Raw genomic sequence first — 126,175 nt, forward strand, 5'->3', positions numbered from 1 at the left:
GGTGGGCAGCCACGGTGGTGGACGAATGGACAGAGCGCCACGTCACTGTCCGTCCACAAACCAGCCCCCAGGCAGCGCTGCTCGGACTGACCACATATAACACCACCTGGGTGGACATGTCTGGCTGGTCACCTGCTCAGAAAGGAACGGCGCCAGACAAAGCCCCAGCACCAAGAGGCTGGGCCTCGCAGGGAAGCCTCACACTCCCAGGCCAGCAGGAAGGAGACCCAGCACCCCACCCCCTTCACCCTGCCCCGGACACAGCCCCTTCCAGCCAAAGCCGGGGTGGGAAAGTCGGCCCAGTTTACAGGCTGAGTGGCCCCTGACAGTTTTGTCTCCATGCCTGACCCAGCCGGTCAGCTGACCAGCCTGTCCTTTTTACAGAAGTCCACTTGGGGGAACATGCCCATTCAAGGTTTAATTGACCCTTCTGGACGGCAGGCTGGGGCTGGCCACCTGAGACGGATCCCCACTGGGCCCTGCTCTTCCTCCTGGGGGCGGGCCTCTCCTTCGTGTGCCCCTCCCCTGCTGCCACCATAGTCTGGGCAGGCCCAACACTGACTACCTGGAGGCTGAGCCCCCTGTCTTGCTGACCCCTTCACTTCTGGGCGCAGGACGAGGAGGCAAACCCCTGCTGCTGGGGCCTGTGTGGTGAAGAGGCTAGTTTTGTAACGCAGTTTGTTGGAGCTCCCCAAAACACTGGGGACACGAGGACCACCGTCACCTCTGCAGCGCTCCTGCCAAGAGGTGTCACCTGCTTCCAGACAAGGGGCACCCTCGGAACCCACAGCAGGGGACATGCTGCAACATGACCGGCCTGAGATGTGACCGCTGCCTGGTCCCCAGTGTCCAGCACAGAGGGGAATGGGTCCAGGTGGAAGGGGGCTGAAGACCCGAGACCCGCAGGAAGGTGACTCCCAATGGGGGAAGGGCTGGCCGAAAGGACCCCTGTGAACAGGCTGAAGCTGCACCACAAGCAGGGCACCCTTGGAGAGGGGTCCGCACCCCCTATGGTGGTGGGGACATGAAGTTCTGTGACTGCTGTGACAGGCTGGCAGCTCTTCAGACTTAAACATGGGCCCTGGCCGGTGTGGGTCAGTGGACGGAGCAGTGGCCTGCAAACCGAAAGGTGGCCAGTTCAGTTCCCAGTCAGGGCACGTGCTTGGCTTATGGGCCAGGTTCCCAGTAGGGGGCGCTCGAAAGGCAACCACACAGTGATGTTTTTCTCCCTCCTTCCTCTCTAAAAACCAATACATAAAATCTTTAAAAACGTATTCTAAAAAGAAAACCAATGCTTAAACACGGCCACCTCCCACCCCCTGGCCCGGCGAACCCACTCAGACGCCTGCGCGTGAACGGTCGCAGCAGCCTTATTCCCAGGAGCCAGGGGTGGGGGGCAGGAGGGGACGACCCCCACAGACAAACGAATAAACACGTGGCCCATCCCCACGATGGGATGTCACCCAGGGGTGAAGGGAATGACATTCTGCCCCACGCTGTGACGTGAATGCTGGACACGTGCTGAGGGAAAGCAGCAGACGTGACCGCCACACGCTGCAGGACACCAGTTATTCCACAGTCCCGCCAGGGAACCTGTGGACAGGAAGGTGAGTGGTCGCTGGGTGGGGCGGGGTGGGGGGGCCACAGCCACAGACGTCTCCGGGGGGTGAAAGTGTTCTCAGTCGACTGCGGTGGAGGTCGCAACTCTCCGAACGCACGGAGAAGCACCGCCTCGTCTGCTGGAAGCGGGCGGCCTGCACGGCGTGTGAGCAGTTTCTCAGTGAAGCGTTTTTAAGATACACAGGACGTGGACCCAGTGCCGACTTGGGAACACAGGCTCTCCCGGAGGACGGGGCTCGGTGGTCACGCTCCACTTCCTCCCGGGGCTTCAGCACGCGGCCCAGCGGCAACGTCTCCGGGAGAAATGCCGCCGGTTTGTCGGCGAGCTGGGAGCGTCATGGGGTCACAGGCGGCTGCAGCTCAGAGTCTGAGGGGAGGGCTCTGGTGGGGCACTGCGACCCGCCCTGCTGGCTCCTGCACCCCGAGGTCTCTGTACTGTGGCTCTTCCCTGACTCTAGGAACCTCACCAGAGAACAGAATTGTGAGTCAATGTGGGGAAAGGGAACTGTGAACTCCCGAAGACCCTGCTGCCGCACTCCCTTCAACCCTGCCCCCCCCCAGCCCCACCTGCCCAGCAGCTGGACTGAAAGGGGGTCATGGCGCTGGCTCCTGTGGGCTGGGGTGCTCAGGCAGCAGGGACTCAGGAACTGGGGTCCAGGTCACACCTCTGTGGCCCTTCAGGGAGGTCCCCTTGCTGGTCTCACCCACACACCCTGGCCCAGGAGTAGCCCAAGTGCAGAACGTGGGCTAACCCCCAGACAGTGCCCCCTGTCTCCGCGGCCGCAGCACTGCCTGGAGGCCACCGGGAGCCCACGCCACACCAGGTCATGTTCCTGTTTCCCGTCTGACTGGGCGTCTGGGCCAGGGGCTCCACACAGCGCACCCCATCCGGCAGGTGCCCTGTGACGGCACTCCGGCCAGGGTCGGACGCGTGGGTGCTCAGACCCCCCCGGGATGCCTGCAGGGCTGACACCAAACTCAAAGGCACTGAGAGGTGCGGGGACGGCGGCTCTGCCTCTGTCACAGAGACGAGGGCGAGCAGAGCAGCTGCCCTCCCCGCCGTGGCCACGTCCACTGCCAACTTGTACTTGACCTCCTCTTCCAGGGTTTGAGAAATGTGTAAACGGACCCCCCACCCCCCACAAAAATATGGGTGTAAAATATAAACCCTATTTGGGAACCGGCACCTGTCAATTTGCGCCCGGATCCCCCCCCCCCCACACACATAGACGCAGATGGGCAGGGCTGTGTCTCTAGGAACAACGCACAGTGCTTTATTTACAGCCATCCCGCCACCTGGCTGGTCCTCCGCCTTGCCAGGGAGGGCTATTTGCAGGGAGCTCCAAGTTCAGGGCTCCTGCCTAACCAAGGTCAGCACAAAGCAGCGCTCCGGGATAGGGCGCTGAGTGACAGATGACCTCATTCAGTGCCGACCTTCTGACTGTGTCCAGAGTCTTGGGAGCACGGCCCACCCGACCTGTCCGCTCACTCAGCAAGGTGCGGACCGGGAGGAGCCACCAAGAGAGCACTGTCCTGCCCGGGCCGGGCCTGGTGGCATCATTTCTTGCTCTTCTGCATCCGCTTCTTTTTTGTGCCTGGCTCCCGGCAGCCAGGCACCTTGGGTCCGGCCCCTGCCCGAGGCCGCCGCCTCCTCTCGAGCGCCCCTCTCCTGCCACGGCCCCCACGCTGCTGCTGGGGTGCAGTGGAGTCAGCCCCCGTGCCCCGCCACTGCCTCGTCCCCTCTGGTCTGGAACTCAGGTCCGCAGGCGGGTCCTCCTGCTCACCTCTCCCTGAAAGAGCAAGGCCACGTGAATGGGGGCGAGAAGGCCTGGCTGGGCTGCTTCACATTGACACCGACTGAAGGCGCCCGCCCCGGGGCGGCACAGAGCACATAGCAGCACTGGACACAGGAGCACCGCCGGCCTCAGGGGCAGACACAACAGCCATCCAGGGGCCTTGGAAAGAGCAGTGCGAGGCCACATCAGGGCAACGATGTGACAGGGGGGTGGCGCTGGTCAGCAGGGACAGGCTCGGAAAGCAGGGCTAGGGGCTGTGACCCAACCCGGTGCGCAGCAGAGCTATGTGACGGCATCTGGGGGCTGCCCTGGAAAAGGTGCGCGACTGGGCCTGTGCCCGCCATAGACCAAAGAGCAGAATAACACGAAGGAGGGCGGCCTGGGTCAGGGCAGGGGTGAGTCGAGTGCCCCTCCAAGGGCACAGCCCATCTCCACCGCAGCAGGCAGCCTGTGCCCCGGTGGTCTGCAGCAGGCACAGGGCCTGCGGCGACAGGAGCACAGAGCAGCCCTGGGTGCGGGCTGTCACACTCTCGCCACACTTGTGCGCACAAGCTGAGGAGGGAGGGAAGGGCCGCAGGGGCAGAGGAAAGCCTCTGAAACCGGCGAGAGCGCAGTGAGGTGGACCACATTGGGAGGACGAGGACGCGGAGTGGAAGGGCCAAAACCCAGAGGGCACGCACAGACCACAAGGGGAAAAGGTTCCGAAGCAGCCGCCCAGGCTGAAACTGCAGACGGCAGTGGAAGGTGGTGAGTGGCCCCGGGCGGCCGGACAAGCCCGAGGCTGGCACGCAGGCCGGCAGGTGGGACCACGGGTGGGAGAGGCCCCACACCGCCCTGGGGCAGGCGTCCTACCTGTCTTGCTCTGCCGCCGGGATTTGGACGAACGCTTCTTCGCCTTCCTCTCCCGCCTCCCTTGCAGCAGTTTCCTGTAGGCCTTTTCTGGAATGTCATCCTCAGGGAAGACGCCTAAGCACCAAGGCAGACACACCGTCAGGGGCTGAGGGCAGGCCTGGGTCAGTTCTGCGCTCGCTGCTCCACTGGACACCGTAAGCGGCCCCTCCCTCCCCAAGCTCCATGCGGGCACTGTTCCATCGCCCACCACAACTCAGTCAGCTCAAAGCCAAGGTCAGCACAATGCAGAACAGCCTACTATTGAGGCATTCAGGACACACCACAGCCCACTTCTTAGAAATGCTTTTGTTAGGAAGAGGTTCGAGAGAGCTTTCTAGGGCAGTGGACGCGGTTGGAGTCACAAAGGCTGATGCGGCGGTCAGAACCCTCAGGTGCTCAGCCTCCACACATCCCACCATCTGCGGATTTCATCTCAAAAACACTGGACCTCAGTTCACGATGAGCACGAAGTACTTAGGGGTCTGGCCTCACGGAGGGAGGGGAGGCTCAATGGGCAGATTTGCAGTAAAACGAGACAGTGAAATGTCGATGGCGGAGTTGAGCAGGTGGCTGTGCAGGCTGCCACAGTCGAGCCCCTTCAACTCTGTTACAAGTGTGAAAACGCTGGTAATAAAAAGTCAGGGAAGGAATGCTGCGTCTCCAATCAAAAACCTCCCAGAAAACTGTCCTCAGGACAAACCGTGCCAGTTCCGCCGGCCACGCACTGAGACGTGGCTGCGGCAGGCCAGCGGCCCCCGCGTGCCCGGGCGCTCCCTAGAAGTGCGGACTCTCGCCCCGGCCTGCCCTGGACCCAGCACCGAGCACTCGCACGCTGAGCCCGAGAAGCACAGCAGCAAACCCAGACGAGCTGCAGGAGCCCCAGCCCGCCGGTCCCCCCGAAGAAGCCGAGGGCTCTCTGCGGACTGTCCACGCCGTGTGCGCGGGTGAACACGCGGTCCAGCGCTCTCCTGAGGGAAGGGGAGAAAGGCCCTCTCCTCCTCGGGCCGGGCCCAGGGCTCACCTTCAGCGAGGTCCTGCAACCTGCAAGGAGGAGAGACAGTGAGAGACAGTGAGTGGCCACAGCTCCCAGGGAAGGGACGAGGACACACCGGAGCAGGCTTCCCCGCAGCCCCCGCCACCTCCTGGCCGGCAGCACGGTGGCCCCCTGGGGGCCCCTCCCCGCAGCCGAAGCCACCTGAGAGGGAAGGGCCAACCCCAGGGCAGCGGGAAGGACAGGCCACCCCCTCAGAGAACCACTTACTTCCTGATCACCTTGTAGAGGCGCTTCCTGTTCAGAGAAGGGGTGCTCTGCTGGCTGGCCGCTTCGAACAGTCTGTTGGCGACGGCCTCGTAGTCAAACTGTTCCCGAGAGACACCACGGAGGCCCAGAGTCAGCCACCGCCCAGGGCTGCCAGAACGTGAACCCAGCAGGGAAGACCCCCTGGACCACGAGGACACTCCCCGATGTCCACCTGCTGTCCCCTGAGCGGCGAAGGTGACTGTCTGCAGCTCACCCCAGGGCGGTGCCGCCCCACAGAAACGTGATGGACGGGGAGAGAGCCTCTCTGCAAACTTAAGTCCTCTGGTAGCCCCGTGGAAACAAATAAAATGACTTCTGAAAACTTTTATTTCACCCAAGATATCTAAAACCTGTCTAATCCACAAGCAATGAATGTGTTAAAGCTGTAGGTATTCCACACTCCCTGTTCGCCTGAAGTCAGAGGTCCTGCCCGATGACCTGACTGCCGGCGGGGAGCCGGCCCCTGGGCAGCCGACCAGCGGCAAAGTCTCTGACCCCCATCTCCCGGCCCCGTGCTCAAGGATCGTGCTCCTGCAGACGGGGGACCCCGAGTCTCAGCCAACGGCTGCCATCCCCACTCACAGCACCTCTTCCCTTCCAGCTCCTCCGGCTCCCGAGTCAGCAGCTCGGCGGAGGGAGAGGCCGAGAGCCCCGCCCATGAGCCCCGGCCGCCCACCTGAAGGACCGAGCTGGCGCCGTCCTCCTCCTCGTCGTCTTCGGGCCGCTCCTCGCCCTCACCCTCGCCCGGGTCCGCCCCACGGAAGGCGCCTGGAACGGAAGGGCTCCATGAACCCAAAGACACACCCCGGTGTCACAGGCCCCAATGCTCGCCTCTGGGACCCAGCCCCACCTGCCAGGGCCCACTACCTGGGCAGAGCGTGCCGGTGCAGTCTGGGGAGCCCACGGCACGAGACACTGGGCACCCCGTGGGGGACCCCGAGGGCCCTGTGCTGAGGGAAGCAGGGCCACCACAGGCCCAGAAACCAGGGAGACCCCCCAGGCGGTGCAAGGCCTGACCAGTCCTCACGGACTGGAATGAAGAGGAAACTACGAGGGGCCCCTTAGGCGAACGCGGTGTCAGAAGTTCCCGAAGCCAGGAGCAAGGGTAGCCCGTCTGGCCACAGGGCGGGCCTGTGGGAGGAGACAATGTTCCGGATGGCTTGGGGCTTTGATGTCACTGCCTACAGAAGAGACTCCCACGCCACAGGTTGCCACAAGGGTCAGGCGTGTGGCAGAGAACGAGGCCAGTGGTGCCTGTGCCGGAGTGACTCAGGTGCAGAGAGTGAGAGGGAGGGGCAGGTGGCACACAGGACAGCCAGAGAACATGCCGGGTGGGGGCGGGGGCCACGGACCAGAAAGCCGGGAAGCGTCCGGCGAGGGCATTCAGAGTCGGAGAGGGGGGACTGCACGGCTCTGGCTGAGTCAGGCCCATGCGACTTCGGGGTGCTCCCTTTCACCACGTGGCTTAGGAAGCAGGGGAGACTTTGCCTGGGAGAAAAGGGGTGAAAGGACTCTTGCTGGTGGCCATAAGAAGGTGCCACAGGGTTTTGGATTAACTGGAGATCGTGGTGGCGACACAGCTGATGGTGCCGGGAGCCTGAATCACGGACTTCTGCTTCTCTTCCTGAGACACGGTACCCCAGACTAGGGCAGAGGGAGAAGGAAGGGCTGTGTGTGTCTGTGGGTACCCTAAAGGACTTTAGTATTTTAATGAAGACATTAAGTCACTACTCTAAGTCTGTATAGCTTTTAAATAAGTAAATAATTACTTTCTTTTTCACACACACAAAAAGAATTGGAGGAGAGCTCTGACTGGTGTGGCTCAGTGGGTTGGGTGTCATTCTGCAAAGTGAAAGGTCACTGGTTCGATTCCCAGTTAGGGCACATGCCTGGGTTCTGGGTTCAGTTCCCTGTGGGGCATGTATGAGAGGTAAAAGAGAGAAGTTGGATCCTTCCCAGACACCACATATAAAAACTAACTCCAAACAGATCAATGAGCCCTGGCTGGGCGGCTCAGCTGTTTGGAGCGTCACCCTGTACACCACAAGGTCACAGGTTTGACTCCCGGTCAGGGCACGTACCCAGGTTGCAGGTTCAACCCCCTCTGCAGTCAGAGCGCATACGGGGTTCAACCAATCGATGCTCCTCTCTCCCTTCCTCTCTCTCTAAAATCAATACATATATCGTTGGGTGGGATTAAAAAAAAAAACTGGATCAACAACCTAAATATAAACCTAAGCCAATCAAACTCTCAGGAGAAAATAAGATAAAAGCTTCACGCCACTGGATGTAACAATGGTTTCTTAGATGTGACACAAAAGGCGAGCTAACAAGAGAACAAAACGGACAAAATGGACTTGGTGGAAACTGTGAAATGCTGTGCACTGAGAGCGACTATCGACAGAGTGAAAACACAACTCAGAACCCCCGTAAATCCGACACCTGGCAAGGGGCCAGCATCCGGAATACAGAGAGGACCCCTGACTTCTACAGGACGGACCAGCTGAGAAACAGACAGAGGGCGTGAATACACCTATTCCCCCAGAGGACACGCGAATGCCAGTAAGCACATACAAAGACGCTCCGCGTCAATAATCGTCAGGCGGGGCTGCTCAGAACCGCACCAGCCGCCCCCTCACCCCACAGGGCGGCTGCCGTGGGGGACACGGACCCTCGCACACTGCTGGTGGGAACGTCAAGTAGGGTAGCGGCTGTGGGGGAAGCACAGTTGGTTCCTCAGAAAATGACAAACAGAATAATCACCAAACTCCGTGGTCCCACTCCTGGGGACACGCCCAAAATGACTCAAGGCAGGCTCTGGAAGAAGAACCCTGCACGCCCCGCCCCACCCCAACCTCAGGGCGTAAACGCAGAGAAACGCAGTGGGCGAGGGCAGGAAGTGGGGCAGGAAGTGGAGCTGGAACACTGCCCACCGGGGACTCGCACAGGGACGGGGGAAGGTGTCTGCCTCCGGCTGCCCGAGGCTGGGACGCCGCCCAACACACCAGGGGAGTCTGGTGCCCCGGGAAGCGTGAAAGCTGCCGGGGAGCCCCGCTCTCCCCTATCAGGAGGAGCAACTGCAACTAATGGAGCTCGTGCAGAAAACCCAGGACTGGTCAGCAAATGTCACTGTGAGGACGGCTGGCTGGTCCAGACGCCCCCGAGTAACCCAACCCCGCAGAACCAGAGCGAAGCGCGGAGGAGCGAAGGCGGAGCCCCCTACGGAGAGAAGTAGGGGGACAATCCAGCATACTTGTTTTAAGTCAATGGTGAACAGAGGGTTTAAAAACTAGCAACTTTTAGTAACATTAGCGAAAAAAGAAACAATTTACACTACTGGAAGGAAACACCCTTTAACTTTCTAGTAACTGCAGATTAGCTTGCTAAGACGCCATGCTTTTTTTTTTTTTCCCAGCACCCTGTAATTTTTAGGCTTGGCTACCATTGTAATATTCAGAATTCCTGAAATTCTCTGTGGTAAAATCTAGTCATAAAAATGTGATGCAGCCCTGGCTGGTGTGGCTCAGTGGACTGAGCACAGGCCTGCAAACCAAAAGGTCGCAGGTTTGATTCCCAGTCAGGGCACACGCCTGGGTTACAGGCCAGGTCCCCACTTGGGGACTTACGTACAAGAGGCAATTGATTGATGTATCTTTCACACATTGATGTTTATCTCCCTCCTTTGCCCTCTCCCTAAAAATAAATAAATAAAATCTTTTTAAAAAATAATTTTAAAAAAGTGATTCAGAGGCAGACTCATAGATGGAGAAGAGCAGGTGACAGCTAGTGGTGGGGAGGGACCAAGCAAAAAGGAAAAAGGACTCATGGACAACAGTCCTGGTGGGGCATGGGCAACAGTGTGGGGATTGCTGGGGGGAGGGGGACTAAGGGGACTAAATAATGGGAAAATACATAATAAAGATTAAACAGGAAAAAATGAATGAACTTAAAAGACATATGTGATTCAAGGCTAACACGGCGACCGCAAGCCTTCCACAACACTGGAACTTGCTGACGTTTGCCTCCGTGGGCGGGTCAAAACACTCAACCACCTTTCCCCTGGAAAGCACTGGCACTGAAGAAAGCTGCTGTTAGTCATCACTGTGTCAGACGATGAACGACACTATCTCAATTTTGCAACATACTGAGTCTGGCTGTGCTATTTTCATACAGTGAGGCAATGATCTTGCAGCAAAAATGCTTCATAGAACATTCCACTTGTTCACCGGAGAGGAGCTGGGCTGTCTGTCTACCCACGTCCGCAGCATCATCACTCACCCGGGGGAAGCGTGGAAAGAACCCAAGTGTCCAACGACGGATGAGTGGGCCAGACACGCGTGGCCCACGCACACGACGGACACCTGAGCCTTAAAAGGGACGAAACCCCGCCACCGGGTTTCCACGTGGGTGAGCCTTGGGGACTCTAGGCTGAGTCAGACAAGGCACAGGAGACAAGAACCGTATGACCCACGAACGTGAGGCCCGTAAAGCAGTAAAATTCACGAAGGCAGAGCGGAGGAGGGGGTGCCGGGGGCTGGGGAGCAGCACGGGCAGTTTAACTGGGACAGTCTGTTCGGGAAGGTGGAAGCGTTCTGAGACGGACGGTGGTGACAGCCGCACAACAGTGGGGACGTGCTTGACGCCAACGAACTGTGCGCTTAAAAGCGGTTGAACTCGCGAACTCTGCTATGTGTATTCACTGCCCAAGAGGCGGAGGTGGGTGAGGGTCCTGAAGCTGGTGAACAGTGACACCCCTGCCACAGCCACAGGACACAACATATGGTGCACACAAGGCGTGGGCCACCGAAGAGCAGCTGAGGCCCCGCAAGGACCCACGTCAGCGTCCAGACCGGCCAGACCGGCACGGCCAAGCACCGCAGGCCCTGCCCCCTAGCCCTGCAGTGGGCCACCCACTCCAGGTACGTGCCCTTCGTTCGTTCATTTGGTCCGTCATCCACTCTGTGCAGACCCCTGGGCTCTGCGCCCGCTGATGCTCTTGGCCTGCGGGTGCAGCTGTGATTGACAGGGCTCCCCGTCCCGGGGGCAAGACATGCAGTGGGGAAGATGGGCCCGGGTCAACAAGCAAGCGGCTTACGTAACTGTAAGTGACCTACGCCAGGAAGTGCGACGGCAAGTGAGTGAGGCGGGGTGGGGGCTGGGAGGCTGCCCGTTAAACAGGGTGGTCAGGGCAGAAGAACCCCCAGAGTCACAGAGAGCAGAGACCAGAAAGACTAGAGGGGCCAGGGCAGTCGGGACGGTGGCCACGAAGGGAGGGCTGGGAGAGCGAGAGACGCACGTGCTTGTTTTTAAAGGGCACCCTGGCTGCCGGGCCAAGCACAGACTCTGGGGGCAAGGGCAGAGATGAGACCAGACAGGAGATGAGTGCAGGGATCCTGGAGATGCACGGCTGGCTGGAGCCAGGGCAGGCTGGAGCCAGGGCAGGCTGGCGCAGAGGTGATGGGCATGTCCTATCGAGTGCACTATCATCCTGACCTTTAGGTGGCTCTCTGAACAGGTTCTTGGACGACACATCCTCTTCCTCCTCATCACCCTCCAACTCCTCCTCCTCCTCCTCCATTTCGCCCATTAGGTCTTCGATGGCGAACGGGGCCTGTTCCACGATCGTTTCAAAGATGCCTCGAGTGATGTTATGCAAAACCAGGGAGCTGGAGGGCAGGCAGGCATGAGGGCAGGCAGTGAGGCAGGACTCCCAAGGGGACGAAACACCACCTCCTGTGACCACCTCTCCCCACCTGCCGCCGCACAGCCCTTCTGGCAATGCTGTCACAGGGCCCAACTCATCCCTCTTCGCAGGAGAGGCCAGCCACGCCCCAAAAGCAGTCCCCTGAAGAGCTCAGTGAAAAAGGAAAGGCCAGCCAGGAGGAGCCCCTGCCACTTACTCCTTAGTCTGGGCAGCAATTCTGCAGAAGGGATCGATGAACTTGAGGTTCTGGTCTGCTGTCAGCTACAGGGGAAGTTAGACAGGGGCTGCCTCAGACCCTCATTCACAAACACCCAGGGAGGTGCTCTGCCACCAACCCCGCCCTGCCCCTCACCTCGGCGGCGCCCACTTTGGCCAGCTCCTCCAGGAAGATCTCGATGAAGTGGCTCTTCACCCCATTGGGGGCCTGGCTGTCAGGGTGCAGGATCTCAGTGGTCAGCAGCTCCAACAGCTGCTCCATCTGTCTGAAGAAGGAAACGGGCCAGTACAGCAGCAGCCACGACAGGCACCAGGGCACGGGTTTGCTCCACCTGCCAGGCCAGCTTTCGACTGCACACGGGTCTGTCCAGCATGAAGGACCCTTGCAATTACCGATTTACGCAGCCTTGCCTCTGGCGCTGACCAGAGCGTGTGGCACGGCTGAAACTCCGCGAGAAGCACGAGAGGTGTAAGCACTCACAGGCCTTCCGCCTGGCCTCCCAACGAGTGCGGGGAGAGGCCTGGTGCAACAGGAGGGTCGGGGGGCTACCATCACCACCACGTGTCATGTCCCTCCCTGCCGTCCTCGCTGGGGACTGCCAGGGAAGGCAGCCGGACACAGCGAGCATCAAGAAAGGAGGAGGCAGCCACGGGAGGCGGGCAACCTTGCCCCTGGGGTTCTGCTGCACTGAGTGCGTGGTCCCTGGAGGTCTCGACAGACCTCTCTCTGGCGTGTGGTTTCCGTGGTTTCGGAGGCCTGGGCCCCCAGGTCAGAGAGCTCCGAGACCAGCGGTCTAGGTGCATCTGAGCTCCTGAGCTCCTGATAACACACAGGTGCTGCACCTGGGCTGGAAAGCAGGTGTGAGATGAGCCGAGGCCGGAGCAGGTGCAAGAGCCCTCCTCCGGGGCTGCTGCTGACGCTAACGGACACTTACCAAAACACAGCCTGATCCCAGACCTGGTCCCAGACGCTACATCGGGACGGAGGAAGGGCAGAAGCATCACACCGCAGCACTGGCCACCCCACAGCAACTGAAGGGGCCAAGTGCTTCAAAATGATCTCTGCGCTGACCTACTAGTTACAGCGAACATGAAACTACCTCCATAATAAATAATAAGCCAATAAAAAGTTAGCTACAATATAGTCGTCCCTTTAACATTTTATTCTGCTTCAGTAACACAGCCCAAGGTCCTGAAAATGAGTGAGCCCCCTGACCTCAAGGTCTTCACAGGGACTTAAGGATGAAAACCACTCGCAACCAGCCCCAGCTGGTGTGGCTCAGTGGATTGAGTGCCAGTCTGAGAAACAAAGGATTGCTAGTTCGATTCCCAGTCTAAGGCACACGCCTGGGTTGTAGGCCAGGTCCCCCGGGGGGGCCACGGGAGAGGCAACCACACACTGATGTTTCTCTCCCTCTCTTTCTCCTCCCTTCCCCTCTCTCTAAAAATAAATAAAATCTTAAAAAAAGAAAAAAAAACCCTCAAAACCAGAGGCACTCCTGCCCCAACAAAAAGTCACCCACAAAGATTCTAAACTGAGAAAAATCCAGGTAACCACAGTTCTTACCCAGAGGAAAAAGGGGGCCAGGCCCTGAGCGGTGAGGCTCCAATGGTCTGGGCACCACCCCGCAAGGCGAGGTGCACATGTCTGGGCTGCAGGCCCAGGCCCCGGCCTCGGCTGCGGCACGTGCGGGAGGCAGCCAGTCCATGTTTCTCTCCCTCCCTGTCTCCCTTCCTCACCCTCTCTAAAAATAAATAAATAAAACCTTAAAAAAAAAAAAAAAAGTGGGCCAGGGCCAACATCTTGCTCCCTCTGCTCCCCGGGGACAGGAAGCCCTGCCACACGGGTGCACCAGGCTGCACGGTCTGGTGCGGCAGCCACCCCAACACACGGGGGCCGGGCTCAGTGTCCATGCGCATGGAACAAACTCCTCTTATGTCCGCTCTGAAACTGTAAGCCAATTCAGAGTGCATGGTTTTTAGGCCCCTTTCCTCCTGCTCCCCCCGCCCAACCACGCAGAACCCCGTCTGACACGGGACATTCCCGACGCGTCACCGGCACAACGGGGAGCGGCCTCGCCCACGCCACGTCTGGGGCGGCGCCGCGGTGCGCACAGAGCAAGGCGCCGTGTTAAAGACTACCGTTGAGCTGGAGTTGCTTTTTAATGTCTTACATCACTCTCAAAATTAGAGAAAATTTTAAAGAAACCAAATTTTAAATGAATTAAAAAAATTTAAATGCAAACATTCAGAAATCCATTTGGTGTTGTGGATCTCGGACTACCCCACCCCTGGGAGGCTTGGGAACCTGCTCCCCACAACCTGGACTCAGAGCTTCCGGCCAGGCAGGGGAGCCCCTCCCCACCCCCTGCTCCGTCCCTGGGGCCTTCAGGAGGGGGAGGGGCCGGGGGAGGAGTAAGCCCCAGCAGAGCTCCCCGGCCCCCGTTCCACTGCAGCAGAGCTGCTCCGCTGGTGGCGGCAGGAACGCAGGCCCCTTGCAGTGTGGGGGACACAGGTCCCCCCACCAGAAGCACCACTGTCGAAAGAAGCCTGGACGAATTAAGTATTTCTAGAACTGCGAACAATGACCAGTGATAGGAGAGCTAAACACACTAATATAGCATATATTATAATGAGAGGACTCAACTCTAATTCACAGAACTTACCATCCAGGTTGAAAATGAACATTTCCATGAAAACATGCGAACTATAATTTTTAAAACACCTTCACTGTAAGCACCACTGGGCCACCCTTTAACATAAAGACCGACATCCCTCTACAACAAATAATTCAAGGACACCGCCGAGCAGCAGCCTCAGGACGTGCTTGAGTACTGACCTTTCTTCCCATCCCCGCATCCTCAGGGCTGTCAAGGACTCCTTCAGGACCAGCCGCATGAGCTGTGGCACAGAAGGAGACCCGTTAGTGGGAGCACGACCCCGTCTCCCCCAGACGGCCCCTCTGCCCGTGGCCATCTGGGTGCCCCAAGCGCACAGCAGGCCCCCCGGAGGAGGTGGTGGGCAGGACACCAAACCCTCAGGACCCTGGGCCCGGACAACGCGCTTGCCCAGGGCCGAACTGCCCCAAATTCCCAAGGGCACCGGAAGTCAGGCTTACAGAGGACACCTGGGCAGCGACGGCAGTACCTTGAACAAGGACTAAAATGGACCGGTCCGAGTTTCGGCAGTGAGAACTGGGAGTGAGGCACAGGTTCCCCACCACAGGTGCATATCCCAGAAAAACAAGGTCTGACAACTGGGAACATCTCCCCGCAACGAAGAGAAGAGGTTTCCTCTCTCTCTGACCTCTGTGCGGTAAACCCTCCCTGAGCCTCACCATGTAAACCTCGCCCCAACGCCCGCCCTACAACCCCCCGTACAGCGGTTCACAGCGTTCCTGGCCTGGCTTCCCTACCTTCTGCGTAGTAACCCAGCATGCCTGCAGAGGGTCCCGTGGTAATGAAAGGCAAAGGAAGACAGGACAGGGCACACCGGGCAGCCAGGACAGCGGAGGCCTGTCCTACGTGGGGGCACCCGGGAAATGGGCCTCAAAAAGCCACGGAACCCATCCTCACCCAAGGCTTTTGCCCAGTGCACGCACCTAACGGCAACAGCGTGCCGCCTCCCAGCTCCCGCCAGAGCTCCTTTGCCTTGCAAACCTGAGGTCGGTGGCAGCGCGCAGCCCAGCCCTGCGCCCCGGCCCACTGCCCTGGTGTCTACCTCCCTCCCTCCTCTGCGCCCTGCCTGGCCTACCAGCCTGGCCCACCAGCCGGCCCACACTTTAAACAGTAGGACACACAGTGTCCACGTAACCTCGGCTCAAGCCTGAGCAGGTGGCTGATCTGTCTGACAACCACAAGTCACTGCAGCCCCAGGGGACCGGCTGCCTTGTTCGGTGTGCCCAATGGGTCGCCTGCTCCCACAGGGCAACGCTGTCCCTTCACCTGGAGCCGGTCCCCCGTCCCAGTGAACACACCACGGAACAGGACTGCAGTTTAACCGGGCGGATGAGGACAGGCATCTCCCAGGAAAACCAGTAACTGAAATCCACAGGAATGCAGCACAGGAAGGAGGAAGAAAGGGGTCCTGCACATGACAAGCACGTTACTGTCCTCGCCCAGAAGGGGCCGTCTCAGAGGCGGGCCACCCAAGCGGCACGAGGGCCTCCAGCGGGGGCACGAGCTGCGCACAGCTCCGCTGCCATGCACCGGCTTCCCCCCAGCTCCCCCGGCGGGCAAGCCTAACCCTCCCCCGTGGAGCTGGAAGTCTGCGTGGCGTTTCAGGGACGGAAGTCCTTGCCCATCTGCCAGCCCTCGGGAACTGGACAAACGCCGCACAGCCCTGGGCACGCGCACCCTGAACAAGACCGGGGCTCCCTGAACGAGCCACTGGGCCCATGGCTCCCAGAGGCCACACTGTCCAGGAGCCTCCCCTCTGCCCTGCTGGGGTGGGAGGCTCAGAGACCAGGCCCCTCTACACCGCACCCCAGCCCCTCCCACTCTGCCGCAGGACAGCACGATGGGGTGCTGGGCGCTCAGACCCGCCCCCCACGGCCGCCACCGCTGGCACTGCAGGGACCGCGGCCGAGGGCGCGGGCGGCTCCTCACCGTGTAGAACTTGTCCAGGCGCAGCCTGTCGATGCCCGTCCACTCGCGGTTCATGGTCTGCCAGAAGGTCTGGACGAACAGGTGCTCTGGAAGGGAAAACGGACAGGAGAGAATCGCAGAGGAACACGGAAGCCTCTTTGGGCAGTGAGGCGAGAGAAACCCGGTTTCTTCTATGAAGAAACCCGGTCAGGATGTCACGTGCCACCAAACCCTGGGGTCCTCAGTCCGAGTTCGCGAGGCTGTGAGGCAGTGCCACCAACCTGCCTTCGTGACGGGCTATGAGGGACCTCAGAGAGACAAGCAGAGCTCACTGGGACCCTGACCAGCAGCCACGTTCTCTGAAGAACAGGTGCAAAGAGCAGACAAAGCCACAGGCAAGAGAGGAGGCTGTCGGGACCCTTCCTCCCGGGGTCCTTGGCTCCCCCAGGGCTGGGGCCGAGGCCCTGCCCGACGCCACGCCTGACCCGCTGCTTGCCCCACTGGCTGCACTGACCAGCCAAGCACAAACCCCACTGATAACAGCTGTGCCCGGGTGCCAGGGGCTGAGCTGTGCTCCCCAGACTCCTGTGCTGAAGCCCCGACTCCCAGACCTTGGAATGACTTGATATGAACGTACAGTCTTTAAAGAGATGATTAAGAAAAGGGCAGCCCTGGCTGGTGTGGCTCAGTGGACTGAGCTCTGGCCTGGGAACCAAAGGGTCGCCAGTTCAATTCCCAGTCAGAGCACATGCCTAGGTTGTGGGCTGGGACCCCAGATAGGGGTGTATAAGATATAACTGATCAATGTTTCCCTCACACATTGATGTTTCTTTCCCACCTTTCCCCTTGCTCTAAAAAGAAATAAATAAAATAAGGAAGGAAGGAAGGAAGGAAGGAAGGAAGGAAGGAAGGAAGGAAGGAAGGAAGGAAGGGCAGCAGCAGCAGCTCACCCTGGGCTCACCCCCAAAGCTGTCCCCAAGGCCCCCTTCTCTCCGACTTCCCAGGGAGCCAAGGCAGCCCACCTCAGCTCTCTCCTACTGCTTCTTCTGTCCTAACCTCTTCCCTGTTTCGCTGTCCCAGCTTTAATAAGTGTACTCTCAAAATAAAAAAAATAATCAAATACAGATGTAATTAAAATTAGCGGAAGGTCACTGGCATGGGCCCTCATCCAATCTGACTGGTGTTCTCAGAAGAGACCAGGACACAGACAGACGCAGGGCAGCAGCTTCGTGAGGACACCTGGAGAGGATGGCATCTGTGTGCCAAGGACAGAGGCTTCGGGGGGACCAGCTCTGCCCACACCTTGACCTCGGACACAACATGGCACCTCTACCCTCCCGTCACAGGCTTCTCCGATGGCAGATGGTCAGAGGGTTTGGTAATGGACGGGCCTGCGTTCACTCACTCACTCACTCACCACCAGGTAAGACTCTACACTGGCCTTTTGCTGAACGAAGAAACTCTTCTGCAGGTTCTTAGAAGGCAGAAAGTATGGAGGACAGCCAGGGTGAGTATTTAAAAAAAAAAAAAAGTACAGAGCAGAACTACCCACCTCCATGATCACTCCAGTGCAGCCAGAGACACCCCAAGTTCAGAAAGCAGCTGCTGTGGCTACCTGCGCAGCCCCCCAACTTCGGTCCCCTGCCTGCTTAAGCCCCACTGAATGAGACCCGCCCACGCAGTTTAAGCCTCACCAGTGCTGGCACTAGAACCCACATCAATGACACTGCCTGGCCCTGGCTACCCTCGGGTGGCGTGGGAGGGCCCAAAACACTGCCACCCAGGCCCCACTCTCAGTGCTGGACTTAAGGAGACCAGAGTCTGGACACCAAGTTTTGTAAAGACTAGCAAGTGACCCCAACGGGCCGGGAGCAGGGTTGTGGACTACTGACCTTGGTCAGAATGGAAACGAGTTAGGAGAGCACACTGAGGAACTTCACAACTACCAGGAGAGACTCAATCAAGCAGCTTGGCAGCACTGAGTTAGCTTGCTGTTTGACTTGTAAAGTGTTCGGTACCAGCCCTTCAGACTTTTGAGCTGGTGTATTGTAGGTAAACGAGTTAACCCGTGATGAAGCGTTTCCCACAGAAGCCCCAGCAGACACCAGCTACGGGGGGGCCTCTCTCTTGCTCTAGATCCTAGAACAGCCTCCCGAGTGTGGGAGCTTCCTGACTCCCAGCGAGTCCGGCCTCATTGAGGAGCATGGATACTCACGTGCCTCTGTGGTCTGAAAAGCGTGGATGAGCTGCGAAATGGTTCTTCCTAGTTCCTCCTGTGTAGGAAACAGCAAAAAACTCCCTCAGCCCCTAAAGAAACGTGGTTTTACAGCAACGTGCAACAACGAAAACACAAACACACTCAAATGTCCACTCATCACGAGAACAGGCCCCACTGGTATCTTCAGTCCAGTGTGCTTGAAGTTTGCAAGCTACACCCCTGCTGGGAAAGACTTTCCCCCTGCCACCAGGCCAGCAGAGCCTTGCAACAGGTGGTAACTGTCCTCATGATCAAGGCTGAGCCCTGAGCAACAGCCTGACCGTCAAAAGAGGGTACAGGGAGGACAGGCCAGAGCATGGAGCTCAGGACATCAGCCACCTGACCAGCAGAAAGAGAGGGCCAACCAGACCCCTGTAAATGACTCACTGCCCCCACACCACCTACTGCACTTGCTGAACGGGCAATGCCAGAGCCTCCCCCAAGGCTCCAGTCTAGGAGGCTCGGATCACAGAACAGGAGTCTGCATTTTAACCCCCCCACCCCCGCCCAGGGAATCTTGAAGAAGAGTAAACAAGTCAGACTCTTCGAAACACTGTTCTAAAAAGGCTGGCATTTCAGGGCAGTAGAGCTACTCTGTAAGATACCCTAGTGACAGACATAAATCATCACGTATTTGTCCAAACCCACAGAACGCGCACCACCAGGGGTGATCCCAGGTAAACTATGGACTCTGGGAGACAATGATATGTCCACGTCGATTCATCGACTGTAACAAACGTGCCATCTGGTGGGGGGTGTTAATACCGGAGGCAGCTGTGCACGCGTGTGAGTGCGGAGGTCAGGGGAGGAAGAGGAGCAGAAGGTGATGGCAGATATCTGTACCTTCCTCTCAACTTTGGTGTGAACTAAAACTGCTCTAAAAAATAAAGTTTGTTTTTTAAAGACAATTTAAAAACAGCTACAAAGAAACTTGTGTCTCAGAAGACTTGGACCCCCTCCTTTGGTTTCCATCATTTTGGGGCTCAGTCTGTGGTGTTTCCCAAACAAAAGACCTAACCCAGGCTTCACCCACTCAAGGACCTGCCCTGATGACCACCTGTGTGGCTGTGGCACTCACTGCACGTGCAGGACTCACTCTTACCAAAGGCTTTGGCCCTCCACCCAATTACAAGAACAAAGAGCATCAAAGCTCTAAAGCTTTGCCCAAGGTCAACCGCATGCCAGTGTGGCCTCCTACCAACGCTGCTGCTCCGGCTTCTTCTGCCTTCCCACACACTCACCTGGAGGAGCGGCTTGTCCTGCATCCACATGCAGTAAAACAGTCCCTTCCACACCTTCAGCAGCTCGTCATGAGTGAAACCACCTGCACCAGAAACAGCAACTCTCAGGCTAAGTGAGCCCAACCTTTCAGTGCCAGGAACGAAGCCAGAGAAACATGACGGCCTGACGAGACCAACTCCTGTTACTGCAGAAGCATCCCTCTCAATCATCCTCCTAACTCACTCCCCGACTCCTAACTCCTAACCCACTGGGCCCGTGGCTGTAGGGACAGCCCCAGGTAACTGCCATTCCAGTCTTTCAATAAAAACTAAGAATCTACAAGCATCAGGCAGTGTACTGCCCTTTGGGGGATTCAAAACTGAGAGTCACCATTTCCTGAGCTGGATGGTGGCTGGCCACACAGGTGAATTCGCCAGTGATAAATCGTCCGGCGTCACACGTGAGAGTCTGTGCACTTTTCCATGTTATTGTACTTTAAATTTCAAAACAAAATGTCGACTCGTAAGGCTAGTCAGGGAGGGAAATACATAAAATCACTCAAAATATTTACTGAGTTCCTCACTGTGTCTGGCACCCTGTTGCGTGAGCAAGGGTTCTCAGACTTCAGCACTAGCACTGGAATCACTGGGAGAACGTCTCAGCACAGACCGCTGAAGCCACCGCCAGTTTCCGATGGAGCAGGGCTGCGATGAGACCAAGAACCGGCATTCCCACCAAACGTCCAGGGGATGCTCAGGCTGCCCGCGGTGCACCACGCTTTGAGAATCATTCTTACAGAGACTAGGTAACAACTATGTTCCTGCCCTCGCGGAGAGTATACTACAGTGAAACTCACACGACAATCCAATAACTACACAAGGAGACCTACAGTGACAAAAGCACCGCGCGCAGGTCCGCCGGCCCACGCGGAAGATCCACGCTGTTGGGAGGCCACCCAGCCCAGAATGCCGCCGCCGCCCCCACCAACCACGCGCCAACCTGCAGCCCGCTGAGTCCTGGCAACGATGTATTTCCGGAGCTTCCTCACCGCCCGGTCCCGGGTCACCTGCTCGTTCCCTGCCAGGCGCTGCGCCAGTTGGATCTCAGGGGGGAGCTGCACTCGCGGAACCATGGCGACCCTCCCCACAGACCCCGAGAATCACGACCGCGCCGCTTCGCCTGGGCGCGCGGTGTGACGTCACCTCACCGCGCCGGCCTCTCCCCCAGGCGCGCTACCTGACGTCATGCTCCCGCGCCGGCCGCGCCGGGGCCGCACTCTGTCGCCTCACACTGGCCGGGCCGGCAATGACAGCGCTAGACAGTTGGCATTAAAGGGAGGTCACTAAGCGTGTGCCAACCTTCTAGGTGGGGCTGTGGTTTAACCTAATTGTTGACAGAGGCTCTTTTTTTTTTTTTAGCAAAAACTGCCAGCGAGCCCAGGCAGAGGAATGGTAGAATTGGACAAAACCCTGTGCAGCCCCAGTGAATCTTTGATTCAGACGAAAATGGTAAAGCGGCTGAAAAGGTGGTCGGGGACAGGGTTTACCGGAATATCAGCCTCCCTCTCGGTCCCTCCTCAAATGGCCCGCCACCTCTGGCACGGGCGCCCCCTCCCACGCAGCAGCATCACTTGTGGGCAGTCTAGGGTGACCCTCATTCAGCTTTCCCGTCTGCACGCGGGCTTTCGGGACAGAGGAAGGCCGCAGAGGTGCACGAGACGATAATCACTATCCAGTCGTTCTGGGGCAGTCCGCCGGACTACTGTCCTGATATCTTCAGAGAGTTAATGTCATAGACGAAAGAATGCATGAATGGGTATATAAAGAGAATATACACATGCATATATAAATCTTGATTAGATTCTGGTTCAAAGAAAAACTATAAACAGCACTTTGGGGACAACCGGGAAAGCTTGCATATAGACTAGATGTCAGATTATGGTGCAGAATAATTGCTTATTTTCTTAGGTGTGTCTATGTAGTGTTTATGCTTATGCAGAATGAACTCAGCAGACTTTTTTTTGTAAAGGACCACATGTCAGGGAACTCCAAGCCCAGGCTGGTTGACCTGCTAGCCTAGGAGGATGTTGGTCTATGATGTATTATGGCAAAAGGATGCAAAGCAAAATCAGCACAGGAAAAAAGGCACAGGGAGAGAGAGAGTCCAGGGGACACCAGGAGGAAGCTTCCAGAATCCTCTCCAGGTGGAGTCACACAGGCCATGCTTAACTCCCCAGCAGGGACCTGTGGCAACACACGGGAGGGAGCAAAATGGAGAGACATACTTCTTTACCACCAGTGGGTACAGTGTAGTCAACACTGAACGCGCACAGTACATAGAGACGGTGTGTGGGCAGCAAGGTGACAGGGCTTTCGCGTCATCCACCCGTGCCAGTGTGACTGTGCCTGCAAAGGGCCCGGAAAACAAAGCTACTCTGACTTTTCAAAGGTATGTTATCCCAGATGCATAAGAACAATGGGCAGGGCTTCCTGAAGGTAAAGACTGACCTTTGGCTAGGGAAGCTATATGCCTACGACGACGTGATTACTCACCACCGCCTGCCCAGCCAGGAGTTTATGCCAGATCACCCTGTGTGGTTCCTCTTGGAAACTACACTTTCAGGCCCACCATGTAGTCCCATGAGCTTGTCGGGTCTGCTTTGTAGTCCCTTTTCTGTTCACATTCATTCATTCACTTACTTGTGAGTAAGCTGTGGGGGCCTTTCCTTCCCCTCTCCCCAGGGTTCAACCACATCTGGCCTCCCATCCTTCCCTAAAGTTACAGACCAGGCTCTTCCGTGGCAGGTACCTGAAAGGCTTGCCTCCCCCACACACCTGCTCATGGGCCACTCCCACTGGGGCTCTGCACTGGAGCCTCCAGGAGGCAAGACTGGGCCTGCCTGGCAGCTAGCACCCAGAGGGGGGAGATACCCAGCATCCCCTGGCGTGCAGCCCAGGAGTAGGGGAAGAGGATGCAGCTGGAGTGCCACTCCCGCCCCAGCCTAAGGCACTCAGAGCCATCTCATCACTGGACCCCTTTGTGCCTCCTCTGTTTACCCATGTCAGCCCTTTGCTATGCCCCGGGTCATTTACTGGTGACATCCAGAGTGGCTGGCACAAGGGGGGTTGCTGGGCTGGGCCTTGCAGACGAGGGGTACAAGGCAGCCCAATGCACTTGGGAATAAGATCAGGCAGAGCCTGCTCCTAGACTCTAGGATGCCCTGGCAGCTCCTGCCCCTTTCCCACAGCTACTCCTGGTGCCCACAGACACAGGCTCCTCTCCCTTCTGTCCTCTGCGGCTCTCAGGTTCAGCCCCCACTTGTCTCTGGGTCCCCCCACCCGGGGGTAATCTGTCCCGCATGGGGCCAGGGCCACTCAAGGACTTTGCCAGGGCCCATCCCTACCCACCCCACCTGTGGGGTGACCCTTGATCTCCTCTACAAGGCCACCCACCCCTGCTTAAAGCTACGCTCCCCAATTTACCCTGCGGTGCCATGCCCATCCCAGCACGAGAACAGACCCCCCTCTCCTCTGCAGAACCCACGCCCACACCTCACGGGGCCTAGGGAGCAAAATGAAGAAACACGCACTCCTTTTACATCAGTGGGAATGGGACAGTCAGCAGGTCCGCTGCAGGGCCATACCCACTCAAGCAGGGCTCCCTCCCCTTCCCCCTGCAGGGCCTCTGGGAGAGGGAAAATTTCCCCTTCTTCCCTTCTAGGTTCTTTAGCTGGTCTAACAATTAACATGATGTGGGACAGAATAACAGGAGAAAAACAAATTTAACTTCCTGCATACAGAGCCCCATACAGATATGCGATCCAAAGGCTGCCTGGCAGCTCAGGTCTGGAACCATCTGGAGCTGAGGGCCTGATTCAGGTCTGCAGAGAGGAAGGCCAATCAAGGGGAGGTGGGAGGAGCGGGTGTTTGATACTCAGATGTCTGCCCTGCGCTGCAGGTGAGTCTCAGGTTGAAAATATGTATACACACATACATATACCATAAACCATATATATGTATTTTTATATACATATATTGCTGTCTGTCTGACCCAGACTCTCTATCTAAATGCTTTCAAGTAATTAAGGGACAGGTGAAAGATCCTCCCGCTCCCCTCCTCAGTGGGCTCACCCCTCACCCATCTCTCCCCACCAGACCACTCCCACTAGGCGGTGTCCTCCACCGGCCCTCCCCAGGGCCCGCCCTCGTGTGGTCCCGCCCCCGCATCATGTGACCTGGCGGATATAAGACGGAGGGCTGTTTGCAAACCAAGCTATAGCTTACGGTACTCTGTTCCTGTTTTCAGCTCCTCTGTGCCAGCTGTCCCAACATGAGCGGTAGAGGGATGCTATGCGGTGGGACCTCCGCCACCAGGCCCGCCACGGCTGAGATCCAGGCCATCGCCGACCAGGTAGGCGGGCTGGGTCCTACGGAGCCCGGGGTCGGTCTGGCCCTGTCCGCAACGGGGCAGCGCCCGCCGGAACGCGGAGATCTTGGCTGAAATGCGCGCACTTGGGACGTGGCCCGTGGGGCTAGGCTGGGACAGGGACAGAAGAGCCTCGGCTTCTGGGGACCAAGCCATAGAGCGCTCAGGGGGAAGGGCCTGGCATGCTGGCCCTCGGGCGGTGAAGGGGAAAACCAGAGACCAGGAGAAGGAGCAGGTGGGGTGGAGGTTAACAGTCAGTGAACCTGGGGAAGGTACGCAGTGACCCTAAACTTACACTCCTTGTGTAAGTTTGAAATGAGCTCCAAATAAACATTGAAAAACAAAACAGAAACCAGACAGCGCTTGACCCCTGCGCCTCAGTTTCCTTATCTGTAAAGTGGGCACCACTAAGGTGCTTTCACAGAAGGTTCTGGCCAAGGTGGAATGGTAGGGCCGCAGGAAGGCTTGAGGAGAAGACCACAAGCAAAACAAACCTCTTTCTCCTGTAAGTCTCCTCCCCTGCTTTTTCTTCCCTACCCCGAGGGAATGCTGCGAGCCCCCCGTCGTTGCCCTGGTGGTTTAGACCAGCTGACCACAGCACAGGCTGTTGAGTCAGTCCCAGGAGACTTCAGCAAACAGGAATTTGCAGGGATTGCAGGGTGCGCTGGCTCCGAGGGAGGTGCCTCCCGCCCCCCCTCCCCGCACTGCTCACAGAGCCCAGCTCTTCCTTGCTGTTCCCGGTTTCCCAAACTTAAGAAGGGCGGGAAGAGCCTGCTCTGTTCCTACCTGACCCACCTCCCTCCCGCCCAGAGCTGCCCCCAAGTGCTGTCTCCTTCCCATTCATACCCCCGGGAGGGCCCCTCCCTGAAGGTGCAGGGTGGCCTCAGTGACTCATTTGCTTGTGACAAGGGTGATCCTCCTTGGCTCCCAGCAGCTAGCCCGCCTGCTGCAGCTGCCTTGACTCAAGTCCTCGAACCCTCTAGAACTAGTCTCGGCACTCCAGCCAAAGCCAGCGTGCTCTTATGCCTACTGATTCATCTAGATAGCAGGTTAGATTTTAAATGAAGAAAAAAAAATTTTAAAAACAAACCTGCTTTCTCCTTCCTCCATAAAGATGCTCAGTTAGCAGGAGGGCAAGATCCTGGGAGACGGGACTGAACCACACAGAGCATGGATTCCTGCTTGAGATTCGGGGCTGGGATCAGCCTCTGCCCAAAGGCACGACATGCTCCGACGTCCCCTGGAAATGCAGGACGGCACCCTTTACCTGCAAAGCACTTTCTCGGTGCCTTCTCTGTTCCAGGAGAATTTAGCAACAGCCGATGTGCCCAGTAGGGGGCACTTAAGAGAATTAAAGCTCATCTGTAAAATGAGAGATTAAATCTAAAATTAACCTCAGTTAAACATTGCAAACTGTTTCAAGTTTTTAATGTTAAAAAAGGAACTATTTTCATGTTAAGTTAAAAGAGAAAAACAGGGTGTAAACTTGGGTTGACCAAAAAGTCTACTTTGTTTTTTTCTGTAAAATAAAAGACACATTTTTCATTTTCACCAATACCTTTATTGATTTGGATATTTGGAGTATATCGGCTATCTCCCGGGTGGTAGAACGTTGATTGTTCTCAGTTACCGTCCCTATCTGATCGCCGTCAACTTCGGCTGGTCTCCCCCACCGTGGAGCACGTCATCCGGTGAGACGTCTCCAGCAGGAAACCTTGCAAACCACCTTTGACACGTTTGATCAGTCACGGCCCCTTCTCCATCCACTGCACAAACCTTTCTTGTGTGTTAGTTGTGTTTTTACCTTCTTGAAATTATAAAGCATATGCCAAAAATGTTGCATATTTTCTTCCATTTTCAATATTAAAATGGCCACACAAAAGGTCACCAATTTTAATGTTTAAGTGCACGCTTATACAACGGCTGTCACAATGCAGTCTAACAAAATTGTTTCGAATGAAGTTAAAGAGAGCTACGCACTACTAGAGCCATCGTATAGAAAAAAAAACAAATGAACTTTTTGGCCCACCCAATAGTGTCATAATAGTGAAAAAGTAAAAATTTCTGACACCTAGAAAAGAAAGGGCAAGTGAGATACTGATATCATTCCTTTGAAACTTTGGTGGAATGAAGGAATTTTTTGCTGTACTTTCTCATTAGTGCGAACAGTTGAACATGTCTCCTCCATTGCAAGGAACAATCGTGTTGTAGAAAAATCTGCAAAGGGCCCTCCCTGGCTGTGTGGATCAGTGGACTAAGTGCCCGCCTGGGGACCAAAAGATTGCTGGTTCGATTCCCAGTGTCAGGGCACATGCCTGGGTTGCAGGCCAGGTCCCCAGCAGGGGGTGTGCATGAGGCAACCACACATTGATATTTCTCTCCTCCTCTTCTTCCTTCCTCTGTCTAAAAATAAATAAATAAAATCTTTTTAAAAATTATGTAAAAAAAAAAGAGAAAATCTGTAAAGGGCAGGGCTTAGAGGTCAATTTGCAACATTGAACGTCAGGTAGACAGAAGCTCATGTGCCAGGCACTTCCTCTTGCAGGAAGGGAGCCACTGAGTTTTCCCTTCTGGCCCAACCCCCAGGTGAAGTCCCAGCTGGAGGAGAAGGAAAACAAGAAGTACACTCTTTTCAAGGCTGTGGAGTACCAGAGCCAGATGGTTGCGGGGGTCAACTACTTCATCAAGGTGGAGTGTCGGCTACATGGGTGCTCGTGCAGACCCCCTGGGTAGTGGGGGGGCATGTAGGTGCGGGGACAGGGGTGTTAAAGGGGGTCCCGCGGCAGTGCCCAGCTTCAGGGCATCTGTCCCCTCTAAACTGCTGTGCGTGCACCCACGCAGGCCTCCGTGGAGGAGGGGACAGAGCCTTCAGGCAACTGAGGGCTCTGACGGAGCGATCTTGGGATGCCAAGGGTCCTGGTTGGGGCGATGGGTGTCTGCTATGCCCGAGGGAGGAAGATGGGAATGTCACCCACTTAGGTGCAGATGCCCGAGGGGACTCGGCCTCCACGCACCCAGGGGCTTTCTCACACCATCTAGGCGAGTCCGGGGACTTGAGGCCAGAGGCGGCACCTGCCTCCCTCCCTCACTCGACTCTCTTTGCAGGTTCAAGTTGAAGATGATGCCTTCGTACATATTCGAGTGTTTCAAAGTCTCCCCCATGAAAAGAAGCCCTTGGCCTTGCACAACTACCAGACCAACAAGACCAGGCAGGACGAGCTGGCCTATTTCTAGTTCTGGACTTTGGACTGAGCCCATTGTCCACGTGGTCTTCTGTCCTCTTTGATTACGTGTCTGTAGGCATCAGTGACCGATGTCTCTACACTGTGCCACTTCATGGAGGGGCTGCTCCGCACCAAGCTGGTGTCTGTGCTTCTGGCTTTAATAGTGTGATTTTTCTCTCAATCAGTGGTCTTCACTAAACTGCTTTCAAGGAGAGCTTATGTCAGCTCTAAATACATATATTTTAAAGTCTTTGCAAATTTCCTCCTTTGATTTGGATTTTTTTTCTTACATCTGAAACCATGATCACCATCTAGAAGTGTTCAGACCTGTCTACAACCTTTCACGCCCACCCACTGGCCTGAGCTGGCTGGAGACCCCCTCCACCTGAGGAGGAGAGCCCAGTGGGGTCTCTGCAGGTCACCGGCAGTGGGCGGCAGACCCAGGGTTCCGGGAGTCTGTTCCCACCTCAGCTCTGCACACCGTGGCCTGGACTCGCTGTCCCGTCTCCCGGGCGTGGTTTCCCCCATGAATAAAAGGATTCTCGAGAACCCGACTCTAGACTGCTAGCTCTAGATGCGCTCCCAGTCACCCACTTTACGTTTCCGTGGCGATCCACGGGTGCGAGGACCCAGCAGGTACCCAAGTGTTGTGCAAAAGGCGCTGGCAGCTGCCCCGAGCACCGTCAGCCTGGAAGGCTGTCGAGCTCCTCTGCCGAGCGGAGCTGCAGGTGCCTAAAGCCGGAGCATCTTCCGAGAGCACGTGTGTTAGCAGCACCTTCCGTTTCAGCAGGGGGCAGGGCCCGTCCCTGAGGTCAGCCCACCGGTTGGTCTCCCCTGCGTGTTTGTGTAAAACAATTAGAAGGGGACCCCCGGACATAAGAGTGAGGGCTGGTGAAGTATCTGTCTGTGTGCTTCGTACTAAGATGATAACGGCTCCCTTTCCCTCCGTGAGCCCTCCAGGGGTGCCGACCCCCCTTTCTGCACGCTTGTACATGGCCCTCTTACTAAACCCTCCTCAGGTCACTGGTCGTGCCGTCTATTTCCCCAGCGCCAGGAAGACAGTGGTCAAGGGGCCGTCACACCCAAGAGTCACAGGCCATATGGCTCCAGCTGCCCTGGCCACCTGGGATGACCTACAAGGGTGGCAGGGTGGGTAGGACCTACTGGGCTAGCAGAGCCAGAGCTGTCCCGACCCCAGTGTGAAGGAACTCGAACCCAGAATTGGCAGTGACCTGGGATCTGTGACCAGAGCCGGGCCTCAGAATCTGGCAGGGATGGGCCGGGAAAGGGAGGCCCCCAGCCCTGATCCCTGGTAGGGTCTTGCAGGGGCCCCGAGGGCCCAGAGTCCGCTGCCTGGGACATCCAGGGCAGCGCCCAGGACGGAGACCGGTGGAGCACAGGTGAGAGGGGACCTGGGCCTCGGAGAGCAGGGCAGGCCGTTCCTTTAAGAGGGGGACATTTAAGGGGCAGCAGCAACTATGGCTTGGTTCACGCACTGTAGCTACTGCACAGGTAATCCTGTGGAGGAAGAAATCCTCAGGCTTCACCACAGCCGCACGGAAATGTTCATTTGTGGAGGACCGTACGGGAATGGGGCAGCGCATGCGTGCCTCCACAATGCCGGCAGGCGTCTCGCGTGTACAGACACGTCTGCATGCTCACGTGTGCAGGGCTGGTCGCCACGGAGCCAGCGGAACCACCACCCGAAGCTCACAGAGACCGAGCCCCTCACAGCCGGGACCCTGGGGCCGTGGGCTTTGTTCCCGGGCAGCATTACACCCCAGGAAGCCTCCAGAACCCGAGTTCCTGCCCCCAGAAGGGCCGGGAGAGTGTTGGCCGGGCTCCAAGCCGGCACCTCGGTCAGCCTGTCGGTCCAGTTCTGCAATCACTGTTCAAATGCCGACTCAAGTTCCCAGGTAGCACTCAAAACCCCCCCAGGCCTACGTGGAGGTCAGGGAGTCCTTCCCGGTTCCCCACACGTGAACATCCACACCTTCCATCACCAGGGCCAGGGTAACGGCGTCACCGCCTGCCGGCCCTCTCCGTCTAGGTGACTTGCAGGCCGATGTCTCAGCCAGGGCAGGTGACTCGAGGCCTCAGGAGGGCGTCTCCCGCAGAACGGGCTTCCTGTCTCGCAAGGACTGGACCTTGCCCCTTGTAGGGGAGGGGGGTCTGGGGGGAGGGGAGGCCGCAGGCTGGGGTTCCACTCGCCACGACCCCCCCGAAGTGGAGCTCAGAGGTGGGCGGGCAGCCTTGCTGTGAGTGCGGAGGCTCTGCAGGGCTCAGGCAGTGGGAAAGCTTTTGTTTTTTTATCTTTAAAAGATTTTATTTTTTAGATAAGAAGGGAGGGAAAGAAACATCTATGTAAAAACATTGACTGGTTTCCTCTCACACACGCCCCAACTGGGGACCGAACCCACAACCCAGGCAAGTGCCTGACTGGGAGTCGAACCCCTGACCCTTTGCTTTGTGGGACGACACCCAAGCAAGCCACACCAGTCGGGGCCAGTGAGAAAGCTTTGTAAACACCTGTTTACTCTGTCAGCATTTCAAAAGAAAATTCTAGGAGAAGCCTCCCATCGATATAGTTTTAGAATGTTCTCTAAGCCAGACCTGAAGTCACTCATCGGTCTGTCTTGCAAACAGAATGCACCCCTCGTGTGGTGAGCCTACACCGCTAAAGAAAGGCGGGAATGCGGTTTGTAAGACGTTGTTTAATCAGTTAAACAGAAGACATTTGCACCGAGAATAAGCTGCAGACGTCCACAAGAAGACACATGCACTACGAGAACAGTGAGCCCCCCCGCCCCCCCAGCACGGCAGCTCGTCCCCGTGGGGGCTCCCGCAGGGCCCCCCTGCACTCCTGTACGTCACCGCAGACTGTGGGAGGTGGCGTGCGGGAGAAACCGGTGAGCTGTGCTGTGGGTGGGCAGAATCCAGTTTGGGGACGACGTGGCTCCCACCCAGACACAGAAAGCCAGGCCACACTCACAACGCCCTGGCTGCACAGAACCCGCCCTGCCCACTCACAAACTCCTCTCCCCTCCCTCCTTCCTTCCAGCCCACGCAGGTACCGGGAGGCTCCCAGGGGGAGACGCGTGTGGAGGGGGCCCCAGGACCTGGGTGGGGGGGGTGGAGAAGGGAGACAGGGATGCCTGGCCGTTCCGGCTCCGAGTACAGTGCAGTCACACGGTGTCTCTGATTCGCACAATGAGGACCCCACGCCCCAGGCAGCAGGCGGGCCCACCCAAGGGCAGGCAAGTCTGAGCAACCGGGCGTGCGCCGGAGGCCGGCGGCCAGTCGGCAGAGGGGCCTGCAGCTCCCACGTGTCTGTCACACGGATGTTGGCGGCGGGGCGGCGACCCCATTCCATCAGGACTCCGGCGTCACGGTGCAGGCCGTGTGCTCTGGCCTGCGACCTCAGGGGTCAGACACCCCCCCCCCCACCTCGGGGCAGGTGTCCCGAGCCCGGCTCAGTCGCTGCAAAATTAAACGTTGTGAAGGTTGGTTCTGACAAGGGTGAGAGCCGGACAATCAAGAAAGCACGGTTTCCACCGTCGCTGACCAGTCTTACACAGGTGAGGCCGACTGACACAGTCACCGCAGCAGGACGTGGGGACCACCGCAGCCTGATTCACAAACAAGGGAGCCCACTTGGTGCTGCCTCCTGCTGGCCCGCAGGAGGACTGAAACGCTGGGCAGTGCTGAAGCCTGCGCCCTGACCACCACCTCCCGCGCCAGCCCCACCGGTCGTCTGCGGGCCACTAGGCCACCTCACAAAGCACAAACAGGAAAGGTCAATTCTGACTTGGACCCGACCTGCGTGCAAAACCTGCCAGGGGCCGTGGCTGACTCCTGGGTGGGACACTGCGCACGGAGGAGGCTCTGGGGCCTCTGCAGCCTCCGCTGTCCCCGAGACCCACGGGGACGGGCAGGTGTGGAGACAGGCCGGGAGAGCACGGGATCAGCGTGGGGACCCGGGGCTCGGACTCCCACAGGAGCTGGAGGCGTCTCCCCGGGAGCCCCACACTCCCAGGACACCCTCGGGGTCCCCAGCTGGCCCCCTCCCATCACGGAGAGCCCGGCTCTGACTCCTCCTGTGGAAGCTTTGCCGCCACAGGGCACGGACAAGCCCAGGAGGAGCCCGAGTCCCTGGTCCCGCTGAAGCTGTGTGGGTGGAAAAACGTCCCATCCGTCTGTGTGTAATAAACACAGGGAAGTACGAGAAGGACACCTCACGGGGGCCACGCCTCTGCAATGAAACCACAGAGCCAAGAACCGCGTCGTGTCAGCAGAGCACGCTTCCCTTCCAGTGCGCTCCGTGTGCGCACACGGACCAGGCCCAGCACCAGCACCATGTCTCCCGGGGGGTTTTCACCATCTCTCGGGAGACAGACACACTTGGGCTCTTTCCCCAGCCCCACACTGGCTCCTGCTATTAATGTGAAGGGAGCACACTTCCTCCTGGAGCACCACCGCCGCGCCTTCCCTTCCCCGTCTTAGTCTTCCTCCCCAGCAGCCGGGTGACTCCTGGGCTCTCAGAACCCCCCCACACCCCCCCAGGCTCACGACCACGGCAGCAACGGGCTGCGGCAGCTCATCCAGGCTTCCCCGTGAACCGGCCCCCGGGACCCCTTCTCGCTGACTTTCCACTGAACCCAAGCAGCCCCCACCCGGGCTCTCGCCTGTTGCTGCTTCTGTCCTAGGCCCTTCCTTGTTTCACAGTCCCAGCTTTAAGAAACATCCTCTCAGAGTCAAAACTAAAACAAAACAAGGACCAGAAACCTCTTCCCGTCGGCTGACTTCTCAGCTCTACTTGGCAGTGGCAGTAATTTCCATCACAGGTGCTGCACCGGCCCAGGGCCCTGGGAGACTCTGGCTGGTCCCTACTGCCCCCTGCTGGGCTGTGGCCACTCCCTCCTCCTCCTGGCCCAGTGGGCCTGCAGGGACCAATGGGCTGGGCTCTGCCCCAGGGCTCAGCAGGCCTGAGTGGCACAGACAATCTGACCTGTGCAAACGGCCCCTGCAGGAGCACCACAGCTCAGAGTGTGGACGTCCGGAAGTGAGTGGTGGGGCCACGGGGCCGGGAGGTCACCGGGGAGTGGCAGCTCTTCCTTTCAGGGCGTTTTCTACCAAGTGCAGAATGCACTGCTCAGACGTGCGGGCTCCTGCTGTGGGCTCCCGGGAGGCGCAACCCTCTGCCTCCTCAGAGTGGGGACAGGGTGCTGAGATCAAGGCAGGCTGGGTCTTCAGGAGGGACACCCCTGCCTATAGCCATGCCTAGGGTACCCCAAAGTTCGGGGCACATGGAGCCGAGGAGGTTACGCCGGCAGAGGACAACTGCAGTACTGTCAGGGCCTCGGGGTGAAATGGTCCCCCAGAGGAGCAGGAGCCCACCTCTGCACCCGTACCTGTCTGTACACTCACTCACTCTGTGGCACAAGGCATGTCACTAGCAGCAGGTGGCAGACACGCAGTTTCCAAGCTGTTATGCCACAAAGTAGGGGTGTCCTACCACAAGGAGCCCACCACGGTACCTTCCCAGACACCCTGGCCCCCAGGCCAGCCCTCCGCCCACAGGTATCTATACAGGTGTCTCTGCACCTTGCTCGGCAGGTCCCTAGAGACACTTGTGCGTTACAGAGTGGTCCCTCGGATACTCATGAGATTTGTACACTGGCTTGAATGTTGGGGGTCCTGGAAGTGTCCCTGCCAATGTGACCGCGCAGGCCTGTGTGTCTCTGGGCCAGCTGGCGTTAACCTGTCCCGATGTGGAGACAGAAGCGGAATACCTGGAATGCCCAGCGACCTCCTAAGCAGCAGAGAAACACAAGTCTGGAAGCAGGAGCAAGGAGGAAAAGGCCAGAATGACAATAAAGGTGTTTGGCAGAGTCTGGCAGGGACGCGAAATGGTTAACGCTGAACTCTCGCTCTCAGAGACACACAGACAGAGCCCCCCACCCCCCTGGGGACCCGCCCCCCACCACCCGGACCCAAACTGGACAGGGGACCATTCACTGGTGGGAGCTGATGGGACTCTCTGGGGGGCCACTGCCCCTCCCACCTAGGGCCACCCCCGGCTGGGGAGGACGCCCCCCACCCCCTGAGGGCGGCCACAGAGCTGGTTTTCCAGAGAGGCCCGGGAGCCTCGGTGGGGAAGGGCAGCTGGTTTTCCAAATCACGAACTTCTGTGATCACTTTGTTATTTTTTAAAAAGCACGACTGGCACGATTTCACGATGAACACCAGCGGATGCTGGACACGACACGAAAGAAAAGACACGTCAAGTCTCGGTCACGGCTCTAAGGCAGACGTCACATCTCTCACGGGACGAAAGTGGGACACGCCGACACGCTGCGCGCTGGGAGGCGGGCGCACGCACGCGGTCCTCACAGCACCGTGGCCTGGGACGACGATCTCCGGGTTCTCGATGTCCCTTTTGCTCTGGACCATCCTCAGCTCCAGCTGGGCCGGGCTGGGCTTCTGTCTGTCCCCGGCCTGGGCTGCAGAGCACACAGAGCGTGAGCGTCGGGGGCAGAGCAGGCCCACAGACCCCACTCCTCAAGGCCAGGGTCAGGGGGACAGAGGGAGCCAGAGGGACCCCGGTCACAGCAGAATCGGTCACACGTCACCACAGTGGAGCGGGTGCCGCCTCCTCCCCACCCTCGGCCCCAGGCCCCCAGACGCGGGAGGCTCTCAGGAGCGCGAAGGGTGCCCGTGGGCCCTGCCCGCGGTACCTTGCGCACACTTGATGGTCCGCTGCAGCACGTGGTGCATGGCCGACACCGTCTTCTCACAGGCCACCTGCAGGGAGGGGGAACCGCTGTGCCCCCCATCTCGCCCAGGCCCGCCGGCCCCCCATGCCGCCCACAGCCGCCTCTGAGAGTGCCGTCTGCGCCGAGTCACGAGGGTGCCGGCTTGGCGGTCATCCTCCAGCTGGCCACGCCTCCCCCCCCCAGCAGAACAGAGCTGAGCGGACGCCTGCTTAACACAATCAACTGCCCCTCCGGACCGCAGACAGCTCTGGGGAGGGGCTGTGACTCAGGACCAACGATACTGTCTGGGCCCGTAGCGGGCGCTCAGGAAGTGTTTCTGGGATGAACGAAGTACAAAAAAACCAACATGGAGAGACCTCCTGCTCCAAGGTCGGCCAAAGCCATTGCTCTGAGTCTCCCAGTCAGACCTGGAGCTCAGCAGGGGCTAGGGAGTCCGACAGAACTCCATCCTGGAACCTGGGGGCCCAGCGGCGAGGCCTTCTCTGGGCACCACGGTGCCCCTGCCTGGACCACATGGAGCTCCTGTTGTTGCCAATGAAGCGGGCAGGCCTGCGTTCACAGCAGGCTGGCCCTCGGGGCAGGCAAGAGAGGGCTGACAGTGGCCAGAGAACAGCACAGTGTTGCTTCCACTGGTAGGCGGCAGAGGAGGCACCCCCGGGCAGGCTTTGCACTACACAAACTCGGAGCCCAACACTCAGATGTGCTGGGGAGGCACGGACCCCCCGCCCTGGGTGCCCTGCAATGACGGCTTCAGGGGAATCCATTCCCAGGTCCCGACCGCCGAATTCTCCCTTCCTTGAGGGGACCCAACCAGACAGAGGCCTGGCTCCTCTCTCCCACCAGCCCCTGTACCCCCAACTGCCCTTCCCGCATCAGGCAGTGCAGGCCTTGCCCGCCCGGCACCTCTACGAGGCTCTTGGAGGACAGAGAGGCTGTCAGCCGACGGGGCATCAGACAGGACTTCTTAAGACACTGCGAAACTGCACGCGGCACTGAGGACGTGGAAGAATGCGCCCCGAGTCCTGAGCTGCGCTGTGGGCCGCCCAGGAGGGACCACGCCCCGATTTACTCCTCAGCCCAGGGACTGCGTTCAAGGGCGCGCTCACAGGGACCGCTCTGCTGGGAGAGGCTCCCATCACTGGTGCTGCGGCACCTCGGTCCTGAGCAAGGGCCCCGGGTTTCAGCGCCGGACGGTGAGGAGGGGTGGGGCTGCGACTCCACCCAGACGTGGCACATGACACAGGACCCCTGCCCGCCCAGGGCCGCCCACCTCTAAGCTCACGGTCACCCCTGTCTCCCTCCAGCCCTTTGGATGTGGTGACCACTCCCCACAGTGATGAACAGATCAACTGGTGGGGGGTCAGGGGGTGGTGTACCCCGCTGACCTTGAGGTTGTTGGGGTGCTTGTGTGTCCATGCCAGGAGCATGGCAGCAAAGAGGTCCCCGGTGCCCACGAAGACGGCGTCTACCTTCCGAATGTCCATGCGGATGCGCTCGGTCACCACGGAGCCGTCGGGGTGCCCTGGAGATAGCACGGCACACTGGGACCCCGGACCCTCGCCAGCAGAGCGCCCGCCCAGGTCCGGGCCCCCGTCTGTCCTCCTCCCCCCTCGTCCCCCTGCACTGTGCGAGGTGGGTGATGTCACCCTGCGGCGGCTCGCCCGGACAGAACCCAGGGCTCAGGGCCTGCCGGCTGCTCCCAACGCCCCACAGTGGCTTCACTGTCCCAGGGGAGGAAGTGGACAATGGCGAGTGTCCCGAGCGGCTGCAGTCAGGATGGCCTCAGGGGACCCTGCATGGCCGACAAGGGGCCGGCTCACGTGGTCTTCAGAGGGAGCCTGAAGGACCACGGTGCCTAGAGCTGGAGGGACCCTGTGAGCTCACTGGGGGTGAGGTGTGTATGTGAGTGTGTCAGGGCGTGTGTGCATGTGTGTTCTTGCACACAGATGAGAGGGAGCGGTGAGAAGGTGCCCGCGGGGCTGCTCCCACGGCAGGAGTGGGACCCCGGCCTCCTGAGTCACGCTGACGCCGGGCATGGAGCGCCCACCCAGGCGGCACTCCCGCTGGGGAAACAGGAACACGGGGAGCAGGAGCACGAAGCACCTCCCAGCCCCACCCACCCCACCCCCAAGAGGTCGGCACCAGTCCAGGCCCCGTAGGGGGGTCAGGCATGTGGACCCCTGGTTTCCTGGCAGGGCTGCTCCTCACGACCCCCATATGGAAGTCGGGATGTGATTCTTGTGCCGCTGGTGCCGTCCTGGCACTGAGGGCTGCTCTGCGGGTGACCAGGGGGGAGGTATCGGCACCCCAAGCTCCACTGTGTCCCGGCTGATGGAAACCCTCCCCCATCTGCTTCCGGTCTCCCCCTTTCTCAGGACGAGGCAGGGTGGGGAGTGACGGGAACTAAGGGAAATGACTGCCTGCTGAGTAAGGGGTGCTCATCTTCCCACTGGTCCCCACGCCTTCTCAGAGGCGGGCAGGGCAGACAGCGGAAGGGCAGGGTGGGAGGGAGGGTGTGGTGGGGCGGGCGTGGGACTCACGGGTCCTCTGGCTCCCCAGGACGATCAGGTAGTCGCTGCCCCGCGGGGAGGGCAGGTCGGAGCTGGTGATGACCACTGTGTCAGGGGCCCATGGAGTGCAGCACGTCCATCACCTGCCGGGCACAGGGAGTGCGTCGGCCACTCCTGAGTCACCTGCCACAGCACAGGCCATTGCTCCTGCACCCCACCCCGTGAGCCGGAACGGCCAGGTGCGGCCAGCACTCACAGCCCCTCATGCACTCTCACGGGGTCCGGCCTAACGGGAGGGAGGCAGCAGGGGCTGAGAACCTGGGAGCCTCCCCTGACCGGCCCTTGCCTGTTCAGTGACAGCTTTGCCGAAATGCGTTTTGCCAGGTGAAAGCCACTGTCCCCATCCCCTCTGGCTTGAAGTCTGAGGGCACACACCCGCCAGCCCCCATCTGCACCCCACGGGTGCCCATCTCCTGGACAGAGGTGCCAACCAGGCTGGGCCCACTGTGCTTCCTCATCCGGGCCCCACACAGAGCAAACACCAAGCAACAACAACTCCCAGCACCCATCCACTCTGGGAAGCCACTCACGCGCTCATTTATTCATTCAACAAACACCTGCTGCCATGTGCCCAAGAACTCGGTGGGGCTGGAGGCTTCTTGCCCTCCAGGGCACAGTGCCTTGTGACAGAATACCCACTGAGGTCAACTCAGGTCGGGACAGTGCCAGCTGAACCAGAGCAGGGGCCAGGCCTGGACACAGCTGGGGCCGGTGCGGGAGGGCCAGTCGCAGGCAGCGGGCATATTGCCAGCCTCCCACGGGGCTAGCACCAGCGGGCCAAGCCACACAGGCCTCCCGCCGTCGTAGGGAAGGCTCCTACGCTGGCCCTGGTCGTGCACACACATTCGGAATTTCCGGTGCGGGGGGCACTAACGTGGACTCCCAGTCACGGCCCCTCGGCCCAGGCGCCTGCTCACCCAAGTCCCGGCGAGGAAGCCGAGTCCCTCCCCTGTGAGCCCAAGGCTTTGGGCTGCGAGTCACAGAGCAGCGAGGGACCGCCCTGTAGTAAGGGCTGCAGGAGGACCCGTCTGTCTTGTGGGCTGCCCCGAGCAGTGCCTGTGAGGCTGCAAGTGGGCACCCTCTGCCTCAAGCTGCGTGTGAGCTCTGGGGGGGGTGCCTCCCACATGCATGTGTGCACACACACACACGCATGCATACATGGGCAGGCCAGCTGCCCAGCACCCACCCTGGGCCCGGACCTGTGGGGGGTGCGTGACCTGTCTCCTCTCATTCTCATACCAAGGGGTGCCTGTACCCACAGACTGCTTCTTTCCTGCCCCAGAGTCATCTGGCTCGGACGCCCTCCAAGTGGGAGGGCTCCCCACGCTGCAGCTCTGCCACGGCCACTCCTCATTAGCCCAAACCGGGCTGCTGTGACCAGCAGAGCTGGCCTCGGGTTAACCAGACCCCACGAGCACGAAGCTGCAAGTGAGGGAGCGGCCGAGCGACCAAAGAGAAATCTGCAGTGCATCCCCCAACCCTGTGGATAGCCAACTGGAAGCTGGGATGCTGGCCACTGAGGGTGCCCGTCTCCCACCTCCACGGGCACGTGGCTGTCCCCTCCCCACTGTGATCAGTCCCTCTGTCCCACACCAGCACCTGGAAGGTCTCCTTACCGCTAAGGCTTCGTCCTGGCTGTGGATCTTCCTGCCGCTCAGTAACCTGAAGGACAGGCGGGCACGGGTGAGGCATCCCTCGCCAGCTGGGTCCTGCCTGTCACGTTCCCAGAACTGCACCGGGACTGGTGCCCACCCCCAGCTGCCCCAGGGAGCTGACTCAGAGCCTGCTGGCCATCACAGGCCATCACGGACCAAGTGGCCACCACAGGGTGTCTGGGGACTGGTTAAGAGTAAACTTTAGTTTTAAATGGGGACCCCACATCACAGGGCAGGCTGAAGTTCCAGACTGCGGTCCATGTGCACACGCAACAACACGAACAACAGGGACACCGCCCCCTTCGTGACCATGTCACGGCACACGGGGCCAGCAAGGGTGACTGGGGGTGTGGGAGAGCTCTGGCGTGACCACCTGTACCAGCTGGCATGGACTCTCTACCGTGTGGCCCGTGGCAGCCATGTGCCAGAGCGCCACTCCCCCCTCGGTGTCCCCAAGTGTCCCACTGTTCAAGAACACAGCTGGAGCCGGTGTGACAGGCACAGGGAGTCAGGGTGAAGTAACTGCACGCGACCGTTGACGGCCGGAAGCCAGGTCGGCCGGGGCCCCTCGAGACCCTGGGGTGGGACCTTCCGAGGAGCTGAACGCGAGCCCCAGAGGTGGTCTGGGGACTCTTCCTGCACTGTCTGCGTCGCTCTCCCGTGGGGAGGTCTGAAAGCTTTAGCTGTTTCTAGCCACTTACTCAGCTTCAAACTGGTTAGGGGTTATGATGTCTGCAACGGGCACGACCTTCTCTTTGTACACCAGTAGGAGGTCCTCCGGAACGTACTGCGGAGAAAGGATGCAGGGATACAGGCTGACACTGATGGAGGAGGAGGAGGAGACGAAACCCAGCATGCGGGCCCAGGCCTGCGGCCCCCACGGGAAACCGGGCACCAGACCGCGGAGACGGGCAGTGCGTGGTGACCCGAGGGCTCCGAGGATCCCGGGAGGCTCGGGTGCGCCCCTTCCTCCGCCAACACCCTCGGGTGCCCCGAGGGGCTCGGGGTGGCCACTCCAGGGCGTCCTGCCCACTCTGCCCACTGAGGGACGGCAGGCTGTGGCCCACTGCCTATCCCGGTGCCTGCCTGTGCGTGGCTCACAGGCTGAGAGCCATTCTAACACTTTTTAAACGTTGGGGGACAAGTCAGAAGAAGAGTGATGCTTGGTGACACACGGAAATGGCAGGAAATTCAAATCTGCGTCTGTCTGGGAAGTTTTGTTAGGAAACGACCCCCGTCCCTATGGTTTGTGAAGTGGCTGCTTTGGCTGCAGCAGGGAATGCGTGGCCCCGAGACACCGACTCTCTGGCTCTCTGGGGAAAGCTCCTCCGCCAGCCCCGCCCGCCCCCCCCCCCCGGACCAGGCCCCGCCTCCCCCCAGAGCAGCGCCCCACCCAGGAAGGGCGAGGAGCCCCGCCCTCGGACTGGCAGCAACAGCTGTGCTTGCCACACCTGTTACCTGCTTGCAAGAAACGACTAACCATAGAGCCTTCGCCATCCCACTTGTCCCCCATCACCGGGTCACACACTGCGGGAACACAAAGGGCATCTCGTCAGGTCTAACAATTAACATGGTGTGGGACAGAGTAACAGGAGAACAGCAAATTTAATTTCATGCATACAGAGCCCCATACAGATGTGAGATCCAAAGGCTGCCTGGCAGCTCAGGTCTGGAACCGTCCGGAGCTGAGGGTCCGGAGGAAGGCCAATCAAGGGGAGGTGGGAGGAGCGGGTGTTTGATACTCAGATACCTGCGCTGCAGGTGAGTCTCAGGTTGAAAATATGGATACACACATACATATACATATACCATTATATGTATTTTTATATACACATATTGCTGTCTGTCTGAACCAGACTCCCTATCTAAATGCTTTCAGGTAATTAAGGGAAAGGTGAAAGTTCCCCCCCATCCTCAGTGCGCTCGCCCCTCACCCATCTCTCCCCAGCAGACCTCACCCACCAAGCTGCGCCCTGCTCAGGCCCTCCCAAGGTCCCGCCCTCGTGCGGTCCCGCCCGCCTGTCAGGTGACCTCGCAGATATAGGGCGGAGGGCTGTCTGCTCTCGAAATCATACTTGCCTAACTCCCTTCCTGTTTGCAGCTCCTCTGTGCCTGTTGTCCCAACATGAGCGATACACAGGTGGGATTGGGTGCGCCCTCCGCCACCAGGCCCCGCCACGGCTGAGATCCAGGCCATCGCCGACCAGGTAGGTGGGCTGGGTCCTACAGAGCCCGGGGTCGGTCTGGCCCTGTCCGCAACGGGGCGGCGCCCGCCGGAACGCGGAGATCTTGGCTGAAATGTGCGCACTTGGGACGTGGCCCGTGGGGCTAGGCTGGGACAGGGACAGAGGAGCCTCGGCTTCTGGGGACCAAGCCATAGAGCGCTCAGGGGGAAGGGCCTGGCATGCTGGCCCTCGGGCGGTGAAGGGGAAAACCAGAGACCAGGAGAAGGAGCAGGTGGGGTGGAGGTTAACAGTCAGTGAACCTGGGGAAGGTACGCAGTGACCCTAAACTTACACTCCTTGTGTAAGTTTGAAATGAGCTCCAAATAAACATTGAAAAACAAAACAGAAACCAGACAGCGCTTGACCCCTGCGCCTCAGTTTCCTTATCTGTAAAGTGGGCACCACTAAGGTGCTTTCACAGAAGGTTCTGGCCAAGGTGGAATGGTAGGGCCGCAGGAAGGCTTGAGGAGAAGACCACAAGCAAAACAAACCTCTTTCTCCTGTAAGTCTCCTCCCCTGCTTTGTCTTCCCTACCCCGAGGGAATGCTGCGAGCCCCCCGTCTTTGCCCTGGTGGTTTAGACCAGCTGACCACAGCACAGGCTGTTGAGTCAGTCCCAGGAGACTTCAGCAAACAGGAATTTGCAGGGATTGCAGGGTGAGCGGGCTCCGAGGGAGGTGCCTCCCGCCCCCCCTCCCCGGCACTGCTCACAGAGCCCAGCTATTCCTTGCTGTTCCCGGTTTCCCAAACTTAAGAAGGGCGGGAAGAGCCTGCTCTGTTCCTACCTGACCCACCTCCCTCCCGCCCAGAGCTGCCCCAAGTGCTGTCTCCTTCCCATTCATACCCCCCGGGAGGTCCCCTCCCTGAAGGTGCAGGGTGGCCTCAGTGACTCATTTGCTTGTGACAAGGGTGATCCTCCTTGGCTCCCAGCAGCTAGCCCGCCTGCTGCAGCTGCCTTGACTCAAGTCCTCGAACCCTCTAGAACTAGTCTAGGCACTCCAGCCAAAGCCAGCGTGCTCCTATGCCTACTGATTCATCTAGATAGCAGGTTAGATTGTAAATGAAGAAAAAAAATTTAAAAACCTGCTTTCTCCTACCTCCACAAAGATGCTCAGTTAGTAAGAGGGCAAGATCCTGGGAGACGGGACTGAACCACACAGAGGATGGATTCCTGCTTGAGATTCGGGGCTGGGATCAGCCTCTGCCCAAAGGCACGACATGCTCCGACGTCCCCTGGAAATGCAGGACGGCACCCTTTACCTGCAAAGCACTTTCTCGGTGCCTTCTCTGTTCCAGGAGAATTTAGCAACAGCCAAAGTGCCCAGTAGGGGGCAGTTAAGAGAATTAAAGCTCATCCGTAAAATGAGAGATTAAATCTAAAATTAACCTGTTAAACATTGCAAGCTGTTTCAAGTTTTTATTGTTAAAAAAGGAACTATTTGCTCTTTGCTTTTCTCTCTTAACTATATTAAGTTAAAAGAGAAAAACAGGGTGTAAACTTGTCTTGGGTTGACCAAAAAGTCTACTTAGTTTTTTTTCTGTAAAATAAAAGACCCATTTTTTCATTTTCACCAATACCTTTATTGATTTGCATATTTGGAGTATGTCGGCTATCTCCCGGGTGGTAGAACGTTGATTGTTCTCAGTTACCGTCTCTATCTGATCGCCGTCAACTTCGGCTGGTCTCCCCCACCGTGGAGCACGCCATCCGGTGAGACGTCTCCAGCAGGAAACCTTGCAAACCACCTTCGACACGTTTGATCAGTCTCGGCCCCTTCTCCATCCACAGCTAAGCACTACTAGAGCCATCGTATAGAAAAAAAAACCAAACGAACTTTTTCGCCCGCCCAATAGTGTCATAATAGTGAAAAAGTAAAAATTTCTGACACCTAGAAAAGAAAGGGCAAGTGAGATACTGAAATCATTCCTTTGAAACTTTGGTGGAATTAAGGAATTTTTTGCTGTACTTTCTCATTAGTGCGAACAGTTGAACATGTCTCCTCCATTGCAAGGAACAATCGTGTTGTAGAAAAATCTGCAAAGGGCCCTGGCTGTGTGGATCAGTGGACTAAGTGCCCGCCTGGGAACCAAAAGATTGCTGGTTCGATTCCCAGTGTCAGGGCACATGCCTGGGTTGCAGGCCAGGTCCCCAGCAGGGGGTATGCATGAGGCAACCACACATTAATGTTTCTCTCCTTCTCTCTCTTCCTTCCTCTGTCTAAAAAGAAATAAATAAAATCTTTTTAAAAAATTATTTAAACAAAAAAAGATAAAATCTATAAAGGGCAGGGCCTTAGAGGTCAATTTTGCAACATTGAACGTCAGGTAGACAGAAGCTCATGCGCCAGGCACTTCCTCTTGCAGGAAGGGAGCCACTGAGTTTTCCCTTCTGGCCCAGTCCCCCAGGTGAAGTCCCAGCTGGAGGAGAAGGAAAACAAGAAGTACACCCTTTTCAAGGCTGTGGAGTACCAGAGCCAGATGGTCGCGGGGGTCAACTACTTCATCAAGGTGGAGTGTTGGCTACATGGGTGCTCGTGCAGACCCCCTGGGTAGTGGGGGGGCATGTAGGTGCTGGGGACAGGGTGTTAAAGGGGGTCCCGCGGCAGTGCCCAGCTTCAGGGCATCTGTCCGCTCTAAAGTGCTGTGCGTGCACCCACGCAGGCCTCCGTGGAGGAGGGGACTGAGCCTTCAGGCAACTGAGGGCTCTGACGGAGCGAACGTGGGGATGCCAAGGGTGCTGGTTGGGGCGATGGGTGTCTGCTATGCCCGAGGGAGGAAGATGGGAATGTCACCCACTTAGGGTGCAGATGCCCGAGGGGCACTCGGCCTCCACGCACCCAGGGGCTTTCTCACACCATCTAGGCGAGTCTGGGGACTTGAGGCCAGAGGCGGCACCTGCCTCCCTCCCTCACTCGACTCTCTTTGCAGGTTCAAGTTGAAGATGATGCCTTTGTACATATTCGAGTGTTTGAAAGTCTCCCCCATGAAAAGAAGCCCTTGGCCTTTGCACGACTACCAGACCAACAAGACCAGGCAGGACGAGCTGGCCTATTTCTAGTTCTGGACTTTGGACTGAGCCCATTGTCCACGTGGTCTTCTGTCCTCTTTGATTACGTGTCTGTAGGGCATCAGTGACCGATGTCTCTACACTGTGCCACTTCATGGAGGGGCTGCTCTGCACCAAGCTGGTGTCTGTGCTTCTGGCTTTAATAGTGTGATTTTTCTCTCAATCAGTGGTCTTCACTAAATTGCTTTCAAGGAGAGCTTATGTCAGCTCTAAATACATATATTTTAAAGTCTTTGCAAAATTTCCTCCTTTGATTTGGATTTTTTTTTCTTACATCTGAAACCATGATCACCATCTAGAAGTGTTCAGATCTGTCTACAACCTTTCACGGCCCACGCACTGGCCTGAGCTGGCTGGAGACCCCTCTCCACCTGAGGAGGAGAGCCCAGCGGGGTCTCTGCAGGTCACCGGCAGTGGGCGGCAGACGCAGGGTTCCGGGAGTCTGTTCCCACCTCAGCTCTGCACACCGTGGCCTGGACTCGCTGTCCCGTCTCCCGGGCGTGGTTTCCCCCATGAATAAAAGGATTCTCGAGAACCCGACTCTAGACTGCTAGCTCTAGATGTGCTCCCAGTCACACACTTTACGTTTTCGTGGCGATCCACGGGTGCGAGGACCTGGCAGGTACCCAAGTGTTGTGCAAAAGGCACTGGCAGCTGTCCCAAGCACCATCAGCCCTGGGCGGCTGTCGAGCTCATCTGTCAAGCGGAGCTGCAGGTGCCTAAAGCCGGAGCATCTTCTGAGAGCACGTGTGTTAGCAGTGCCTTCCGATTCGGCAGGGGGCAGGGCCCGTCCTGGCGGTTATCCCACCAGTTGGTCTGCCCTGCGTGTTTGTGTAAAACAATTAGAAGGGTACCCCGGACATAAGACTGAGGGCTGGTGAAGTATCTGTCTGTGTGCTTCGTACTAAAATGATAACGGCTCGCTTTCCTTCCGTGAGCCCACCGGGGTGCCGACCCCCCTTTCTGCACGCTTGTACGTGGCCCTCTTACTAAACCCTCCTCAGGTCACTGGTCGTGCCGTCTATTTCCCCAGCGCCCAGGAAGACAGTGGTCAAGGGGCCGTCGCACCTGAGAGTCACAGGCCATATGGCTCCAGCTGCCCTGGCCACCTGGGGATGACCTACAAGGGTGGCAGGGTGGGTAGGACCTACTGGGCTAGCAGAGCCAGAGCTGTCCCTACCCCAGTGTGAAGGAACTCGAACCCAGAATTGGCAGTGACCTGGGATCTGTGACCAGAGCCGGGCCTCAGAATCTGGCAGGGATGGGCCGGGAAAGGGAGGCCCCCAGCCCTGATCACTCGTAGGGTCTTGCAGGGGCCCCGAGGGCCCAGAGTCCCGCTGCCTGGGACATCCAGGGCAGCGCCCAGGACGGAGACCGGTGGGAGCACAGGTGAGAGGGGACCTGGGCCTCGGAGAGCAGGGCAGGCCGTTCCTTTAAGAGGGGGACATTTAAGGGGCAGCAGCAACTATGGCTTGGTTCACGCACTGTAGCTACTGCACAGGTAATCCTGTGGAGGAAGAAATCCTCAGGCTTCACCACAGCCGCACGGAAATGTTCATTTGTGGAGGACCGTACGGGAATGGGGCAGCGCATGCGTGCCTCCACAATGCCGGCAGGCGTCTCGCGTGTACAGACACGTCTGCATGCTCACGTGTGCAGGGCTGGTCGCCACGGAGCCAGCGGAACCACCACCCGAAGCTCACAGAGACCGAGCCCCTCACAGCCGGGACCCTGGGGCCGTGGGCTTTGTTCCCGGGCAGCATTACACCCCAGGAAGCCTCCAGAACCCGAGTTCCTGCCCCCAAGAAGGGCCGGGAGAGTGCTGGCCGGGCTCCAAGCCGGCACCTCGGTCAGCCTGTCGGTCCAGTTCTGCAATCACTGTTCAAATGCCGACTCAAGTTCCCAGGTAGCACTCAAAACCCCCCCCAGGCCTACGTGGAGGTCAGGAGTCCTTCCCAGTTCCCCACACGTGAACATCCACACCTTCCATCACCAGGGGCCAGGGTCACGGCGTCAGCCCCCAGCCTGCCGGCCCCCCTCTCCGTCCAGGTGACCTGCAGGCCGATGTCTCAGCCAGGGCAGGTGACCCGAGGCCTCAGGAGGGCGTCTCCCTGCAGAAACGGGCTTCCTGTCTCGCAAGGACTGGACCTTGCCCCTTGTAGGGGAGGGGGGTCTGGGGGGAGGGGAGGCCGCAGGCTGGGGTTCCACTCGCCACGACCCCCCCGAAGTGGAGCTCAGAGGTGGGCGGGCAGCCTTGCTGTGAGTGCGGAGGCTCTGCAGGGCTCAGGCAGTGGGAAAGCTTTTGTTTTTTTTATCTTTAAAAGATTTTATTTTTTTTTAGATAAGAAGGGAGGGAAAGAAACATCTATGTAAAAACATTGACTGGTTTCCTCTCACACACGCCCCAACTGGGGACCGAACCCACAACCCAGGCAAGTGCCTGACTGGGAGTCGAACCCCTGACCCTTTGCTTTGTGGGACGACACCCAAGCAAGCCACACCAGTCGGGGCCAGTGAGAAAGCTTTGTAAACACCTGTTTACTCTGTCAGCATTTCAAAAGAAAATTCTAGGAGAAGCCTCCCATCGATATAGTTTTAGAATGTTCTCTAAGCCAGACCTGAAGTCACTCATCGGTCTGTCTTGCAAACAGAATGCACCCCGTCGTGTGGTGAGCCTACACCGCTAAAGAAAGGCGGGAATGCGGTTTGTAAGACGTTGTTTAATCAGTTAAACAGAAGACATTTGCACCGAGAATAAACTGCAGACGTCCACAAGAAGACACATGCACTACGAGAACAGTGAGCCCCCGCCCACCCAGCACGCAGCTCGTCCCGTGGGGCTCCCGCAGGGCCCCTGCACTCCTGTACGTCACCGCAGACGGTGGGAGGTGGCGTGCGGGAGAAACCGGTGAGCTGTGCTGTGGGTGGGCAGAATCCAGTTTGGGGGACGACGTGGCTCCCACCCAGACACAGAAAGCCAGGCCACACTCACAACGCCCCTGGCTGCACAGAACCCGCCCTGCCCACTCACAAACTCCTCTCCCCTCCCTCCTTCCAGCCCACGCAGGTACCGGGAGGCTCCCAGGGGGAGACGCGTGTGGAGGGGGCCCCAGGACCTGGGTGGGGGGGGTGGAGAAGGGAGACAGGGATGCTTGGCCATTCCGGCTCCGAGTACAGTGCAGTCACTCAGTGTCTCTGATTCGCATAGATGAGGACCCCAGGGCCGGGGCAGCAGGCGGGCCCATCCAAGGGCAGGCAAGTCTGAGCAGCCGGGCGTGCGGCAGAGGCCGGCGGCCAGTTGGCAGAGGGGCCTGCAGCTCCCACGTGTCTGTCACACGGATGTTGGCGGCGGGGCGGCGACCCCATTCCATCAGGACTCCGGCGTCACGGTGCAGGCCGTGTGCTCTGGCCTGCGACCTCAGGGGTCAGACACCCCCCCCCCCACCTCGGGGCAGGTGTCCCAAGCCCGGCTCAGTCGCTGCAAAATTAAACGTTGTGAAGGTTGGTTCTGACAAGGGTGAGAGCCGGACAATCAAGAAAGCACGGTTTCCACAGTCGCTGACCAGTCTTACACAGGTGAGGCCGACTGACATGGTCACCGCAGCAGGACGTGGGGACCACCGCAGCCTGGTTCACAAACAAGGGAGCCCACTTGGTGCTGCCTCCTGCTGGCCCGCAGGAGGACTGAAACGCTGGGCAGTGCTGAAGCCTGCGCCCTGACCACCACCTCCCGCGCCAGCCCCACCGGTCGTCTGCGGGCCACTAGGCCACCTCACAAAGCACAAACAGGAAAGGTCAATTCTGACTTGGACCCGACCTGCGTGCAAAACCTGCCAGGGGCCGTGGCTGACTCCTGGGTGGGACACTGCGCACGGAGGAGGCTCTGGGGCCTCTGCAGCCTCCGCTGTCCCCGGAGACCCACGGGGACGGGCAGGTGTGGAGACAGGCCGGGAGAGCACAGGATCAGCGTGGGGACACGGAGCTCGGCCTCCCACAGGAGCTCGAGGCGTCTCCCTGGGAGCCCCACACTCCCAGGACACCCTCGGGGTCCCCAGCTGGCCCCCTCCCATCACGGAGAGCCCGGCTCAGACTCCTCCTGTGGAAGCTTTGCCGCCACAGGGCACGGACAAGCCCAGGAGGAGCCCGAGTCCCTGGTCCCGCTGAAGCTGTGTGGGTGGAAAAAGTCCCATCCGTCTGTGTGTAATAAACACAGGGAAGTACGAGAAGGACACCTCACGGGGGCCACGCCTCTGCAATGAAACCACAGAGCCAAGAACCGCGTCGTGTCGGCAGAGCACGCTTCCCTTCCAGTGCGCTCCGTGTGCGCACACGGACCAGGCCCAGCACCAGCACCGTGTCTCCCGGGGGCGTTTTCACCATCTCTCGGGAGACAGACACACTTGGGCTCTTTCCCCAGCCCCACACTGGCTCCTGCTATTAATGTGAAGGGAGCGCGCTTCCTCCTGGAGCCCCACCGCCACACCTTCCCTTCCCCGTCTTCGTCTTCCTCACCAGCAGCCAGGTGACTCCTGGGCTCTCAGAACCCCCACACACCCCCAGGCTCACGACCACGGCAGCAACGGGCTGTGGCAGCTCATCCAGGCTTCCCTGTGAACCGGCCCCCGGGACCCCTTCTCGCTGACGTTCCACTGAACCCAAGCAGCCCCCACCCGGGCTCTCGCCTGTTGCTGCTTCTGTCCTAGGCCCTTCCTTGTTTCACGGTCCCAGCTTTAACAAACATCCTCTCAGAGTCAAAACTAAAACAAAACAAGGACCAGAAACCTCTTCCCGTCGGCCGGCTCCCCCAGCTCTACTTGGCAGTGGTGGTAACTTCTGTCACAGGCGCTGCACCGGCCCAGGGCCCTGGGAGACTCTGGCTGGTCCCTACTGCCCCCTGCTGGGCTGCGGCCACTCCTTCCTCCTCCTGGCCCAGTGGGCCTGCAGGGACCAATGGGCTGGGCTCTGCCCCAGGGCTCAGCAGGCCTGAGTGGCACAGACAATCTGACCTGTGCACAGGCCCCCCACAGGAGCACCACGGCTCCGAGTGTGGACGTCCGGAAGTGAGTGGTGGGCCACGGGGCCGGGAGGTCCCCGGGGAGTGGCAGCTCTTCCTTTCAGGGCGTTTTCTACAAAGTGCAGAATGCACTGCTCAGACGTGCGGGCTCCCGCTGTGGGCTCCCGGGAGGGGCAACCCTCTGCCTCCCCAGAGTGGGGGCAGGGTGCTGAGATCAAGGCAGGCTGGGACTTCAGGAGGGACACCCCTGCCTATAGCCATGCCTAGGGTACCCCAAAGTTCGGGGCACATGGAGCCGAGGAGGTTACGCCGGCAGAGGACAACTGCAGTACTGTCAGGGCCTCGGGGTGAAATGGGTCCCCCCAGAGGGAGCAGGAGCCCACATCTGCACCCGTACCTGTCTGTACACTCACTCACTCTGTGGCACAAGGCATGTCACTAGCAGCAGGTGGCAGACACGCAGTTCCCAAGCTGTTGTGCCACAAAGTAGGGGTGTCCTACCACAAGGAGCCCACCACGGTACCTTCCCAGACACCCTGGCCCCAGGGCCAGCCCTCCGCCCACAGGTATCTACAGGTGTCTCTGCACCTTGCTCGGCAGGTCCCTAGAGACACTTGTGCGTTACAGAGTGGTCCCTCGGATACTCATGAGATTTGTACACTGGCTTGAATGTTGGGGGGTCCTGGAAGTGTCCCTGCCAATGTGACCGCGCAGGCCTGTGTGTCTCTGGGCCAGCTGGCGTTAACCTGTCCCGATGTGGAGACAGAAGCGGAATACCTGGAATGCCCCACGACCTCCTAAGCAGCAAAGAAACACAAGTCTGGAAGCAGGAGCAAGGAGGAAAAGGCCAGAATGACAATAAAGGTGTTTGGCAGAGTCTGGCAGGGACGCGAGTGGTTAACGCTGAACTCTCGCTCTCAGAGACACACAGACAGAGCCCCCCCACCCCCTGGGGACCCGCCCCCCACCACCCGGACCCAAACTGGACAGGGGACCATTCACTGGTGGGAGCCGATGGGACTCTCTGGGGGCCGCTGCCCCTCCCACCAAGGGCCACCCCCGGCTGGGGAGGACGCCCCCCACCCCCCAGAGGGCGGCCACAGAGCTGGTTTTCCAGAGAGGCCCGGGAGCCTCGGTGGGGAAGGGCAGCTGGTTTTCCAAATCACGAACTTCTGTGATCACTTTGTTATTTTTAAAAAGCACGACTGGCACGATTTCACGATGAACACCAGCGGATGCTGGACACGCACGAAAGAAAAGACACGTCAAGTCTCGGTCACGGCTCTAAGGCAGACGTCACATCTCTCACGGGACAAAGTGGGACACGCCGACACGCTGCACGCCGGGAGGCGGGCGCACGCACGCGGTCCTCACAGCACCGTGGCCTGGACGACGATCTCCGGGTTCTCGATGTCCCTTTTGCTCTGGACCATCCTCAGCTCCAGCTGGGCCGGGCTGGGCTTCTGTCTGTCCCCGGCCTGGGCTGCAGAGCACACAGAGCGTGAGCGTCGGGGGCAGAGCAGGCCCACAGACCCCACTCCTCAAGGCCAGGGTCAGGGGGACAGAGGGAGCCAGAGGGACCCCCGGTCACAGCAGAATCGGTCACACGTCACCACAGTGGAGCAGGGTGCCGCCTCCCTCCCCACCCTCGGCCCCAGGCCCCCAGACGCGGGAGGCTCTCAGGAGCGCGAAGGGTGCCCGTGGGCCCTGCCCGCGGTACCTTGCGCACACTTGATGGTCCGCTGCAGCACGTGGTGCATGGCCGACACCGTCTTCTCACAGGCCACCTGCAGGGAGGGGGAACCGCTGTGCCCCCCATCTCGCCCAGGCCCGCCGGCCCCCCCATGCCGCCCACAGCCGCCTCTGAGAGTGCCGTCTGCGCCGAGTCACGAGGGTGCCGGCTCGGGCGGTCATCCCTCCAGCTGGCCACGCCTCCCCCCAGCAGAACAGAGCTGAGCGGACGCCTGCTTAACACAATCAACTGCCCCTCCGGACCGCAGACAGCTCTGGGGAGGGGCTGTGACTCAGGACCAACGATACTGTCTGGGCCCGTAGCGGGCGCTCAGGAAGTGTTTCTGGGATGAACGAAGTACAAAAAAACCAACATGGAGAGACCTCCTGCTCCAAGGTCGGCCAAAGCCATTGCTCTGAGTCTCCCAGTCAGACCTGGAGCTCAGCAGGGGCTAGGGAGTCCGACAGAACTCCGTCCTGGAACCTGGGGCCCAGCGGCGAGGCCTTCTCTGGGCACCACGGTGCCCCTGCCTGGACCACATGGAGCTCCTGTTGTTGCCAATGAAGCGGGCAGGCCTGCACTCTCAGCAGGCTGGCCCTCGGGGCAGGCAAGAGAGGGCTGACAGTGGCCAGAGAACAGCACAGTGTTGCTTCCACTGGTAGGCGGCAGAGGAGGCACCCCCGGGCAGGCTTTGCACTACACAAACTCGGAGCCCAACACTCAGATGTGCTGGGGAGGCACGGACCCCCCGCCCTGGGTGCCCTGCAATGACGGCTTCAGGGGAATCCATTCCCAGGTCCCGACCGCCGAATTCTCCCTTCCTTGAGGGGACCCAACCAGACAGAGGCCTGGCTCCTCTCTCCCACCAGCCCCTGTACCCCCAACTGCCCTTCCCGCATCAGGCAGTGCAGGCCTTGCCCGCCTGGCACCTCTACAGGCTCGCGGAGGACAGAGAGGCTGTCAGCTCACGGGGGATCAGACAGGGCAACTTCTTAAGACACCGCGAAAATGCACGCGGCACTGAGGAGGTTGAAGAACGGCCCCGAGTCTGAGCTGGGCTGGGGGAAAGCCCAGGAGGGACCCCGCACCCCGATTTACTCCTCCGCCCAGGGACTGCGTTCGAGGGTGCCTCACAGGGACTGCTCTGCTGGGAGAGGCTCCCATCACTGGTGCTGCGGCACCTCGGTCCTGAGCAAGGGCCCCGGGTTTCAGCGCCGGACGGTGAGGAGGGGTGGGGCTGCGACTCCACCCAGACGTGGCACATGACACAGGACCCCTGCCCGCCCAGGGCCGCCCACCTCTAAGCTCACGGTCACCCCTGTCTCCCTCCAGCCCTTTGGATGTGGTGACCACTCCCCACAGTGATGAACAGATCAACTGGTGGGGGTCAGGGGTGGTGTACCCCGCTGACCTTGAGGTTGTTGGGGTGCTTGTGTGTCCATGCCAGGAGCATGGCAGCAAAGAGGTCCCCGGTGCCCACGAAGACGGCGTCTACCTTCCGAATGTCCATGCGGATGCGCTCGGTCACCACGGAGCCGTCGGGGTGCCCTGGAGATAGCACGGCACACTGGGACCCCGGACCCTCGCCAGCAGAGCGCCCGCCCAGGTCCGGGCCCCCGTCTGTCCTCCTCCCCCCTCGTCCCCTGCACTGTGCGAGGTGGGTGATGTCACCCTGCGGCGGCTCGCCCAGACAGAACCCAGGGCTCAGGGCCTGCCGGCCGCTCCCAACGCCCCACAGTGGCTTCACTGTCCCAGGGGAGGAAGTGGACAATGGCGAGTGTCCCGAGCGGCTGCAGTCAGGATGGCCTGGGGGGACCCTGCATGGCCGACAAGGGGCCGGCTCACGTGGTCTTCAGAGGGAGCCTGAAGGACCACGGTGCCTAGAGCTGGAGGGACCCTGTGAGCTCACTGGGGGTGAGGTGTGTATGTGAGTGTGTCAGGGCGTGTGTGCATGTGTGTTCTTGCACACAGATGAGAGGGAGCGGTGAGAAGGTGCCCGCGGGGCTGCTCCCACGGCAGGAGTGGGACCCCGGCCTCCTGAGTCACGCTGACGCCGGGCATGGAGCGCCCACCCAGGCGGCACTCCCGCGGGGAAACAGGAACACGGGGAGCAGGAGCACGAAGCACCTCCCAGCCCCACCCACCCCACCCCAAGAGGTCGGCACCAGTCCAGGCCCCGTGGGGGTCAGGCATGTGGACCCCTGGTTTCCTGGCAGGGCTGCTCCTCACGACCCCCACATGGAAGTCGGGATGTGATTCTTGTGCCGCTGGTGCCGTCCTGGCACTGAGGGCTGCTCGGCGGGTGACCAGGGGGGAGGTATCGGCACCCCAAGCTCCACTGTGCCCCGGCTGATGGAAACCCTCCCCCTATCTGCTTCCCGGTCTCCCCCCTTTCTCAGGACGAGGCAGGGTGGGGAGTGACGGGAACTAAGGGAAATGACTGCCTGCTGAGTAAGGGGTGCTCATCTTCCCCACTGGTCCCCACGCCTTCTCAGAGGCGGGCAGGGCAGACAGCGGAAGGGCAGGGTGGGAGGGAGGGTGTGGTGGGGCGGGCGTGGGACTCACGGGTCCTCTGGCTCCCCAGGACGATCAGGTAGTCGCTGCCCCGCGGGGAGGGCAGGTCGGAGCTGGTGATGACCACTGTGTCGGGGCCCATGGAGTGCAGCACGTCCCATCACCTGCCGGGCACAGGGAGTGCGTCGGCCACTCCTGAGTCACCTGCCACAGCACAGGCCATTGCTCCTGCACCCCACCCCGTGAGCCGGAACGGCCAGGTGCGGCCAGCACTCACAGCCCCTCATGCACTCTCACGGGGTCCGGCCTAACGGGAGGGAGGCAGCAGGGGCTGAGAACCTGGGAGCCTCCCCTGACCGGCCCTTGCCTGTTCAGTGACAGCTTTGCCGAATGCGTTTTGCCAGGTGAAAGCCACTGTCCCCATCCCCTCTGGCTTGAAGTCTGAGGGCACACACCCGCCAGCCCCCATCTGCACCCCACGGGTGCCCATCTCCTGGACAGAGGTGCCAACCAGGCTGGGCCCACTGTGCTTCCTCATCCGGGCCCCACACAGAGCAAACACCAAGCAACAACAACTCCCAGCACCCATCCACTCTGGGAAGCCACTCATGCGCTCATTTATTCATTCAACAAACACCTGCTGCCATGTGCCCAAGAACTCGGTGGGGCTGGAGGCTTCTTGCCCTCCAGGGCACAGTGCCTTGTGACAGAATACCCACTGAGGTCAACTCAGGTCGGGACAGTGCCAGCTGAACCAGAGCAGGGGCCAGGCCTGGACACAGCTGGGGCCGGTGCGGGAGGGCCAGTCGCAGGCAGCGGGCATATTGCCAGCCTCCCACGGGGCTAGCACCAGCGGGCCAAGCCACACAGGCCTCCCGCCGTCGTAGGGAAGGCTCCTACGCTGGCCCTGGTCGTGCACACACATTCGGAATTTCCGGTGCGGGGGCACTAACGTGGACTCCCAGTCACGGCCCCTCGGCCCAGGCGCCTGCTCACCCAAGTCCCGGCGAGGAAGCCGAGTCCCTCCCCTGTGAGCCCAAGGCTTTGGGCTGCGAGTCACAGAGCAGCGAGGGACCGCCCTGTAGTAAGGGCTGCAGGAGGACCCGTCTGTCTTGTGGGCTGCCCCGAGCAGTGCCTGTGAGGCTGCAAGTGGGCACCCTCTGCCTCAAGCTGCGTGTGAGCTCTGGGGGGGGTGCCTCCCACATGCATGTGTGCACACACACACACGCATGCATACATGGGCAGGCCAGCTGCCCAGCACCCACCCTGGGCCCGGACCTGTGGGGGTGCGTGACCTGTCTCCTCTCATTCTCATACCAAGGGGTGCCTGTACCCACAGACTGCTTCTTTCCTGCCCCAGAGTCATCTGGCTCGGACGCCCTCCAAGTGGGAGGGCTCCCCACGCTGCAGCTCTGCCACGGCCACTCCTCATTAGCCCAAACCGGGCTGCTGTGACCAGCAGAGCTGGCCTCGGGTTAACCAGACCCCACGAGCACGAAGCTGCAAGTGAGGGAGCGGCCGAGCGACCAAAGAGAAATCTGCAGTGCATCCCCCAACCCTGTGGATAGCCAACTGGAAGCTGGGATGCTGGCCACTGAGGGTGCCCGTCTCCCACCTCCACGGGCACGTGGCTGTCCCCTCCCCACTGTGATCAGTCCCTCTGTCCCACACCAGCACCTGGAAGGTCTCCCTTACCGCTAAGGCTTCGTCCTGGCTGTGGATCTTCCTGCCGCTCAGTAACCTGGAAGGACAGGCGGGCACGGGTGAGGCATCCCTCGCCAGCTGGGTCCTGCCTGTCACGTTCCCAGAACTGCACCGGGACTGGTGCCCACCCCCAGCTGCCCCAGGGAGCTGACTCAGAGCCTGCTGGCCATCACAGGCCATCACGGACCAAGTGGCCACCACAGGGTGTCTGGGGACTGGTCAAGAGTAAACTTTAGTTTTAAATGGGGACCCCCACATCACAGGGCAGGCTGAAGTTCCAGACTGCGGTCCATGTGCACACGCAACAACACGAACAACAGGGACACCGCCCCCTTCGTGACCATGTCACGGCACACGGGGCCAGCAAGGGTGACTGGGGGTGTGGGAGAGCTCTGGCGTGACCGCCTGTACCAGCTGGCATGGACTCTCTACCGTGTGGCCCGTGGCAGCCATGTGCCAGAGCGCCACTCCCCCCTCGGTGTCCCCCAAGTGTCCCACTGTTCAAGAACACAGCTGGAGCCGGTGTGACAGGCACAGGGAGTCAGGGTGAAGTAACTGCACGCGACCGTTGACGGCCGGAAGCCAGGTCGGCTGGGGCCCCTCGAGACCCTGGGGTGGGACCTTCCGAGGAGCTGAACGCGAGCCCCAGAGGTGGTCTGGGGACTCTTCCTGCACTGTCTGCGTCGCTCTCCCGTGGGGAGGTCTGAAAGCTTTAGCTGTTTCTAGCCACTTACTCAGCTTCAAACTGGTTAGGGGTTATGATGTCTGCAACGGGCACGACCTTCTCTTTGTACACCAGTAGGAGGTCCTCCGGAACGTACTGTGGAGAAAGGACGCAGGGATACAGGCTGACACTGATGGAGGAGGAGGAGGAGACGAAACCCAGCATTCGGGCCCAGGCCTGCGGCCCCCACGGGAGACCGGGCACCTGACCGCGGAGACGGGCAGTGGGTGGTGACCCGAGGGCTCCGAGGGATCCCGGGGGAGGCTCGGGTGCGCCCCTTCCTCTGCCAACACCCTCGGGTGCCCCGAGGGGCTCGGGGTGGCCACTCCAGGGCGTCCTGCCCACTCTGCCCACTGAGGGACGGCAGGCTGTGGCCCACTGCCTATCCCGGTGCCTGCCTGTGCGTGGCTCACAGGCTGAGAGCCATTCTAACACTTTTTAAACGTTGGGGGACAAGTCAGAAGAAGAGTGATGCTTGGTGACACACGGAAATGGCAGGAAATTCAAATCTACGTCTGTCTGGGAAGTTTTGTTAGGAAACGACCCCGTCCTATGGTTTGTGAAGTGGCTGCTTTGGCTGCAGCAGGGAATGCGTGGCCCCGAGACACCGACCCTCTGGCTCTCTGGGGAAAGCTCCTCCGCCAGCCCCGCCCGCCCCCCCGACCAGGCCCCGCCTCCCCCCAGAGCAGCACCCCCACCCAGGAAGGGCGAGGAGCCCCGCCCTCGGACTGGCAGCAACAGCTGTGCTTGCCACACCTGTTACCTGCTTGCAAGAAACGACTAACCATAGAGCCTTCGCCATCCCACTTGTCCCCCATCACCGGGTCACACACTGCGGGAACACAAAGGGCATCTCGTCAGGTCTAACAATTAACATGGTGTGGGACAGAGTAACAGGAGAACAGCAAATTTAATTTCATGCATACAGAGCCCCATACAGATGTGAGATCCAAAGGCTGCCTGGCAGCTCAGGTCTGGAACCGTCCGGAGCTGAGGGTCCGGAGGAAGGCCAATCAAGGGGAGGTGGGAGGAGCGGGTGTTTGATACTCAGATACCTGCGCTGCAGGTGAGTCTCAGGTTGAAAATATGGATACACACATACATATACATATACCATTATATGTATTTTTATATACACATATTGCTGTCTGTCTGAACCAGACTCCCTATCTAAATGCTTTCAGGTAATTAAGGGAAAGGTGAAAGTTCCCCCCCATCCTCAGTGCGCTCGCCCCTCACCCATCTCTCCCCAGCAGACCTCACCCACCAAGCTGCGCCCTGCTCAGGCCCTCCCAAGGTCCCGCCTCGTGCGGTCCCGCCCGCCTGTCAGGTGACCTCGCAGATATAGGGCGGAGGGCTGTCTGCTCTCGAAATCATACTTGCCTAACTCCCTTCCTGTTTGCAGCTCCTCTGTGCCTGTTGTCCCAACATGAGCGATACACAGGTGGGATTGGGTGCGCCCTCCGCCACCAGGCCCCGCCACGGCTGAGATCCAGGCCATCGCCGACCAGGTAGGTGGGCTGGGTCCTACAGAGCCCGGGGTCGGTCTGGCCCTGTCCGCAACGGGGCGGCGCCCGCCGGAACGCGGAGATCTTGGCTGAAATGTGCGCACTTGGGACGTGGCCCGTGGGGCTAGGCTGGGACAGGGACAGAGGAGCCTCGGCTTCTGGGGACCAAGCCATAGAGCGCTCAGGGGGAAGGGCCTGGCATGCTGGCCCTCGGGCGGTGAAGGGGAAAACCAGAGACCAGGAGAAGGAGCAGGTGGGGTGGAGGTTAACAGTCAGTGAACCTGGGGAAGGTACGCAGTGACCCTAAACTTACACTCCTTGTGTAAGTTTGAAATGAGCTCCAAATAAACATTGAAAAACAAAACAGAAACCAGACAGCGCTTGACCCCTGCGCCTCAGTTTCCTTATCTGTAAAGTGGGCACCACTAAGGTGCTTTCACAGAAGGTTCTGGCCAAGGTGGAATGGTAGGGCCGCAGGAAGGCTTGAGGAGAAGACCACAAGCAAAACAAACCTCTTTCTCCTGTAAGTCTCCTCCCCTGCTTTGTCTTCCCTACCCCGAGGGAATGCTGCGAGCCCCCCGTCGTTTGCCCTGGTGGTTTAGACCAGCTGACCACAGCACAGGCTGTTGAGTCAGTCCCAGGAGACTTCAGCAAACAGGAATTTGCAGGGATTGCAGGGTGAGCGGGCTCCGAGGGAGGTGCCTCCCGCCCCCCCTCCCCCGCACTGCTCACAGAGCCCAGCTATTCCTTGCTGTTCCCGGTTTCCCAAACTTAAGAAGGGCGGGAAGAGCCTGCTCTGTTCCTACCTGACCCACCTCCCTCCCGCCCAGAGCTGCCCCCAAGTGCTGTCTCCTTCCCATTCATACCCCCGGGAGGGTCCCCTCCCTGAAGGTGCAGGGGTGGCCTCAGTGACTCATTTGCTTGTGACAAGGGTGATCCTCCTTGGCTCCCAGCAGCTAGCCCGCCTGCTGCAGCTGCCTTGACTCAAGTCCTCGAACCCTCTAGAACTAGTCTAGGCACTCCAGCCAAAGCCAGCGTGCTCCTATGCCTACTGATTCATCTAGATAGCAGGTTAGATTGTAAATGAAGAAAAAAAAATTTAAAAACCTGCTTTCTCCTACCTCCACAAAGATGCTCAGTTAGTAAGAGGGCAAGATCCTGGGAGACGGGACTGAACCACACAGAGGATGGATTCCTGCTTGAGATTCGGGGCTGGGATCAGCCTCTGCCCAAAGGCACGACATGCTCCGACGTCCCCTGGAAATGCAGGACGGCACCCTTTACCTGCAAAGCACTTTCTCGGTGCCTTCTCTGTTCCAGGAGAATTTAGCAACAGCCAAAGTGCCCAGTAGGGGGCAGTTAAGAGAATTAAAGCTCATCCGTAAAATGAGAGATTAAATCTAAAATTAACCTGTTAAACATTGCAAACTGTTTCAAGATTTTATTGTTAAAAAAGGAACTATTTGCTCTTTGCTTTTCTCTCTTAACTATATTAAGTTAAAAGAGAAAAACAGGGTGTAAACTTGTCTTGGGTTGACCAAAAAGTCTACTTAGTTTTTTTCTGTAAAATAAAAGACCCATTTTTTCATTTTCACCAATACCTTTATTGATTTGCATATTTGGAGTATGTCGGCTATCTCCCGGGTGGTAGAACGTTGATTGTTCTCAGTTACCGTCTCTATCTGATCGCCGTCAACTTCGGCTGGTCTCCCCCACCGTGGAGCACGTCATCCGGTGAGACGTCTCCAGCAGGAAACCTTGCAAACCACCTTCGACACGTTTGATCAGTCTCGGCCCCTTCTCCATCCACAGCTAAGCACTACTAGAGCCATCGTATAGAAAAAAAACCAAACGAACTTTTTCGCCCGCCCAATAGTGTCATAATAGTGAAAAAGTAAAAATTTCTGACACCTAGAAAAGAAAGGGCAAGTGAGATACTGAAATCATTCCTTTGAAACTTTGGTGGAATTAAGGAATTTTTTGCTGTACTTTCTCATTAGTGCGAACAGTTCAACATGTCTCCTCCATTGCAAGGAACAATCGTGTTGTAGAAAAATCTGCAAAGGGCCCTCCCTGGCTGTGTGGATCAGTGGACTAAGTGCCCACCTGGGGACCAAAAGATTGCTGGTTCGATTCCCAGTGTCAGGGCACATGCCTGGGTTGCAGGCCAGGTCCCCAGCAGGGGGGGTGTGCATGAGGCAACCACACATTGATGTTTCTCTCCTCCTCTTCTTCCTTCCTCTGTCTAAAAAATAAATAAATAAAATCTTTTTAAAAAATTATGTCAAAAAAAAGAGAAAATCTGTAAAGGGCAGGGCCTTAGAGGTCAATTTGCAACATTGAACGTCAGGTAGACAGAAGCTCATGTGCCAGGCACTTCCTCTTGCAGGAAGGGAGCCACTGAGTTTTCCCTTCTGGCCCAACCCCCAGGTGAAGTCCCAGCTGGAGGAGAAGGAAAACAAGAAGTACACCCTTTTCAAGGCTGTGGAGTACCAGAGCCAGATGGTCGCGGGGGTCAACTACTTCATCAAGGTGGAGTGTCGGCTACATGGGTGCTCGTGCAGACCCCCTGGGTAGTGGGGGGGCATGTAGGTGCGGGGACAGGGGGTGTTAAAGGGGGGTCCCTGCGGCAGTGCCCAGCTTCAGGGCATCTGTCCCCTCTAAACTGCTGTGCGTGCACCCACGCAGGCCTCCGTGGAGGAGGGGACTGAGCCTTCAGGCAACTGAGGGCTCTGACGGAGCGAACGTGGGGATGCCAAGGGTCCTGGTTGGGGCGATGGGTGTCTGCTATGCCCGAGGGAGGAAGATGGGAATGTCACCCACTTAGGTGCAGATGCCCGAGGGGACTCAGACTCCACGCACCCAGGGGCTTTCCCACACCATCTAGGCGAGTCTGGGGACTTGAGGCCAGAGCCGGCACCTGCCTCCCTCCCTCACTCGACTCTCTTTGCAGGTTCAAGTTGAAGATGATGCCTTTGTACATATTCGAGTGTTTGAAAGTCTCCCCCATGAAAAGAAGCCCTTGGCCTTGCACGACTACCAGACCAACAAGACCAGGCAGGACGAGCTGGCCTATTTCTAGTTCTGGACTTTGGACTGAGCCCATTGTCCACGTGGTCTTCTGTCCTCTTTGATTACGTGTCTGTAGGCATCAGTGACCGATGTCTCTACACTGTGCCACTTCATGGAGGGGCTGCTCTGCACCAAGCTGGTGTCTGTGCTTCTGGCTTTAATAGTGTGATTTTTCTCTCAATCAGTGGTCTTCACTAAATTGCTTTCAAGGAGAGCTTATGTCAGCTCTAAATACATATATTTTAAAGTCTTTGCAAATTTCCTCCTTTGATTTGGATTTTTTTTTCTTACATCTGAAACCATGATCACCATCTAGAAGTGTTCAGATCTGTCTACAACCTTTCACGGCCATGCACTGGCCTGAGCTGGCTGGAGACCCCCTCCACCTGAGGAGGAGAGCCCAGCGGGGTCTCTGCAGGTCACCGGCAGTGGGCGGCAGACGCAGGGTTCCGGGAGTCTGTTCCCACCTCAGCTCTGCACACCGTGGCCTGGACTCGCTGTCCCGTCTCCCGGGCGTGGTTTCCCCCATGAATAAAAGGATTCTCGAGAACCCGACTCTAGACTGCTAGCTCTAGATGTGCTCCCAGTCACACACTTTACGTTTTCGTGGCGATCCACGGGTGCGAGGACCTGGCAGGTACCCAAGTGTTGTGCAAAAGGCACTGGCAGCTGTCCCAAGCACCATCAGCCCTGGGCGGCTGTCGAGCTCATCTGTCAAGCGGAGCTGCAGGTGCCTAAAGCCGGAGCATCTTCTGAGAGCACGTGTGTTAGCAGTGCCTTCCGATTCGGCAGGGGGCAGGGCCCGTCCTGGCGGTTATCCCACCAGTTGGTCTGCCCTGCGTGTTTGTGTAAAACAATTAGAAGGGTACCCCGGACATAAGACTGAGGGCTGGTGAAGTGTCTGTCTGTGTGCTTCGTACTAAAATGATAACGGCTCGCTTTCCTTCCGTGAGCCCACCGGGGTGCTGACCCCCCTTTCTGCACGCTTGTACGTGGCCCTCTTACTAAGCCCTCCTCAGGTCACTGGTCGTGCCGTCTATTTCCCCAGCGCCAGGAAGACAGTGGTCAAGGGGCCGTCGCACCCTGAGAGTCACAGGCCATATGGCTCCAGCTGCCCTGGCCACCTGGGGATGACCTACAAGGGTGGGCAGGGTGGGTAGGGACCTACTGGGCTAGCAGAGCCAGAGCTGTCCCGACCCCCAGTGTGAAGGAACTCGAACCCAGAATTGGCAGTGACCTGGGATCTGTGACCAGAGCCGGGCCTCAGAATCTGGCAGGGATGGGCCGGGAAAGGGAGGCCCCCCAGCCCTGATCACTGGTAGGGTCTTGCAGGGGTCCCCGAGGGCCCGGAGCCCGCTGCCTGGGACATCCAGGGCAGCGCCCAGGACAGAGACCGGTGGGGGCACAGGCGAGAGGGGACTTGGGCACGGAGAGCACGGGCAGGCCGTTCCTTTAAGAGGGGGGACATTTAAGGGGACAGCAGCAACTATGGCTTGGTTCACGCACTGTAGGTACTGCACAGGTAATCCTGTGGAGGAAGAAATCCTCAGGCTTCACCACAGCCGCACGGAAATGTTCATTTGTGGAGGACCGTATGGGAATGGGGCAGCGCATGCGTGCCTCCACAACGCCAGCAGGCGTCTCGCCTGTACAGACACATCTGCACGCTCACGTGCGCAGGGCTGGTCTCCACGGAGCCAGAGGAACCACCACCCGAAGCTCACAGAGACCGAGCCCCTCACAGCCGGGACCCTGGGGCCGTGGGCTTTGTTCCCGGGCAGCATTACACCCCAGGAAACCTCCAGAACCCGAGTTCCTGCCCCCAGAAGGGCCGGGAGAGTGCTGGCCGGGCTCCAAGCCGGCACCTCGGTCAGCCTGTCGGTCCAGTTCTGCAGTCACTGGTTGAAATGCCGACTCAAGTTCCCAGTTAGGACTCAAAAATCACACCCAGGGCCTCCATGGAGGTCAGGAGTCCTTGCCAGTTCCCCCACATATGAACATCCACACCTTCCATCACCAGGGGCCAGGGTCACAGCGTCAGCCCAGAGCGGCTGCACCATGAAGGGCCGGCCCTCTTCCTCCAGGTGACCTGCAGGCCGATGTCCCAGCCAGGGCAGGTGACCCGAGGCCTCAGGAAGGGCGTCTCCTGCAAAATGGGCTTCCTGTCTTGCAAGGACGGCACCTTGCCCCTTGTAGGGTGTGGGGCTGGGGGGAGGGGAGGCTGCAGGCTGGGATTCCACTAGCCACAACCCCCCCAAAGTGGAGCTCAGAGGTGGGTGGGCAGCCTCGCAGTGAGTGCGGGGCTCTGCAGGGGCTCAGACAGTGGGAAAGCTTTTATTTTTTTTTATCTTTAAAAGATTTTATTTATTTTTTAGAGCAGAAGGAAGGGAAAGAAACATCTATGTGAAAACATTGACTGGTTTCCTCTCACACACGCCCCGACTGGGGACCGAACCCACAACCCAGGCAAGTACCCTGACTGGGAGTCGAACCCCTGACCCTTTCCTTTGTGGGACGACACCCAAGCAAGCCACACCAGTCGGGGCCAGTGAGAAAGCTTTGTAAACACCTGTTTACTCTGTCAGCATTTCAAAAGAAAATTCTAGGAGAAGCCTCCCATCGATATAGTTTTAGAATGTTCTCTAAGCCAGACCTGAAGTCACTCACTGGTCTGTCTTGCAAACAGAATGCACCCCGTCGTGTGGTGAGCCCAGACCGCTAATGAAAGGCGGGAATGCGGTTTGTAAGACGTTGTTTAATCAGTTAAACAGAAGACATTTGCACCGAGAATAAACTGCAGACGTCCACAAGAAGACACATGCACTACGAGAACAGTGAGCCCCCCGCCCCCCAGCACGGCAGCTCGTCCCGTGGGGCTCCCGCAGGGACCCCCTGCACTCCTGTACGTCACCGCAGACTGTGGGAGGTGGCGTGCGGGAGAAACCGGTGAGCTGTGCTGTGGGTGGGCAGAATCCAGTTTGGGGACGACGTGGCTCCCACCCAGACACAGAAAGCCAGGCCACACTCACAACGCCCTGGCTGCACAGAACCCGCCCTGCCCACTCACAAACTCCTCTCCCCTCCCTCCTTCCAGCCCACGCAGGTACCGGGAGGCTCCCAGGGGGAGACGCGTGTGGAGGGGGGCCCCAGGGACCCGGGATTGGGGGGGAGAAGGGAGACAGGGATGCCTGGCCGTTCCCGGCTCTGAGTACAGTGCAGTCACACGGTGTCTCTGATTCGCACAATGAGGACCCCACGCCCCAGGCAGCAGGCGGGCCCACCCAAGGGCAGGCAAGTCTGAGCAGCCGGGCGTGCGCCGGAGGCCGGCGGCCAGTCGGCAGAGGGGCCTGCAGCTCCCACGTGTCTGTCACACGGATGTCGGCAGCAGGGAGGCGACCCCATTCTATCAGGACTCCGGCGTCACGGTGCAGGCCGTGTGCTCTGGCCTGCGACCTCAGGGCTCAGACACCACCCCCCCACCTCGGGGCAGATGTTCAAGCCCGGCTCAGTCGCTGCAAAATTAAACGTTGTGAAGGTTGGTTCTGGCAAGGGTGAGAGCCGGACAATCAAGAAAGCACGGTTTCCACCGTCGCTGACCAGTCTTACACAGGTGAGGCCGACTGACATGGTCACCGCAGCAGGACGTGGGGACCACCGCAGCCTGGTTCACAAACAAGGGAGCCCACTTGGTGCTGCCTCCTGCTGGCCCGCAGGAGGACTGAAACGCTGGGCAGTGCTGAAGCCTGCGCCCTGACCACCACCTCCCGCGCCAGCCCCCACCGGTCGTCTGCGGGCCACTAGGCCACCTCACAAAGCACAAACAGGAAAGGTCAATTCTGACTTGGACCCGACCTGCGTGCAAAACCTGCCAGGGGCCGTGGCTGACTCCTGGGTGGGACACTGCGCACGGAGGAGGCTCTGGGGCCTCTGCAGCCTCCGCTGTCCCGGAGACCCACGGGACGGGCAGGTGTGGAGACAGGCCGGGAGAGCACAGGATCAGCGTGGGGACACGGAGCTCGGCCTCCCACAGGAGCTCGAGGCGTCTCCCTGGGAGCCCCACACTCCCAGGACACCCTCGGGGTCCCCAGCTGGCCCCCTCCCATCACGGAGAGCCCGGCTCAGACTCCTCCTGTGGAAGCTTTGCCGCCACAGGGCACGGACAAGCCCAGGAGGAGCCCGAGTCCCTGGTCCCGCTGAAGCTGTGTGGGTGGAAAAAGTCCCATCCGTCTGTGTGTAATAAACACAGGGAAGTACGAGAAGGACACCTCACGGGGGCCACGCCTCTGCAATGAAACCACAGAGCCAAGAACCGCGTCGTGTCGGCAGAGCACGCTTCCCTTCCAGTGCGCTCCGTGTGCGCACACGGACCAGGCCCAGCACCAGCACCGTGTCTCCCGGGGGCGTTTTCACCATCTCTCGGGAGACAGACACACTTGGGCTCTTTCCCCAGCCCCACACTGGCTCCTGCTATTAATGTGAAGAGAGCGCGCTTCCTCCTGGAGCCCAGCCGCCGCGCCTTCCCTTCCCCGTCTTCGTCTTCCTCCCCAGCAGCCGGGTGACTCCTGGGCTCTCAGAACCCCCACACACCCCCAGGCTCACGACCACGGCAGCAACGGGCTGCGGCAGCTCATCCAGGCTTCCCCTGTGAACCGGCCCCCGGGACCCCTTCTCGCTGACGTTCCACTGAACCCAAGCAGCCCCCACCCGGGCTCTCCCCTGTTGCTGCTTCTGTCCTAGGCCCTTCCTTGTTTCACGGTCCCAGCTTTAACAAACATCCTCTCAGAGTCAAAACTAAAACAAAACAAGGACCAGAAACCTCTTCCCGTCGGCCGGCTCCCCAGCTCTACTTGGCAGTGGTGGTAACTTCTGTCACAGGCGCTGCACCGGCCCAGGGCCCTGGGAGACTCTGGCTGGTCCCTACTGCCCCCTGCTGGGCTGCGGCCACTCCTTCCTCCTCCTGGCCCAGTGGGCCTGCAGGGACCAATGGGCTGGGCTCTGCCCCAGGGCTCAGCAGGCCTGAGTGGCACAGACAATCTGACCTGTGCACAGGCCCCCCCACAGGAGCACCACGGCTCCGAGTGTGGACGTCCGGAAGTGAGTGGTGGGCCACGGGGCCGGGAGGTCCCCCGGGGAGTGGCAGCTCTTCCTTTCAGGGCGTTTTCTACAAAGTGCAGAATGCACTGCTCAGACGTGCGGGCTCCCGCTGTGGGCTCCCGGGAGGGGCAACCCTCTGCCTCCCCAGAGTGGGGGCAGGGTGCTGAGATCAAGGCAGGCTGGGACTTCAGGAGGGACACCCCTGCCTATAGCCATGCCTAGGGTACCCCAAAGTTCGGGGCACATGGAGCCGAGGAGGTTACGCCGGCAGCGGATAACTGCAGTACTGTCAGGGCCTCGGGGTGAAATGGGCCCCCAGAGGAGCAGGAGCCCACCTCTGCACCCGTACCTGTCTATACACTCACTCACTCCGTGGCACAAGGCATGTCACTAGCAGCAGGTGGCAGACACGCAGTTCCCAAGCTGTTGTGCCACAAAGTAGGGGTGTCCTACCACAAGGAGCCCACCACGGCACCTTCCCAGACACCCTGGCCCCGGGCCAGCCCTCCGCCCACAGGTATCTATACAGGTGTCTCTGCACCTTGCTCGGCAGGTCCCTAGAGACACTTGTGCGTTACAGAGTGGTCCCTCGGATACTCATGAGATTTGTACACTGGCTTGAATGTTGGGGGTCCTGGAAGTGTCCCTGCCAACGTGACCGCGCAGGCCTGTGTGTCTCTGGGCCAGCTGGCGTTAACCTGTCCCGATGTGGAGACAGAAGCGGAATACCTGGAATGCCCCACGACCTCCTAAGCAGCAAAGAAACACAAGTCTGGAAGCAGGAGCAAGGAGGAAAAGGCCAGAATGACAATAAAGGTGTTTGGCAGAGTCTGTCGGGACACAAATGGTTAACGCTGAACTCTCGCTCTCAGAGACACACAGACAGAGCCCCCACCCCCTGGGGACCCGCCCCCACCACCCGGACCCAAACTGGACAGGGGACCATTCACTGGTGGGAGCTGATGGGACTCCCTGGGGGGCCACTGCCCCTCCCACCTAGGGACCACCCCCCGGCTGGGGAGGACGCCCCCCACCCCCCCTGAGGGCGGCCACAGAGCTGGTTTTCCAGAGAGGCCCGGGAGCCTCGGTGGGGAAGGGCAGCTGGTTTTCCAAATCACGAACTTCTGTGATCACTTTGTTATTTTTTAAAAAGCACGACTGGCACGATTTCACGATGAACACCAGCGGATGCTGGACACGCACGAAAGAAAAGACACGTCAAGTCTCGGTCACGGCTCTAAGGCAGACGTCACATCTCTCACGGGACAAAGTGGGACACGCCGACACGCTGCACGCCGGGAGGCGGGCGCACGCACGCGGTCCTCACAGCACCGTGGCCTGGGACGACGATCTCCGGGTTCTCGATGTCCCTTTTGCTCTGGACCATCCTCAGCTCCAGCTGGGCCGGGCTGGGCTTCTGTCTGTCCCCGGCCTGGGCTGCAGAGCACACAGAGCGTGAGCGTCGGGGGCAGAGCAGGCCCACAGACCCCACTCCTCAAGGCCAGGGTCAGGGGGACAGAGGGAGCCAGAGGGACCCCGGTCACAGCAGAATCGGTCACACGTCACCACAGTGGAGCGGGTGCCGCCTCCCTCCCCACCCTCGGCCCCAGGCCCCAGACGCGGGAGGCTCTCAGGAGCGCGAAGGGTGCCCGTGGGCCCTGCCCGCGGTACCTTGCGCACACTTGATGGTCCGCTGCAGCACGTGGTGCATGGCCGACACCGTCTTCTCACAGGCCACCTGCAGGGAGGGGAACCGCTGTGCCCCCCATCTCGCTCAGGCCCGCCGGCCCCCCATGCCGCCCACAGCCGCCTCTGAGAGTGCCGTCTGCGCCGAGTCAGGAGGGTGCAGGCTCGGGCGGTCATCCTCCAGCTGGCCACGCCTCCCCCCAGCAGAACAGAGCTGAGCGGACGCCTGCTTAACACAATCAACTGCCCCTCCGGACCGCAGACAGCTCTGGGGAGGGGCTGTGACTCAGGACCAACGATACTGTCTGGCCCGTAGCGGGCGCTCAGGAAGTGTTTCTGGGATGAACGAAGTACAAAAAAACCAACATGGAGAGACCTCCTGCTCCAAGGTCGGCCAAAGCCATTGCTCTGAGTCTCCCAGTCAGACCTGGAGCTCAGCAGGGGCTAGGGAGTCCGACAGAACTCCGTCCTGGAACCTGGGGCCCAGCGGCGAGGCCTTCTCTGGGCACCACGGTGCCCCTGCCTGGACCACATGGAGCTCCTGTTGTTGCCAATGAAGCGGGCAGGCCTGCGTTCACAGCAGGCTGGCCCTCGAGGCAGGCAAGAGAGGGCTGACAGTGGCCAGAGAACAGCACAGTGTTGCTTCCACTGGTAGGCGGCAGAGGAGGCACCCCCGGGCAGGCTTTGCACTACACAAACTCGGAGCCCAACACTCAGATGTGCTGGGGAGGCACGGACCCCCCGCCCTGGGTGCCCTGCAATGACGGCTTCAGGGGAATCCATTCCCAGGTCCCGACCGCCGAATTCTCCCTTCCTTGAGGGGACCCAACCAGACAGAGGCCTGGCTCCTCTCTCCCACCAGCCCCTGTACCCCCAACTGCCCTTCCCGCATCAGGCAGTGCAGGCCTTGCCCGCCCGGCACCTCTACGAGGCTCTTGGAGGACAGAGAGGCTGTCAGCCGACGGGGCATCAGACAGGACTTCTTAAGACACTGCAAAACTGCACGCGGCACTGAGGACGTGGAAGAATGCGCCCCGAGTCCTGAGCTGCGCTGTGGGCCGCCCAGGAGGGACCACGCCCGATTTACTCCTCAGCCCAGGGACTGCGTTCAGGGCGCGCTCACAGGGACCGCTCTGCTGGGAGAGGCTCCCATCACTGGTGCTGCGGCACCTCGGTCCTGAGCAAGGGCCCCGGGTTTCAGCGCCGGACGGTGAGGAGGGGTGGGGCTGCGACTCCACCCAGACGTGGCACATGACACAGGACCCCTGCCCGCCCAGGGCCGCCCACCTCTAAGCTCACGGTCACCCCTGTCTCCCTCCAGCCCTTTGGATGTGGTGACCACTCCCCACAGTGATGAACAGATCAACTGGTGGGGGGTCAGGGGGTGGTGTACCCCGCTGACCTTGAGGTTGTTGGGGTGCTTGTGTGTCCATGCCAGGAGCATGGCAGCAAAGAGGTCCCCGGTGCCCACGAAGACGGCGTCTACCTTCCGAATGTCCATGCGGATGCGCTCGGTCACCACGGAGCCGTCGGGGTGCCCTGGAGATAGCACGGCACACTGGGACCCCGGACCCTCGCCAGCAGAGCGCCCGCCCAGGTCCGGGCCCCCGTCTGTCCTCCTCCCCCCCTCGTCCCCCTGCACTGTGCGAGGTGGGTGATGTCACCCTGCGGCGGCTCGCCCGGACAGAACCCAGGGCTCAGGGCCTGCCGGCCGCTCCCAACGCCCCACAGTGGCTTCACTGTCCCAGGGGAGGAAGTGGACAATGGCGAGTGTCCCGAGCGGCTGCAGTCAGGATGGCCTGGGGGGACCCTGCATGGCCGACAAGGGGCCGGCTCACGTGGTCTTCAGAGGGAGCCTGAAGGACCACGGTGCCTAGAGCTGGAGGGACCCTGTGAGCTCACTGGGGTGAGGTGTGTATGTGAGTGTGTCAGGGCGTGTGTGCATGTGTGTTCTTGCACACAGATGAGAGGGAGCGGTGAGAAGGTGCCCGCGGGGCTGCTCCCACGGCAGGAGTGGGACCCCGGCCTCCTGAGTCACGCTGACGCCGGGCCATGGAGCGCCCACCCAGGCGGCACTCCCGCGGGGAAACAGGAACACGGGGAGCAGGAGCACGAAGCACCTCCCAGCCCCACCCACCCCACCCCCAAGAGGTCGGCACCAGTCCAGGCCCCGTGGGGGGTCAGGCATGTGGACCCCTGGTTTCCTGGCAGGGCTGCTCCTCACGACCCCCCACATGGAAGTCGGGATGTGATTCTTGTGCCGCTGGTGCCGTCCCTGGCACTGAGGGCTGCTCGGCGGGTGACCAGGGGGGAGGTATCGGCACCCCAAGCTCCACTGTGCCCCGGCTGACGGAAACCCTCCCCTATCTGCTTCCGGTCTCCCCCTTTCTCAGGACGAGGCAGGGTGGGGAGTGACGGGAACTAAGGGAAATGACTGCCTTCTGAGTAAGGGGTGCTCATCTCCCCACTGGTCCCCACGCCTTCTCAGAGGCGGGCAGGGCAGACAGCGGAAGGGCAGGGTGGGAGGGAGGGTGTGGTGGGGCGGGCGTGGGACTCACGGGTCCTCTGGCTCCCCAGGACGATCAGGTAGTCGCTGCCCCGCGGGGAGGGCAGGTCGGAGCTGGTGATGACCACTGTGTCGGGGCCCATGGAGTGCAGCACGTCCATCACCTGCCGGGCACAGGGAGTGCGTCGGCCACTCCTGAGTCACCTGCCACAGCACAGGCCATTGCTCCTGCACCCCACCCCGTGAGCCGGAACGGCCAGGTGCGGCCAGCACTCACAGCCCCTCATGCACTCTCACGGGGTCCGGCCTAACGGGAGGGAGGCAGCAGGGGCTGAGAACCTGGGAGCCTCCCCTGACCGGCCCTTGCCTGTTCAGTGACAGCTTTGCCGAATGCGTTTTGCCAGGTGAAAGCCACTGTCCCCATCCCCTCTGGCTTGAAGTCTGAGGGCACACACCCGCCAGCCCCCATCTGCACCCCACGGGTGCCCATCTCCTGGACAGAGGTGCCAACCAGGCTGGGCCCACTGTGCTTCCTCATCCGGGCCCCACACAGAGCAAACACCAAGCAACAACAACTCCCAGCACCCATCCACTCTGGGAAGCCACTCATGCGCTCATTTATTCATTCAACAAACACCTGCTGCCATGTGCCCAGGAACTTCCTGGGGCTGGAGGCTTCTTGCCCTCCAGGGCACAGTGCCTTGTGACAGAATACCCACTGAGGTCAACTCAGGTCGGGACAGTGCCAGCTGAACCAGAGCAGGGGCCAGGCCTGGACACAGCTGGGGCCGGTGCGGGAGGGCCAGTTGCAGGCAGCGGGCATATTGCCAGCCTCCCACGGGGCTAGCACCAGCGGGCCAAGCCACACAGGCCTCCTGCCGTCGTAGGGAAGGCTCCTACGCTGGCCCTGGTCGTGCACACACATTCGGAATTTCCGGTGCGGGGGCACTAACGTGGACTCCCAGTCACGGCCCCTCGGCCCAGGCGCCTGCTCACCCAAGTCCCGGCGAGGAAGCCGAGTCCCTCCCCTGTGAGCCCAAGGCTTTGGGCTGCGAGTCACAGAGCAGCGAGGGACCGCCCTGTAGTAAGGGCTGCAGGAGGACCCGTCTGTCTTGTGGGCTGCCCCGAGCAGTGCCTGTGAGGCTGCAAGTGGGCACCCTCTGCCTCAAGCTGCGTGTGAGCTCTGGGGGGGGTGCCTCCCACATGCATGTGTGCACACACACACACGCATGCATACATGGGCAGGCCAGCTGCCCAGCACCCACCCTGGGCCCGGACCTGTGGGGGTGCGTGACCTGTCTCCTCTCATTCTCATACCAAGGGGTGCCTGTACCCACAGACTGCTTCTTTCCTGCCCCAGAGTCATCTGGCTCGGACGCCCTCCAAGTGGGAGGGCTCCCCACGCTGCAGCTCTGCCACGGCCACTCCTCATTAGCCCAAACCGGGCTGCTGTGACCAGCAGAGCTGGCCTCGGGTTAACCAGACCCCACGAGCACGAAGCTGCAAGTGAGGGAGCGGCCGAGCGACCAAAGAGAAATCTGCAGTGCATCCCCCAACCCTGTGGATAGCCAACTGGAAGCTGGGATGCTGGCCACTGAAGGGTGCCCGTCTCCCACCTCCACGGGCACGTGGCTGTCCCCTCCCCACTGTGATCAGTCCCTCTGTCCCACACCAGCACCTGGAAGGTCTCCTTACCGCTAAGGCTTCGTCCTGGCTGTGGATCTTCCTGCCGCTCAGTAACCTGAAGGACAGGCGGGCACGGGTGAGGCATCCCTCGCCAGCTGGGTCCTGCCTGTCACACTCCCAGAGCTACACCGGGACTGGTGCCCACCCCAACTGCCCCAGGGAGCTGACTCAGAGCCTGCTGGCCATCACAGGCCATCACGGACCAAGTGGCCACCACAGGGTGTCTGGGGACTGGTTAAGAGTAAACTTTAGTTTTAAATGGGGACCCCCACATCACAGGGCAGGCTGAAGTTCCAGACTGCGGTCCATGTGCACACGCAACAACACGAACAACAGGGACACCGCCCCCTTCGTGACCATGTCACGGCACACGGGGCCAGCAAGGGTGACTGGGGGTGTGGGAGAGCTCTGGCGTGACCACCTGTACCAGCTGGCATGGACTCTCTACCGTGTGGCCCGTGGCAGCCATGTGCCAGAGCGCCACTCCCCCTCGGTGTCCCCAAGTGTCCCACTGTTCAAGAACACAGCTGGAGCCGGTGTGACAGGCACAGGGAGTCAGGGTGAAGTAACTGCACGCGACCGTTGACGGCCGGAAGCCAGGTCGGCCGGGCGGCTCGAGACCCTGGGGTGGGACCTTCCGAGGAGCTGAACGCGAGCCCCAGAGGTGGTCTGGGGACTCTTCCTGCACTGTCTGCGTCGCTCTCCCGCGGGGAGGTCTGAAAGCTTTAGCTGTTTCTAGCCACTTACTCAGCTTCAAACTGGTTAGGGGGTTATGATGTCTGCAACGGGCACGACCTTCTCTTTGTACACCAGTAGGAGGTCCTCCGGAACGTACTGCGGAGAAAGGACGCAGGGATACAGGCTGACACTGATGGAGGAGGAGGAGGAGACGAAACCCAGCATTCGGGCCCAGGCCTGCGGCCCCCACGGGAGACCGGGCACCAGACCGCGGAGACGGGCAGTGCGTGGTGACCCGAGGGCTCCGAGGGATCCCGGGGGAGGCTCGGGTGCGCCCCTTCCTCCGCCAACACCCTCGGGTGCCCCGAGGGGCTCGGGGTGGCCACTCCAGGGCGTCCTGCCCACTCTGCCCACTGAGGGACGGCAGGCTGTGGCCCACTGCCTATCCCGGTGCCTGCCTGTGCGTGGCTCACAGGCTGAGAGCCATTCTAACACTTTTTAAACGTTGGGGGGACAAGTCAGAAGAAGAGTGATGCTTGGTGACACACGGAAATGGCAGGAAATTCAAATCTGCGTCTGTCTGGGAAGTTTTGTTAGGAAACGACCCCCGTCCCTATGGTTTGTGAAGTGGCTGCTTTGGCTGCAGCAGGGAATGCGTGGCCCCGAGACACCGACTCTCTGGCTCTCTGGGGAAAGCTCCTCCGCCAGCCCCGCCCGCCCCCCCGACCAGGCCCCGCCTCCCCCAGAGCAGCACCCCCACCCAGGAAGGGCGAGGAGCCCCGCCCTCGGACTGGCAGCAACAGCTGTGCTTGCCACACCTGTTACCTGCTTGCAAGAAACGACTAACCATAGAGCCTTCGCCATCCCACTTGTCCCCCATCACCGGGTCACACACTGCGGGAACACAAAGGGCATCTCGTCAGGTCTAACAATTAACATGGTGTGGGACAGAGTAACAGGAGAATAGCAAATTTAATTTCATGCATACAGAGCCCCATACAGATATGCGATCCAAAGGCTGCCTGGCAGCTCAGGTCTGGAACCGTCCGGAGCTGAGGGTCCGGAGGAAGGCCAATCAAGGGGAGGTGGGAGGAGCGGGTGTTTGATACTCAGATACCTGCGCTGCAGGTGAGTCTCAGGTTGAAAATATGGATACACACATACATATACATATACCATTATATGTATTTTTATATACACATATTGCTGTCTGTCTGAACCAGACTCCCTATCTAAATGCTTTCAGGTAATTAAGGGAAAGGTGAAAGTTCCCCCCATCCTCAGTGCGCTCGCCCCTCACCCATCTCTCCCCAGCAGACCTCACCCACCAAGCTGCGCCCTGCTCAGGCCCTCCCAAGGTCCCGCCCTCGTGCGGTCCCGCCCGCCTGTCAGGTGACCTCGCAGATATAGGGCGGAGGGCTGTCTGCTCTCGAAATCATACTTGCCTAACTCCCTTCCTGTTTGCAGCTCCTCTGTGCCTGTTGTCCCAACATGAGCGATACACAGGTGGGATTGGGTGCGCCCTCCGCCACCAGGCCCGCCACGGCTGAGATCCAGGCCATCGCCGACCAGGTAGGTGGGCTGGGTCCTACAGAGCCCGGGGTCGGTCTGGCCCTGTCCGCAACGGGGGCGGCGCCCGCCGGAACGCGGAGATCTTGGCTGAAATGCGCGCACTTGGGACGTGGCCCGTGGGGCTAGGCTGGGACAGGGACAGAGGAGCCTCGGCTTCTGGGGACCAAGCCATAGAGCGCTCAGGGGGAAGGGCCTGGCATGCTGGCCCTCGGGCGGTGAAGGGGAAAACCAGAGACCAGGAGAAGGAGCAGGTGGGGTGGAGGTTAACAGTCAGTGAACCTGGGGAAGGTACGCAGTGACCCTAAACTTACACTCCTTGTGTAAGTTTGAAATGAGCTCCAAATAAACATTGAAAAACAAAACAGAAACCAGACAGCGCTTGACCCCTGCGCCTCAGTTTCCTTATCTGTAAAGTGGGCACCACTAAGGTGCTTTCACAGAAGGTTCTGGCCAAGGTGGAATGGTAGGGCCGCAGGAAGGCTTGAGGAGAAGACCACAAGCAAAACAAACCTCTTTCTCCTGTAAGTCTCCTCCCCTGCTTTCTCTTCCCTACCCCGAGGGAATGCTGCGAGCCCCCTGTCTTTGCCCTGGTGGTGTAGACCAGCTGACCACAGCACAGGCTGTTGAGTCAGTCCCAGGAGACTTCAGCAAACAGGAATTTGCAGGGATTGCAGGGTGAGCGGGCTCCGAGGGAGGTGCCTCCCGCCCCCCCTCCCCGCACTGCTCACAGAGCCCAGCTATTCCTTGCTGTTCCCGGTTTCCCAAACTTAAGAAGGGCGGGAAGAGCCTGCTCTGTTCCTACCTGACCCACCTCCCTCCCGCCCAGAGCTGCCCCAAGTGCTGTCTCCTTCCCATTCATACCCCCGGGAGGGTCCCCTCCCTGAAGGTGCAGGGGTGGCCTCAGTGACTCATTTGCTTGTGACAAGGGTGATCCTCCTTGGCTCCCAGCAGCTAGCCCGCCTGCTGCAGCTGCCTTGACTCAAGTCCTCGAACCCTCTAGAACTAGTCTAGGCACTCCAGCCAAAGCCAGCGTGCTCCTATGCCTACTGATTCATCTAGATAGCAGGTTAGATTTTAAATGAAGAAAAAAAAATTTAAAAACCTGCTTTCTCCTACCTCCACAAAGATGCTCAGTTAGTAAGAGGGCAAGATCCTGGGAGACGGGACTGAACCACACAGAGGATGGATTCCTGCTTGAGATTCGGGGCTGGGATCAGCCTCTGCCCAAAGGCACGACATGCTCCGACGTCCCCTGGAAATGCAGGACGGCACCCTTTACCTGCAAAGCACTTTCTCGGTGCCTTCTCTGTTCCAGGAGAATTTAGCAACAGCCAAAGTGCCCAGTAGGGGGCAGTTAAGAGAATTAAAGCTCATCCGTAAAATGAGAGATTAAATCTAAAATTAACCTGTTAAACATTGCAAGCTGTTTCAAGTTTTTATTGTTAAAAAAGGAACTATTTGCTCTTTGCTTTTCTCTCTTAACTATATTAAGTTAAAAGAGAAAAACAGGGTGTAAACTTGTCTTGGGTTGACCAAAAAGTCTACTTAGTTTTTTTCTGTAAAATAAAAGACCCATTTTTCATTTTCACCAATACCTTTATTGATTTGCATATTTGGAGTATGTCGGCTATCTCCCGGGTGGTAGAACGTTGATTGTTCTCAGTTACCGTCTCTATCTGATCGCCGTCAACTTCGGCTGGTCTCCCCCACCGTGGAGCACGCCATCCGGTGAGACGTCTCCAGCAGGAAACCTTGCAAACCACCTTCGACACGTTTGATCAGTCTCGGCCCCTTCTCCATCCACAGCTAAGCACTACTAGAGCCATCGTATAGAAAAAAAACCAAACGAACTTTTTCGCCCGCCCAATAGTGTCATAATAGTGAAAAAGTAAAAATTTCTGACACCTAGAAAAGAAAGGGCAAGTGAGATACTGAAATCATTCCTTTGAAACTTTGGTGGAATTAAGGAATTTTTTGCTGTACTTTCTCATTAGTGCGAACAGTTGAACATGTCTCCTCCATTGCAAGGAACAATCGTGTTGTAGAAAAATCTGCAAAGGGCCCTGGCTGTGTGGATCAGTGGACTAAGTGCCCGCCTGGGAACCAAAAGATTGCTGGTTCGATTCCCAGTGTCAGGGCACATGCCTGGGTTGCAGGCCAGGTCCCCAGCAGGGGGTGTGCATGAGGCAACCACACATTAATGTTTCTCTCCTTCTCTCTCTTCCTTCCTCTGTCTGAAAAGAAATAAATAAAATCTTTTAAAAAATTATTTCAAAAAAGATAAAATCTGTAAAGGGCAGGCCTTAGAGGTCAATTTGCAACATTGAACGTCAGGTAGACAGAAGCTCATGCGCCAGGCACTTCCTCTTGCAGGAAGGGAGCCACTGAGTTTTCCCTTCTGGCCCGTCCCCCAGGTGAAGTCCCAGCTGGAGGAGAAGGAAAACAAGAAGTACACCCTTTTCAAGGCTGTGGAGTACCAGAGCCAGATGGTCGCGGGGGTCAACTACTTCATCAAGGTGGAGTGTCGGCTACATGGGTGCTCGTGCAGACCCCCTGGGTAGTGGGGGGGCATGTAGGTGCGGGGACAGGGGTGTTAAAGGGGGTCCTGTGGCAGTGCCCAGCTTCAGGGCATCTGTCCCCTCTAAAGTGCTGTGCGTGCACCCACGCAGGCCTCCGTGGAGGAGGGGACTGAGCCTTCAGGCAACTGAGGGCTCTGACGGAGCGAACGTGGGGTGCCAAGGGTGCTGGTTGGGGCGATGGGTGTCTGCTATGCCCGAGGGAGGAAGATGGGAATGTCACCCACTTAGGTGCAGATGCCCGAGGGGACTCGGCCTCCACGCACCCAGGGGCTTTCTCACACCATCTAGGCGAGTCTGGGGACTTGAGGCCAGAGGCGGCACCTGCCTCCCTCCCTCACTCGACTCTCTTTGCAGGTTCAAGTTGAAGATGATGCCTTTGTACATATTCGAGTGTTTGAAAGTCTCCCCCATGAAAAAGAAGCCCTTGGCCTTGCACGACTACCAGACCAACAAGACCAGGCAGGACGAGCTGGCCTATTTCTAGTTCTGGACTTTGGACTGAGCCCATTGTCCACGTGGTCTTCTGTCCTCTTTGATTACGTGTCTGTAGGCATCAGTGACCGATGTCTCTACACTGTGCCACTTCATGGAGGGGCTGCTCTGCACCAAGCTGGTGTCTGTGCTTCTGGCTTTAATAGTGTGATTTTTCTCTCAATCAGTGGTCTTCACTAAATTGCTTTCAAGGAGAGCTTATGTCAGCTCTAAATACATATATTTTAAAGTCTTTGCAAATTTCCTCCTTTGATTTGGATTTTTTTTCTTACATCTGAAACCATGATCACCATCTAGAAGTGTTCAGATCTGTCTACAACCTTTCACGGCCATGCACTGGCCTGAGCTGGCTGGAGACCCCCTCCACCTGAGGAGGAGAGCCCAGCGGGGTCTCTGCAGGTCACAGCCAGTGGGCGGCAGACGCAGGGTTCCGGGAGTCTGTTCCCACCTCAGCTCTGCACACCGTGGCCTGGACTCGCTGTCCCGTCTCCCGGGCGTGGTTTCCCCCATGAATAAAAGGATTCTCGAGAACCCGACTCTAGACTGCTAGCTCTAGATGTGCTCCCAGTCACACACTTTACGTTTTCGTGGCGATCCACGGGTGCGAGGACCTGGCAGGTACCCAAGTGTTGTGCAAAAGGCACTGGCAGCTGTCCCAAGCACCATCAGCCCTGGGCGGCTGTCGAGCTCATCTGTCAAGCGGAGCTGCAGGTGCCTAAAGCCGGAGCATCTTCTGAGAGCACGTGTGTTAGCAGTGCCTTCCGATTCGGCAGGGGGCAGGGCCCGTCCTGGCGGTTATCCCACCAGTTGGTCTGCCCTGCGTGTTTGTGTAAAACAATTAGAAGGGTACCCTCGGACATAAGACTGAGGGCTGGTGAAGTGTCTGTCTGTGTGCTTCATACTAAGATGATAACGGCTCGCTTTCCTTCCGTGAGCCCTCCAGGGGTGCTGACCCCCCTTTCTGCACGCTTGTACGTGGCCCTCTTACTAAGCCCTCCTCAGGTCACTGGTCGTGCCGTCTATTTCCCCAGCGCCAGGAAGACAGTGGTCAAGGGGCCGTCGCACCCGAGAGTCACAGGCCATATGGCTCCAGCTGCCCTGGCCACCTGGGGATGACCTACAAGGGTGGCAGGGTGGGTAGGACCTACTGGGCTAGCAGAGCCAGAGCTGTCCCTACCCCAGTGTGAAGGAACTCGAACCCAGAATTGGCAGTGACCTGGGATCTGTGACCAGAGCCGGGCCTCAGAATCTGGCAGGGATGGGCCGGGAAAGGGAGGCCCCCAGCCCTGATCACTCGTAGGGTCTTGCAGGGGTCCCGAGGGCCCGGAGCCCGCTGCCTGGGACATCCAGGGCAGCGCCCAGGACGGAGACCGGTGGGGGACAGGCGAGAGGGGACTTGGGCACGGAGAGCACGGCAGGCCGTTCCTTTAAGAGGGGGACATTTAAGGGACAGCAGCAACTATGCTTGGTTCACGCACTGTAGGTACTGCACAGGTAATCCTGTGGAGGAAGAAATCCTCAGGCTTCACCACAGCCGCACGGAAATGTTCATTTGTGGAGGACTGTACGGGAATGGGGCAGCGCATGCGTGCCTCCACAATGCTGGCAGGCGTCTCGCGTGTACAGACACGTCTGCACGCTCACGTGCGCAGGGCTGGTCGCCACGGAGCCAGAGGAACCACCACCCGAAGCTCACAGAGACTGAGCCCCTCACAGCCGGGACCCTGGGGCCGTGGGCTTTGTTCCCGGGCAGCATTACACCCCAGGAAACCTCCAGAACCCGAGTTCCTGCCCCCAGAAGGGCCGGGAGAGTGCTGGCCGGGCTCCAAGCCGGCCCCTCAGTCAGCCTGTCGGTCCAGTTCTGCAGTCACTGGTTGAAATGCCGACTCAAGTTCCCAGTTAGGACTCAAAATCACACCGGGCCTCCATGGAGGTCAGAAGTCCTTGCCAGTTCCCCACATATGAACATCCACACCTTCCATCACCGGGGCCAGGGTCACGGCGTCAGCCCAGAGCGGCTGCACCATGAAGGGCCGGCCCTCTTCCTCCAGGTGACCTGCAGGCCGATGTCCCAGCCAGGGCAGTGACCCGAGGCCTCAGGAAGGCGTCTCCTGCAAAATGGGCTTCCTGTCTTGCAAGGACTGCACCTTGCCCCTTGTGGTGTGGGGCTGGGGGGAGGGGAGGCTGCAGGCTGGGATTCCACTAGCCACAACCCCCCCAAAGTGGAGCTCAGAGGTGGGTGGGCAGCCTCGCAGTGAGTGCGGGGCTCTGTGGGGCTCAGACAGTGGGAAAGCTTTTATTTTTTTTTATCTTTAAAAGATTTTATTTATTTTTTAGAGCAGAAGGAAGGGAAAGAAACATCTATGTGAAAACATTGACTGGTTTCCTCTCACACACGCCCCGACTGGGGACCGAACCCACAACCCAGGCAAGTACCCTGACTGGGAGTCGAACCCCTGACCCTTTGCTTTGTGGGACGACACCCAAGCAAGCCACACCAGTCGGGGCCAGTGAGAAAGCTTTGTAAACACCTGTTTACTCTGTCAGCATTTCAAAAGAAAATTCTAGGAGAAGCCTCCCATCGATATAGTTTTAGAATGTTCTCTAAGCCAGACCTGAAGTCACTCACTGGTCTGTCTTGCAAACAGAATGCACCCGTCGTGTGGTGAGCCCAGACCGCTAATGAAAGGCGGGAATGCGGTTTGTAAGACGTTGTTTAATCAGTTAAACAGAAGACATTTGCACCGAGAATAAACTGCAGACGTCCACAAGAAGACACATGCACTACGAGAACAGTGAGCCCCCCGCCCCCCAGCACGGCAGCTCGTCCCGTGGGGCTCCCGCAGGGCCCCTGCACTCCTGTACGTCACCGCAGACGGTGGGAGGTGGCGTGCGGGAGAAACCCGGTGAGCTGTGCTGTGGGTGGGCAGAATCCAGTTTGGGGACGACGTGGCTCCCACCCAGACACAGAAAGCCAGGCCACACTCACAACGCCCTGGCTGCACAGAACCCGCCCTGCCCACTCACAAACTCCTCTCCCCTCCCTCCTTCCAGCCCACGCAGGTACCGGGAGGCTCCCAGGGGGAGACGCGTGTGGAGGGGGCCCCAGGGACCGGATTGGGGGGAGAAGGGAGACAGGGATGCCTGGCCGTTCCGGCTCTGAGTACAGTGCAGTCACACGGTGTCTCTGATTCGCACAATGAGGACCCCACGCCCCAGGCAGCAGGCGGGCCCACCCAAGGGCAGGCAAGTCTGAGCAGCCGGGCGTGCGCCGGAGGCCGGCGGCCAGTCGGCAGAGGGGCCTGCAGCTCCCACGTGTCTGTCACACGGATGTCGGCAGCAGGGAGGCGACCCCATTCTATCAGGACTCCGGCGTCACGGTGCAGGCCGTGTGCTCTGGCCTGCGACCTCAGGGCTCAGACACCCCCCCTCCCACCTCGGGGCAGATGTTAAAGCCCGGCTCAGTCGCTGCAAAATTAAACGTTGTGAAGGTTGGTTCTGGCAAGGGTGAGAGCCGGACAATCAAGAAAGCACGGTTTCCACCGTCGCTGACCAGTCTTACACAGGTGAGGCCGACTGACATGGTCACCGCAGCAGGACGTGGGGACCACCGCAGCCTGGTTCACAAACAAGGGAGCCCACTTGGTGCTGCCTCCTGCTGGCCCGCAGGAGGACTGAAACGCTGGGCAGTGCTGAAGCCTGCGCCCTGACCACCACCTCCCGCGCCAGCCCCACCGGTCGTCTGCGGGCCACTAGGCCACCTCACAAAGCACAAACAGGAAAGGTCAATTCTGACTTGGACCCGACCTGCGTGCAAAACCTGCCAGGGGCCGTGGCTGACTCCTGGGTGGGACACTGCGCACGGAGGAGGCTCTGGGGCCTCTGCAGCCTCCGCTGTCCCTGAGACCCACGGGACGGGCAGGTGTGGAGACAGGCCGGGAGAGCACAGGATCAGCGTGGGGACACGGAGCTCGGCCTCCCACAGGAGCTCGAGGCGTCTCCCTGGGAGCCCCACACTCCCAGGACACCCTCGGGGTCCCCAGCTGGCCCCTCCCATCACGGAGAGCCCGGCTCTGACTCCTCCTGTGGAAGCTTTGCCGCCACAGGGCACGGACAAGCCCAGGAGGAGCCCGAGTCCCTGGTCCCGCTGAAGCTGTGTGGGTGGAAAAAGTCCCATCCGTCTGTGTGTAATAAACACAGGGAAGTACGAGAAGGACACCTCACGGGGGCCACGCCTCTGCAATGAAACCACAGAGCCAAGAACCGCGTCGTGTCGGCAGAGCACGCTTCCCTTCCAGTGCGCTCCGTGTGCGCACACGGACCAGGCCCAGCACCAGCACCGTGTCTCCCGGGGGCGTTTTCACCATCTCTCGGGAGACAGACACACTTGGGCTCTTTCCCCAGCCCCACACTGGCTCCTGCTATTAATGTGAAGAGAGCGCTTCCTCCTGGAGCCCCGCCGCCGCGCCTTCCCTTCCCCGTCTTCGTCTTCCTCCCCAGCAGCCGGGTGACTCCTGGGCTCTCAGAACCCCCCCACACCCCCCCAGGCTCACGACCACGGCAGCAACGGGCTGCGGCAGCTCATCCAGGCTTCCCCGTGAACCGGCCCCCGGGACCCCTTCTCGCTGACGTTCCACTGAACCCAAGCAGCCCCCACCCGGGCTCTCGCCTGTTGCTGCTTCTGTCCTAGGCCCTTCCTTGTTTCACGGTCCCAGCTTTAAGAAACATCCTCTCAGAGTCAAAACTAAAACAAAACAAGGACCAGAAACCTCTTCCCGTCGGCCGGCTCCCCAGCTCTACTTGGCAGTGGTGGTAACTTCTGTCACAGGCGCTGCACCGGCCCAGGGCCCTGGGAGACTCTGGCTGGTCCCTACTGCCCCCTGCTGGGCTGCGGCCACTCCTTCCTCCTCCTGGCCCAGTGGGCCTGCAGGGACCAATGGGCTGGGCTCTGCCCCAGGGCTCAGCAGGCCTGAGTGGCACAGACAATCTGACCTGTGCACAGGCCCCCCACAGGAGCACCACGGCTCCGAGTGTGGGACGTCCGGAAGTGAGTGGTGGGCCACGGGGCCGGGAGGTCCCCCGGGGAGTGGCAGCTCTTCCTTTCAGGGCGTTTTCTACAAAGTGCAGAATGCACTGCTCAGACGTGCGGGCTCCCGCTGTGGGCTCCCGGGAGGGGCAACCCTCTGCCTCCCCAGAGTGGGGGCAGGGTGCTGAGATCAAGGCAGGCTGGGACTTCAGGAGGGACACCCCTGCCTATAGCCATGCCTAGGGTACCCCAAAGTTCGGGGCACATGGAGCCGAGGAGGTTACGCCGGCAGCGGATAACTGCAGTACTGTCAGGGCCTCGGGGGTGAAATGGGCCCCCCAGAGGAGCAGGAGCCCACCTCTGCACCCGTACCTGTCTATACACTCACTCACTCCGTGGCACAAGGCATGTCACTAGCAGCAGGTGGCAGACACGCAGTTCCCAAGCTGTTGTGCCACAAAGTAGGGGTGTCCTACCACAAGGAGCCCACCACGGCACCTTCCCAGACACCCTGGCCCCGGGCCAGCCCTCCCCCCAAGGGTGTCTCTGCACCTTGCTCGGCAGGTCCCTAGAGACACTTGTGCGTTACAGAGTGGTCCCTCGGATACTCATGAGATTTGTACACTGGCTTGAATGTTGGGGGTCCTGGAAGTGTCCCTGCCAATGTGACCGCGCAGGCCTGTGTGTCTCTGGGCCAGCTGGCGTTAACCTGTCCCGATGTGGAGACAGAAGCGGAATACCTGGAATGCCCCACGACCTCCTAAGCAGCAAAGAAACACAAGTCTGGAAGCAGGAGCAAGGAGGAAAAGGCCAGAATGACAATAAAGGTGTTTGGCAGAGTCTGGCAGGACGCGAATGGTTAACGCTGAACTCTCGCTCTCAGAGACACACAGACAGAGCCCCCACCCCCTGGGGACCCGCCCCCACCACCCGGACCCAAACTGGACAGGGGACCATTCACTGGTGGGAGCTGATGGGACTCTCTGGGGGCCACTGCCCCTCCCACCTAGGGCCACCCCCGGCTGGGGAGGGCGCCCCCCACCCCCTGAGGGCGGCCACAGAGCTGGTTTTCCAGAGAGGCCCGGGAGCCTCGGTGGGGAAGGGCAGCTGGTTTTCCAAATCACGAACTTCTGTGATCACTTTGTTATTTTTAAAAAGCACGACTGGCACGATTTCACGATGAACACCAGCGGATGCTGGACAGACACGAAAGAAAAGACACGTCAAGTCTCGGTCACGGCTCTAAGGCAGACGTCACATCTCTCACGGGACGAAGTGGGACACGCCGACACGCTGCGCGCCGGGAGGCGGGCGCACGCACGCGGTCCTCACAGCACCGTGGCCTGGACGACGATCTCCGGGTTCTCGATGTCCCTTTTGCTCTGGACCATCCTCAGCTCCAGCTGGGCCGGGCTGGGCTTCTGTCTGTCCCCGGCCTGGGCTGCAGAGCACACAGAGCGTGAGCGTCGGGGGCAGAGCAGGCCCACAGACCCCACTCCTCAAGGCCAGGGTCAGGGGGACAGAGGGAGCCAGAGGGACCCCCGGTCACAGCAGAATCGGGTCACACGTCACCACAGTGGAGCGGGTGCCGCCTCCCTCCCCACCCTCGGCCCCAGGCCCCAGACGCGGGAGGCTCTCAGGAGCGCGAAGGGTGCCCGTGGGCCCTGCCCGCGGTACCTTGCGCACACTTGATGGTCCGCTGCAGCACGTGGTGCATGGCCGACACCGTCTTCTCACAGGCCACCTGCAGGGAGGGGAACCGCTGTGCCCCCATCTCGCCCAGGCCCGCCGGCCCCCCATGCCGCCCACAGCCGCCTCTGAGAGTGCCGTCTGCGCCGAGTCACGAGGGTGCCGGCTTGGCGGTCACCCTCCAGCTGGCCACGCCTCCCCCCCCTCAGCAGAACAGAGCTGAGCGGACGCCTGCTTAACACAATCAACTGCCCCTCCGGACCGCAGACAGCTCTGGGGAGGGGCTGTGACTCAGGACCAACGATACTGTCTGGCCCGTAGCGGGCGCTCAGGAAGTGTTTCTGGGATGAACGAAGTACAAAAAACCAACATGGAGAGACCTCCTGCTCCAAGGTCGGCCAAAGCCATTGCTCTGAGTCTCCCAGTCAGACCTGGAGCTCAGCAGGGGCTAGGGAGTCCGACAGAACTCCGTCCTGGAACCTGGGGCCCAGCGGCGAGGCCTTCTCTGGGCACCACGGTGCCCCTGCCTGGACCACATGGAGCTCCTGTTGTTGCCAATGAAGCGGGCAGGCCTGCGTTCACAGCAGGCTGGCCCTCGGGGCAGGCAAGAGAGGGCTGACAGTGGCCAGAGAACAGCACAGTGTTGCTTCCACTGGTAGGCGGCAGAGGAGGCACCCCCGGGCAGGCTTTGCACTACACAAACTCGGAGCCCAACACTCAGATGTGCTGGGGAGGCACGGACCCCCCGCCCTGGGTGCCCTGCAATGACGGCTTCAGGGGAATCCATTCCCAGGTCCCGACCGCCGAATTCTCCCTTCCTTGAGGGGACCCAACCAGACAGAGGCCTGGCTCCTCTCTCCCACCAGCCCCTGTACCCCCAACTGCCCTTCCCGCATCAGGCAGTGCAGGCCTTGCCCGCCCGGCACCTCTACGAGGCTCTTGGAGGACAGAGAGGCTGTCAGCTGACGGGGCATCAGACAGGACTTCTTAAGACACTGCGAAACTGCACGCGGCACTGAGGACGTGGAAGAATGCGCCCCGAGTCCTGAGCTGCGCTGTGGGCCGCCCAGGAGGGACCACGCCCGATTTACTCCTCAGCCCAGGGACTGCGTTCAAGGGCGCGCTCACAGGGACCGCTCTGCTGGGAGAGGCTCCCATCACTGGTGCTGCGGCACCTCGGTCCTGAGCAAGGGCCCCGGGTTTCAGCGCCGGACGGTGAGGAGGGGTGGGGCTGCGACTCCACCCAGACGTGGCACATGACACAGGACCCCTGCCCGCCCAGGGCCGCCCACCTCTAAGCTCACGGTCACCCCTGTCTCCCTCCAGCCCTTTGGATGTGGTGACCACTCCCCACAGTGATGAACAGATCAACTGGTGGGGGGGTCAGGGGGTGGTGTACCCCGCTGACCTTGAGGTTGTTGGGGTGCTTGTGTGTCCATGCCAGGAGCATGGCAGCAAAGAGGTCCCCGGTGCCCACGAAGACGGCGTCTACCTTCCGAATGTCCATGCGGATGCGCTCGGTCACCACAGAGCCGTCGGGGTGCCCTGGAGATAGCACGGCACACTGGGACCCCGGACCCTCGCCAGCAGAGCGCCCGCCCAGGTCCGGGCCCCCGTCTGTCCTCCTCCCCCCTCGTCCCCCTGCACTGTGCGAGGTGGGTGATGTCACCCGCGGCGGCTCGCCCGGACAGAACCCAGGGCTCAGGGCCTGCCGGCCGCTCCCAACGCCCCACAGTGGCTTCACTGTCCCAGGGGAGGAAGTGGACAATGGCGAGTGTCCCGAGCGGCTGCAGTCAGGATGGCCTGGGGGGGGACCCTGCATGGCCGACAAGGGGGCCGGCTCACGTGGTCTTCAGAGGGAGCCTGAAGGACCACGGTGCCTAGAGCTGGAGGGACCCTGTGAGCTCACTGGGGTGAGGTGTGTATGTGAGTGTGTCAGGGCGTGTGTGCATGTGTGTTCTTGCACACAGATGAGAGGGAGCGGTGAGAAGGTGCCCGCGGGGCTGCTCCCACGGCAGGAGTGGGACCCCGGCCTCCTGAGTCACGCTGACGCCGGGCCATGGAGCGCCCACCCAGGCGGCACTCCCGCTGGGGAAACAGGAACACGGGGAGCAGGAGCACGAAGCACCTCCCAGCCCCACCCACCCCCACCCCCAAGAGGTCGGCACCAGTCCAGGCCCCGTGGGAGGGTCAGGCATGTGGACCCCTGGTTTCCTGGCAGGGCTGCTCCTCACGACCCCCCACATGGAAGTCGGGATGTGATTCTTGTGCCGCTGGTGCCGTTGTGGCACTGAGGGCTGCTCTGCGGGCGACCGTGGGGGAGGTATCGGCACCCCAAGCTCCACTGTGCCCCGGCTGACGGAAACCCTCCCCTATCTGCTTCCGGTCTCCCCCTTTCTCAGGACGAGGCAGGGTGGGGAGTGACGGGAACTAAGGGAAATGACTGCCTTCTGAGTAAGGGGTGCTCATCTCCCCACTGGTCCCCACGCCTTCTCAGAGGCGGGCAGGGCAGACAGCGGAAGGGCAGGGTGGGAGGGAGGGTGTGGTGGGGCGGGCGTGGGACTCACGGGTCCTCTGGCTCCCCAGGACGATCAGGTAGTCGCTGCCCCGCTGGGGAGGGCAGGTCGGAGCTGGTGATGACCACTGTGTCGGGGCCCATGGAGTGCAGCACGTCCCATCACCTGCCGGGCACAGGGAGTGCGTCGGCCACTCCTGAGTCACCTGCCACAGCACAGGCCATTGCTCCTGCACCCCACCCCGTGAGCCGGAACGGCCAGGTGCGGCCAGCACTCACAGCCCCTCATGCACTCTCACGGGGTCCGGCCTAACGGGGAGGGAGGCAGCAGGGGCTGAGAACCTGGGAGCCTCCCCTGACCGGCCCTTGCCTGTTCAGTGACAGCTTTGCCGAATGCGTTTTGCCAAGTGAAAGCCACTGTCCCCATCCCCTCTGGCTTGAAGTCTGAGGGCACACACCCGCCAGCCCCCATCTGCACCCCACGGGTGCCCATCTCCTGGACAGAGGTGCCAACCAGGCTGGGCCCACTGTGCTTCCTCATCCGGGCCCCACACAGAGCAAACACCAAGCAACAACAACTCCCAGCACCCATCCACTCTGGGAAGCCACTCATGCGCTCATTTATTCATTCAACAAACACCTGCTGCCATGTGCCCAGACACTTCCTGGGGCTGGAGGCTTCTTGCCCTCCAGGGCACAGTGCCTTGTGACAGAATACCCACTGAGGTCAACTCAGGTCGGGACAGTGCCAGCTGAACCAGAGCAGGGGCCAGGCCTGGACACAGCTGGGGCCGGGTGCGGGAGGGCCAGTTGCAGGCAGCGGGCATATTGCCAGCCTCCCACGGGGCTAGCACCAGCGGGCCAAGCCACACAGGCCTCCCTGCCGTCGTAGGGGAAGGCTCCTACGCTGGCCCTGGTCGTGCACACACATTCGGAATTTCCGGTGCGGGGGGCACTAACGTGGACTCCCAGTCACGGCCCCTCGGCCCAGGCGCCTGCTCACCCAAGTCCCGGCGAGGAAGCCGAGTCCCTCCCCTGTGAGCCCAAGGCTTTGGGCTGCGAGTCACAGAGCAGCGAGGGACCGCCCTGTAGTAAGGGCTGCAGGAGGACCCGTCTGTCTTGTGGGCTGCCCCGAGCAGTGCCTGTGAGGCTGCAAGTGGGCACCCTCTGCCTCAAGCTGCGTGTGAGCTCTGGGGGGGGTGCCTCCCACATGCATGTGTGCACACACACACACGCATGCATACACGGGCAGGCCAGCTGCCCAGCACCCACCCTGGACCCGGCACTGTGGGGGTGCACGACCTGTCTCCTCTCATTCTCATACCAAGGGGTGCCTGTACCCACGGACTGCTTCTTTCCTGCCCCAGAGTCATCTGGCTCGGATGCCCTCCGAGTGGGAGGGCTCCCCACCCCCGTTAGCTCAGACGGGGCTGCTGTGACCAGTAGAGCCGGCCGTGGGTTAACCAGACCCCACGAGCATGAAACTGCAAGTGAGTGAGCGGCCAAGCAACCAAAGAGAAATCTGCAGTGCGTCCCCCGGTCCTCCGGCTAGTGAACCGGAAGCTGGGATGCTGGCCACTGAGGGTGCCCGTCTCCCACCTCCGCAGGCACGTGGCTGTCCCCTCCCCACTGTGATCAGTCCCTCTGTCCCACACCAGCACCTGGAAGGACTCCTTACCGCTAAGGCTTCATCCTGGCTGTGGATCTTCCTGCCGCTCAGTAACCTGAAGGACAGGCGGGCACAGGTGAGGCATCCCTCGCCAGCTGGGTCCTGCCTGTCACGTTCCCAGAACTGCACCGGGGCTGGTGCCCACCCCCAGCTGCCCCAGGGAGCTGACTCAGAGCCTGCTGGCCATCACAGGCCATCACGGACCAAGTGGCCACCACAGGGTGTCTGGGGACTGGTTAAGAGTAAACTTTAGTTTTAAATGGGGACCCCACATCACAGGGCAGGCTGAAGTTCCAGACTGCGGTCCATGTGCACACGCAACAACACGAAGAACAGGGACACCGCCCCCTTCGTGACCATGTCACGGCACACGGGGCCAGCAAGGGTGACTGGGGATGCGGGAGAGCTCTGGCGTGACCGCCTGTACCAGCTGGCATGGACTCTCTACCGTGTGGCTCGTGACAGCCATGTGCCAGAGCGCCACCTCCCCCTCGGTGTCCCCAAGTGTCCCACTGTTCAAGAACACAGCTGGGGCCGGTGTGACAGGCACAGGGAGTCAGGGCCAAGTAACTGCACGCGACCGTTGACGGCTGGAAGCCAGGTCGGCCGGGCGGCTCGAGACCCTGGGGTGGGACCTTCTGAGGAGCTGAACGCGAGCCCCAGAGGTGGTCTGGGGACACTTCCTGCAGTGTCTCCGTCACTCTCCCGTGGGGAGGTCTGAAAGCTTTAGCTGTTTCTAGCCACTTACTCGGCCTCAAACTGGTTAGGGGTTATAATGTCTGCAACGGGCACGACCTTCTCTTTGTACACGGGCAGGAGGTCCTCTGGAACGTACTGCGGAGAAAGGACACAGAGACACAGGTTGACACTCCAGGAGGAGGAGGAGACGAAACCCAGCATGCGGGCCCAGGCCTGAGGCCCCCACGGGAGACCGGGCACCTGACCGCGGAGACGGGCAGTGGGTGGTGACCCGAGGGCTCCGAGGGCTCCTGGGGGCGCTCGGGCACACTCCTTCCACCGCCAACACCCTCGGCTGCCCCGAGGGGCATGGGGTGGCCACTCCAGGGCGTCCTGCCCACTCTGCTCCCACTGAGGGACGGCAGGCTGCAGGCCTCTGCCTGTCCCGGTGCCCGCCTGGGCGTGGCTCATGGGCTGAGAGCCATTCTAACACTTTTTAAACTTTGGGGGACAAGTCAGAAGAGTGACGCTTGGTGACACAAGGAAATGGCAGGAAATTCAGATCTGTGTCTGTGAAGTTTTGTTAGGAAACAGCTCCGTCCTATGGTTTGTGAAGCGGCTGCTTTGGCTGCGGCAGGGATGTGTGGCCCCGAGACACAGACTCTCTGGCTCTCTGCAGAAAGCTCCTCCGCCAGCCCCGCCCCCTCCCGACCAGGCCCCGCCTCCCCCCAGAGCAGCGCCCCACCCAGGAAGGGCGAGGTGCCCCGCCCTCGGACTGGCAGCAACAGCTGTGCTTGCCACACCTGTTACCTGCTTGCAAGAAACGACTAACCATAGAGCCTTCACCGTCCCACTTGTCCCCCATCACCGGGTCACACACTGCGGGAACACAAAGGGCATCTCGTCAGCAAAAGCTGCAACTTCCACATGACTTTGGTCGTTCAACTTCCACTGCACCTAGAAGCTCGGGAAAGCATGGCCTCCCGCTCCCATTTGTCTCGTTACCTGGGGTTTCCCACTCTGTCACCCAGACGTGCACCCCACCAGTGCACCCCCCGCCACCCCTCTAGTGTTGGGGCACCACACACACACAGCTGCAGTGAGCAGCACATGGACAGGCACACGCACACAGCTCATGTGCCTCACACGCCCCCACACAGATGCCAGGTTCATGGTCAAGATGTTTCTAACCCAAGTTCTGAAGGCTCACACCCCCGGAGACCTGGTGGATTTGGGGCTCCCAGGCTGGGAGGTGGCCATGAAGTTGGGATGCCCAGCAAGAGGGGGGCTGAGCACCGTGCACAGGTCCCCCACTCCAGCAGGGACAGCCCGGCGCCTACCGTACACAAGCTGAGCGTTCTCCTGCTTCAGCTCCCGCACGATGTCCACCACCATGGCCAGGAAGGACTTGTCCCTTGTGTACCCTGGCGGGGGAGACCGGGCCACCCTCACAAAACAGAAGGCTCACAGCAGCCGAGCCAGCAAAGGCAGACAGAGGCGCCATCGAAGCCATGCTGTGGCCAGGGCGGAGACCCAGTGTCCCCAACACGTGCCGTCCACGAGGGTCCCCGGGCACTTCCCAAAAGAAATGCTGAGTTTTAAGCCAAAGGAAGAAGCCGTGGGTGACAGGTGTGCACGGGATGTTCTTCTGTCCTGTTCATCTCAACAACAGGCACGCTCACGTATACAAATACAAAGTTACCTTTTTTTTTAAGCCAAGAGTGCGTGTAAATAGACGAATGGGCCGGGTGGGAGTGTGTCACTTACTTCGGGAGGGGCCAACCCCTTCCCGACACCCCCCCGGACCCCACCCCACCCGAGGGACACTGCAGCCCCAGCGTGGTCCCAGAGGTGTGACTTGGCTTGGACAAGACCGAGTTCTCCTTGGAGCAGGGAGGGACCAGGGACGAGCCCAGGGCAGGGGCTGCTCTGGGGCCTCCCGAGTCCCCCCCACCGCCGGAGGGGGGCTCACGGGTACCAGCACCCACCGCCCCCAGGGCCCCTACCCGTGAGCACGTAGTCATATTTATTCACGTTGTTCAGCTTCAGACCTTTGTACACCTCGTGGAGCTCATCCGCGTTCAGCACTTGGCCCTTCCAGTGGGCGTAGCCTGGGGGAGAGCAGGGCACTCAGAGCCGGGGCACGTGGGCTGGACAGCTCCATCCGACAGCCCGGCGCAGCCCAGGCCATCTCGATGACACCAGTGGACGGTCCCCTCCCCACGGGCTCACGCAGGGACTGATGGAGACCAGCCAGGCATGGTGACTCAGTGGGCACCCCTGATCCCTGTGGGCACCCCCTGATCCCTGTGGGCGCCGGGCGGCCTCAAGTCGCCCCGACAGAGCAGCTGGCTCCGACACTGTCTGTGGTGTCATTGCTGGCATCGGGGTCACACTGCCCCCTGCCAGTTCCCTCTGGAATTAATCCAAGGCTTCCAGGGCATCGGCTCTCCAGGCCGGCCCTCAGACACCTGTGGCACCCGTGTCACGTGACAGGAAGTGCGGAGGGACACGCCAGGCCTGCACAACCACGTAACTGCTCCCTGCCTTCAGCAGCAGCACTGGGGACGTGCCCCCACATGCCACAGCCGCTCGCTTTGTCAGCTTCCGCTGTGCGTGTTGCCCTGCCCGGGCTTGATCACTGCACCTGGCCCCCTGGCAGGTAGGGGCTCATCAGGACCCAGCCCCACCCACCTCCCCCACAAGACTAACATGTGGCCAAAGCAAGTTGTGAATCAAATCCTGAACAAGAGCCAAAGGTGAGTTAGAAACGGGTCCAGCCCTGGCTGGTGTGGCTCAGTGGGCTGAGCACCAGCCTGCAAACCAGAAGGTCGCCAGTTCCATTCCCAGTCAGGGCACATGCCTGGGTTGTGGGCCAGGCTGCCACCAGGGGGCGCTCCAGAGGCAACCACACATTGATGTTTCTCTCTCTCTCTTTCTTCCCCCTCTTCCCCTCAATCCAAAAATAAATAAATGACATTTTTTAAAAAGAGAGAAAGAAATGGGCCCAGGTGCTTGACCTTTCCGCCCTAACGGGTACTCAGGCGAAGCGTTCCCCGCAGGCAGACAGACGTGTAATCATCCTGGGGGTAGCCATGTGGAACCATGTGGAAGCCCTGCCCACAGAGGCTCAGGCAGGGGCAGGCCAACGGCTCCCATTCGCCACGGGCAGGGCCACATCAAGGACAGCCTGCACTTCACCCGCGAGAATTCCTCCTGGTGTCCTCTATGCCGTGGGAGCCCCTCCAAAGTATGTGCTTCCAGGCTCCTAAGTAAAAACACGGGGAGAGCTGATCCCTACAACACCGCCGATATGGACCGCAGCATGGGGATCCCAGCACATCCAGGCAGCAAGGTCTGGAGAAGGGTGACGTCGCCCTCTGCTGGCAGCTTGTGTGCATGAACAGGAGCCATCCTGATTCTGGAACAACTCCAACTGCCAAGGCAATTCTATAGGAGCCTTGAGGTCCCTGGGACGGGCAGCCGGGGGCACACGCGAGGCTGCATTCTCCGTGGGAGGCACCAGCACGAACCCACACAGGTGGGTGAGGCTGTTGGACGAAGAATCTGACTGAGCCCGTTAACTGGGTCCCCTCAGGGTCGGGAGGGCTGGGCAGGGAGTCCAAGACGAGCTCCCCAGCGCAGGGCTGCCCTTTGCCCCTCAGGTGGCCACTAGGGGCCGGCAGCTCTGGCGGAGTCCCGAGCAGGTGTTGGCTCAGGGAGAGCTGGGCCCCCGGCCCCTCTCCACCCCAAACCCACCCATCTTTCATGATGAATACAGACCCTCCCTGTCCACAGCAAGGCCTGAGACCGGCACCCGGGCACCGGCCAGGGCTGGTCTGAGAGAGAGACTCTCAGGCCCTACCCAGACCTGCTGAGTCAGAATCTCAGGGTGCGGCAGTGCTGAGTTTTATCAAGGCCCCAGGAGATTCCTAGACACCCGCAAATCCGAGAACCACTGGCCTAGAGCAGAGGTCAGCAAACCGGCCCTCAGGCCAGGTCCGGTGGCCCCATGTTTGTGCACATAGCCTGCAAGCTAACAGCAGAGATCCCTTTTCTTTTTTTTTAAGTGTTTATTTTCTTTATTCTTTTAAAGATTTTTTTAAAGATTTTATTTATTTATTTGTAGAGAGGGAAGGGAGGGAGAAAGAGAAACATCAATGTGCAATTGCTGGGAGTCATGGCCTGCAACCCAGGCATGTGCCCTGACTGGGAATCAAACCTGCAATGCCTAGTTCACAGCCCGAGCTCAATCCACTGAGCTACGCCAGCCAGGGCTAAAGATTTTATTTATTTATTTCTAGAGAGAAGGGAAGGGAGGGAGAAAGAGAGGGAGAGAAACATCAATGCGTGGCTGCCTCTCATGCGCCCCCTACTGGGGACCTGGCCTGCAACCCAGGCATGTGCCCTGACTGGGGATTGAACTGGTGACCCTTCGGTTTGCAGGCCGGTGCTCAATCCACTGAGCCACACCAGCCAAGGACAGAGTTCACATTTTTAAATGGTTGCAGAAAAAAGACTTAGTGACTTGTAAAAATTACATGAAATTCCATGTTCGGTTTATGTTCTTTTCTCTTTAAATTCTCGCCTGAGAACATGTTTAGTGATCTCAGAGAGACGGGAAGGGAGGGAGAAAGAGGGAGAGAAACGTCAACTGGTCACTTCTCCCACTCGCCCTGCCTGGGACAGAAGCTGCAGTCCAGGCATGTGCCCTGCCCAGGAATCAAACCTGAGACCTGTGGTTTTTGGGACATTGCTCCTACCAACTAAGCCACAGCAGCCAGAGCTGTTCAGTTTCTGTAAGTCAAGTTTAAGATGCACCGGAACATCCATACTGTCTCTGGGTGCGCTCCATGCGTCAACGGCACAGAAGTTGCCAAGCCTCCATGATTGCCACCTGGCCACTGATAAGGGAAGGAGCCAGCCCGGCCCTAGAACACCCCTCACCTGCAGAGTCAGGCTTTCTATTCTCAACCTTAAGAGTGGTTTTGGACTCAAGTCACAGGGAGCTCCCAAGTCACGCCCACTAGGACGGCGAGAACAAGAGAGACACAGGATAACAGGTGTTGCTGACGAGGATGCGGAGAAACCGGGGCCCTCACACACCACTGGTGGGGACGCAAAATGATGCTGTCGGCCTGGAAAACAGTCTCGAAACTGTGGGGCACAGAGTCCCCATGCGTCCCAGCCGCTCTCCTCCTAGGCACACAGCGGAGGACACAGAAAACGCCCCCACAAAAGCCCGTGGAGACAGAAGATACGCATAGCAACCTGACTCATACACCCAAATGTCCACCGGGGGTGGATGGACAGCACAACGTGGAGGACATGCAGGGTGCAATGTTCCTCAGCCGTACAAGGAATGTGGCTGTGATGTGTGCTACGACATGGGTGGACTCTGAAACATCAGGCTCAGTGCAAGAGGCCAGTCCCTGAAGGCCCCCATCGCCCGGTTCCATTTACATTCAAGCCTGACGGGCAGGTCCATGCACAGACAGCAGACTCGTGGTTGGGGAGAGCGGGGGGGGGGGGGGGGGGGGGGTGGGGGGACGGCTACCAGGTAGTCACCTCCACTGCGGCATGCAAACACAGTGGTAAGAGTTGCGTAACTGTGGCTATACTAAAAAACATCGAATTGTACATGTAAATGACTAAATTAATGTTATGGTGTGAGGATGTCTTAATAAAGATGTGTTTTAAAAGTAAAAACAGAGGAAGGGATTTCCGACCCAGAGGAGCCGGCAGATCGCAGCTGGCAGAACTGCAGGGGGCGGTAGCGGACGCTGCTCAGGCCTCCCAGCTCGGGGTCCGTGGGGCCGCTTGTTGAGCAAGGTATAGATACAAGGTTTGTGTGGTCAAACTCCCGAGGCGGGTGTGAGCTGCATGCTCAGCGCACAGTAGGACCACGTGGTGGAAACAACAAACCAGCAAGGCTGTTGCCCGATAGCCTGCGAAGCCCCGTGCTGGACAAGGACACGCACAGAGGGGGCGAGCCGGCCGAGGCCACACAGCCCTACGGCAAGTCATTCCTCGAGAGACGCTTGCTGCAGCGGAATGTGGTGAAAATAAATCAATAAAGCGCCTCCAGTTCTTAAAAGAAAAGGGTGAAAATACCAGGAATGTCCATGTCCCAAGTCCAGGATAGAACCGACAGGTGGCGTAGGTGTGCTACACTCACAGCGGGCAACGTGACCCTGCTCCCGGGGAGGGAGCAGGACACCGAGTGGCTCCGCAGGTGCCAGGGGCCACACTGCCTGCCACGGGGAGTGGGTCTGAGAAACCGGCCAGCCTCTCTCCTGAGCAGCAGGCTGTGGGCAGGGGTGAGGGGGGTGGAACGGGTGAAAAGGGGTGCACGGGCTCAGGGGCACAGTGAGGCCTCACCTGGCTCCTCCAGCTCACGGGGTTGGCACCTGAGCCACAGAGGTGGCCCTGGGGAGGCCGCACCCTGCAGGCCCCCTGATGAGGCTGCGCAGACAGCCGTCCCTGTGGGCCCGAGTGCGGGGCGCCCCAAGTCACCCACAGTGGGAGCTGCCTGAGAAGGCTGGTGTGGGGGCAGGGGGCTCTGCTCTATGGGTGGGGAGGCCCTCCCAGGAACCCCGGGGCCAGGGGAGGGGGCTCCCAGACACACGGTGGTCTGTTCTTCCTCCATCCCGCCCGGGGCAGGCAGAGGCTCCCTCTGCCTCAGACCCTTGGGGATGGCCAGCCCACCGTCACCTGAGAAAGTCCACAGGAGCCCAGAAGCTGCCAATCAGCACAGAAGCCCCCGGAAGCCCCCTCCCCTCATCCGGGAATCTGGAAGGAAGGACGGCAGGAGTTTCTAAGCTGGGTCTTTGCTTAGGTTGAGCTAATGTCACTACGTCACACTGTAATATTCACCAGCAAGTTTAATCCCGTCATTGAGTGTCCAAACCACTAAAATAAATAAGGGAGGGGAGTTAAAACTGACAGTAAAAACATGCGGGATTCAGGGAAGTTTGCTGAACTGACTCAGACTTTTTGGGATTTTTGCAAATTTCACAGCGCCTGGCACACACAGCAAAGAGAAGGCAGAAGAGAACTTTGGGTGAGAACTGCAGCCTCTTCCTCCAAACCCGCGTGGAATTCTTCCCTCCCTGTTCAAAATTTACCGCAGCCGCCTTCCCTTCCGAGAAGAACTGCACCCAGAGAATTACGGAGAATTGTCCTGAGGGCCGAGGCAAAGGCATCCTGCCAGGCGCTCCCGGGACATTCCATGCCCGGGTTCAGAGTAATCTCCAAGAGGCAACGCGGGGACATTTCTGAGAACCAAGGAGGCTTTGTCCTCCTGCCTCTGCGGCCACGGGGAGCATGGGGTCAGCGGGTTCGGGGAGCTCGGGAGCCAGGGGCTCACCCTGACGGCAGAGCCTAGTTCTAAGGGCACCAACCCTCCCTGCCCTTCAGCCGGCCATTCTGCCTCCAGATCTCTGTGTCCAGAAACCCTCGAGGCCCCATGCACCGCACCCCCCCAGGAGCCCGTTTCCCATAGAGAAAACCAAGGCCCATCCACAAGTCTGCCTACAGCACGGGGAACCATCCCCATGGCCGTGGCATCACAGGGGGGTGGAGGGCGGGAGAGCACCAGCTTTGAAGTAGGTGCCAGGATACCGTCCTCGTTTTGCAGGGGAGTAAACTCCTCCCGGCTACACTCGCCTGCACAGGCGAGCCAGCCCAAGGCCGCCAAGCTGAGACTCGGAGGGGCAGGCCACACCTGCGGACAGGAGACTCCGACCCTCCACCCTCACACCCGGCACCCTCTGCAGGGGGTGACCCCCTGGGCTGTGTCCCTGTCCGTCAGATGGGGGGGCAAGGCCCCAGACTTCTAAAGCGCCGTGTCTCACACCCACACTCCACGGAGGCTGTGCCTTCCTTACCTGTGTGGTTTGAAAACTGGACGGAGTTCACAGCATCGATCTCAAACCCCAGCACCTGCAAGACAGAGAAGGACCAGCTGTGAGAGAGCCGCCGCGCTGGCAGTGACCCACGGCAGGTGTCGGACCTCGGCCTGAGGCCAGCCTGGAGGAGGAGGGCCAGCATGTGCCAGGTCCCGGGAGGCTCTTCCCAAGTCAGGCTCCGTGTGCCCTCACTTTGGGTGGTGTCTGTGTTGGTGACGCCCCGTTCACCCCTCTGTGCAGGAAACGTGTTGGGAAGCAGCCAGTCTGAGGGGCTGAGACGTGGGGTCCACTCGCCACCAGGGGAACTCAATGCCTCTAGACTGCTTCCGGAAACCCCACCTGACGGAGCTCGCAAAGGAACCCGGAGGCGTCAGGCGCCGGTCTGTCTGAGCCCCCTGCACGAGAGGCTAAGGCCCCAGAGGCAAGGCCGAAGCCCCCACTCCCTCCCCGGAGCCTGGGGTGCAGCCGTGCATCAGCCCGTGCCAGCTGGGGAGGAAGACGGCTCCGGGCTGGGCCGAGGGTCCCCTGCGAACAGTCCCAGCCACACACCCGTTCACTGACAACAGAGGGACCCGACATGGGCCCTGACCCCGGCCCTGGCATTGGGTCCCCTGGCCCCCTTGGCTGGGCTGCCTCAGGGGCCCAGAGGAGCGGTTTCTGAAGGGGAAGGGAGAAGGAGAAGGAGAAGGGGCTCTGTTGCCATGGGAACCGCAATACAACTTTTGCAAGTTAGTTTATTTATAGCACACAAAGCAGGTGACTGCGGAAAAGTTAAGCTATCACCGCGTTCATCATCACGTTCAAAGCTAAGTTCACAAAAGGTGGCAGCCCTTTTTCAACGAAAGGGGAGAGAAAGTTATGTCTAAGGGGCCCCGGAGTCCACACAAGCCGACGCCGACAGCTTGCTCGCTGGTGACACGGGGAGCCCTGGAGTCCACCTCTCCTCCTGCAAAGCTGCAGGCAGCAGCGCAGGGCTGGGAGAGGGTGTGCTGATCTGACGCACACACCACGTGCACTTCCTCGCGCCCGGCTCCCTCAAGCCCTGCTCTAGACCCCAGGCCTGGCCCCCAGCCTGCCCCAGGGGGGCCCACCAGGACGTTCACAGCGGAGGCCCACCACCCAAGGCCCATCCCGCTGAGCCACATGCAGGCAGTGGGAAGCCAGAAGCCACCCAGGGAACGGAGAGAACAGGGATCCTGTGCAGGGCGAGGAGCCGGGGGCCACGCCTGTGAGCTCAGCTCTGACGCGGGAGACGTGACTGACCAGGGCCGTGCGTCAGGGTGGGGAGGCCAAGGGGCAGCAGGGACCTTGGAGTCAACTCCAGGACTTCTGGTTGGTCTGGCCCACTGACCTTTACACCTCTCCCTCCCGCAAGTGCCCCACAGGAGGTCAAAGGACGCTTTTATCTTTTCTAGCACCAGCCACCAGACAAAGAAAGGGAGCAGAGGGCAGGCAGCAGACGAGGGAGTTCAACAGTTCAACCAACTGTGGAGTCGCTGTCACAGACACTCCACGTGCCACGAATTAAAATACCTCCAAGGGGCGCCTCCAGGGGGCGCTGTACGAAGCGGGCCCAGCCCCTGCAAACCCTCCCGGAGAGACAGGGTGAGAGAGAGTGAGGGAGACAGAGACTGTGTAGGAGATAGAGACAGAGAGACGGACAGTGAGGGACAGAGGGACAGCAAGGGGCAGAAGGACAGAGTGGGTGTGGAAGACAGACAGCGAAAGAGGTCAGAAAGGCAGGGCTGTGGCTGGCTCTGGGGGCCCGGCCACCTTGCCTCCTGCGCGCCAACCACTTCCACACCCTCTTCTCCCTCCTCGCCTGCACACCACCCCCCAACCAATCTCCGTGTCTCCTCTCCACGTTCACAACGGACAGAACGAGCGCTGGGGTCGCCAGCAGGAGGGCGGCTGCCTTGGGGAAGGCAGGGGAAGGCAGGGGAAGGCAGGGGAAGGCGGCTGCAGGGGCGGCAGGGGCAGCAGGGGCAGGGAGCAGGCTGGTCACTGTCCATTTCCCCTTGGGGGCGGTGATTATACAGGTGCGTTCCCTCCATGAATCATCAAGCTACACACTTAGAATTCGCTCTTTTAAACGTTTTAAGCCGGCATTATCAGAACTTAAAGCAATAAAAAATCGGGAGTCGTTAACGTTAAAATTGGCCCTTTGCAAATGTCCGCGCCTGATCTCACGGCCTCCTGGACACAATTTGCAGCGTTGCAAACCCTCCAAAACTCCATTCCACTCTAAAGGCACGGGTTTGAAGCGACGACGACACCAGTCCTGAACACCTTACCAAAAATATCCTCTCCCTCGCTTCTGGATGCGGATAATTAATCCTTCGGAGCTGGCAACCTTCGAGTCACTATTTTTTGCTTCGAAATGACAGTGAGCGCTAGGCCCCCCCCCCACCCCGCTGCCATCTCCATTTCAAATGCCACCAGTGACACGGGCGCGTTAATCAGGACCACATGCTCTCTGAGGGCACCCACCAAAGCACGAGGCTATTGTGGCTCTGGGGATTGAGTCTCGGCCTACCAACCGAAAGGTCACCGGTTCAATTCCCAGTCAAGGCGCATGCCTGGGTTGTGGGACAGGTCCCAGTTGGGGGACTGCAAGAGGCAATCGATAGATGCTTCTCTCCCTCTCTTTCTCCTTCCCTCCTCTCTCTCTAAAAATAAATAAATACCTTTAAAAAAAAAAAAGCACATGCGCAGGGCTGAGCAACCCCAGGAGAAAGTCAGAGCAGGAGGCTGGCCTGCAAGATGAGGCCCTGGGGCCCCAGAGAAAGGGCCTCCTGCGGTTCGCATCCAGGCTTCGGCTCTGACGCGCCCTCTGTGCTGGGCCCTGCGCGCTGGGGCTGCGACTCTGGAACTCACTCCCTGCTCCGCCAGTGGCTCCGACCGGGCATTGCCCACTGGGGGAGAGAGATCGGCAGAAGGGAAGGGCTGTCCCCCAGCAGCCCTCCATCCCCCGTCCCCTGGCAGTGACATCCGCACTGTGGATTCTCCATCACTCTCAGTGCACCTGTCACCCACCCCCACCACGGCCCTTCTCCCGGCTTTCACTGCCAGCCTCTTCTCTTCTGTCCTGTGTCGGCTGCTTCAGGCAACACTGGGCTGTAGGCAGGGCCCCCTGAACCCACTCTGGGTCCCCCTTTTCCGTTCCCCCAGCAACAATGGTCTCTGTTACTGCGAATCCTCTGTGTGAATGACTGCAGAGTTATGTTTGTGGCCTGGCCCCAGCCTGCTGCACCTCGTCTTCCCCCAGCCCCAGGTGAGCCAGAGACAGCTGGCCCCTGGCCCAGGGGTCAGTGCAGACAGACAGACAGACATACATGACACACAGGGAGCAGCTGGCCCCTCCCTGGCACCCAGCTTCAGCGTGTGGGGTGGACGGGAGCTCCCGCCCCTCGACGGCCTGCGCAGAAATTACAGGGCATGGGGAGCAGACCCGGATGTCGCGTGGATCCTACTGACTGACCAGACTGCCCCGTATTAGACCGGTGGACAGGACAGATGGCTGGTCCCTGTGTTCTCGTGGGTGAGAACAGCCACGCGGCTCCTGGGGGAGGCAGCTCTGTGAGGGCTCACGGTGCGTGACCCGAACTCGGGTGGGACCCGTGAAGGGCGTTGTGTGCTGTGGCAAGAGGCGGAGTATCCCGTGAGCCCGGTCTAATCACACGCGGCCGACGGGCAAGAGCATCTGGATGGGAGGACCCAACGCGTGTCCCCCGGCTTTGAAGGCGGAGGCCCTACAATGAGCCACCCATCTGTGCACGCCCGTGTTCTACACACCTGCTATTAAAAACATAAACCGTCATCCTAAGGAAAAAGAGGAAGAACTGCCTAGTTTGGCCAGGACAGCGGGCAGGGGAAGGCAGGCCTTTCAGGAGGAGGGAAAGCCCCGTCTCCGCCAACCCCGCCGCAGCGGGAACCCCAGCACCACCCTCCTTCCCTGTGCAACCAGGTGGGGGCGGGGTGCGCCTGGAACTCCACCCCAGCCGGCGTCCACTCCATGCTGCGACGGCCCGGTGCAGGCCTGTTCAGTGGTGCCTCCCTCCTATCCCTGTGAGTCGCCACCGTCGCCATTCTCATCCCCTCCTGACCCCAAGTGTACCCCCTAAACCCTGACCTCCGAGGGCTTGCCGCTGCCTGTGGCAGGAGGCCAGGCCTCAGGGCTGTGCGTCCCACCACTACGCCCAATTCTGTGAGGTCTGTGCTGTGGCTGCAGACCCACCGGCCACTTTCCGACCCCTGAACACCCCGAAACCTGGGTGAGCTCCTCTCCTCAATCCAGGTCATCCCTCTCCTAGGCTCCAGGCCCCTGTCCAGAACCTCTGCACCTGGTAGGGTTTTTATGGCTCTGGGGCTCCCTGCCAATGATGAGCCCCCCACCCCATGTGCCTCTGAATAAAGGCCGGCGATAGCGAAAGCCCAGCTTCGGGCTCCAGCAGCAGACGCACCCCACTTGAGGAGAACTAGGAGCCTCGGCGGAGAAGTCTGCCCACACGGAGCACGTCGCAGCTTCGCTCCGGCTGCCGAGAAAGGCCGGCTCCACCACGACCTCGTCAGCCCAGCTCAGCTGAGGTGTCAGGGGACTCAGGCCTGAGCGGAGCCCCCGAGATGCGCAGCCAGCCAAAATCGGGGCGCTGCTGGGGAAGTCCCCGGGTAGCACCTGCTGCCCGTCAACGCTAATCCACGCTCGGTGTGTGGCGCAGGAAGGAGTGGAGGAGGAGCCTGCATCCCAGACTGCCTCACTGCAGAGCCCAGGCTGCTGGAAGGGCCCGGGAGTGGCTCCGGCTCCCCAGGCCTGCCAGCACCTGTGTGCCCGGGACGGCTTCCCAATGCTCCACGGTCACCAAGCCACAAAGATCAGTGACAGAAACACAAGGGCGCAACCAGGGTCTCCAGTCCAGGCAAGCGCCCATCTTCGGCCCTGACTCAGACCTCGGTCGGCCTGTCCTGGCAAGACGCCCCTCCGGGCTGGCTGCACGTACTGGGTGGGGACCTGAGGCAGCGTTCCAATGTCAGCCTCAGCGGGAGACACGTGCCCCAGTGGCCGTACACCCACCTCCAGGCTGAATCATCCACCCAGTGTGCCGACAGCCAGGCACACCCAGCTCTGCATGCACCCTCTTCACAGCAGCGGTGGGGAAGTGCTGGAATGTTCCAGTGTAGCCCCACCCCCCACCCCCAGCCCAGACCACAGAGTTCCTCTAGGAGAGAGATTCATGCTGGGCGCAGTAGAGGCCCTGATCTTGCAGAAGGCTCACTGTGGCTTGTTTTGCAAGACTTTTAGGCACTTTTATGGGAAACTAGAATTAAGAAAGAGGGGACATGCGCGTGTCCTGGGCCTGCTGCCATCCCGATCAGCCTCAGGGCTGAGTGCCACCCGTCCTTTCCACGGGCCCTGCAATTCAGCTCACACCCCCGCCCCCCTCGGGCAGGAACTCCTACTGGGAACAGACCTCTCTCCCCTGAAGCTGCCCCCCTGGTCTGCGGTAGGTCCCATGGCCACTTTTGTCCCATGTGTGTGTCCCTGCCTCAGATGTCACAGCCCTGGACCCCGTCACCTCGGCCCCAGGGTTGCTCCCGGCACACACACACCAGCACAATGCACCCAGCTCCCCACTTTCCAGATTCACAGCACCCAGTGCCGGGACCACGCTCCTGCCAGGCCCTGTGTGGGTTCTCCTGTGTGCTGGGCTGCAGGCAAAGCCCTAAGAGAGGGGTCGTCATCCCAAGCTCCCGGTGGCAGCCGGGTACTAATGGGGAACCGGGCAGCTGCTCTGGGTGGCTTCTGTTCCCGCACCTCCTTCCTTCCTCCTTGAGAAACTCCCCTGATTCCGTTACACAGCGTCACTTTGTGAATAACACTGGCTGATTCTAGTTCAAAGGCTCTGTGTGGGTGGGCACCAGGGGACCGCCAAGCCCACGAGCCACAGATCCGATCAGCCCCCACAACATGGGAGCCACGGGCGGCAGACACTCCCTCTCCTTCCAGCAGCGCTGCCCTGTGAGGGCGGGCACTCACACAGAAGATGCAGCAGAGCAGCACCGCACATCAAAACCACACACCCACACGCCTGTGCGTGCATCCACCCCCACGGGTACAGATGCACACCCATGCCCACAGCACATACATGTACACACACCCCACATGCACACACACAACAGGAAGAAAAGATTAGGACCAATTAAATTCTTGCTTTTCTCCATGACGAGCAAAGAGAGACAGAAACTTAAGTCCCAAACTAAGAAATCAAGATTTTAAGCAATTCTGGACTTGCTGGAAGAAACAGCAAAAACAATGCCGATGTCCCAGGCCTGGAGCAAGTCTGAGTCAGAGCGGAAGATTCCAGAAGGAAATGGGAGAGTCGCACAGGGCCGGGAGGAAAGCAGCAGGTCAGCGTGGCCTGGAGCACACAAGGGCACGTTCCAGAGCATGCTCAGGAGTGTCCCAAACCTGGCGGGGTCACTTCAAGGGCGTGGATGACCGCCACAGGGGGCAGGAGGGAGGCAGGCTCTTTGGTGGCCACTCCAGCACTGCTTGTCAACGACACGTCAGCATGAAAGCCTCCAAGACAGAAACTGGGGCTTTCAAAGGGCAGGGTGCCCTTCTCCTGGCACCTGCTGAATGCAGTTCTGCTGGAGAAGGCCCTCTCTACCCTGGGAATCCTCGGGAAAAAATGGAAAGATCTTCCCAGGGACTGATCAAGAGAGCCTCTGAAGAAGGCTGCCTCACGGCTCAGGCATTCTCAAAGGTGAGAGGCTGGGGATAGCTCCTCATGGCCCTAAAGTGACCCTTGGGGGCCCAGTGGGGTCTCCAGGAGAACCTGCAGTGAGCCGCCCACTTGCCCAGGTCCCTGCAGCTCTGTAGCTCCTGCTCTGCTCCAGCTGCCACCCGGGACCCTCCCCGTGTGCCCCAGCCACTGCAGCCGAGGGAGTGTGAGTCCAGGTCTCCCAGCCAGGGCCCTCTCCAGGTGCCACTGCCCACCAGCCAGCCTCTTCCCGGGTGGCTGGGTGCGGGTGGCTGGGTGGTCAGGAGAGGCAGAGGATGAGGCCAACCTCGGCAGCCCCAAACTGAGCCGTCCCCCACAGTGCCTTCCTGTTCCCGAGTCACTGTGCTTCGGGGGGTCAGCGCCAAGGCTGCCTCCTCTGTCGCTGGTCCCATTAACAGACTCCTCTCAGCCACCAAACTGTACTATGGACTCTGTGCCCAGAAACGAAACCCAAAGCAAGGTCGAAGTTCTGTTCCCTTCTCTTTGGTACAATGTTTGTCTCTGCCTGAGACCGTGTGCGGCGTGTTTCGGGACCTGGCAAAAGCAGTTTGGGAACCTCAGACCCTGCGCCACGCTGACCGCAGAGCACCTCAGGGCCAGGCTCTGTCCAGGCCGCGGTGCCCTGGGAGCCAGGCACCATCTGACCTCCAGGAGGGCTGTCCTCACTGAGAGAGGAAAGGGTGTCCAGGCTGCTCCAGCTTGACCTGTAACCAAGGGGACACAGTCTATCCCTAACCAAGGTCTTCGTGGGGCTGGCCACGTGTATTTCCAACAGTTCCAATCGAGAAGATGTGATTATGGAAGGCAGTTCCTATTCTTTCTACATCCGGACAAATACGTAGAAATAATTGCTTCCAGACCCTTTCCCATGACTCCTCCCGGCGCTGGGCGCCCGTACCTAATCCGATCCTTCTCCCCACCTGAGGTCCGACTTCACCCTTGAATGCATGTGACTCACTGAGCCTGCGGCACTCAGCTGTCTCTCTCTGTCCTCCCGCCCACACAAGCGTCCCCTCACCTTCCTCAAGTCGGACCCTGTTCCAGGCTTCTCCGAGCTCCTTTCACGGGCGTGTCCTCAGTTGGGCCCAAATAAAAAACTCGTTGCTTAAACATACAAAGGTTCAAGTCTTCTTTTCACTGACAGTGCTTTGCAGAGATGCTTAGGAAGGCTCGGAAGGTGGGCCCAGGTCCCTGAGCTGAAACTCCAAGTCCAAGGCCAGGGGACGTGGAATCAGTCCCCACAGGCACCTCTCCAGTCCCTGCCACACGCAGTTTCCAGTCTCTCTCTGAGGGGCGTGAGGGCAAGTCTGTGCAGCCCTGGCCAGGGCCTCCCTTCTCCAGTTATTTCCAAATTCTCTCTCCACCCCTCAGCCAGGTGGGAGAGCCGGACTTTGGAACCTCGAGCTGTAGGGCATCAGTGTTAGGGGACGCCTCCGTCCTGTGGTGGCAAAGGCTGGCGCAAGCCCCTCCCGAGGGGCCGACCCCACCCATCTCCCAGTTTCTCCCGTGGTGCTCAGATGTGGGGTTACGGAGCACACGGCCCACACGGCCCCCGCAGGCATCCCACAGCACTAATGGACCGTGCCACCGGAGCTGACGCTAGGCCGAAGGGGCCCCCACAGGCGCTGGCCAAAGAAGCACTACATGGGCAAGTGGAGGAAGACTCCAGTGAACTAAGACATTTCTGGAAACTGTTCTTGTCATGGGCTGCACTGTGTCCCCCCACATCTGTATGTTGAGGCCCTGACTCCCAGCAGATTCTCAGAACGGGACATTCTTTAGAGAGGAGGCCTTTACAGATGTGAGCGAGGTTCAACGAAGCCACTCAGGTGGGCCCTGATCCAACACGACTGCTGTCATCATAAAAGGAAGAGACTGGGACACAGGCACACGGAGGGACAACCACTCGAGGACACAGGGGGAAGGCTGGACCTCCACACCAAGGAAACCGGTCTTGGGAGAAGGCAGCCCCGCGCACGCCTCGCTTCCTGCCTCCGGGACTGAGAGTGAACGGACTTGTCTGAGCCCTCCAGGCCCCAAAACTGCACTACATCTTATTTCTGAGATTAGGAGGAGGAAGTGATCAGGGTAAAGGGCACACGGAAGCAAGTATGGACCCAATCAACCTCCACTCCTGACAGGGCTTCCGGCCTCCAAGGGTGCCCCCGGCTCCCTGTTCTTCTGCATGGGGAGAGATGAGCAAAGCACCTCGGGGTGCTGCTGGCCCACCCCGTTCCACAGCGGGCACCTCAGAGACAGGCGCATACTCCCCGTCTTTGCTGGTCCTAAAACGGCCTGTGAAGCAGCATTACACCCATTCTACAGATGAGGCAACTGAGCACCAGAGGCTCATTGCAGATAGTGGCCTCTTCAAGGTCACTAACCTGATGAATGGCCCCCTGCTTTCCATGCTCCCCGTCCTGCCACGCTCCTCCTGGGCCTCATAAACCTTGAGGGGAGGAAGTGCAGGGTTGGGTTAAATGACAGATAGGGGTGTCTCCCCCTACCCCCATGACAAGGGGAAGGAGATGATATGACATGACCCCTGCCCCCCAACCCCCAGCCTGTGTCCCATAAACGCCAGCACAGGAGCCCACAAGTAAAGATGCTGGACTCTAGGGAAACCCTGACCAAAACTGCAGCTGTGTGCTTTAGAAGCACCTCCCCAGGTGAGTGGTCTGGAGGAGGCGCCTCCTCTCCTCTGAATACTTGGGAAAGGATGGTTTCGGTGTGCAGGCTGAGGGTGCATGCCTGGGAGTTCAGGAACGAGGGGCGTCGCTGCAGGACGCTGGTGGGCAGAGGAAGGGGACGGCTTTCCCAGAAGAGCGTGACCACAGGTGGACGGGGCGGAGGGGCGGGGCAGAGGGCACAGGGAAGCCAGCAGGGAACTGCGCACCTGCCGAGGGCAGTTCCCACGGCCCCCTAGCCAAGGCCGGGCCGGGGCTGCTCCCACCGTGGCGGCAGCAGGCTGAAGCTGCTCCCACAGCCTCCTGATTCCACCTTCCGGGCTGTCCCTGCTCCGCTCCAGGGACCCTGAAGCTCCACGTGCCACCACCCCAGTAGAGTCCCACCCCAGTGGCCCTGTGCCTGCCTACCTGCCGTGCCTCTTCTCTCCACTCCCCTCCCCCAGCAAGCTGGGAGTGCACAGGTATTCTTCCAGAGCAGTGGCCAAGAATGGGCACTGTGGGACAGCCCCAGGTTTGCACCCAGACTATCCCCACGGGTCTGCCCTCTGCTGGCCAGAATAGGAGGGGCAGGGCCCAGACCCGTGGAGCTGCTCACACCATCAGGGGTGGCTGGTCCCTTTGAGCTTGAATGCTTGTACCTCTCCACCTTCAAGTCTCTGCTTCACTATTTCCTCTTCAGGCTTTGGCCTTGGCAGTGTCAGGTCGGCCCTCAAATTCTACACCAAAGCTCTGGCCCTTCCCATGGTCTTTCTGCCCAGCCTGCACCCTGCAGGAGGCCCTTTATGTCCTGTGGGGCCCAGCCCTGGGACCTGCCACGCCTGCTCCTTGCTCAAATATCAAACGAAAGGTGGCAGTCCACGACAGTCCCCACTTTGCCAGAACCACTCAGTGCTCCTGCTGGGCCACAAAGCAAGGAAGTGCCCAGCACCGTGGTACTACCTCTTTCCCAGCATGACACCCCACTGCCCCCACAAGGGCCACCCACCTCATGGCTGCAACAGGAAGCAGTAAGTGCTCAGCCAGCGAGCCAGGAGGAAATGGTAAACCCCTCACCAAGGACGGGCTGAGGAAGGTGCGAGGAAAGCCCCAGAGGACGACCAGAATGGAAAGATTTACACATTTAAGAGCAGCTTCTAAAGCCAAACCCTGAAGGAGCCTCAACTGGTCTGTGGGCTTCTTCAGAGCCGGCACGTGCAGGTAGACTTTCTCTGCCCCATCTCCCTCTGGCGACCACCTCCCGGAGTGGTCAGAGGCAGGACAGGGGCCCTCTCTAGCCAGAGGGGCCTCACTGTCCGTGAGCTTCCTTCTCCTCCCTCCCAGCATCCTGACCCACAGCGGGCAGGGACAGAATGCGGCGCCCAGCAGGTGAGCACTGTAAACGCCTGCCCATTCTGTGTCCTTCGCTCCGAGGCAGCGTCCCGGCCAAAGCATCCTCTTGCCCCCAGAGAACCCCGCCCGCTGGAGCCCGCAAGCGGGAAGGGGTGGCAAATGCCGGTGCGCAAGGCATGCACCGAAGCTTCATCCTAACTCAGCGCTCCCGCCCGGGGACGCCTGCAGGAGCCCACCAGGTGCTCCCAGCCCGTGTCCGGCTCTCCGCGCTCCAGACCCGCACCTGCGGCCACCTCGGTGGCCCGGCCAAGGTCACGCGGGCAGGTCGCGGCCACTCCGCCGCGGGTCGGCGCGGCGGTGCGCGGGGACACCGCGCGTTACGTAAGCGTACCTGCAGCGGGAACGTGGCCGCCCGGTTGCCCACGTAGCCGCGGACGACGTGGCTCTGGATGGAGAGCACCCGGCACTCCTCCATGCCGGCCTGGCAGGGCGACGTGAGGCCGTGCGCCTCGGCGTCTCCCTGCTCGCTGGGCTCGGGATCCGCTAGAGCTCTGGCTCCGTTCTAGCCTCGCTTAGCGCAGGCGCTCGGCTCGGACGCCAGGCCGTCTCCCTGTGACCTCAGCGCGGCTGGGAACCCGCGGGTCCCGCGCAGCGCCGGGGCGGGACGGGGGCGGGGCGTTCAGACAGGCCCCGCCCACCCGCCCCTCTTCCGGGAGTAGGAAAATCAAATCCGCGTCCCACCCTGTCCCCACGCCGTCCCCTCTCGCCACCCTTCCTCCAGGCCTCGGCGACCCACGCCACTTTGCTCTCCTGCCACATGGGCGGGGCCCGCCACCGCTTCTCCCCAAACGCTGGGTTTGCACTTTCAATTTTATCCAGAAAGGGCACCGGTAGCGGCGCTCATTCATTCGAGTCTTGGATTCATTCATTGACTCTTGCATCAGGATCGCCAGCTCTGTGCCCCGCCCCCGACCTCCGGCCCCATACTCGGGGCGGGGGGGGAGGGGCCGCGGGACCACCAGCGGGTCTGATAGGAACAGCCACGAAGGAAATGCACAGGCGCGGGGACGCGAAAGTGGACGCGGACGCGGTGACCGTGGAGGCGGGCGGGGCTGGGAGTGACTGGACTGCCCTTCTTATGGCGCTGGTCCCCACTCCAGGGATTGACAGGGCCGCCGAGACCCCCGCAGGGCCCAGAACCGGCGTCCGGTTCACAGCCGTCCCGGGGACCACCGCGCAGACCAGCCCGAGGACCCACGGACCCCATGTCCTCCCTGAGAACCAAGGACCCAGGCCCAACCTCCTCACCCTCCTGGGCACACTCGCCTATGGGTGGCAGAGCTGACCGAAGTGAGGCCAGCGGGCGCCCAACGTCTCCCAACAGGCCTGGTGGGGACTGACATCTCCACAGCGCCATGAGGCACCCAGTCCCCACCCCTGGCCAGGTAGCCAAGGGGAATCTCTGTCTCAGGGTGCCCTGGCTGGACCATGTGGCTCATGCCCGCCCCACCACCCATGACCTGTCTCCAGGTTCAAAACAGGCCTTCCAGGGGGCAGGCGCCCAGCCCCCCCTCATGACCCCCTCTTCCTACCATTGCCACAGCTGAGGCTCCCTTGGTGGCTGCCCCTGCCCCTCCCCCCACCTAAAGCCCTTCAGACATGGTGACTTAGGTCCCTGATGGTGACTGCAGGCAGCTTGTTTAGGCCTCTCTAGCCTGCTAAGGAGGCGGCTTCAGGGGCTGGCAAGTGCTGGGATGGCGGGGAAGCAGGGCAGTGCCCTAGCTGTCCAGGTTTTGAAGAGAAAGTTAATAATTGTTGGTTAACAATAGCTAATATTTACTGCGCACTTACTATGTGCTAAACACATTTCTCACATTAACACATTTAGTCTTGCAATCACATAGAAACTTCGTTTCTTTAATACAATTTGTCTTTCTTCCCTTTTGGTTCATGCTGGCCTCCTCCAGCACGCTGGCTCCTCCCTTCACCAGGAAGCCCTCAGGAAACTGACGTTCTGATCAGTATCGAATGGTCTTAGGAACAAAGCCTGGGGTCTGTTGAAGGGGACTTTCGGTGAAACTGGAGATAACGTATCAGCTGGAGGCCCTGCGTGAAGAGCAGTGACACTGCGGCACCAACGGCCTGGCTGACATCGGGGCCAGAAGCACTGATCGTCACCCCTACCCTGGCACCAGCCAATGGGTAGGGACCACAGTCCTAACCACAGCCCTCACTCCCTTAGCCACCACGATGCACAATTCTCCCCTGTGTCACCCAGCCCCTGGAAGCCATCAGAGAGCCAGCTCTTTGAGCAGTAGCTCCCCTGTGACTCCCAGCCAGGTTGCTTCCTAAAAATAAACCCTCACTTGCTGTGCTGCGAGCTCCCATTCCTGTCTCACTGGGCTCCGATGCCTGCAGGCAAACAGACCTCTTCAATCCTGTAGCACTGTGCAGGGAAAAGGGGCCATGTACCAACCCTGGCACACTCAGGAGAGGCTGGCACGGAGGCCCTACAGACTCAGAGGCCGGCCGAAAGTGACCACACAGAACGGATGACCTGAACACCAACATTCTTAACAGAAAGCAGGCCACGGTGGGAGTGGCCTAGGACGGTAGCTTCCTGGACAAAAGCCCATCTTTACCTTACGTGAGCCGGGCATTGCCTTTCGGCATCTAAGATAACATATCTTGTCAAAATAATCTCCTTTTTTTCCAGGCCCCTCAAGGCACAACAATCTCCCCTCCTTGTTATCTTGTTGCCCAAATACCACAGTAATTGTTCCTTGTTAACTACCCTGTACCCACGAATGTAAGAGAAATGTCTTTTCCTTTTACTCTTTGTCCAGTCGCAGAGATTTCCCCGCTCTGCTTTCTGCCCGCTCCCTGACCCACCACCCGGGGATTTCGTGTCGCTGTCCTCGCCCCTCCTCGCTTGATTCTCCTGTGTTAAACACCCTGTAAAAGCGCCCTTCCCGGAGCATTTTCTCAGTTCCGTTAGGAGCGTGCTTCCCAGCAACTGTTCGCTGGCTCAAACATGCTAAAAAATTCTCTACCGGTTTGCACAATCTTGCTAAAAAACAAAATTCAACCAAGGAAATTTGAAGATCCAAGTACCTTTACTAAGCAATTCACGAATCAGGCTGCATCCCACCTGGTAACGGGAAGGGCGCTGGGAGGGGCTGTTCCAAATGCAAGGTCATAGGCAGGAAGAGGGTGGGACTAAGCGGTTGAAAGAGCGGGTTCCTTCAGGCCAGGACACCTTCCCTTGGGAGAAGGTAGGGGGTCTTATCAGGCAGATGACTAGTATTGATTAGTCATCTCCCACCTGATTGGTTTAAAATTCCACGTGGCTTATAGCATTATTGACTTTACCTCCCTTTTTTTTTCTTAACGATCTTCACAACCATTCTGTATGGCAGGGGTCAAGGTCACAACTAGTGACGGTGTTGCTGGGCCAGAGCCCCGGAATGCATGGCAGCCAGTGGCCCAGCCACTGCCCTTACGGCCCTTCTCCTGTGCCTGTTCTGTGAGGTCAACCACCGTTGGCTCTTAGGAGGGCTAAGGGATCCCTCTGTCTGTGCAGCTGACGTCAGCCCCTCCTGACCCTGATCTGTCACTGAGGTCCCCTCCTCTCCCTAGGGAAACCTCATCCTCAGTCCCCACCTCCTTAGCCCTGCTCCTTGATGGAATGCCCAGGTAACTCAGGGCCGAAGTCCTGAGAAGGGGGTTTCAGTGAACTCACTTTCTCTTGGGCTTTCTGGTATCTGTTCCTCATTCCCAATGCCTATGGTCCGCAAGCTGGCCACATGACAGCCACCTCAGGAACCTGGTAAAGTAGCTAGGACCCAGCCCTGTCCCGGCCCCCTGGACTCTCTCATCTCCTCAAATGCTTCTGAGACCACCCAAGTTTGAGGCACTGCGGAGGGAGCTGAGTTAATTCGGTATTTATATGAGCACTGTCAATTGCCAGTAATTAGCAGTCCAAGAACAGACCTCTGTCCTGGATGCATCAGACAGTGCAGACCTTTCAGGGTGTTGGCCATCCAGGTGATGGATGGGCTGCCTCACCTCTATCATCATGAGGTGCAGAGCTCCAAAGGACCCCTCCCACTCATTCCCACGTCCCCCAGGCTGCTAAGCAGCCTTTTCTAGGAGACAGTACCTCAGGGGCAGCCCCTGGGCTGGGTAGGAAGAGAGGCCACCATGAAGGATCCTTGGGGGTGGGGTGGCCAGTGAGCCCAGTGGGTGGGGTCCAGCAGAGGACCTCTTTTGTGGTTTCCATGAGGAAGGCCAGGCCAGTCAGGTAGGCAGGATGCATATTGCCTGGTTGAAGTAATGTGGGCAGGCTCTGGGGCACCGGGGCTGCCTCTAGCTGTCTGCCCGCCTCCCCCTGCCCCCCACCACAGTCCTGGGGTGGTTAAGGCAGAGGGTCAATGCTTCCTGGAGGGGAGGGGCTGGGTAGAGGCCGTGAGTGGAAGGCGGGCTCCGGATTGGTGAGTTTGCACGTGGAAGGCACCCTTGCTGCCTCGAAGAACTAGCTGGCCCTGGGAGGGGTGATCTCTCCCAGTCAGTGAGACCCCCGAGGCCAGAGCGTCAAGAACACAATTAGAAAATGCAGTGTGTTGGGAACCGCCCTGCCTGGTATCAGAAGCTGTAACCCCTGCCAAGGCTAAGGCTGAGGGAATGACCTTGGACCGCAAGCCAGCAAGGAGACAAAAGCTTATCTCCCTGGCAGGAGCACCGCTTCTGCTCCTTTTACTTCACCCTGCCTGGCCCCCAATGCTTGGTCGGTTAGCCAATGACGGGAAGATTCCCCAAGGGGGGAACGATCTAAGACAGGCATGATCACGTGGGAGGCCCCCAAGGAAGGACTTTGGGGGCTACAGCAAAAGGGGGTGATGGACCCTCGCCCCTCGGCTTTGACATAGCCTGAGTCCACATTGTCTGCGAGAAAATCTCCCAATCTCTTGGCTGCCTTACTTCCCTTGCTCCACCTAAGTCTGAAACAATGACAGGGTGGTGCAGCTCTGTGCTGGAAAGGGTGGGTTCCCCGGGTGATCAGGCCTAAGAAAGAATATGTAAATTACTGTGAAACCTGCTTTGTTTAGAATGCTCTCAGTTGAATGATAAGGGTCCAGGGAAGAAGTAAGTTTGTTCCTTAAAGTTTTACAGCTCTTTGACCCTGACTCAAAATAGGCCCTCAGACTTCCTTGTTATCTATTGTTTGATCCTTACTTCCTAGCATTGAGTAATGAGCTTTTACCTGAATTCTTATGCAAACGAAACCAATAAAAAGCCTCTCCAGTGGGGGAACAGTGCGCTCCCCACGTGAGGAGTGGCCAAGCGGCACCCTCCAGGGGAGAGGGTGGCCAAGGCGCTCCCCACCAGAGAGAGTGGCCATTCCGTTCCCACTTCCCCACACGACCTGGTTGTCGCTGTGCATGTTTTTCTCGTGTGTTGACGAGCCAACCACAGCGTTCCGCGGTCACTGCCGGTCGGTGATTGCGTCAGCAGTGAACGCACTGGGGTGAGCGCTGGACTCTGGAGCCACACCGCTCAGGTTGGAGTCCAGTTCCTCCAAGGCCGTGTCGCTTTGGAGGGACAAGGTAGGTCGAGCCTTGGACCCTGAGTTCCGTCTCCTAAAATGGAGAGACAACAACAGGCCCTCTTTCAGGGTGCTGTTCAGGGGTCCAGAAGGCTGACCCACGAGGAGGCCGAGGGCAGATCCTGGCGGGAGCCCGTGCTCAGTCAAGTTGCCCTTTCATTGATTTAGGTTCCCCCTGGTCCTGATGAAATGGAAGCTGGGGGGCCCTGGTTGGTGTGGCTCAGTGGACTGAGTACCAGCCTGCAAACTGAAGGGTCATCGGTTCGATTCCCAGTCAGGGCCCATGCCTGGGGTTGCGGGCCAGGTGCCCAGTGGGGGCCACATGAGAGGCAACCACACATTGATGTTTCTCTCCCCTATCCCTCCCTTCCCCTCTGTCTAAAATTAAATAAATAAAATCTTTTTTTTAAAAAAAGGAATGGAAGCTGGAAGAAAAGTCTGCTTTCTCTCAAGACTGATGGACTAAGCTGCCATTTTAAATATTTTACTTATTTGTTTTTAGAGAGAGGAAAAGGAGAGGGAGAGAAACATCAGTGTGTAGTTGCCTCTAGCATACCCCCAACTGGGTACCTGGCCCACAACCCAGGCATGTGCCTTGACTGGGAATGGAACTGGTGACCCTTTAGTTCCCAGGCGGGTGCTCAATCCACTGAGCCACACCAGCCAGGGATAAGCTGGCTTTTTAAGAAGTGGCTGCATCCTTTCAAGAATAGTTTTTTTGGATGTTTCCCAGTTCCAGAATGTCTTTCTTTTTTCTTTTTCTTTTTCTTTTTTTTTTTTTTCAGAATGTCTTCATGTGCAACAACTGAATTGGAAGCCTGGATTACAGGCTTGTTTGGGATATTATGTTTTTTTAGAGTTTTTTTAGGGAATTGTTTTTTTTCCTTTTTTTTTTTTCTTTCGGAATAGCCAAGAGTTTTTCCACCTTTACAGCACTTTGACCCAGTGCCTCTGGAAACACTAGAGATACCCCAGGTTTTTCCCAAACTGTCTGAGAGCAATTTGACTTTTTTTTAAAAGTATGTTTATTAAAGCTGGAGACAGCGAAACAGGGAAGGGCTTAGGACAGAAGCAAGAGAGGGAGCTTGGGCAGGGCTGCTCTGGCTCACAGGAAAGTCAGAGAGAAGGGGCCTGGGAGACAGGTTCCGGGGACTAGCCCCGGGCAGTCTGCTGCTGGCTTTCCTCTCCTGCTTGCAAGTCTCCTGAGGACCTTTAGAATTTTGAAGTGTGCCTGAGAGGGAAGAAAGGCGTGGGCGTGCCGCAGGGAGGGAGAGTGTCGCAATTTGACTTTTTAATGCTCAAACATGCTGGTCTGATTTGAAGCTCACCTTGCAGGCATGGGTGAGCCAGCTGGCCCTGAGAGCCTCTCGGACTCTCGGGTCTCTCGGGCTCCACCCGAAACGGCTCCAGGCCTCCTGGAGAGTTTTCTCCCAAGAGTTCACAAAGGTGTGTCCTAAGTTTCTGCCCCAGCCTAGGAGGGGCTGTCACTGCTCCCAGCCCTCCCCCCCCCCAAAGACATAACCGTGAACCTCACACCCTTTGTTCCTAACCAGCTTGTATTGGAAGTGCTTCCTCTCTCTCCTTGGTGATACTTTAATGAAGAAAAGATTCTCCCTGGCTGGTGTAGCTCAGTGGATTGAGCTCAGGCTGCGAACCAAAGTGTCGCAGGTTCGATTCCCAGTCAGGGCACATGCCTGGGTTGCAGGCCACTGGCCCCCAGCAACTGCACTGCACATTAATGTTTCTCTCTCTCTCCTCTCCCTCTCCCCCCACCCTTTCTCCCTCCCTTCCCTCTCTAAAAATAAATAAATAAATAAATAAATAAATAAAATCTTTAAAAAATAAATTAAAAAAAAGAAAAGATTCAAAATCTGAGCCAATAGCTTAGAATTGTAGACCCTTATGGGGCCTGGTGAGACAACTGATTCACCAAGAAAGAAAAGCAGGAAAATGGGGAAATTCTCTCTTCTACTGTGAGTTCCTCCCTCTTCTGCAGGACCCTTTGGGTTTTCCTCTCCTCTAACTGGAAGTAAGTTTGCTGACCTAGATGGTTTGGGATTAACTTCATTGCAATAGTTGCTTTTCCTGCTCTCAGGTGCACTGCCGGAGATGGAGATTCTTCACCCTCATTCGCTGTGCCTCTAGTTCGCAGAGAAACTCGAGGTGTAGAAAACTTGGAAAAGTTACAAACATTACAAAGAGAATGAAACCCTCATTGTCCAAGTTCATTGTCTTGGGGTGTATAGCTTTCTGGTTTGCTTTCTGTGTACCTCTGCCTGGTTTCACATAACACATGCTAAGTACTCAAGAGACATAGTGATGTTAGACTTTTAAAAATTCGGATTGTAATGTATTGTGTGTATACATAATATTTTTATAGGTTCAATGACCTCCGATGTTTGTCAGTGGTTGTACATGGCTACATTGTTTCCATCATCTGACATGACAACACTTTCTCTAACTATCCCCCTATTATTGGATAGTTAGGTTGTTTCCAGCTTTTGCCCTTGTAAAATTTTTTTTAACACCTACCTGGATTTATTCCAAGACTTGGGAAATCCCCTTACGAAGGTGGCTTTCCCCATAGGCGCAGAGTCCCAAATATTCACTCGACCCCAGCAGCTCTGGCAGGGTGCTCCTGTCTCTCTTCCCAGCCCAGAGTGGGAAGACACCCACAATTTTCAGACACTATTGGGCCTTTCCCCCAAAGTGTGGTGGTGGATGTTTGACTATAGCACTCAATAACCCAGAAGAAAAACATACTAGTCTGGGTTGTCCTTTAGAGACGGTCAGAAATACTTATGTAAAGAATGGGAAATTCAAATCCTCCAAAGTCGAATGGTTCCCAAAACAAACTATCAGCTGACAGAAGTGTGTGCTGGCTTCCCATCTGCAGGAGCCACTCCACTTTGAGGCAACGGTGCAGAGGCGTTCTCAGAATTTCGAAATCCCTGCGATCTGCACCCGTCTCCAGCCATCGGCATCCGGCCCCGGCCCAGACTCGAAGCCAGCAGTCACTACTGGAAGCATTCCTGAGGCTCTCCCAGTGGGAGGAATTGCTGTGGGTTGTTTCTTCCCCATGAAAACAGCCAGTTCGTGCTCAGTTTCCCGAACATCCACCAGACCCCAGGGAGGGAGTGCTTTGGGCCTCTGCTCCAAACCGACGGCCACAGTGTAACTGCTGGTCTTCAGCCAGCGCCTCGCCGTTGTACATGTTTTACCGGTTAGTCAATGTTCACGTGCATTTTTTACGACTTTCTTACTACACACGATGAAGTGGAATGATGGGTGAAAGAGTCATATGCATCTTTAGATTTTTTTTTTAATTTTAAAGATTTTTACTTATTTATTTTTAGAGACGGAAGGGAGGAAGAGAGAGAGAGAGAAAAAAACATCAATGTAGAGTTGCTGGGGGCCGTGGCCTGCAACCCAGGCATGTGCTCCGACTGGGAATCAAACCAATGACCCTTTGGTTTGGTTTGCAGGCCTGTGCTCAATCCACTGAGCCACACCAGCCAGGGTGTATTTTTACAGAATTCTTGAAAACTGGCAAACAGCCCTAACCGGGTGTCTCTGTTGGTTGGAGCATTGTCCCACAGGCCGAAAGTTCTCAAGTTCGAGTCCTGATCGGAGCACATCACCAAGTTTTGGGTTCAGTCCCTGGTTGGAGCGCATAGGAGAAGGCAACGCATCCATCTCTGTCTGCCTGTCTCTCCCCCTCCCCCTTCCTTCCTCTCTCTCTAAAAGCAACAAAAAAATGTCCTTGGATGAGGATGAAAAAGAAGGAGAACAATGTGGCCTCTAAGTACAAGCCGGTATTGTTTCTGGCGCTCAGTCAGAGCAACAGGCTCCGTTCCAGCCCCAGAGGGAGAGCCGCGTCTCTGGCCTGGACCCAGCGGCCCCCCGGAGCTCCCCTGCCGCTGGTTCTACCTGAGACTCACCCGTGGGGCAACTGACCGCAGCCCCAGCTCCGGCCTCCGGAGCAGCTCGAGGGGCACCTACTTGCACCCAGCCTGCACGCACGCATGATCATCTCTTACTGTCAGATTTCCAGCAGTGGGGCTTTGGGGGTAACAGGAGTGCTCACTTCCGAGAATTTGGGCGCATACTGCCAAACTGCGCTTGTGGGAGTGTGTGCCAGAGAAACGCCCACCGGCTCCGCCTGAGAACTATGGAGAAGAGTGTCGGGAGCCGACCGACAGCCAGCCCTTGATACAGTCAGGACGGGTGAGACGCATCTGCACAGCAGAGGCGACTGTGGCCAGATCTCCTGTCTGTCTCCTCCTGTATGCCTGTCCCTGCTAGCAATAGGGGGTGGGGTTTTTGGATACCTGTGCGTTATAACAAAAAATCTGCACGGTGCCTCTGATTCTGCGTGAAATGACTTGCTGACCACAGAATAGAAGTCCCTAACAACCCTAATGCAGCCTACTCCCCCCACCTGGGAAGTTACGGACAAAATTAAACTATGGGCAGACCAGCTGCCAGAACGCTAAAGGAATGCTAGGTTGCTAGGAATGCTCCTTAAGGAGTGACCACTCAAAAGCTCAAGATTTATTAGAGCCACTACCCCTCCCATACCCTGGACAGGAGTGTTTATTAATGGGACCAGGTGAGTAAAGAAGCAAGGAGTTCTAGTTGAATATAATAATCTCAATACATGGAAACGAATATAAAACATGCCCCCCCCAAGATGTATAAATCAAAAGACCTAGGCAGAAAACCAGTTACCTAACCTAGACAAATGTAACCTCAACGGACAATAGCTAATTTCTATATAACCTATAAATCACCTCTTGCACCCTTTTAACTTAGACCAGTCCCTAGAATCTTAATAGACACCTAGCTACTAATGGGCACCTGAAAGTTTGTGCCTGTAGAGCTTCCTTGGCTAGCTGATTGATAACCCTCTTGGTCAAAATAACCTTTGTTTAACATGGTTGATCGGTAAAACCTCCTGTACTTTTCGAAGTTATTTCTATGGTAACCATTTCTGTTTTAGTAATCACACTATGCACCTGCTCCACTGAGTGTTGCATAACCTCCCCTGCAAAAATAAAGACGAGTTCTTCTCGGGGAGTCAGTCGGGCCCAGAGAGCCTGCCTGTGCTCCGGCGCCCCACCGGGGGTCTGTCTCCTTCGCCGAGCCGGTCCTCCTTCGGGGACCCTGAGACCCGCCGAGGCTGGACCCCGGCAGAGAAGTACATCCGGGTGGGGCCGTCAGTGAGGGGCTTCCTGGGGGGGGGGGCGTGGACACAGGCAGGGCCGGTAGCCAGAAGGCTGATGAGCAGGAAATAGCAAAACAAGGCACACAGAGAAAAGGGAATTTTGAAAAAAAATCATAGAAAGAGCCCAAACAGCATGTGGCACACAATTGAAGGCCTCGTACATGCGCAGTTAGAGTCCCAGGTGGAGGAATGGGATGGAAACAATATTTGAAGAAAAGGTAGTGGCTGAGAATCTTCTGAAAGACATCAACCCACCAGTTGGAGAAGCGCAGTGATCCCCACGCAGGACAAACACAAAGAAAATTATTTCCGGGTGCATCCTAGGAAAACTGCCAGGGTCCTCTCCAGCCCGTGCCACACCCACAAAGGGTCTCCAGCGGCCTCCGTGGGCAGTGCACCAGCTGTCCCCAGCTCAGGGTGCTTCAGGTCTGCACTCGCTTTTGATTGCCCCGGGGTCAAGGTGCTCTGGCGGCTTGCATTCCAGGTGAGACAGGCGTCCCACCCAGCAAAGGACAGGGCGGTCCCCCCCAGAAAGAACTGGCATTTATTCGAGTGGGTGAACACCTGTCAACAACGACCCCAATCTGGACCTCAGGTGTTTTACACCAAACCTTGGCTGTGCAGGCTGAATTGTGTCCCTCTGAAATCCACACACTGAGGCCTTAACCCCCAGTATGGCAGCATTTGGACAAAGAAAGTAATTATGGTAAGTGCGGTCATAAGGATGGGGTCCTCATCCAATGGGGTTGCTGTCCTTATGTGAGGGGACACCAGAGTGAGGACACGGAAACCAGTAAGAGAACTCTCAGCAGATCTCAGGGACTGCCGGCACCCAGTCTCGGACTCCCAGCCTCTAAAGCTGCGAGAGGTAACAGTCTGTGGTGTCAGCTGCCTTGACTGTGGGACATGTTACAGCTGCCCGAGCCAGCGCATGCAGGCACAGAGACATTTTTGCACGGCTTTAACTTAATTCTCCAGGAGTTCAAACCATGCAAATTGATGGAGGCTTATATTTTGATTTGCTCTGACCTTTGCCTAGAACTCTTCAGCCTCTCCAATAATCACATTTCCAATGGCAATGCTTGATGAGATCTGAGCGGCCCATTCCGAGCACTGCTGGCTTTTCCAACCGTGGGAATGACTCTGCTGGTCAGCCCACGCACAGTCCCTGGCTGGGACAGCCCTTTGCTGGGGCGTTTGCATGTTGAAATTCAGGTGATGTTATTATAAATGTGTTTCTCCTACTTCCCTTTTACATTATAGTCAGGGCATTATATTGAGTTCTATTTTTAAAACTGGCTTGCTTTTATTTTATTTTTAACCTTATATTTACTGATTGATTTTAGAGAGAGAGGAATGGAGAGAGAGAAACATCATATTCATTGTTTCACTTATTTATGCATTTATTGGTTGAGCCTTGTGTGTGCCTGGACTGAGGATCGAACCTGAAACCTTGGCGTATCACGACAACACTAACCGACTCAGCTACCCAGCCAGGGCCTGTATATTGACTTTTTAAACCTTGAGTGTAGCAGACTGTTTACGCATTTCATTTCAGGAGGGAGGTGTTCTGTTTGTGTTACAAAGGGGGCCGCTGAGTCTGTACGAGCCACGGTTTCTTCAGGAGTAACATTCTCCTGACAGACACAGGGCTTGAAGGCCCAGGCTCCTGAGAAGCTCATCTCTGGATTCAGCCCCCTCCCAGTGCGGTCCGGTCCCTTCTGATGCGTGTCAGCGAGTCTTTGTGAAGAGGGGGTGTGGACGGAGGGTGATGCCCATCATCTGGGTTCAGAACCGGCCCCACCCCTTGCTAACTTACATGAGCTTTCTCTGCCTCAGTTTCCTCACTTTAAAAAGTGGAGCATGTTAGTGTTCTAGGGTGGTGATAACAAAATAACAAACTGGGTGGCTTTAACCAGGGTTCCCCAGCGCCCCGGTCTGTGGACCCCTACTGGTCCGCAGACCATTATGGACCAGGCCATGGGCAAAGCTCACCTGAGCTCTGCCTCCTGTCTCCTCCACCTCATCCACAGCAGGCAAGAGAGTGGGGCTCACCTGAGTTCCGGCTCCTGCACCCCCTCAGGTTCCTTTGTGCCAAAAATGTTAGGGACTGCTGGGTTAAACAGCAGATTTATTGTCTCTAAGTTCTGGAGGCCAGGAGTCTGGTCTGTGGGCAGGGCTGGCTGTTTCTGGGACTATGAGGGAGAATGCCTTCCACCCTCTCCCCCAGCTCCAGGTGCTTGCTGGCCCTCTTTGGGCTCCTTGGCTTATAGCAGCAGCACCCCGATCTCCACCTTTATTTTTACAGGCTGTTCTCCCAGTGCTCCCCTCTGTGTCCGAATGTCCCCTTTTTATAAGGACACCAGTCATACATACTTAGGACCCACCCTAGTGAACCTCCTTTCAACGTGCTCATCTGTAAAGACCCTCTTTCCAAATAGAGTCATGTCCGCAGGTCCTGGGGGTGAGGACGGCAGCACCAGTTTGGGGACATGAGCCAATGCATGGAAATGGAGCTGACAATACAGGGGACTCAGAGGGGTGATCTGAGCCCCGGGCACATACCCGTGTCAATGTTGTACACCCCCTGTGTGGCATGGGGTGGCCTGGAAGCAATTACCGGTATTTTGAAATTTTTTATCAGGCTTTAGAAAGAACGGGCACTGCCTTCCACTTAATTGAACAGTTTGAAATATCCTCGGCCAGCCCCCCGGTTAGGAACTGCCTGTTCCTTGGTTACTGATCAAATGGGAGCAGCTTTCGCATTCCCCACCCTTGGTGGCACATTGACTGGCAGATTTCAGCACAGAATCACGCGCCCACCCCTTAAGGAAGGTTGGCGGCCCAGCAGCGCCAACACACTAGCCCTGCCGGAATTGCTCGTGGGGAAGGAAAGGCGATGATGTCTCTTCCCACCAGAAAGCCGGTTACTGGGGGGACCTGGGTCAGAGCCCATTGTCTTTCCAGAGCCGCTGCGGTCAGTGTGACATCTGCGCGCCGGGACAGCCATCGGTGGCGCCCAGCAGCAAGGAGGTGCCTGTCAAACGGGGCTCCGATCCAGGAGCTGCCGGCGGAAAACATTTTCAACGTTTAGTCTTAAAACCCTGGGTTGGGAAAGAATGACAGGATTTAAAAAGACTGACGAGCCGGAGCCTTAGTCACTGGGCAGTGACTAATGCCAGGAAGGATTGTAGCTGTTTTTAGAGGCAGCGCCGCGGAGTCCCTGAACCAAAGGCACATCGGAGCCCTCGGTAAACACGGGGGAGGTGGGACCGCGGTCACAGGACAGGCGCCTGGAACTCAGCTCCAAGGCTCCTGCTGGCTGCATTCAGGGGCCCAGTGTGACCTGCGCCCCGAAAGGGAAGTGCGGCATCATCGCCCACAGAGACGGGGGCGCATAGCCTTCTCTGCAATAAACGAGCCTCATGCCCCCTCGGGCCCTGCTGCTGCGACCGAGGGCAAGGACCTGCTTTGGCCCCTCCCTAAAGCCCTGGGCCCCATGCGCCTCACGCCAGGTTAGTCCTCATGGCCCCGGAGACACCCCTCTTCCCGTGGACGTTCCTGGAGGAAGGTCAGAGGGCGCAGCAGCGTGATAACCTCAAGTGACTGGCCCTTTAAGCAGGCCCCTACTGGAAGCCCTCCCCCGTCACTTCTCTCCAGCTCCCGCCTCAAGCCTGTCCTCTCTTCCTCGGCCAGGCTGGGCAGCTGAAGGCCAGTTGCAAGGCCAGTCTGCTTCCCCAAGTGGAATGAGGGCAAGGTCTGTCTGCTGCCCGGCTCCCAGCTCTTCTTGGACGGAGGGGAGGGGTGGCCCAGGACAGGACACACACACCTGGACACTGGGGAGAGCACAGCGGTCACACCTTGGGAGCCACCTGTCTTCCCTTCCTGTTACCCAGGACCTCCCAGGTCGACCAGAAACCTCCTTCCACCTCCCCCTTCCCACCCCTCCACTCTGCCCGGCTAAGCTCAGGCCTCTGGCCAGCCCTCCGACCTCTTCTGCCTCCCGCCCCCGTCCTTGGCCCGCTGCTTGGCCCCCACCGGCCTCAGCTCCGCCTGCCCAAGGCTCTTCCTCCAGAGACCTTCGAAGTGTGTCCCTAGGACCAAGTCCAAACCCCCCTCAAGGTCCTCACCGTCCTCCCGACCTGGCCCCACCTGGGCGCCTTTGGCTGTGAGGGGCCCCACCTGACCTCTGGGCACGCTTCCTCTGCCCTTTGGAGGCTGGGCCGCCACGACCTCGAGACATGAGTGCGGGGACCTGGCTGGTCCCATGGGACATGTGGGACCTTTGGCGTAAAATACAAACTGGGCTTCGCAGACTCTCTAGAAAGAGCCTGCTTGGGAATTGTTTAGATTGATTATATACTGACGTGGTCATTTGAGGGTATTTGTGGGCAAGTGAAATGTATTATTAAAATTGATTTCACCTGCTTTTTCCTTTTGTCATTGTAGCTTGAGGCTGTGTTCAGTGACTTGAAGGAGAGAGAGAGAGAGAGAGAGGAAGGTGGGGGGAGGGAGAAAGGGGGAGAGAGAGAGAGAGAGAAACAGCGATTGGTTGCCTCCTGTATGCCACTCAACTGGGGATCAAGCCCACAACCCAGGCATGAGCCCTGAGCGGGAATCGAACCCGGACAATTGAAAGGGACAGCTGTGACTCAAAGTTGGGGCGGGTCGATTCTCCAACACACCAGCCCCGCTTGCTTCCTTTGCCTCTCTCATCGCCTCTCTTCGGGACTCCAAGCAGCCCTGTTGCCTTTCACACCTGCGGCCCGGTGCCTGGCACTTCTGGGGCCAGTGCAGGCAAGGAGAGAGCACTCGGCGTGCCCTTCTCCAGAGAGAGTGTGTGAGTGTGTGAGTGTGTGGGGGAGTGTTTCTCCCCTTCTGGCTGCGGGCTGCACGTGGCCGGGGCCGGGGCTCGGGAGGCAGCTGGGCGTTCCACCTCTGAACCTCCCAGCGGGTCGCCACGGAACATTCAGATCCGTGTTTAGACTTCGTTCCTGCAGGGTGTGCCGGCTCCAACAACAGATGTAAGCCCGTTAATGTTGTTTTGAACAAAACTTTGACTTGGCTTAAGTTTCACTTATAGAAAGGTGGTATTTAGTCAGGGTGTTGGCAAAATAACAGAGTTCATTCCAGGGTTCTGTCCGCTCGCTGCACCCCGGAATTTACCGACCTCCGTGGTCCTCGGCAGATCCGAGGCTTAGAGGCCCCTGGGGGGAGGGTGCCTGTTGGGCCCCATGGCCCCACGGTGCCGGGCTCAGCTTCTGGCCAGCAGAGGACTGGGCGCCTCGGGTTGTTTTCCTGGAGACACAGGGCCAGCCAGTCCCCGGGCTGGGCCTGGGATGTGCAGGGCCCAGGTCTGGAGGAAAACAAGCCCGCCCTCCAGGAGATCCCGGTGTTGGGAGGGGAACTGCCCTTCCTGGAGTTGGGAAGAGCCCCTCCCCGTCCCAGCTTCCAGAGAAAGCTGCAAAGCCGAGGTGGGAGCTGTCACGGCCACCAGCCCATCGCTGAGGCCCGGCCTGGCTCAGCACGGCCGGGGTCCGTCTGCCAGTGCTCCTGTACTGTGGTCCCCGTGGCCAAGGGGAAAGGTCACGACCCCTGCTGGACCATCCCCAGGGTGCTCACAGCCCACCTGTGGGCTGTAGGGTCCAGGTTAGACACACTCTTCAAAAATGCAATGTCATGAGACAAAGTAAGGGAGGTTCTAGAGTAGGAGAAACTTTAGTCATGGTAAGCAATTGCAGCGTGTCATCTTGGTTCCTTTCTGGCCAAGAAAAATGTCTGGGGACAGCTGGGGGAAATCTGAACATGAACTTGTGGAGGGAGTGTCAGATTCCGTGACATGGATTGTGATAGGCTAGTGAGAAGCTAGGGAAATTCCTGGGCAGGTGGAATGCGGAAAGCGAGACAAGAAAATTAAACAAGGCCAAACAGTCGGAGCAGCTTACAGCCAGCCGGTAAATCACAAGAGCTCCTCTCCTCTAGCCAAGGACACTCGAGAACAAATGGTTTATATCTTTCCTCTCTGACCAGAGGATACATGGCTTAAATCTCCCTGGTCTGGGAGATAGAGAACAGAGACCCAGTTCATGTCGTTTGGGCCAGCTAAACCAAGGACAGGTGAAGTCAGGGGAACTGTGGCGGATCCTGGCTGGCAGGATGCGTGTATGTTGTGTCTGCTCGTGAACAAATACACACGGACTACAGAAGTCCTGTGGAGAAAAAGGGACGGCATGGCCACTCTTGGGGGAGGGGGGTTGCAGTGAGAGGGCCAGAGAGCCCAGTCCCTGCCTGCACAGGCTTTAATTGTTTTTCTGGGTACATTACATGAAGGGTAGTCCTCATTTACTATGCACAGGGTCGCTGCAGGGGACTGCCTTTTGCAGATAACAAAGGAAAGAATGTTGCTAATTATTTCAAAGAGAAGGATGTTGCAGATCAGGGGGGAAAGTGGTTGAACCGGTCACACTCCATGCTGGGGAGGTTTAGCACAGACTTTAGGGAGTTACAGTAAGCACTTGCTGCCTCAATTCAGGGTGAGGGAGTTTTAGCAGAAGCAAGTCTCATAGAGGCCTAGGTACAATGCAGGCCTGATTCCCCACGGGAAAACCTCTCCGTGGGCGTGGTCCTGCGTGCCACTGGCTCCCCACTGGTTTCCCATGTGAGTGCTGAGCCACACTTCCATGCCATTCGAAACAGTTCCCTACAGGGAACGAATCACAAAAACCCCGTTAAAAGCCAGACAGACCCAAGATGCAAGTAAAAAGCACCCCAAAGAATAGTCCCCCTGCCCCATGAGCTCACTTCGATGCATCAGCATATTAAAAATGCACCTGGAAAAATATCCTGCTGAAACCCGCCCCCCTAAGAGTCTCACCTGCAGAAAAAGCTAAAAAGCCCTCAGGACAAAGACACGGTGCAGGCTCATGCGCCAGGGCACTCCCCGTCCCTTCCCGGCCACCAGCTCTTCATTTCCTCCTCAACTCGAAGGGTCCCAAGGAGGCCTGCAGCAGGGGAAGCGGTGGGCAGCGGCAGCTGGACGCAGGCTTCCCCCCGATCCCGCCCCCAGGCCCCCTTTTCCCTGACTTCCCGGTGAGCTGACTGCAGCCCCGCCTCGGCTCAGTCCTTTCCCGTAACGTTTCCAGGGAGCCACAGCAGGGTACCGCTCAGGACTGCTCTCTCTCTCTCTCTCTCTCCTGCTGCTGCTTCTTCCCTAAGTCCTTCCTTTGTTTCCCTCTCCCCAGACCACCCGGACCCATGCTGTGAATCTCTCCTACACAACGTCAGGAACTTACACGCTACTGCTGGCCCTAGGCAGGCCCGCTCAGGGCCGGGCCCCTGTCCAGTAACACGATGAAGTGCTTACAGAGGTCGCTCTTTGGTGATGCTGGCCCGAATGTTTGGGAACAGAATGTCACGTTCGTGAGTGACTCTGGGACGGTTCAGTGGAAAAGAACACGCAGGCCAGGTGCACCACAGCAGTCCACTCGAGGCCACGGTCCGTGGGGGTCTGCATTCTGTGCATGCTCTCCTGCAGGAGAGCCTCAGAAAGGCTGAGGCTGAGGCCACGAGGTCTGGCAGGCATCTGTCTAGCATGGACGTCAGGGGTGTCCTGCAAAGGGAACCCCTTCGGTTGTGTGGTTTTCCAACCGGAGGGAATTCAATGCAGCAAATACTAACCGAGGGCTGTTCCGTGTGGAGGGCCCCTGCGGATGGCTGCGGGCCATGGACCAGTGGGTGCAGGCTGCTGACATGCAGGTGCCGACTCGGTGGCTCTAGGGGTGGGGAGGCTGAGATTCTGCATCCCTCACCAGCTCTGGAGGTGCTGGCCAGGGGGCAAACTTGGAGAGGCTAACCCACTGCCCAGGGGAACCAGGGGTTGGTGTAGGGGTAGGAGTAGGTCAGACCCTGGCCTCTGCAAACCCAGAGAGCTGGGACCAGACTCCTGCTCAGGCACCTACGTGCCATGGGGCAAAGGCCTGGCTTCTCCAAGCCTGGTTCCCTCAGCTGTGGACAGGGAGTCATCAAACTTCCCTTCTGGGAAGCTGTGAGGCCATCTGCAAATCACAGGGCCTGGCAGAAGAGAAGGCCCCCCCCCCCCCACGTTCCCTCGGAGAAGCTCCGTCACCTCCGAGAGAATGGAGAGAGACTCGGGCTTTTGCTCTGAGTTGCAGAGTCCCCCAGTCTGAGATTCGGAAGGTGTGTCCTCCACAGCCCTGCCCTGGCCTCGGGGCCCTGCCTGCCTGCCTGCACTCCCTCCGTAGCGATGGGAGCTTGACTGTGAATGTTTCTCTTTGGCTTTTGGGTCTCTGTGGAACAGCTCTTCCACCCCAGGGAGCTGCGGGGTGCGGAGCTGCCGCTCGGCTGCCGAGCCCACGGAAGCAGCTCTGCAAGGGAGAACTGCGGGGGCGTGGGTGCAGCCCGCTGCAAAGCCACATCACAGCCTCTCACTGGTCTGACTCAGCCTCTGTAGACTTAATGGAAGGAATGAATGTTGCTTAGTCTGTTGCAGCCTTTTGATAGCTCTCTCGAGACTCCGAATGACTGTCTTTGCTAATTCCGACCAGCACATCAGATCCTGGGGACACCTAGATCCCCCGACCTCCTCACGCCGCCACCCAGGGGTGCCTACGGTTCCTTCTGTGTGCAATCCTCCCTCCAGATACCCACAGGGCTGACTTCTTAACCTCTTTTGGTGTCTGTCTTCTTGAAAACAATCGGCCCTGGCCAGCAGTCAGATTAGTTAGGAGGAGAGCATAAGCCCTGGCCGGGGAGCACACGTGGTTGGAGCATCGTCCTGATACGCCAAGGTGGCAGGTTTGATCCCCGGGCAGAGCACACCCAAGAATCAACCAATGAGGGAAATGCATCAGTAGGTGGAACAACAATTCGATGTTTCTCTCTTTCTGAAATCAACTAATAAAAGTATTTTAAAAAACATAAGAATATGGATTCCATGTAATATTCT

General features: G+C 59.0%; 5 protein-coding genes and 4 pseudogenes across 6 annotated transcripts; 4 read left to right on the forward strand and 5 right to left on the reverse strand.

Moving 5' to 3' along the window:
- Positions 1–2,870: 2,870 nt before the first annotated feature.
- Positions 2,871–20,793, reverse strand: RRP1 (ribosomal RNA processing 1). Its single transcript, XM_045852500.1, has 13 exons — positions 20,591–20,793; positions 19,612–19,694; positions 18,329–18,386; positions 16,135–16,220; positions 14,367–14,428; positions 11,664–11,793; positions 11,508–11,572; positions 11,101–11,273; positions 6,284–6,375; positions 5,569–5,666; positions 5,329–5,348; positions 4,269–4,382; positions 2,871–3,410 (listed from the first exon to the last, which is right to left on the reverse strand). The coding sequence occupies exons 1-13, from the start codon at positions 20,721–20,723 to the stop codon at positions 3,178–3,180; spliced, it is 1,347 nt and encodes a 448-aa protein (XP_045708456.1). The 5' UTR covers positions 20,724–20,793; the 3' UTR covers positions 2,871–3,177.
- Positions 20,794–23,826: 3,033 nt separating this feature from the next.
- CSTB (cystatin B) lies at positions 23,827–27,789 on the forward strand. The gene is made up of 3 exons (XM_045852686.1): positions 23,827–24,001; positions 26,603–26,704; positions 27,122–27,789. The coding sequence occupies exons 1-3, from the start codon at positions 23,921–23,923 to the stop codon at positions 27,248–27,250; spliced, it is 312 nt and encodes a 103-aa protein (XP_045708642.1). The 5' UTR covers positions 23,827–23,920; the 3' UTR covers positions 27,251–27,789.
- A 5,745-nt stretch (positions 27,790–33,534) lies between these two features.
- Positions 33,535–39,872, reverse strand: LOC123827935 (annotated as a pseudogene).
- Positions 39,873–40,110: 238 nt separating this feature from the next.
- Positions 40,111–43,609, forward strand: LOC123827936 (annotated as a pseudogene).
- Positions 43,610–49,724: 6,115 nt separating this feature from the next.
- Positions 49,725–56,156, reverse strand: LOC123827937 (pyridoxal kinase-like). The gene is given in 8 exon segments (XM_045852378.1): positions 49,725–50,029; positions 50,267–50,333; positions 51,690–51,826; positions 52,844–52,956; positions 54,462–54,533; positions 55,231–55,316; positions 56,006–56,052; positions 56,147–56,156. Coding segments are annotated over 8 exon segments (645 nt in total). The 3' UTR covers positions 49,725–49,916.
- Positions 56,157–56,394: 238 nt separating this feature from the next.
- On the forward strand, positions 56,395–60,350 carry LOC123827938 (cystatin-B-like). The gene is made up of 4 exons (XM_045852379.1): positions 56,395–56,404; positions 56,694–56,731; positions 59,159–59,260; positions 59,682–60,350. Exons 1-4 carry the CDS (start codon positions 56,395–56,397, stop codon positions 59,808–59,810), a joined length of 279 nt encoding a protein of 92 aa, XP_045708335.1. The 3' UTR covers positions 59,811–60,350.
- Positions 60,351–66,152: 5,802 nt separating this feature from the next.
- LOC123827940 lies at positions 66,153–72,754 on the reverse strand (annotated as a pseudogene).
- Positions 72,755–72,868: 114 nt separating this feature from the next.
- LOC123827973 lies at positions 72,869–76,624 on the forward strand (annotated as a pseudogene).
- A 5,623-nt stretch (positions 76,625–82,247) lies between these two features.
- On the reverse strand, positions 82,248–107,025 carry LOC123827972 (pyridoxal kinase-like). 2 transcript variants are annotated; one of them, XM_045852427.1, is made up of 11 exons: positions 106,770–107,025; positions 95,560–95,614; positions 89,722–89,781; positions 89,011–89,094; positions 88,503–88,549; positions 87,741–87,826; positions 87,002–87,047; positions 85,376–85,529; positions 84,217–84,353; positions 82,797–82,863; positions 82,248–82,560 (listed from the first exon to the last, which is right to left on the reverse strand). In XM_045852427.1, the coding sequence occupies exons 1-11, from the start codon at positions 106,851–106,853 to the stop codon at positions 82,448–82,450; spliced, it is 933 nt and encodes a 310-aa protein (XP_045708383.1). In that variant the 5' UTR covers positions 106,854–107,025; the 3' UTR covers positions 82,248–82,447. The 2 variants fall into 2 exon arrangements, with proteins under 2 accessions (XP_045708383.1, XP_045708381.1); XM_045852425.1 differs by having other exon boundaries at positions 89,677–89,781; positions 106,770–107,023.
- Positions 107,026–126,175: the final 19,150 nt, after the last annotated feature.

The sequence above is a fragment of the Phyllostomus hastatus genome, unplaced genomic scaffold, assembly GCF_019186645.2.
Source record: "Phyllostomus hastatus isolate PE091 unplaced genomic scaffold, TTU_PhHast_1.1 phas_contig_948, whole genome shotgun sequence".
NCBI lineage: Eukaryota > Metazoa > Chordata > Mammalia > Chiroptera > Phyllostomidae > Phyllostomus > Phyllostomus hastatus.

Coding starts and splice junctions, on each gene's coding strand:
- LOC123827972 (XM_045852425.1), bottom strand. CDS start 106,853: ATGGAGGAGTGCCGGGTGCTCTCCATCCAGAGCCACGTCGTCCGCGGC. Junction 84,354..85,375: donor CCTGGGGAGCCAGAGGACCC/GTGAGTCCCACG, acceptor TGCTATCTCCAG/GGCACCCCGACGGCTCTGTG. Junction 82,561..82,796: donor GACCATCAAGTGTGCGCAAG/GTACCGCGGGCA, acceptor TGTGCTCTGCAG/CCCAGGCCGGGGACAGACAG.
- LOC123827938 (XM_045852379.1), top strand. Junction 56,732..59,158: donor TCCAGGCCATCGCCGACCAG/GTAGGTGGGCTG, acceptor CCCAACCCCCAG/GTGAAGTCCCAGCTGGAGGA. Junction 59,261..59,681: donor GGGTCAACTACTTCATCAAG/GTGGAGTGTCGG, acceptor CTCTCTTTGCAG/GTTCAAGTTGAAGATGATGC.
- RRP1 (XM_045852500.1), bottom strand. CDS start 20,723: ATGGTTCCGCGAGTGCAGCTCCCCCCTGAGATCCAACTGGCGCAGCGC. Junction 19,695..20,590: donor CAGGACTCAGCGGGCTGCAG/GTTGGCGCGTGG, acceptor TTTCTGGTGCAG/GTGGTTTCACTCATGACGAG. Junction 5,667..6,283: donor GCGCCAGCTCGGTCCTTCAG/GTGGGCGGCCGG, acceptor TCTCGGGAACAG/TTTGACTACGAGGCCGTCGC.
- CSTB (XM_045852686.1), top strand. CDS start 23,921: ATGAGCGGTAGAGGGATGCTATGCGGTGGGACCTCCGCCACCAGGCCC. Junction 24,002..26,602: donor TCCAGGCCATCGCCGACCAG/GTAGGCGGGCTG, acceptor CCCAACCCCCAG/GTGAAGTCCCAGCTGGAGGA. Junction 26,705..27,121: donor GGGTCAACTACTTCATCAAG/GTGGAGTGTCGG, acceptor CTCTCTTTGCAG/GTTCAAGTTGAAGATGATGC.